Source organism: Pteronotus mesoamericanus, unplaced genomic scaffold (assembly GCF_021234165.1).
Source record: "Pteronotus mesoamericanus isolate MK-2021 breed Mesoamerican mustached bat unplaced genomic scaffold, CSHL_Meso_final scaffold_167, whole genome shotgun sequence".
NCBI classification, from domain to species: domain Eukaryota; kingdom Metazoa; phylum Chordata; class Mammalia; order Chiroptera; family Mormoopidae; genus Pteronotus; species Pteronotus mesoamericanus.
Genome location: NW_026555308.1, coordinates 47,745,054 through 47,889,232, shown reverse-complemented (window position 1 = coordinate 47,889,232; position 144,179 = coordinate 47,745,054). Strand labels below are relative to the sequence as shown.

Sequence of the window (144,179 nt, the reverse complement as noted above, 5' to 3'; positions counted from 1 at the left end):
CAGGGACAGTGACTCCCTGGGTTACTAATGTATACCCTACAGCCTCTCGTTGTTCCGGGCACAGAGTAGGCACTCAAAGCCTATTCTGAGTGAATGAGAGAAGGCATGAGGGCCAACCTGGAAGCTGATGCCTGAGAGGCCCACATGTCCACCAATTGATTAAGGGGTTACAGAGATGAATTTTTTGCTAGTCTTGCTGCAGCTTCATCAGCCGTGCCTCCGGTTCCTTGATTGCCATGGAGGATCAGAAGATGGAGTCCTTCTGATCGTCTCTCTTCTCCACAGTCTCAGCTGAGCGAGTTGTATATTCTCTTTAGCATGTCACAGTCTTCTTTCAGCTTTCCAAACACTCCTCTATGACGTCTGCAAGCTACAGTCTATGATTAACTGACACTCAGATAATCACAATCACAGTTTAATCAAAGGAAGTTATCTTCACTTGTTTCCTTTAACTGACAATATCTTTCCCTTTAAACCATTATTTTTCCTTTTATAGATGGAGAACTGCAATATCCTAGAGCCCACTTTTCTTGGTGTTCAGATACAAATTTGACATTTTCCTCATTTGCAGATAAGCACTCTTCCGTTCTCATTGAAAAAGCTGGCATTGGTGACTATAGACACTTTGTGAAAGATTATGTAACTATGTTCATAGTGGAAATCCCCACATGACTCAACTTTTATTTTATTTTCCTTTGTACATTTCTTCATTTTTGAATTTTTAATTATATGCATGTATTATTCCCCCCCAAAAGCTATTTTTTACTTAGTTTTTTCAGTTTTATTAAGATGTAATTACACAAATTACATTGTTTAAACTTGAGGTATATATGTTGAATTGGTACACATATTGCCAAATGATTACCTCATTTTGTTAACACTTTCACTGCGTGACATAATTGCATTTCTTTTTTGTGGTTGAGAACATTTAACATCTACTCTTTTCTTGACCTTTCAGTATATAATATATTATTATTAACTCTAATCACTATACTGTACAACAGATCTCCAGAACATATTCCCGTTGTAACTGGAAGTTTGTACCTTTGACCAATAACTCCCAAATTCCTTACTCCCAGGCCCTGGTGACCACCAGTCTACTCTGTTTCTAAGAGTTCAGCTCTTTAGATTCCACATACAAGTGAAATCATACAATACTTGTCTTTCTGTTTGACTTATTTCACTTAGCATGATCCTCTTTGGCTGCACAATCTCCCCCCGGTGTGCCCACTGCAGTGGAATCTGGTGACAGGGTGCATTTGGGCTGAGGCACGCAGGTGCACAGCTGAAAGGTGGGGGTAGCTACAAATGAGTGTGGTGGTGCACGCCTGTGACAGAAAGCAGGGCCTGACCTGGGGCCACAAGCAGCTGCAGGGGTCCTGGCTGTTGGCCTGCTTTGCTGTGGCTGCACAATCCCTCTGGTGTGTGCACTGCAATACAATAGAGGCCAGTGAAGAGGGCCATGCCAGGGTGTGCAAGTGCACAGCTGGAGGGGCTAGCGCTGAGTGTGGACATGACAGTAGGGGGCTTAGGTGGCTTTTTATTTGGTGCGGACACAGAGGTCTGAGCTAGCAGGCCCCAGCTGGGTTGGTTTCTAGGGCTCCCACCGGGGCAGGGAAGAGGAAGTGGGGAGGAACGTAGGAGCCTGGCATCAGTGAATGTGAATGTCTGTGGAGCAAAGGCTGGGGAAATCTTCAGGGTGTCTTGGGCATCTGTGTGGGCCATGGTTCTTTCCTTAGTGGTGAAGGCTGCTGGATTTGTCAATAGACCAGGTTGCTGTGAACCATATGCACTCCCACTGCCTAGTTTCTATTAATAGCTCCTGCTTCTTTTCTTCCTGGTTTCCAGCTGTCTTTACAAGACTCTGATTTTTTTTTTAAACCTGGAGTTAAAAGTAATACATAGTGTTTATTCATTGAAAACTCTCTCTCTCTCTCTATATAGAAACAGGGGGCCCAGTGGTGACCATTACAGAAAAAACTCTTACTCTCATGTAACTTACCCTCTAGTAGAGAACAAATAGTAAATAAATAAATTTTAAATATATAGTCAGATAAAGATAAGGGGTAGGAATTATAAATAATGCAAAACAACATGATAGAGAAAGGATGCTGTTTTACATTAGGGTTATCATTAAGACAGTTTTTTGATGAGGTGGAGAGGCCATTAATGAAGTTGTTCAGAAATACATGAATACATAAGGAACATATATGTGAATAGACTTTAAACAGACTAGGAGAAGTGTCCTTGACATAACTTCTATTGTTTAGCTGCTTAGGGCTGCAGTGGACAACCGTGCAACAAAGAACACTCCCCCAACACAGATAAATGATAGCTATTACGCTATTTTGTTTAACATAAAATTTAGACTTTATAAAATAGGTGTTTGAGCAAGTGTAATGACTTATATAGCCTTTCAATAGTCTCTGGTTTGCAGCATTTAGTTACAGAAAAATAATGCCCTCTCTGGCAAGATATCAATGCATTTTAAGATTCCTCTTCTTACCACCAACAATGAACACCCCATATGATTTACTATGATCAGTTATAATTCCCATTAAAAAAAAGACATTTCTGTATTCTAAAATGGCAGCATATGTTTGAATGTTTGATTCACCAAAAGAGGTACATATTAATTCACCGGCAGTAATTCTAGGTTACTTTATAGTTATTGTATTCAAACAGCATGAGTGTCCTTGGACAAAATAACACAGAAACTAGCAAACTAGAAAAGAAACTCTTTCTAATTCAGAAGGGAAAATAATAAACATTGTTGGATATTTTATTTAATATAGATTATAATTTGACTTTGGAGAGCCACATTAAAAAAATATTTTTATAGACAAGTTATAAAGGTGATTTTCTGTAAAGCATCAGAAAAAAAATGAATGCTAAAACTATAGCTTCCACCCATGCATTATATCATCTGTATGCCTAGGGAAGCAAGAGCTGATTAGGGCTCCTCTAACCGGGTCGTTAGTTTAAGCAGAAGTCATGTGGCTAGGAAAGTCATTTACTATTTTTTCTGGTAGAATGTTTTCTTAATGCATGGTACAACCTAGGCAATACAATGAGAGCAATTTTCACTTTCATTTTATAAAAAAGGGTAAAAAGAAAGGGTTTAAGAGCTGTCATTAAAAAAAAACAACTATGCCCACAGTTATTCAAAAGTAGTCTTTACCATAATTATTAAATAAAAAGAGAAATCCATTAGCTAACAAAGAAATGGGCTAAATCCACACTGATTACTTCACAAACACAATATACCCCAAATCGTGAAAGAACAAAGACAATTTTGCTGAATGAAGTGTCCTTTCTCTCAGGACTATTTTTTAATTGATTTTGGTTTGACAAATAAATAGGGTAAAAACAAACAAACAAACAAAATACCTGCTGGATTTGCTTATTAAGCTTTCTCATCACTGCAAAACTATGATAAAAACATTGAATCATATTAGCTGTATTAAAGTTCACTGTACACTTCTCATAGAAAAGTGTTTACTAGATTATCAGGATACCTTTATTGTTTCTAACTTTTAGGTAAAAATACTTTTAGCATAGTTCTAGTCAATTAAGTCAAATCAGAGCAATAAGCCTATACTAAGTACTTGCTCTTTATAAAGCAGGTGCTGCATGAAATGTGGGATATGAAGATACTAAGACTTGACAGCTGGCCTCTAAGGAATCGGAATCTAGTGTGGGAAAAAGAAGTTTAAAGCAATTAACCATAAAGAAAGACATAATGTATTAAGTGCTGTTAATATAGCTACTACGGGACAGGATAGTAGAGCAAAAAGAAGAATTAATTCTGACTAGGGAAGGAAAAAGATTCCTGTAAGTGGCTTTTGAGCTAATTCTGTTTGAAAACTTCAGATTTTGATAGGTATCTGACATTTTTCCCTGTATCTCTAGCTATTCTTTCTACATATTTTGTCCAATGAGTCCAACCACTAATGCGTTAGCAATTGTTTAAGAAATTGGGGATACAAAAATGACTTGAACATGACTATTGATTATATTGAATGCTTTTGTCATGATCATATTTCATGTCTTTATGTTAATTCAAATTATGTCGCTAGTCCAGAACTCTCCTAATTCTCAGTGCTACATTTCCAGTTTGCTTTCTAGATACCTCATCCTGGATGCTCTGCTGCCTCCACAAACTACAGATTGCTAAAGTAAAATTTACTTTCCTTCCAAATCTACATCTCTAATTTTACAGATATAAAATGAACATCTAACATATATCTTGTTTGTGCAAAATCATTCATCTATTCATTTAAATTTGACTGCTACAGTCATCAGTTGTCTCTGCTGAGATTCTTATCTAGGCTCTCCACGGTCTGTGTACAACACAAAGCACAGGATGATTACCAATCAACGTCTCCTTAGGTTTTCCACAGGAAGCAAGATCCTCAGTTCAGGACCTCTTTCATCATTTGTTTTTTTTTTTTTTGTTTTTTGTTTTTCATTTGTCACTCCACTGCACATATATAGATAGCTAAAACTGGCAGAACTTTCCCCTAGTCTGTAGGGTAGAGGGTCCTCTTACCTCCTAATTTTGATATTTCCCCTCAAACGTAGTTTCCAATGTGACATTTTCAACACTACATTACTAAACTTAGGTTTGAGGTTGCGTGAAAGCCAGAGACTGGTTTTGTTTTTTCTTTTTCCCAAAACCCATTCTATGATGATGAACATAATTTTCAGTTTAAAAGATTAAGGTGGCAATGACAGGAAGGAAAAAATTAAGCTAATAACAATGCACTCTGCCCAGCTGTATTTTAACCTCTTTGAGGTTACTTCCTCATGAACAAAATAAGAATAATTGTACCTATCCGTCACAGTTATAATAAAGATTAAATAAGAAAAATGAATAAACAGCATTTATTAACTATTATCATTGTTATTCTGATGGTCAAAGACTTCACAATTAACATCTACTCAACAGACAACATTTTGTCACAAAAAGGAGTCCCTAAACTTTTAAGTATCAGTTATGAATTGAGTGGCCACGAGGATCATCACCGATGTGCACCTCCTGCAACATTAGTGAATAGCACTCTCTTTGGGCCCGAGAGGCAAGTGGTTCTGGACAACGAGATATCCTGGAGGACGGGTCAGATGCCTTGATTAATTGCCGTTTTCAAAAAAGAAGTAAGGGTACTGCAAAATCGTGAGCAAACACCAGACTTCCAAATAAGCTTGCATCCAGCACACTGGCAAGCCAGCAAGGTACTCAGCTGTAAACTGGAGGTACTTACTTTGCCTTCTAAAGTCATCAAATTGCTTAGCCGGCCAGCAAATGATAACAATAAACAGCTAACCACCCATGAAACAAGAAATCAGAATTTTCTACTTATATGCATGCTTAAGCTAGGAGAGATGCCAGTCAATGAGCTTAAAACAAGAAAATAAAATGCTGCAGCAATGAAGCAACTGCACGATGGCATTTAGAATCTCCATTAAGACCCAGGGAAACGTGCCCAGTGCTTTACACAGTGGAGGGCAGCCATGACTCTTGGAGGCTCTGGGAAATGAGCTTCCTGCAATAAGCAGGGCAATTAACCTAAAGCAGATTCTGGCTGCTAAGTGGGGTAGAAGTGCCTTTGTTTGGTCAGGCGGAGACTTCCCTGGTGTGCTCCTGCTGGGATTGTTCCAACAAATTTCAGTTGCCTGGGTTCCACAGCCCCAACCCCCCTCACCCCAACCCTGCAGAAGGATTCTAAAGGCCTCACTTCTGTTGTTGTGTGTGCACAGCTGTACCCAGAGAACCGGGAGGACGCGGTGTGGGCGCGGGGGCGGGGAGGGGGGGGCGCGTGGGAAGGAGGTATAGGAGTGGCTTGGAAAAGACACACCTCTTTCTCTTGGGGAGGGCGGGTGGGGGTGTGGTTCTTAGCCCCTCCAGCTGCTGCCTCTAGCTCACAGTTGAATTATTTACTGAAAGGGAGAAAGAAAATCATGTGTTTTAGCCTTTGATTAAAGAGAAGGTAATGTTTTGTTAGAAAAGTCAGCTGCAGAGATTCAGTCTGAATGTGTCTGGGCTGCCGCTGAAAGGTCTTGATTTGGCTAATCACAGAGGTCTTTCTTGAATACTAACTAAGGAGTCCAAGCAGAACAAATTCATTTCTGATGAAGTCTCGCAACCGACAACGTGGGATAATTTGAATCACAGCCTGTAAAATTTGAAAATTTGATCAGGATGGAATTAAACGACTCCCCAAAGTGATTTGGCAAGTCTATTTTCACCAAGTCATTGCCACGAAGGTGGGTAGCCCCTGAAGAGCCGAGTTCCTCCGCCATCTCGCTCGGTGCCCTGCTGCCGACGGGGTTCTGAGGGTCGTGCCATGGGAATATGCTGCTAGCCCGCGTCCGACTGACAGCGATGGTAGAATACTCACACCTTCTCTTCATTACCCTGTGTGTCTCCATCCTTTTCAAAGGTGTTCAGGCCTGTTTAGGATCCATTTATGCTAGGACTACCTCTTGAGGGTGACGGTCATTTTACATTTATTGCCATCTGTATGAAACGTATTTTCTTCCTATTTCTCTTATACTTTACACCTCATACAGTTTAAAGAGTACAATGTACATGGAGTAGAAATTGAAATATAATGTAAAAGGATCAACCCCAACCCTTGAACTATACCAACCCCAAGACTGAAATTTTCTTCTGTTCTCACACCTTACTGGTCGGACAGTATCAACTTGGCTTTCCAAGGTCAGAGCAGGGGTTAGGGGACAGAGCAAAAGAAGCGACAGAGACTTCTCAAGATCCAGTCTAGTAGCTGTGAATTCTGCTGTTGAAGCAATTTGTATTATGATGCTAAATCGTTTCTTTTGCATTTGTAAGAATATGTTAAAAATCAGTATTCGAATATTTTGCTACAAAAAGGTAAAACATCTGAAAACATTTCTTTCAATGTTACGGTCTGCTACATTGTCTCTTAGGTATAAGACATGATGAAGAAAATTTCTGAATATGTCCCATAGGGCACAGCTAGTCCGATTCTGAAGGACAGGTGTGACGGTGGTAAGATGAGGGTTCAGAGTGGAGTTATTTGCAAAGGAAAGGAAGATAGAAAAGAAAAAAAAAGAGTACCCCAGATACATAGCATAACAAAAAATACTGAAATTCAGAGAAATGGGGTGAATAGGAGATTTAAGAAAACCGTAAGGAGAAGGTGATTTGAGAAAATTCACTATAAAAACTGCTGCATTTTTTGCAACAAACATAATGCATATATCATTGATTCATCTTAAAATTTGTTAAATACCTGGTAACAAAGGGAATATTATGACAAGAGCCAGAATTCAAGTGCTTGACCTCGTGGAACAGCCTCTTACTTCAACTTCTTTAGTGGGATCGCTTTTGTGTGTTTGCTGAGATATGCAGGGCACTCTGTGGCCTAAGGTGGAAGCCAAGGGAACGGATACCTGAGAGTTACATCTACTTGCAAGTGCATATGAAAATGGACATGCTTACTGTTTAAGACATTCTCTAAATTCAGAGAGAATGCTTTTTTAAACTGCGCTTTGCTCTTCTAAAATACCACAGAAATTCCTAGGGTGGAAAGAAGTCCACTCTTCTTTTTTTTTTTCCAGTTAGGCAACAATTCATTCAGAGGTAAGCATGGAAGCATAGGGATGTGGAAAGTAGGTCAATTCATGTGACATATTTTCTTTTCATTTTCACACCTATGTCAGTAACTCATTTTTGCAAATACAATGGCCTAAGTAATGTAGTACAGGCTTTTCCCTACCACCTCTCTATGGCTTAAATTATTTTTTAAAAACCTCTGCTTGCTTATCATTTTATATATATGCATATATATTTGGTATAGTATATATAAACAAACCATGTATATACTACCATTTATATTGTGAAATATGAGATGCATACAGGAGTTATTGAATGAAGTTGTGTTTATTCTGAGTCATGTAGTACCAGAATACAAAAAAAGAATTTTGTCTCCTCTACACAATCTTATGTCAGCATTAATTTAAGGGAGAGAAGAATGCTGTTAATAAGTTTGAAAGCAATTTTTTTTGCATGTAGTTACACTTAACAAATCACATTTTTTTATTTGCTACAATTTATTTAAAAATAACTTGTGCAAAAATGCACTGCAAATGGAAATCTTCTTTTAGGCAAATTGGAATGCATTCCAAGTGCTATTCATATAAAATGATAGGCCCATTTGTCTTTGTTTTACTGGAACAAATATGACAAGTTACTTGCTATCTCCTTGGCCTTAGAATATTCAGCTGGAAATGGACCTACTGGTTTTAAAGTAATTCAAAGAATTGGTAACATCTATAAATAATATCATATATGTATATGACATTTTCATTTATACATCGTAATGGCAAAACTAAAAAGACAATGCTTTGTTTTTCTAATATTCTCATGTTGAACACAGGGATAAAGGAATATTGATTATTAGAAAGATTTTGGATCTTTTGGACATCAGTAAATATTTTGAGAAATATCTGTAGACTTTGCGAATTTCTGGCAAATTGACTCTATCCTACAAACCTGCCTTCAGTCATGATAAAATTGCCTGTTTCATGGGTTATATCTCTTCTCTTTGGTTTCTCTGTGGCACTTGTAATGGTTCACAGGCCCTCTTTTAAAAATCTTCCTTCAGTGAAGTTTTATTTACTTTTTCTCCCATTGACATGCCTTCTTTATTTCCTGTTTTAGTTCCCCTTCCCACTACTGCTGCCAAAATGAGGCCCTTTAACAAGTTTCTGTTCTATTTCTGTTCTTTGTGACTCATACTTTTCATATACTCCTATGACTTCAGATTTTACTAGTAAGTTGAAAATTTTTTAATCTAGTTCTGCAGCAGCAGACCTCTCTATAGTTCCATTTCCAATGTCAGCTTTCCATCCACCAGTTCTGTTACTGGACCAAAGGGATCTGTTTGCCTGCATGCATCCAAGTCCAATAAGACACGAACAGGAGTTTGCAGCCTAGAAAATAAGAATTTATTAAAAATGGTGTACTCCTGGAGTCACAGGTGAGCTCGAACTAAAAGACCTGGCTCCCCAAAGGCTACCAGGGGATGGATTTTGTAGGGAGAAAATCATTAGTCATGGTGACTAATAGAGTTAGGGTTGTGGTCTCTACTGATAGGGTGGTGCTGGGGTAGGGGTTAATTGATCATTGTGTGTGGGCTTGATGTCAACCATGGAGCTTCTCGGTCCAATTTTGCAATAATTTGTTCTGTGAGATGATTCTGCTTTCCCAGGTGTGGAGCTAAAACACAGTTGAAGTCAAGTTATTGTGTTTAATTCTGTCTCAGTAGTCAGTAGGCCTGGGACCTTTTTCCTAAGACTACTGGCTATTGGCCAGAACCTCATTGTCCTGAGGGCTTAATGTTTAAGCAAGGGAGAGGAAAGTGGGTGACTCAGGGCACTAGGTGAGGCCAGTGTGAGTCCAAGACAAATCAGTAAAAATAAAAGACAAGATTAAAGAAAATAAAGTTTCTGAATGGTTACAGCTCCATGTATCTATCCTATGTAATTTTTCTGACTTCTAACCCTTTCTGATCATCTGGGCTTAAGCAACATCCCTTCCTTGGTGCATTTGATTTTAGATTCTCTTCCTTAATACAAATCACCTCTCTAATTGAAACCTCCTGGCCCCAGATCAATACATTTAATATATTCAAATACCTCCTTCATAGCTCTATGTTAATAATAATAATAATAAAAACTATAGCAATTTATCATATACAAAGCTTTTGATACACTGCTCTCCCACTCTGATCCTTTTCTGGTGTTCTTTGCCTCAATAACTTGTATCACTATCCATCTTGTTTCACAAACCAAAACTGTAGGAATTATCTTTGACTTATCCTCATATGCAATAAGCTTAATCACTACTGTTGACTTAAACAAAACTACCGTTGTCTTTGCCCATACTTCTACTACAGCCTCCTATTTTCTCCACATAAGCACTTTTTTCTCTACTCCATTTTCTTTAGTGAAACTAGAATCAAGCCTCATTTCCATTCTTCTCTTTATCTGAAATTGTAGTCATTCTTAAAATCTCAGCTTACCATCATCTTCTTTTTTAAATTGTTTCATGATTCCTACCAGTCCTCAAATTTTATTTGTTTGAAGTGGCCATGTGAAAGAAAGCTGTGTGCTTTGATTGCACCCATTTCACAGATGTGGAATATAAGGCTTAACAAGAGAAATGGCATGCCAAAAGCCACCTAAGTAGTCAGTAACAAAATAGGACTTTGAAACCTGGTTAATGTGACTTAAAGTTTATCGTTGTCTGCAATACCATATCCTTCAATGTTCAGTTTTTTCCTTAGCACACTACTGGAACTAATATGACGTTGCCCTTATGTTTCTAATCTTTCATATTTTCACCTGGAGTTGAAAATCCTTGAGAGAAAAAACCATTGCTTCATTCATTCACTTAACAAATGCTTTCATTGGCAGCTTGGGCACCTAGGAATACAGGGCTGACATGTCAGATTTAACAAGTAAATACCTGTCTCCGGCATAAAACATACTGATTCAGAAGATCTTAATACTTACTAACAAATTATAAATATGCTTTATTTTTATTTTAACACTATTAATACTCTTTATAAGACACAGGATTTCATGAGTCTAGTTATTGAAATCTTGGAAGAATAACTTTTATTTGTCCATGATGTAATTCAGGTTTTGAAAAACATGAACACATTTCTTCAAATACCCCTAAAAAATATCCAGAGTTTCAATTTTAAAATATTACATAGAGTTTGAAATAGATAATGTGTTTAAAGGTATGTATTATAGAAATTCACAGACTGAGTTCAGAATGATTAAGTAAATATATGCTAATATTTGTGAGGTAATAGGTATAACTTGCATGTGATTGGTATTGGGTTCAGTGGCTCAATGTTCAACAAAAACCACAACTGTTAAATTTGGGGAAAATATGAAGATGTGATTTGTCTTGGAGGACATCCTGAGTCATCTAAGGTCCTCCTCCTTCATCCATTGCCCATGGGCAGCTGGGACAGAACAAATAGGGTCCATCTAGGTACAAGGCTCAAGTAGGAGAGTACCAATTAGTCCCCAGTTGTTGACATATCTGGAACTGTGAACCTGTCTAGGAAATTCAGCATATCTTCTATGGCCGAACAACACATGCTTCAAAAGTAAATAGTCCAAAAAAAAGTAGTCAGTATTTCCAGAGCAGTTCTTGTTATGGAGTAGAATGGGGCCCATTCACATGGTGCCTAGGTGTATGACCCAACAATTAATGTTGGTAGAAACAAGTCTTTATTTACAACATCCCAGCCTTGGAGGAGCTTAGAGCAGCTCAGCTTCCAGCTCTCCTTTCCTATGGGACCCAGCACTTCCCGTGCTCCCCAACAGGCTACAAGCCAAAAACATTCCCAAAAGTTCCTCTTGTCCTTATCTGTGCAGGATCTGGAATGTGTTGTCATCAGCCTCCGTATAATAGTTCAGAAAAGCATGTGCCATGTTACTCTGGATCATGGTAAAAGTCAGGAAAGGCATGGGTCTCAAAAGTCCAGGTAAAATCCAGGTGCAGCAGGTCAGGATCTTGCAAGGAAGTCCTTTGCAGCTCTGGACTCAGCTAAAGCAAGCACCATCACAGCAGCAGCAGCAGCTCCTTTCTTATTAGTCCAGGCAGCATGGTCTTCATCATCTCTATAAACTATACAGCTTGCTTGCTTCTGTCGCCCTTCTCACTGCTCTCTTTCAAATTGCACGGTCAGCTCCCCAGTGGCTGCCCCCATGCTCTGTTTAAATTTTTGACTCTTAGCATTTGGCCTCTTGCACAGGCACTGTAAGTTCCCCATTTCTGACTCCTCCCACAGTGAGCTATTTTGTGAATCAAAGTCAAGCCTATCTCCCTTGCCCCAGGTTCAAGCACAGCTTTTTAACATAACTATAAAGCCAAGTTGCCATAGATATGCAGTCTCCCCTTTGTAGTGCCTCACTTCCCCTACCCCCCAACCTAGGTTTCTGGGGGATACCCTCTGAACCTCATTACATTATGACTGCTTTCAGTCTGTCATTAGTGGGCACACTTGCCCAGAGTAAGCTATTTGTCTGGGCCATGTACATGGAATAGTCATGTGTTTAAAGTGACCAGTGTCTTTGGGAGATGTGTTTGCCTGGAGTGTCAGTAATTCTAACTGGGCCAAGTGTCTTTATGTATGCCTTTGTGTCTATTTAACACTTTATTTTGGTGTCAGGGAAGAGGTGGCTCAAAGAAGGCCATTTTCTGATTGAAAATAGGTGTCGGGATGGAGGTGAGAATAAGTGGACTCTTTTACACCTGTTGGAAATCTGGCTCCCACCACAAAAGCAATGGCCCACAGTATTGGCCACTCTGGTCCGGTAGAGAATTTGCTCAACAATCATGGCAAAGGAATCTGTACTCTTAAAGCTGAGTCCTTAAAGGTCTTGATTCCAGAACATCTAAAGGTGGGAGTGGGAAATGAGGGTGACCAGCGATCAGGGTCCAGTCTGAGCTTCTGAGAACCTCTTTAGCAGGGTTCCTTTTCGCCATCATCTACAACCCTTTGCAGCCCCCCAACTTGCGTGCAGTCTTTCCTCTCTCTGAGTGACCTCAGACGGTTACAGCCCCAACAACTGTCATTCCCTGGGTCTGGGCTACTTTGTGAATGAAGCTTGTAAAGTAAGCACAGCTAATTCATGAGCTAGTGTGACTTAGGAATCAAGTTTCCTCCTTCATTTTTTGCTAATAGATCTTCATATTCCTCATTAGGAAAATGACATTATATTAATACTAAAGTTGTTTATAATAAAGCAGTTAGCAGTACACACAGTACAGAGTAAGCGTTCTATAAATAAAAAGAGCTTAGGTTTCTTTTTATTTCCTTAAAAATAACTTAGAGATGATTTGAAAGTTTTATTTGGATATTGTTTATACACAAAAACATGAGTTTTGTGTTAATTGCTTATCATGAGTTCAACACCCAACCCCCAAGAAGTTTATAATATATCATAGGAAGAGATGAAAAGTATTATAAGGAGAGTAATATTTAGACAGAGTTTTGAATGATGAGCAAGAGTATGTCAAACTGAAGGGACTGAGGGGTAAAGCATAGAAACATAATAAAGAGTATATGAAGATAAGAGTGAGTTTGGCTCTCTTTAGGAATTAATTTTAGAAATATATGCATGAGTTTCTGAGAGAGAACAAACTGAGATTGGAAAGGTACTTGGGTCAGATAATCAGGGTATTAGAATGCAGGTTAAGGAGTCTGGAATTTTGTCGGAAGGTTGATGGGATTATAAACAAAGGTGGATAAAATCAGCTTCATCCGAATTTGCCTCTGTGTAAAGATAGAGTGGTAGGTCAAGGAGGCCAGCCAGAAAGATCCTGTAGTTGTGCAGGTGATGAGAGACTATAGTATCTCCGAATGCTATAATGGCAACGCGATTGGAGAGAATCAGTGTCTTCAGGAGGATTTGGAGTTATAATGAATGACATTTGATATTTGTAGAGACTATAGAAAATAGATAACTCTATTTTGGCATTAGTAACCAGGTTGATGACATTTGTGATGATGGAAAATCTGAGAAGACATGCAGAAATGGGGGAAATATTTAGCTTTAAATATGTCACATTGCCAGTATGCACTTATCTGAGTATGGAGGCAACAAGAGGGGTGTGGGCTGAAAGGTCAGCATAAGATTATTGGTATGAAGACTTCCCTGAAGCCTTGGGAACAGAGGGGATGGACTATGAAGATTATATGGTTGGAGCAGAGACAAGTATTGTAGTTTGCCTGCCTTTAGCTCCTGCATAGTACACCCTGCATGTGGTTGATATTCAACAAGTGCAAACTTAATTAAGATTTAATAAAAAAAATAGAAAACTTTCTCATTTTAAGAGTCTTCTCAGGGCAAGGATAGGTATCTGCATTTTAAACTTGTTTAAGTTCGGGGCTTTCCGTTTGATTTCGTCGGCCGGGAGCAGTTAGCTGGTGAAGGCCTGACGAGCTGCCACGGCCCTAAGGGGAGCGTGCTGAATGGAAGCCCCTTCTGTGTGGCTGGGCCACAAGCTCCTGGCGATGGCTCCTTCCTGGAGGGGCCATGCAGAGAAAACCCAAACTCGTAAAAATAATAAGCTTCTAAAAGCCTTACTATTTAAAACCTTAATAAGATCTTACGGAATAAATGAGTAACTAAGAAAGTCTTTTTCTGTGTTTATTCATTTGTTCTGTTTTGTTTGGGGGGAACTAGAATGGCAGTAGAAATAGAAAGAAAGAATTAATTCACAATTTATGAAAAAGGGAGGAAAATTAAATTGTGCAAGACAGAAAGGACAATGTAAATAGCTCTCTTAGACCGGAAACAAAATGTTAATCATCACCTTTGAGGCTGTCCATATTTTGGAGATTTTGATATCATTACCATAATTACAAACCCAGTGCTTCTTTGCACACTAATTTTAATCATAACTCATATATTAAAATTCTCTTAAAATGCTAGAAAGAAAGTAACATTTAAATGCTGCCAGGTTTATCTGTCACCCCAGCAAGTGTGTGGCCTCTTGATCACCCCGTCAGAATCACACCCTTCCCATGTGAGGGCGTCCTTTCTGAGCCTGCTCTGTGCGGCCAACCTCCTCCAAAACCGAGTCTGCCCCTGGAGCATGGCGAAGCAGTGTGCCCGGAGACTCAGGCCCTGCCGACGGGAGGTTTCCTTTACTGATCGCCAGTTTAGGATCTCACGCTCTCAGGAGCACTGAAGGGGTCGTTTCACAAGGGTAGGAGACATTTCTGCCGCTTTCTGTGTGTTTTCTCACAATGCAGCCTTTGATCATGTTGTCTCTTCACATGAAGAGACAGAGACAGGAAGAGTAAGTTGCCTTTTGCTATCTTCTCAGAAATGAACAAAAAAGAGTCAGATCTGGACTTTTCTAACTCGATTGAGCAGTATCTCCCCTGGCTGCAGTGCTTCCATATGTTACACACTTTCCAATTGCCTGTAGACTTGCTAAATGCATTTATAGACTGAGAACAAGCAGAAGGAAAAATGTGGCAGATGAAATGAAGTTTTTTTCACACTGCCCCTTTTATTATTGTGTTATAAAAAACTGGCTCAAAAGAGCTTGAGGTAGATTTATCTTTTAATGAGAATCGCCAGGAGGTTTGAAGTCAAATATTCTTATCTTTTTCTCATGTCTCCAGTGCAGGACTTTTCTGCAGCGCTGACCTTGCAGTCTGGTCCTAGAGGGAGCTACAATGATACTATGGACTGACTGCCTTCAGAAGGGTCTTTGAAAAGAAACAATGAAGCCAGCATGCCTCCTTTCAGGCTCCATTGTCTCAGGCTGTACATGTCCGTCTTTTCAGAAAGCAAAAGACAGAAAAGTTCAGGAGCATCACGTGAAGCAGGAAAGAGTAAGTTCTTGGACATTGTGAGGAAACTGGCCTCAGCTGCTCAAGGTCATCTGCCGCACTTCAAAGATGCAGTACTTACCTGAACTGCAGGTTGGAGGTTGAGCGAGTTGAAACCGCTGGCTCCTTTCATACATTCTCACTCACAGGCACTGTGCAGAGCAGCTGTGGAGGAACAAACTGCCGGGCTTCGCCCCGCACAGCATGCAAACGCCTCTTGCTGCTGTCATCACAGCCTCAGGACACCTAAGTAGGTTCTCAGAAACTTGTTTAGTAGGAGAGTGACTTTATCAATTGTTTCTTGTCTTGGTTTTTCATCTTACATAAAGCAGAGGGGAAATCACTTTATGCTTCTTTTTGTTTTTTGTTCTTTCCTGCATGAATTTCATAACAGAGAAGAGGTTGATGTTGGTGTGGACTGAAGGCAGAGGTAAGAACAAAAAGAAGGCAAGGGGATGGTGCTCCTCTGTGCCAGACACAGTGTTAAATGCAGAGAATAAAGGATTGAATAACGAACCAAGACTTCCTGCCAACACAAAGCTAACTTTCTAGCCAAGGGAAGTAAACAAGTAAGAAGTAGATATGTAGATCTCAGATAGTCATGAGCATGGTGGGGGAAAACAGAGCAGAAAAGAGAAGGGCGTAACTTTAATGTAATATAATTAGGAAATGCCCCTGAGAACGTGACATTGGAAAAAAGAACAGAACATGAAGAGGCAGTGAGCCATGAAGGGGTAGAGGGGCATTAAGAAGAGGATACAGCAGTGCAAAGGCCCTGAGGCAGAAATGTGAATATATGTCAGAAGAATTGCAAGGAAGCCAGTGTCTCTGGAGCAGAGGGAAGGATAGCAATCATCATTTTGTGGGTGGTTCAGTGTTGCAGATCATGTAGGGCCACTGGTAGGACTGATTTTATGTCTGAAGTCTGAGTGAGATGGGAAGGTTAGTACTTTCACCCCCAATTTTTACTACTATGGTACATACATTTATTTTAGTATTAAGAGTCATTTGAAAGATAGTCTTTTCAAGCATGAATTCAAAGCAAGGCTAATCCCCATGAGTCAGGAAGGAGGGCTTTATTAGATTTTGTCACATAACTATACATACTGTCAAAACCTATAGGAGTATGAATGTTTGGTGAAAGACAGTAGAATTAAAACAATGTGGATCAGGTCTAAATTGGACCCAGAAAACCTACGTGTATTTTTCACCCTGAAAATCTCTAGATGGGCTTCTCGGTGAAGTAGGCTGATCATAAGGGTGGGATGGGAGCCAAGGTCTCTGGATTCAGGTCTTTTTCCAAGAGTCAGAATCAGGGCTGAACGCGTGGAGTTTGACTCTTCAGGAAGGTCTGGAGACCAAGAAGAGGGACCACTTGCTTGGCAGTGATAATTTAGAAAAAGGAGACGAGGACTTCCTGCCCACTGAGCCCTGGAGGTCTGGATTTTAGAACAAAGCTCTGCTACGGGCCCTTGTGTCTTGACTAGGTCAGTAAGGACAAGCACTATTTTGGTTCAAAAGAAGTCCTCACCACCTCTTTTTCAGGAGAAGGTGACATCCATTCTGGATCATTGGCAGGTGGTTTCAATATTTTTTAACTCATTAACTGCAAATTACAATGAAATCTTTTCTGCCCTTTCACACAGAAAGAACACAATTTTTGTGGCCTAAGCGTGTGCTCCATGTGAGATTGCTCAATAGGAAGACAACCAGCCTGATGGGGACACGGACGTTTTTCTTAAGAATTTGATAATTGATTAACATATATATAAACCCATGTTGGAGACTTACTTTACTTCTTACAATCATTGTACTACTTGGTAGTTCTTCTATTTTTAATTATATATGGAAAGATACTATAAATTTTTAAGGTTAAGTTCTGTATAGAATTTAGTCCTTGCCTCACTAGAGCTAACTTATGTCTGTCTTGCAAGCTGCCGAGATGTCCTTTGTGGATAACATGATGATATTATCGTATAATAATTATCAGATTTTAGGTGGCAGCAATTTGTGGTTTAAGAACAAGCTAATGCTGCCTGAATGAAATAGTTCAGCCACTTCTCTTGAAAATACAAATGTGACAGAAAAGATTTGATTAACACTAATTGATGGTTAATAATTCATTCATTTCACATTATAGTATACTTACTAATTATTAAATGTCAAACTCTACATTGAGAAGATAACTTCAGACTTCAAGCATTTTCATCATTAATTGCCATAATTTTGTAAAATATGGTTCAAACTGAGTTTTCAGACTCTATTATTTCAGATGAAATTAAAACAAAACAAATAATTTGTAAACACTACCAAAAAGTACTAAGCAGTACTAAATAGCACTCTGACTTGAGGTATGTTAGAATATTAAAATATGTGTGCCTTAGGATCAATGAGACACCACAACATTAGATAATCCATCCAACTAAAAGTATCATGTACCTACTATGTCTCAGGTACTGTAAGAGGCACTGTAATCATAACAGAGAGAACTGATACATACAATTTCTGTTCCTAAGCTTTAAACAGCTTTGCAAAGTTAACAGAAAGTTAGATAAATAATAATAACAGAGTTGGGCAGTACTTTGATATGGGAAATGTAGACTGATGCCTGTGCTAAGACCCAAGTGATAAATAGATGCTATCCAGGTAGTCTGTAGTGAGTGTCAGGAGGAGTGTTCTAGCTAAAAGGATTAGACTAGAGGAAAAGAAATAGAGTGGTGCTAGGGAAATTTAGCATGGCCAGAACACACTGTTTGGCCCATAAAGTTTAAGTGCCAAGAAGTGCAATTAAAGAGACACAAGGATAATAGTTCCTGATGAGGGCTGATAAGAAAGAGTAATGAAAAAATACATTTTGATCTATGATAGCTCATATTTAATACAGTCAGGGTCCTAGCCACCAAAAGTGCATCTTATTCTTGAGATAATCTGTTTCTTTTGCAGTGAGTGGAATTAAATGCTTGTGGTAAAGAATGTTTACCTGAAGGATCAACCTGTAATTAACAGAACTCTTAGCATCTGGAAAGCTAGAGGCCGGACACTGTCTGAAATTATTCTTTCATCTGAGTGTTTGAACAGACATGATTTTAAAATGTACATTTATACACCAGAATACTAAGTGGTAGTGAAAATGAGTCAAGTGGTGCTACATGTATGGACATTTATATAGCCCACATATATCATGCTAAGTCAGAGAAAAATGCAGAGGTAAAACAATACATAAAGTATGAGCCTGATTTTTTTTGTGCTTAAGCCATGCATAATAAACAATATATTATTTAAAGATACAAATATGTGGTGCAATTACAGTGAAAAATCAAGGATTCCTTATTCTATTTTGTTATGAATATATGTTTTCTATAGTTTAATTGTTATGAAAAACTGGTTCCTTTACAACTTTTCTGATACCCTCAGTCCACGGTACATCATACATTCCTCTCACCTTTAAAATTACTTCCTGTCAATTATCACATCTTAGCATGTCTGAATGTCAAACTCGAAAAAGGTATTATTCTCTTCAATTAACAGATAATTTGAAAATGAGAGATTTCACAGCAAATAAATGAGGTAGCCAGGAGTAGACCAAGCCTTTTTGCCTGTAGCCAGGGGCTCCTTCCTGAATAGATATAACCTGATTATTGATGGTAAAAGTCTTCCCATAATTTACCAAAAAAGTAATGTCTTCAGCTGCACTGTTCAAGTCAATAGTCATTAGCTTTATGTTGCTATTGAACACTTCCAGAGTATTTCAGGATAATCTAAGAATTCAATATTTGGGGGCTGCCAACCTATGTGTCCATGATTTTTTCCTGACCAAGGCCCTGATTTTGATAAAGTAAGCTTCCTTTGTTGAGAGTTTTGCCTTCTTTGAAGCTGGACTATTTGTAAGATTAAGTTTTGGGCGTGGTTCTTAGCTTTCTCTGTCTTCTTATTTCAGAGTAAGACTGTATCTATGTGAGCTACCAGGGAGTCACTTTCTTTATCTTTCATATTGCTTTTCTTGTAGTAATTTAATTTTAAGTTTTTTAAAATTCCAGTTGACATTCACTATTATATTAGCTTCAGCTGTACAACACAGTGGTTAGACATTTATATAACTTAAGAAATGATCCACTGGTGAGTAAGTCTGGTACCCACTTGACACCACACATAATTATTATAATATTATTGACCATATTCCCTATCCTGTACTTTACATCCCCATGAATATTTTGTAACTGCCAATTTGTACTTCTTAATCTCTTCACCTTTTCACCCAGCATCCTAACACCCTCCCATCTGACAACCATCAGCTTGTTCTCTGCATCACATTGCTTTTCAATTGCCTGTTAATTAGCAATAGATGTTCATTATATTTTTCTAGGTCATCAGTTATGATGCTTAACAGTTGTCATTCCGTCCAATTGTCCTTAAAATTACTATTTCTTTTATACCTGTTGTATGGCACCAGTATACCATCTGAATTCACTGGGTAACAGTGGGACCTAAGTCATTCTAAGATGCACACATAACTGACACAAATGCATGATTCAAATCCATGCCAATGACTTCTATTAGACCGTTGTTTATCCCTCAGCCCATGTTTATGGCCTCCTAGGGTGTCCTGTAGCACCAAGTGACAAAGAGGGAAAATTTAGGTTTTGTTCTCAGGCGGGTCAGCTTAATAGGTTCATGTAAACTGAAAATGTTCAGCCCAATCCAGGGAAGGTCCTATAGGACCATGGTGAGAAGCAGTCTTCCCAGGCAGCAGAGCTGGGAGCAGTACCATTGGTCATTTACTTTGTATCAAAGTTGTGATTGGACTAATTGAATAGGGACCTAGACAGATAAAGATTGGAAGCCAGAAAAAGGGAAACCTGGAGTATTATATGCAAACTGATTGGGGAGGAGGCATGATGTTTGTGGATTATTGTGCCTCAAATTAAGGTCTGACACAGACAGAAAGCCTCTATTACAGAAGAGAATTTCAGCCACCTTGGGGCATAAGTTGACCCTTCCTACTGATGACAGTTAGTTTATTTCTGGCTGGATTAGATATTGCCCCAGCTGAGTGTACAACCTGTTGATGACAGCAACCAATGTGGACCCTGGATATGGTACCAATTCAAGGTGAGCAATTTGGAAACATGTTGAAATGATACAAAGTGAAATTCCTGGGCCTTTTTGAATTAGATCCTTTTAACCCTGGAGGAGGCAGCAATTTAACCTTACTAGAATTGACATAATTCTAGATATGGATTTGCTTTCCTATTCATAATACTTCTACCAACCTTACCATCAGGCCCTTACAAAGTCCCTAACTCCTTGGAATGGGATCCTGCAAATTTCCTCAGAATAACAAGACAATTTTATGAAACAAGGTGAGGCAAGAGATGCATTACTCTTACTGTGGAATGAGTCTGTGTCACTACACACCTGATTACCACAAAGTGCTAACTAATATGATAAAGGAATGGCTTCTTAACTACTCAGCAAAATGACAGCTCAGAGTCAAGGCAACTTGCAGGTTTGATACACTGTCATTTAAGATGTGTAATATGCATTAAAGTAATAGAATATATGGTGATATGTTCCTAATATCAAGAATTCTAGACTCATAACCAAGCAATAAAAGTACCATTGGCTTCTCTACCCATTTTCCCTGTCAATCCATTTTGGAAATCTCTGTTTCTTATACTTATAATTTAGAATCTGTTGATTCTAAGTCCTGGGGGAATGTTTCTTTCAGGGATCACAATAAAGATCTCACTGAACTCGAAGCTAAGGCTACTACCTTATCAAACTGGGCTGCTCATGCCAGTGAACCAATAGTCAAGGAATTGAGTTATCATACTGGCAGGAGAAATTGAGTTAGAGTTGGTGATATGCAATGGAGAAAAAGAAGAGTATGTCTGAGACCTAGAACATTTACTGGGTGCAGTGCCCAGAAATAAATCTGAGTGGACAATTGTAGCAATTAAGATCCACCACAGACAAGTCAACTAAGTGCTCAGATGCCTTGAGGACCTGGGTCACCCTTAGGCAAAAAATCCACACCAGCCGAAGTGAGGGGATTTAAGAAAAGTGGTAATGAATAATAATTTATGACTTGACATGATTCGTAGTTCATGGGATCATAGTTGCCAAACTAATCCTCTTATACAAACTCTTCCGTAAAGTTTATAGCAATCAACTATTTGAAGAGTTTGTTATGGATTGGAATTAACAGAGGGCACAAACCTATGCAAATGATGCACTGGAATTATATTAAACACTGGTGCACTACCTCAAAAAACAATGTTGTGCAGATAGCGCTTCACGTCAAACTGCATTGGGTGTCTCTGGCATAGGCTTTGGAACACCTGTCGGGAGCTAGCTTAGAATTCACATGTGTAATTCAGAAGTTCTGGGAATTTATGACTCATAGGGAAACTCTCAATGGGGAAGAGGGTCCGATGGGTAATTGCTTCCTCTTCACTACCCTTGAATTCTGAAATCCTTAGTAAAAATTTTATCAATTAGTCAAAGGGAAATTGAGCACCCAGTATTTACAGAAGCAGTCAATTTGAAAACATATCTCTAGGTAGGCTTTCTCTCCTTTCCTGTTACCCTCTCTATGTGTCTTGGTCCATTCAGTCTGATAGAACTAAACATAATAGACTAGGTAGCTTATAAATAACAAATTCTGGAAGCTGTGAAGTCCAAAATCAAAGTACCTGGAGATTTGGTGTCTGGTGAGAGCCTGTTTCCTGGCTCAAAGTCAGCCACCTTCCCGCTGTGTCCTTTCATGGTATCGGAGGAGAGGCAGCAATCTAGGGTTTCTTCTATTAAACGCACTGATCCTGTTCATGAGAGCTCCATACTCATGCCCTAATCAGCTCCCAAAAGCCCAACCTCCAAATGCCATTATGCTAAGGATCAGATTTTTAACGTGAATTTTGGAGGGACAACAGATCTTCAGTCTGTAGTACCTTGGTTCCTCACTTCTGCTTTCTGGAAGCATTTGCCCAATAGACCATGTGCATTAAAATGCCTTTGAGCTATATTTTTAAGGGAATCTAAATTATGAGTATGACATGAATATGCACACTTTTCTATGAGTAGATTCCTTAACTTTATTATTACCTCCATTTATCCATGCCTCTTGTCAGTTTACAAAGCCTCAGAATAGGTAAAGTCTCCAGAGTTGTGGAGATAAAAGTAGACTAAAGAAAATCCAGAAACACATTTTAGGTAGGAACATAAAAGAGGGAACTGGCAGAGGAAAGAGAAGTTGTGGTTATTGAATGAGAAGTCATATTAGAAACCTCATATTCTATATGTTAGAAAGTTTGGGCAGGTAGATTTCCAAATTCTGGGATCACCCCAAAATCAAACTTAAAAGTTACAATAATTTGGTAACATATATTGAAGTGACAGAAATAAGTCAGTTTTAAAAGTCTTTACTCGGAAGCAAGTAAAAGACATTTTGTTCTATTGAGTATTTCTTTCAGCTGGAAGCATAAAGTAAATGTTAAGAGATATTTGGAAGTGGAGACTCTTATACACTGGATAATGTCAATAGGTCTGCAGTTACTCGGCTTTGGTGGTAAGTGCTTGGTTTAGGGTAGACTTCAGTTTATTTAAACTTGTAATTTGCCTGATTCAGGGTGAGTATGGTCAGGGGCAGGGGTAGATACTGTGTAGTTTCTATAAGCAGGAATTGTTGGGTATGCAGTTATTTTGTATAATGTTATCTCAGACCCTACTGATTAAGCGTGAACATTCCTCCATGGAAACTATTTGGATGATTCAGAAGGCTGCAGCTATGGGCAACTGGTGATTGGCAGCTTCATCACGACAACATGCCTGCTCATTCATCACCTCTTCTGCAGAGTTTTTGGCAAAACATCAAAACACCCAGGTGACTCAGCCCCTAACAGCACAGACTTGGTGCCCTGAGCCTTCTGGCTTTTCCCAAAACTATAATCACCTTTGAAAGGGAAGCGATTTCAGCCAATGGATGAGATTCAGGAAAATACAATGCGGCCGTGACTGGGAGAACTGTGTGAGGTCCCAAGGTGCCTACTTTGAAGGGGACTGAGATGTCACTGTCCTATGTACATGTTTCTTGTATCTTGCACCTTCTTCAATAAATCTATTTTTCATATTACATGGGTGGATACACTCTGGACAGATCTAACATCTTGTTTCAGCAATACTACTCCTAGGTACTTATCAAAGAGAAATAAAATATATGTCCACAAAGTAAAAAAAAATAAAAATAAAAATAAAAAAAATAAAAATAATAAAAATCCATCTAGCATCTGTTCTTTAAGTCTTCTGTCTTAATGGAGTATTTACCTCCTGACTACAAACTGTTCAATGTAGCCTGTATCTTCTACATGCAACATAGCCTTCTCTGTGCTCCCCTAAACCTCTGGGCACTTTAGGAGTAGAATATCTGTCACCAAAGGATATAATCATTTATTTTATTGGGTATCTTTTCTATATTAATTTTGATAACCATGAGGATAGGTTATTTCTCATGTTTAGCTGAGTACCTAGCAGGTAGTGTTACTTTATACATGCCCAATAATTGTAACCATTTATAAGATGAAGTATTTTACATAATTCACATACTTTACATACTTTATACATACCATCAAGAAATTTGCAAATCTATCCATATTAAATGAGTTGATAAACTCACATAAGAAAGACATGTCGCCAGTGTCTATAGAATTAAATCAAATTATCCCATGTTTAGTATACTGATACAAAGTAAATATGAGAACTATGAATACAGACAATTATAACAACTCACAGGAACATTAACCATTGCAACAATGACCATAGAAAATCAGAGAGTGTATTTATTTTTCTTTTAGTAAGGTCATGTTTTACCTTTGAAGAGCTCAGCAAAATAGTCTTAAAGGCTTATATTTTTAGAAAAAGAAACATCTTGACTTATTCACAGGGCCTTCTGAGGCATGCCTGCACTTAAGCACATGGTGGCATCAAATCGTTGAGCCTGCTTTTACCCTGTTATTGTTCTGTACCTGAGAGACAAATGATGTGTTTGAACACAATGACCTTGTGCCCAATCATGGAGATCAACTAACATAGAATCCAAAGCGGAACAACTCCAGCGGTAGCAATCTTTCCTGAAAAACATCTGCGAGCAGCTGAGTGTGTTTACACTGTGGCAGCGCTGGCAGATGTGTTCATAGAGAGCCCATCTGTGTGGTGATGGGAGGCTGGAGGTAAGAGAGCTGGGCTGGACAGACTGCAGGGAGCGAGCTTACTGTAACATACTGAGTTGTTCTAGAAATGAAAACGAGCACCTCATAGCATTTTTTTTCTTCCTGTGCTACTACTGTCTCAATACCAACTAGTTTGTGCCCATTGCTTAGAATGAGAAATAAAGTTTAGCTTTGGGACTGTTCTTAGGAATTTAGCCATAGTATAATTAATATTTTAAAGAGAGTAATTGTTAATGTAAAAATTAACATAAAAGTTTAGAGACTAAATGACAAATTAAATTATTTTCATATTTGAAAGTATTATTAAGAAGACATTTTGGCCTATGGGAAAAGAACACACTGAATGCAGTCAGAGTCAGCCTTTCTTACTGCAGCTCTTTCCTGTTATCTTGTATTGTCATATTCAGAAGTGTTACCCCAAGCATGATCTGTAGAACATAATTTCATAATCATCGCAAGTTCTGTAAAAAATTATGACTTTTTAAACAGTCAAAATGTCTTCTTTATTGCTAATTTCCTCAGGCCTTTTTCTATGTTAATACATTTTCTGAATCTAAAGGGGGGTGATAGACAGAATTGTCAGTCACTGAGTGCATAGTTGTGGAGCGAGTCCTGGACTAATATTCTCTTGTGTTTACTTGAGAAATTCTACTTTGATGAGTAAATCACAAATCAGCAATCTGGAAGAAAAAAAAGAAAAGGGATATTTATATTGGCATTCAATTATTACATATAATTTGTTTATTGAGATTTGTTGAATTAAGCAGTGAAGTGACAGAACTCTATCTTTTAGGAATGGATCAAACAATAACTTTATTCCTGTATGTGGGGTTTTCTTTCTTTCTTTCTTTTTTTTTTTTTTTTTTACCTTTCATGGACTTGTGGAGAATAAAGGTCATATATAGTAGGAGTCATTAGCTTCCCCCTTAATTTGAATATGAAGTGACTTCCATTTCCAGGGTAAAAGGGAAACTAGTTTAAAAAATTAATATAAAATGGATGAACCTAGCTATCTGCACAAGTTCAACCTTAAGATATTCCTGTAAATATTTGCTAATGGAGATGAATGAAAACACCCAAATTCAATCAAAATGTTTATATAGGAACCTCACATTAAACTTTAAAATAGCTGTAATGTAATAAATTTTGTGATAAAATCAGATTCTAACATAAGCGTAATCCAGTTTGTAGGAAATAAAATATAAGAAGAATTTAGGGCAAGGATTGGCAGTGTCTGTGCAGCACCATCTGGGGGAGAGCCGCTGAGCTGGAAAGCACACGTCTCATCCTCAGAGAGGACTATTCCGTTTAGGGGCAGAGGTCATATATTAATTACACTGTCCTAAAGCCAAAATTACGTATCCCAGCTACATATGTACCCCTACTTTCAGGCTGTGCTCATTAAATAATAATATATTTGCAAACTTATGTTTCCCAGGGAACTCCTAGCCAGCTTAAAGAGGCAGCATCAAAACGTGATGGCTAAGACAGTGGACACTGAAGTTAGGCTGACCATGTGTGTTCAAGTCCTGATTCTTTTGCTTCCTAACTGCGTGTGACCTTCATATGCCACATTTTTTATTTAATCTATTCTCTATTACTGGGATATTTGCAATAGGCACCTCATAGGTTTATGATAAGATCCAATGATATCCCCAGAATAGATACAGGTGACCCATAGTATATGGATCTTTGATGAGATCAGGCGTGTTCAGGGTGGTATGGCCGTAGACAAGGATCTTTGAAATGAAAGGTAATTATGAAAATACAAATAAGATTCATATTCATAAACCATTGTTAATGGTTCTCTGTTGGTCTATACCAAATGTTTCAAAATTGCAGAATGCTAAAAGTGATCTTATGATGTAAAATATAGAAAAAACAGTGCAGAGTCTGAAAACATAGACTAGCTAGTGATAGAAAGCCATGTAGTTTTTCCAGAATCATCTCCAGGAAGGTGAACAGCAAACAGTAGCAAGTAGATGTAATAACAATTGAAATCACAAATCACAGGCAGCCGTAAGCATGTGTAGTGTGTAGAAAACCACTGGCTTCTCCAGTCATGAAGCTGTAGGGACTGACCGACAGCAGTCAGGAGGACTGTGAATTGAATTTAAATGACTAACTTGTGTAATATTGCGTCCCTTCAATGATAGACAGAATGCACCATACATAATAAAATTGTTAAGGATTTCCTGATGTTCATGGGCTTTTGATTTTGTTCTTAGTCCTGTGCATACACTTTAAAATAAATACCAAATTGCCAGTGGCTAAGGCTGAGAGTCAGGGAAGACAAAAGCTTGTTAAAAACCAGGGCCTTATATTGACGTACAAAGTAAAACCGAGGACTGGGATATAAGAAATAAAAGAAAAATGGAAAAAAAAGGGGATTGAATTTATTTTACAATTTTACAAATGATAAAACAGTAACACCAATTGCTATACATAAACAATAGGGAAACAGCGTTGAAACATAATGAATTTGACAGAATAAACCTTATCTTTCAATTTTACAAAGTATATAAGAAATACTCAGTAGCAATTATTCTGTGCAGCAGTGCTATCTCTGTAAACTTTTTTCCTGCTATATATATATATATGTATATATATACATTTAAACCACTTGTGCTTTTGCCTACACAAAGAAACAGTGTCTATTAAAAGGTGCTACTTAAATGGGAGACACAGGGCCCAAAGCTACAATCTGAAAACTGCAATTCAATTACATTGCCAGCTTGAAGACTTTTTTTTATTTTAATTTTTCTTTTTTTTAAACATTTGGACAGACGAGACCCTTATTGTAACTCTAGATATGAACAACATAGAATTCAGTTATAAAGTAGGTCCCTCTTAAAGCAGGTTAGTAACTGAAGTCTCAAAAGAACTTCTTTATTTGAAAGTGGTCTTATCTCCAGAGTGCTTCGCAGTGCCACTCCTGAAGATGTTAGCATAACACGAATCTAATGTGTGTAAATTACGGGCTCAGTGTGTATACACACAAACACACATATATAACATTGTATATATGCATCACACATCTATCTGACTATATAGATATATCTATAGCACATATATAATAAAATATCTATTTCTAGGTGGCCTTTATTTGGATTTTCTTTCATTAAATACAAACAATAACCTCCTTTAACTCAATTTTTAAAACATTGGTATATTGATAATGTCTGGTGGGGAAATTTCAAACTTGTAGAAATAACAACTAACCCTATTTAACTCTTCCTACACCCCTTCCACAATTACAGCTACTCTCAACAATAAGCACATGGAAACAACTCTTTATGAACCGATAGAACATCGTGTGCATTGTGACTAACTGGCTCAATTAGAAATAAATTATTTTGTTCACCCTTTTCCTGTGTACTAACCTAATAACTAGTTGGTATGTACACTGCCCATAGCATACAGAAGGCCCGCTATACTCATCACTATACCACCAATGCAAGCATAGCATTATTGAAATAAATTGCTTCGGTAAGCATATATGTAGAAATTCCAATTAGCAACTGATATATATTTCATATGAGATACACTGCGTAAAGACATCTGAGTGCCCAGCACCTTCTTTCAGATACAAAAACTTCCACAGTAATATCATCAGTCCCGTGGGCTGAATAATTACATTTGCCCAAAAAACTCTGCCACTGATTCATTTTTTTTTTTTTATTCCAGCAACTTAATAGTAAGCATAGAACATGCTGGGTAATAATGATGAAAATGTTTCTGTAGCCCATTCATGTCAACAGCACACTAACAGCCACGTTTTCTAAAGGACAACACTATTTCACAAGCAGCTGCCTGAGCATTTGCCAGGTACAGAGTTAAGTCGTGAAAAAGGAATTAAAAAAACAAAAACAAAAACAAAAACAAAACCAAAGCTGTGAACATACAATAATAAAAAAGAAAAACACCCAGCTATTTCAAGTATATATTTATAACTTAATTTTATAAGATCCCTTTTGCCCCCTTATTGGTTAAATCTCAGTTCTTTTTCTTGTTCTTGCCGTTGGCCTTCAGTGGTCCCCTTGCCCCACCCTTACGGGAAGGCCGCTGCAGATCGTGAGGGGATGTGTGGATGGAAATATATGCAACAGGGAATGGAGTGATCATGTACAGTTTATATTCTTTGAACACTAAATGCCTTTAATTGAATTTATTCTTGAGTATTAAAAGTTCCCTGAGATGAACAAAAGTAGTCTCAGTTGAAACTGAAGCCCTTTTTATACGCCAAACATTTTCAGAACTGGGTAACCTATTTAGAGAACACAAAGTATAGGGCAACAATACAATGTGAAGCTAAAAAGGCACTACTCAATGCGTCCAAAAGATAAACTTCAATGCACAGAACAGTGAGTGGCTGGGATGCTTTTGCTGTGGCCTTAAAATTGTTTAGATACATTTGTTGAAAATACAGTAAAAATGACAAGGTGCCTTGCTGTTGCTTTTTAAGGTGTACTTTGAATGACTTCTGAGATGCATTTCACCTCTAAGAATTTACTTGTGACTTCAAAATGTCCATTGAATTCAAATTAAAGGGTATTCAAACAACTGATTTGCAAATAGTCAAAATTAAGGTCCTATAAATCACCTACCTGCCTTTGATTTATTAAGTCAATCACACTTTCAAACTTTACATTCAAAATATGTGCCTAATTCTTTTAAAATTCCCAATAGATAAGAGGTTAATGATAAAAGTACATTACATTCTATCCATTTTTAGCTATGCATTTCCATTATTCATTCTATTTGCTTTCTTAGAGACACATGAATTCTCAGAAAATATAGTCCTCTATATCACACAGTTCTACCATATTTTTAAAAACTATACCACATTTCATTAATATATTGAGAACTGCACGATAACATATACATTCTCCATGCGATTTAATCTTTTTTTTCACACTGCCTTCCCGAATAAATAAAACATATGTATTTGCGTGCTATTCTTCTTTCCTCAGACTGCCTTGCCTAAAAAACAAGAAGTCATCCAAGTTGTTGCGGGCCAAGAGTAGAAGTGAGAGCACAGTACTTCTGCTTTCAGAAGAAACAATTTACCATCAGAATTACTACCAGTGTAGGATAAGTTACCAGTAAACAGGCCTATCGGTCAATTCTGTTACATGTTAAGATTTTTTAAATTACTTTATTAATAATTTCATGTGCTTTTTTAAAAAAAACACATTAATATGATAACATGAATAAATTTAACCACAGAAAAAATGTTGGTCAATTTAATTCATACAAAGTGCAAAATACTAACACACAGTTTCATTGTTAAACCTCTTAAAATGAATCATCCCTGTTATGGAAACTGCAGTATTATTTGTCCTGTTATTCCTGCACTAAGAATATTTAACTATGATATGAACAGCATGCCAATCTTTTCATTTGGATAAGGGGAGGATATCAAAGAACTGGAAGTCATGTTTCAGTCCTGTCAGTCAAACATTTATTCTAAAGGAAAAAGTGCTTCCACAAAATTGTTATGAAATGTAAAAGCTGTGGAAGTTTTGAGTTTGGAAAATTTCAAATATCTAGAGAGAACTTTCACATTTAAGAGAATAACATATTGTTTTCACGAAGGAGAATGGTTTGTTGTATAGAAACATCAGTATAATCTTTGGTACCAAAAGTACATTTTTTTCAGCTGATATTACAATCTCAGGTGACATAGAACATCTTTCTTTTCAAATGGCTCAAGATTACTAAATGGTCAGTTTAGCTGGTACCTTCTACAGCAATGGGAAAAAAATCCAGAGGTTTAGAGTTGTGCAAAATAAACCTTTTTAACAAAGTCATTGTGTGATTGCTCTTTAAAAATGTAAGAACTGTAAATGTGATGACTTGAAGGTTATTTATCTCATTCACATTTGTCTTAGGATTTCTAAGCACCCCAAAACCCAAACCAAAAGAGATTACAAACAAAAACAGGAACATAAAAGTCACGATCAGATGCAAGAGTTCCAACTGAAGGCATTTGCTTGAGTTGTTTAAATTTATGAATCTCACTGATCAAACTGTTCGCATCTTCCTATGTGCTGACAAGGACGGTTAATGTCCCCAAGGGCTGAGTTGTCTTCCTGGGTTCCTCTTCCCATGTGCTTGGCATTGCAGCGGCAGCCTGACAGTGATGAACATCTTTGCTTCGGTAACTAATGATGAGTGCATTGTTGGATCTTGTAAACACTACTGATTATACATTCAAACTGTGTTCTTCGTGGAAGCGGCACTTACTAGGACCCTTGAAGTCAAGATATTTAATTTTTAGAGCACTTTGCAGATTTTCATCAGCTGGTTGTGGATTTCTCAAGAATGTCCCTTATCACCTTTTCAGGTCATTGGTGAAGGCTGAAACCCAGTTTTGTTTTGGATCCTATTTTCAAAGCTTAGGAAGCGTCTTCACAAAAGAAGTGCATATTCAGCTTGTTTGTTTTCAAATGTGCTTTATTGCTTTACACACTTCCCTGTTGTCAGTTTCAGAGCGCCTCTATTATGTAGCACATTTAATGTTTTGAATTCTAATGGCATTCTGTGAGGACTTGCATTAGAAAAATACCTATATTTTAAGTCATCATAGTAATGATATTTGACGGCTTTTCCATTCAAATCCTTAGGGAATGGCCAGAATCCATACAGGTGAATCTCATCACAGAATCTTGTGGCAAGTGTGTACATGAGGAGGCCTGTACTGGGTCTTTTGATGGGAACTTTGTTTGTCAGCCAGTAACTGGAAAAACACACACAAACACAGAAACAAGAATTTAGAGAATCATACAATGTAGCCTGTAGCAAATATACGATGTACAATTAAAGTAAATGAAACTTGAAAAATATATTTATGAATAACACTGAAAATATTACTGAAGAAATATATTTGTTAAATCATCTAAGATATTAATGCATTTATTTTATTTTCCTAAATCCTTGATTTTCTTGCTTATTTTTGAGGTCATATAATTAGCCAGGGAATCTGAAATGTAGTATATGTTCCTGTGTAATCCCATATTCAAAATAAATTAGTAGCAAAAATTTATATACTATAGAGTTGAATCTTCTCAGAAGTGTTAAATATGCTGTGAAAGACACAGTAATTGGGCAGTGACAAAGTAATTCTCCTGGAAAAAGAGAGCTTGAAACTTGGCTATAGTTTGTCAAAATCTCATATTTAAATGAAAAATCCAAACAAATAAATGCTTTACCTGTATTATGCTGACGTATTAAATGTCGATTGCTCAAATCACATGTTATTAAAGCTAATTAAAAATACTATCTTAACCCATAGAAGAACAACATAAAACACTTCTTTTGTAACTAGTCCACCATTCATACAGTTTAACATTTTGTAAAACTGGCAAAATATAATTCAGCACTGATAAATATTTTATTTTATTCATTTTAAAAGGTAATAAGTACTCCAAAATGTTCAGACCCATCATTGTTGCCTCTTTGTTCACGTGAAAAATGTGCATGCAAACTCAAGAAGTTAACCATCACTTGTGGAGAGGAAGGGGGTTTCCAATAGTTTTTCACATATTCGTTACCTTATGCTAAAGAGTAAGTGTATAGATTTTCTATTACTTTCAAAGTTATCCAAAAATAAATAAATTGTCTTTTTTAAAATTTCGGTTTAGATTAACATCTCCTCTTGAGGGAAATATATTCCCTGCCATCCAAATGTAGGGGAAGATGGTTTGATTCTGGTCATTGATGTATTTAAATATTTGCCTTAGATTTTACATAATATTACTTTCTTTTTAAAAATGATACATTAAGCTTTTCAGGGAAGAGCAAATATATCTAGACTGTTGAATATGAAAAAAACAAAATATTATTTTATTTCATTTAATGGAGAAATATTGATTTTTCAAACATTACTACAAACATCAAAAATAGGAAGAATATACTTTGCCATTACCATTCTGTTTTTTTTTTTCCTTTGTCCCCCTCCTACAAACCAGAACTGACCTTTCACATGTTTTATTTTTTTCTCGGGTCACATACTGAAATGTGCTAAGCAATGTGAAATGCACTATTGACCTTTTGTTATTACAAGTGTTTTAAGAAAGCCTATTCTCAGTAAAGAAGGTTCATAAGAAATTTTCAGAGAAGAGATCTAAGAATTTTTTTCCACCTAAAGACAGCTGAATGAGCAAAAACCATACCACCCATATCGGTAACATCATGACAAAACCACAGACATTGATTTCATGTCTACACTCTGAATGTTTTGAAGAGACTGTGGTACGGCCTAAAGTTCTCTCAGCTTTGAGAAAGCAAGGACTCTTAAATGATTGTTAGGAAAGTCTTGTGAATGTTATCTGTGTGTGGTTAAAAATGTCAGTAGATGCAGTTGGTTAGTTTTAAAAGTGCATTTATTTTTAAATTTTTCAAGTGGATGAAGTTCAAACAGTAAAAAAAATATTTTCATCAGGGAGGGTCAATGACTGGAAATACTTTGGTAGTATGAAGGTCATACCAAATTATGTACTTTAATCTTATTCTAAGGTGAGAGAAAAAAAAGAACTAGCAGGCAATAATATAATGCTATATTATTTGTGTGGGAGTGAAAGATCACATTAAATATGACTCCATGATCATATTATGAATAAATGTTTTCCATTTCTTAATTCTGGTGAGATTTGCTGGACTCTACTTAATTATGGTTGGTCATAGACAAAATACCAAAGCAACTTCTATATGAAATACAAATAAGCAACTCTGGTGTTTAAACAAATGCTGAAGGCAATGTTATTGGCCTAAATATTTGCAAATAGTCTCAGAGATGTCACTCAATATTTGTAGATCCAGGCACCTTTTGAGATACCACACACAGTTAATGAAGTTGTCTTTTTACCCTCAGGTACCTGATGTAATGCAGAGCAGGCAAATGAGCGTTATGGAAACATTAGCACATCCAGAAAAATGTAATAGAAAAATGTAATTCTCATGACAATCCTCAACACTATGATGTGATTTCAGTGAGAAATTTACAGAAGAAATATATGTATTTTTAATAGGGAGGATATACCTAGAATATTAATTAATATGAATAAAAATTGTTTTGAAAACTAAATCCTGATCACAAAGCATCCTATTTGAAAATAATTGGTAGAGATACTTTAGAAACTTGCTGTGTTTTAATCTATGCAGCTAATATTGCTATTAATAAGTTTTCCTTTAGAAATGGTAGCAAAAGAAGAAATTAAGCTTTGTGATATTTGGCTTGTAGCATTTTGAGTAATTTTAAAAGAAAATAAATTACACATTTTCCAGGACATTTTTAGAAAAAAAAAACTAGATGCCATTTATCCTTTTGAATAATTTTAAAAATCACAAGGAAACAGACAGTAATAAATGACATCAACATGTAATAGATAAATTTAAAAAATTAAAGCAGGTCAAGAATTAAAGTCACAGGTAATAACATCCTGTGAAAATACTACTAACAATTTCCTACGTGCATATTATAAATCTAATGTTATGCTTGAAATTGTATAGGCCAATTTAATCAGAAGGATTCAGTATTTTCCCAGAAACACATTCCACATTTGAAAAAGACAAAAATGAATACTTTTAAAAAATTCCGTTAGCAGGTCAACTTTACAAGCCAAAGGTCAGAATAAAATTTGGAAAGCCAGTTTTGAAAGTATCTGCTTATAACAAGCAGACATTTAAAAACCCTAAGTTTATTGTGAGGAGTTTATTTAAAAAAATAAAATATTAACTTAAGTTTTTAATCTTAATTAGGATAAAACTGGATTGAAACAACTGCATTGATAAAATAACAAACTACTCATAATCTAATTCAGTACAGCTATTGTAAACTATCTCAAATTTTTCTCTGTTGTTGATTAAAATTTAGCAATGTTTTCAAGTCAGGAAACAATCTTGTTTCCATGTATGTATTTATTTTTATAAATAAATTAATTTTTTAAATTATAAAATAAATGCAGACTTCCATAGAAAACTGAAGGAAAAAATAAATGAAAAAGGAAGATATTACCTATAATCCATCATATAAAAATAGTAACTGCTATAATGTGCAGCATCCTTTTGTTTCCCTGACAGTTTTGGATATTAAAATATATTGTAATCATTCAGAGACACATAGAGAAAATTTTTCATCAGCTCAGATGTTTTATTTCAGATATTATTAATTCCCTCTCTCCCTCCTTCCTTTCCTTTCTGTTTTAATATTATAATACTCTGTCTTGTATGAAACAAACTCACCTTGGGTTTTTTGTGTAAATTAAATTTTTCTTTTTTTTTAAATAGATGTAATCATCTCACTACCTGTCAATATGGAAACTCTGTTCTTGCCCAGCAAGGTGTCTTATCCACTGTTCCTCAACATTACAGTCCCATTTCTTATTTCAGACGAACTCAACACTTGGGATGCCTTTACCTACCAAATCAGTGTGCTACACATGGCTGTATTTATGGTCACAATATGTGGGTGTGAAATACTGTTTTTAAGTTTTTGAGAAAGCTAGTTTATTTCTTTGGACATCAGTTAATAATACTTAACATGCAAGCTTATTATGATCATGTAAAAGAGAGAGTAAGTGTGGAAGAATATAGCATAAAACTTGTCACATAGGAAGTAGTAGTCGAATTTCAAAATGTACCACAACAACCCACTCTTCAATCCTAATCACACATCCCACTTTTATCTTGGAACCTTTTGTACCTACATATTGACTGGACAATTGGGGTCATGTTTCCTTAGTTGAGAAACTAAAACATTTGATTGTATGACTTGGGGATTTTCTCTACCTATAAGGTTCTACTGCTGTTTCAGATCTCCTCTCCCACGAAACTGCACATTCCCTGACCTATTCTTGGTCCTGCTCTGCTTCCTTCTCCCTGTTCTGCTCCTTTTACCTTCTTCTTTCAGGCTTTAATGTTTGCAAAGCGGTTACTAAAAAATGCTTGATTCTACAGCCAGCTGTATGTTATATTTTATCTTATAATAAAATTAGATAATAACCACCTAATGAACCAAAACATATGATTATTTCAAGTAACCAACATTTTAAAAATAAAAGAAAAAAAATTACAGACAACATACTCAACATGTTGGTTAATTTGTATTTATATTTTAAAAAGTCTTAAAGTTTAGAAGTATTATAATATTCTTTCTCTTAAAATCTTATTATTCTGACAATTGAACATGAAAATTTCTAGAAGAATCTTTCTAAAGAGTATGGTATCTCACTGTGCCAACAGTTTTACACTTAATATTATGTTACATGCAAAGTTTCCATTCATGAGCCCAGAAATTCTTCTATCTGGAATGTGAGATAAAGCACATAGCAACATAACACAGTGCACTCTTAGTTCAGAGGTGGCTTCTCCATTTCTCCTCTCATGTTTAATCTTCTCACAACTGAGCTCTGTGCTTGGTTCCACAGGAAGATCCTGTTAAGGGTACAATATAGCTCTAGTTTTAAAATGTCTATGAAAATTTGAGATATTATAAAAGAATTAGCTTTCTAATATTCATTACCCAAAATATAAACCCCACCCCCTAAAAAACAAATTCTTTTATAATATCTGAATGATATATATGGCTTTTCAGGGATTCTGTCCTACATATTTGTCAATTTGTCAGGTCAGTTTATTCTGTAGAGGAATTTATGTGTGCAGGTTATATAATATAAAACTTAAGGCAGTCATCCCTGGACATACTGATGTAGAACATCTCTGGTATTTTGCTTCCAACTATTCGAACAGTTGTCTCATTGTATTCCCAGTCTGCAGTATACTATATAACATGAATTCCTTTTTTAAATGACATAAAACTTACTTTTGTTTTTAAACTCTTTTGCTAAAGTTTGTGATCCTTTTTTAAGACTATGAGATGATTTCTCTTGTCACAAAAGTAGGTCTGATGATCATTTTAAAAAAATGACTTCCAGTACTGTACTTAGGATAATTGAGTTCACATGAATTAATTAATTCTTATATTATTCTAGGGAAGCAAAAAGTGATGATCTTAAATCTACTTCTTGTGTGAGGAAACAAAGTGACAAAGGGACATATCTTATATGATTTGGCCAGCTAGGAGTGAAAACATAAGCAATTTATTAAAAAGTAGCATAATAATTTATTTACTTAGTATTCATAATGGGCCAGAGACAGTGTTATGAGCATTAGGTACGATGTTGATTTTTTTCCACATTTAACCCTTACCACAAACCTATGAATAGATGCTATTTCATAGATGAGGAAACTGAAGCTTGGGAAGATTAAATACCCAGTTTAAAATCATGGAGATTGTAGGTGATGGAACCAAGATTTAAGCCCATGTCTATCTAGCTATGATGATTTCAATTTTAACTGAAATGGAATTGATCTATAGCTTCTCAAGAGCATTCAGCTTGAAAAAGCAAGTCCTTGGGACTATTTTCAACATTGAGTTCACATGGAGAAAAATAAAAGATCTGTAGGAACTAGAGAGCATTATGCTAAGCTAAACAAGCGAGGGAGTGAAAGACAAATGCCATATGATCTCACCTATAAGTGGAATCTAATCAACAAAACCAACAAGCAAGAAATATATAACCAGTAACATTGAAAGAAAACCAAACTGACAATAACCAGGGTGGGGGTTGGGGGCCCTTAATGGAGAAAAGAAGGGGAAGGGTCAAGTCAAGGAACATGTATAAAGGACCCATGGACAAAGCCAAAGTGGGGAAGGATTGAGGGTGGGAGGTGGGGGTGGGTGGGGCAGGGGAAAGTGGTGGCCGGAAAATGGAGACAAATGTATCTGAACAATAAAAAAATAAAAATAAAAATAAATAAAAGACCTGTATAGTGTTTGGGTGATTAATAGTCTATTTTGGATGCTGTGTTTTACACATTAAGTTTTTTGTTTTGTTTGTTTTATTCAAGGGTAAATAAGAGCTGACATATACACAGGGCCCACTTTTCCTAAGTACACTCTCAAAAGAGTTTGAAATCAGAAGAGGATTTTGTAGTTTCAGTATATAACTCATTTAACCACATTGCAAATGCCAAAGGCAGTGACTCTATCAAAGGGTAGGGATTTCCATGCAGATTTGAATAAGACTTCTTAAAGTATTTTGAAGCGTCATGAAAATGAAAGCAGAAATTTATAACCTCAGGAGGTCAATCTGTCAATTTTTTTTTTTCTATGAGCCCTTTGTGTGCAGAGCTCTGTATTAAGCAGGAGATAAAAAGAAAATAGAAAATCCTTTCTGCAGAAGCCTTCATAGCCTACTTACAGAAAATGTTTTATCCACCTTCCTATGCCTAGTTCATCAGAGGCACAGAAGAAGACTTAAGGCCTGGGGAGAGGGGTAGAAATACTACTTTAGGTCCAATAATCTCTATATTCTCTTTGGTACCTATTTATGTCATTTGATGTCCACTATAGGAATCAGACTTTGACCGTAACTCTGAATTTCATCCTTTTCCTTTTTATCTGGCCATGTCCATAGTCAGTTTATTTGTAGATGCAGTGTTGAGAAATTCCAGGTCTACCTATACTATATTGGTTTTGCCAAGTGTCTCATTTTATTAGTGAATAAATAACTCTCATCACTGTGATATTAATGATTCTATTTGAAACTTAGTTTCAAAGTACTTTTACATGAACCTCATAAAATCCTGTGATATATGCTATAGTATATAGTGTCTCTACTTCACAAAGGAAATAGTTAATAGCTCAAGAAGTAAAATAGTTTGTTCAGTTTTGCTCAACCAGTGGTATGCTGGCAAATGTTTCACAGCAGATGCTGACTAGGAGAGATAGTTACCGATATGCGTTATTTCCTAATTTCTGCGGTATAAATATTCTCATCACAGCTGATTTCAAGCTTCCACCTCAACATTAGTGAACACTGAGATGGGAACAGCTCTCACAATCAGATTTTGCAAGCCACTACAAGCCAGCTCCATCACAACCACTGACTGCAGAAAAGACACAGAAAATATTATCCTCCTGACCTGTGGCTCTATAATGCTTGTTCAAGGAAATTCAAAGTTAAACTTACCTTCAAAGAGTTTCTGCTAATTGCTTATTTTTACCCCATTTGTAAAGAGAAAAGATGGAGAAATAAGTTGTATCTCTGTAAAGATAGCTTCACTACATACTAATGGAGAAGCTTAACATTATTATATAATGAAATAGAAATAAATGAATATTTTATTTCATGATATTTTAGCACAGTGCTGGATATGCAGTAGGTACTTAATGAGTGCTTATTTAATTTCTTCTTGCTGGCATTTTGGGGATTTGTAGTGATAATAAAATGGAACACATTTATGGCTTGGCAATCCCGGAGTTACAATATTCAACAGTGGGAAAGCCCTGGAAAAGCTATAATCTTGGCTTTGCTTTACCTTTAGCTAACTATGTAATCTTGGGCAAACCCCTTAAACTTACTCAACTTCAGATTACCAACCAATAAACTGAGATTCCTGATGGTTTCTTCCACATCTAAAACTCTCATTTATAAAAATTAGCAAGTCATCTAAATTCATATTGAAAAACAAGAATATTCATCCAGCTGTAGCAGTAGTCTAATCTTTATGTTTTGCTCAATGTTATTCACTACTAATACTTTTATAATGTGTGATCTGATATAACATGATGCATTTCCTTTCAATAATGTTATGAGCTGTCTGATAAAATCATTCCTGCTGAAAAATTTAACATCATTTCTAGTTCTGTGATACAAATTCATTACAAAAAACTGATTTTTTAATCTAAAAATTATAAAACTATCCACTATAATTTCAAAGATAAAACTAATGGAAAAGAATGATATAATATAGGCAAATAGTGTTTTGCTGAAGAATTAGAACAATTAAACAAAAGTGAACAGAGGAATCCTTTTGACTTTATTTGCCATATCAAAAACCCAAATGAAAGTTAAATGAATCACACTAAAACTACATCATATGTTAGTTAGATTTTAGTGAAGGGGAAGTTAAAAATAATTATTGTATATAAATGCATTCTAACTGTATTTTGGACATTCTCAAAGATAATGGTTATAAACCTGAACTGGTGTGTGGAGGGTATGGCAAAAAAATTAAATAAATGTAATACCACAGGTTTCAATGACCTTTTCTTTTAACCCAATTGAATTCTGAAAGACAATAGAAACTGATCACTTAAACTGTCAGAATGAGGAAATGGTGACGTCCAAAGGTGAAATACTAGCAACGTAGAAGGGGGGCAGTCTTTTGAAGCATGATGATGGAGTTCAATGAGGTTAGTGCTGAGGTGCCTTTTGTACAATCCTTCCTATGAGATAAGATTGCTTTTTGAAAATCAACAATCAAGAAAACCTTATATTTTTCTTACTAAGATGAACAGGAAGCAGTAAAATCGTTTCTCATAAGACATGGAGTACTACCAAAAAATGAAGGACAAATTAAAATCAAATGGGGGTAGGTAACCCTAAAACCTAACAAAAATGGGTTTAATATTGGAAGATGAAAATGATAGTTGTATTTTACCCATGCAAAATTTTTCTTTATATAAACATTTATTCCAAAGAGGTACTTAGAGATTATACTCCCACATTCCCCAGCCAATATAAGAAGAGTTTCCCAATAAAAGTCTATTTACTATCATAACAAAATGTAAACAACTCTTCTAATGGTCTGGTGATCTCACGTAAGCTTGAGTTAGACTATTTTCAAATGTGTATGCTTAGTTTACATCAATAAGTCAGGTTACATTAACCTTCCAGATAGGGGTTGTGCAAAAAATCTATTTCAGGAGGAGTAAGGACAAATAAATGTGATCTATAATCCATTCAATAATGTAAAATGCTTGCTAGCAGAGTGTACAAACATCAGCCAAAGATCAGAGTTCCTCTCAAAGCTCAGTGAAGTAATGGAATCAAGATAGTCATAAGCAAGTTCAAAGTAGTTCTTTAAAGCTTTCACAGCAAGTATCAAAATAATAGCATGTGGAGAGTTTAGTCAAATTTAGGTCATTATTCTCTATTTTTATTCTTGCCATAAAGGATGTGATGCTGAAGGAACTGACTATTTAAACAATTGTGTTGGCTTTGGCATAAACTTATCACGTGGTAAAAGGCATTTTATAAGCATACATATTGAGAAAGGGGCTGCCAGCTTAAAAAGAAAAAAAAAGCAAAATTAAACAAAACAAAACAAACCACAAGTATTGCTGAGGGAAACCAGGGATGCAGGAATCTGAATTATACTCCAAAGCTACCTGTCACTAGAAATACTACTGCTGTAATTCTGTCCCACAAAATTAATTAGGTGATAATTTTAAATTTTTGTTTAAACTTTTAAGGGCTATAAGGTGATATATAATATTTTTCAGCAAGTCAAATGTCAATAAATACTTGTTTTTCCTCCAGATGTCAATATTTATTTGATGCAAGTCCAATCTAATGGGATCAATGTAATTTTCCTCCCTTTTCTCTTTTTTAGCTTTAATAAATGCTGATCCCTTCAATGTATTTTTAAGCAGAATCACTTAATATGTAAATCACATTTATAAAGTAATTGCTGAATAGAAGGCTATTAGTAGAGTTTTTTTAAGGAAAGAATGTCCTTGTACTTCTGAAAATATAAAACAATCAGGAATATAGTTATAAGACAATTCATTATGTAATATCCTATTCTTTGCAATGGAAAAATATGAAAGTGAAAACAGTAATACAAAATCTGGCTACTGTTTAATAAAGTGCATCTCGCTTGAGACTTGCCCCAATAATGATGTTTATGATAATATTCAGTTAAAGATGCAACATTGAAAGAATAAAGTTGGACCCCTTCCACATACCCTTTGTAAAAATTTACTCAAAATGAATCATAGATCTAAATTTAAGAGCTAAAACTCTACAACTTCTAGAATACAGAAATAATGTACATGACTTTAGGCAAAGCCTTCTTCAATATTACACCAAAAACACAAGGGATAATAGAAAAATTCAATTGGACTTCATCAATGTTAAAAGTTTTTGTGTTTCTAAAAGAAAAAACCCCACAAAATAGGTGAAAATATTTGCAAAACATATATCTGAAAAAGGACTTGCATCTAAAATATGTAAATACTCTTACAGCTCAATATTAAATACACAAAAATACTCAATTTAAAATATGAACAAAGGAATAGATGTTTTTCCAAAGAGGATATAAATTGCCAATATGTGCATGAAATAATGGTCAACATCATTAGCTATCAAAGAAATGTAAGTCAAAACCACAATGAGATACTTTTCCACACCAACTACAATGGTTATAATAAAAAAGACAAATAATATTGTGTTGATGAGGAGGTGATTTAGTTGAAACCCTCATACATTGCTGGTGCTTGTATGAGAGTAAAATGTTGTAGCCCTTTTGGGACAAGGTCTGGAATATTTCCAAAAGGTTAAACCTAGAGTTACCTTATTATGCAACGTTTGCACTCGTAGGTATAAGATTCTCTCCTCAACCAAACTTTAGTTAGGCTCCTCCGCACCCTCTTGTCATCTAGGCCACTACTTTGGCCCTTCTGTGTCTATTTTTGCTGAGTCCAGTTTTAGCAAGAATCTTTTCAAGTTAGTTTAGAAAGAACACCCCCCCCCCGCCAACTTTCAATACCTGACCACTCTCGATATTTGATTAAACCTCTATCCACTTTTTCCAGTTCACTGTGAAATATGAATTTACATACAAATGAAATATAATATATCATGTTGATGCAGTTGTTTTAGGAAAGGATAGTCACATTACCTATGCACATGGCTACATAACATTCAGTTAGTGAATTTGAGTTCAGTTTAGTTTAGCTCTTGTTTTTGTTTCAAGAACTTGATGAAATATTGCCTGCATTATAGTACTAGGGCTTAAAATTCACCTAGGAAGACAAACCAAACTCAAAACATCTAAAACTAGTTCCTTTAAACTTGCTAAATTTTAAATGGTAAGGAGAAATAATCATTAATTTCTATCTAGAATATGAACTATACACTTCCAAGTTAATACAACAATCATGAAATTCACACAATTTAGAGGCAGTGACCTATGACAACAATTTTCATACTACTTGTTTTTTCTTTTAGCTCTACTGATATAATAGAAATTCAGGAATGAGAGTAACAAAACTTTTTTTCCCAGACATTTTGAATAAGAATGTAAGTTGATGGAGATAATTAGCTAAGAGTTCATAACAATAAACTTATCAAGACGGTGAAACATAACATTTTTAAAAAAATGAAAATGTGATTAAAATAGCTTTTGTTGTTGTTGTTCAAGAGCAATGTTTCCATAAAAAAGCATCTCAAATCACTTGTCTAATGATTGATTCTACTTGGGAAAAAAATCTGAAGATAGGCAATCTGTGGGAGCTGGCTTACCAAGCATGTGTACAGTATTCCTGACCATCTGCTTTTCTTTGTTAGTACGTTCACTTAATATTGTCTTGTATGCTGACTCAAATTTCATTTGTAAACTTCCTGAATGCATGAAACACCCATAGAGTGCAGAAAGCAAGAGATGAATCTGGTGAATACCCAGGTTCAGAAAAGAAATATACACTACTGAAGAATAAATTACATTTATTTTGGAATAAGTATAATTAGGTTTAAAATATTAAAAAATATCATACTGACTCTTACAGGGCCTTTCTTAACAAGTAAAGATACCTCTAAAATGTCTCAGTTGTTATCTTTATATTCATCCTTCCAAATAAAGAGGACAGGTGAAATGCAACTGCAAAGACTACAAATCATTGTAATTTATGGGCACTCTGTAAGAGTTGTCCATAGGGTCCTTCATTTTGCATGAAAACAAGCTTTCCATCTTTGGCCTAGGAATTGTGGGTGGGAAATAAACTCAGGAACTCAGAGACTGAGCTCTATGTCTGAGAAACATTGATTTAGAGAATCCAAGAGACCAGAAGGCACCAGACTAAGCCATCCTGTAGAGTTCCATAAGTAAATAAGACAAGGTACCTGGTAAGTTCCTCAAAATGGCTGCCTACATGAAAGATTTTGGTAAATCAGACCCTTAGCCACTTTCTTGGGACCAATGATTATTCAGTAGAGAAGGTGAAACAGGTGATTTTTCTGAGGTGGAGTGGAAGTAGAAGCAGCATAATAAAATTCTCATTGTTTTGATAGAGTTTAAGCTGTAGTATTTAATTTATTTAAGAAGTATATGGAATTGCATGGTTTTCAAATGGAGCAAGTTCAAAAAAACTTTGAGAATGGTCTATGAATTCTACCTAATTCTACCTAAAAGTTAAACTTTCTATGTCAATGGTGTTGAAATATAGTAGCAATGAACATGGAGATAAGAAGTATGCTGATGGCTTTGTTCACATTTTGGTTATTAAATTCTTTCTGTAGCATATGGAGTTCTCAAATCCTTAAGTTTTCAAGAATTCAGTGTTATCTAACTTAGACCAATGCAAGTTAGTTTGGTCGGAGAGACCTTTAATTTAAAAAAGGCTAAAAATACTATGATTATTCTTCCAACAGCAAGAATTATCAAGTCAAAGACAAGTTCTGGAAGTGCAGGGAAGTGGCTGAACTCTGGACTTTAAGTGGCCTTTTAAGTTTGGCAACTGGTTATGATAAGAAAAGTAGTTATATTGTATAAAAATAGAATAGTAATGCATAAATAAATATGCATTTTATAGCCATGGAGTTAAGGTCTGTCTTAGGTAGTCTTTAGAAGTACTTTTTTTAAAAAAAAAAAAAAATAAAAGAGTATTTACTTATAGCTTGGGAGAGCTTTTCCTGAAACTGAATTGCCAGTTAGGCTCAATTTAAGTTGATGATATTACGGTCAAAATATAATTATAATTTGTATAATTTATATAAAATTAATTTGGAAGAATAAATAAATCCTTGCCAGAAGAATAATTTCCTTCTTTCTCACCATTTCATCAGCACTTTCTGCATTTTCAGAACTGTAGCTCTACAGAGTATTTTGAGCAGGCAGAAAGAAACATGGGCAACCTAAAATATATAAGATGCACTACCTAAAAACCCTCTTTTCAAACTGTGATGGAAATTTAGTTGGTTTGGAATGACTTGTCTTTTTTCTATGTGGTTCTACAGACTAAAGAAACGGAAACTCCACTGCAATACTAAGCAATGATCTTCCACTTTTTATTGTCACACATTCTGGCCAGTTACCCTGTTCCCTGCCTCTTACCATATTTAAGAGCTGACTACGTATTCTAATGTGGGAAAACACTGCTCTCTTTCAAACAGAAGTTCTACATAAGTTTAAATTTCCAGTTGATTCATCAAAACAAAGATGGTTCAGAAAGGGGAAAAATTACAAATTGCTCACATCTGTTCAACCTAAAACATTATTCATACTCTGCCAATGATGATTGCTAAACCATCTGGGGAACATGATAGGTGTTTGGGGGAAAAAATCTGTCACAGAGCAATGAAGAAATGACATGTGTGACAGTCTCAAGGTTATTTCAGAGCTGAGGGATGGCTTTTAGATATTTTGGGATAGACAAGTTCTGAATTTATATACACATAAACTAGAAACACTTATCTACTAAACAATTTTACATAGTAACCATAAGCACAGTTAAATTAATGAATTATTGGAATCAAGATTCTGAGATAAACAAGTGAAACAAATTATTACACATTATAGGAAATAGAATATTTCATTCTAATTAATGAAGTGAATATATAAGTATATTATCAAGTATAGCTATATAATATACAATAGTTATATGTCACATATTTGTTTACATTTGCAGTTAAACATAATATGTACAAAATCACATGTAAATATACATATGTAATATATAAGCAAACATATATACCTTGCTATGAAAATACAGGGTCCAGCACAAATAATGACCTTTTTTTATTATAAAATCATAAGTATGTAATTCTGTAACATAACTATCACATTCCAGCACACCATGTAATATTTTAGGTGAAATGTTCAAATTAAAACTATAAATTATTACACCCATATTATTACCCTATCAACCACACTCAAGCAAGCGTTACCTCTGCTGGACCCTGTATATATACAAACAAACATCCCACAAGTATATAAATAATTGTCTAAATATCAGAATACATAGTTAAAGTATTGTCTAAATAAAAAATAGTTTGGGATAGTAAGACTTTTTTTTAACTGTAATGTTAAATGAATAAAGGTTTCTATCATTTCCTTTTTGATATTAAAAGGAAGTCTATTAGTTGATAATGCAGATCTGTATAATTCCTGATAAAACTCTAACATGCCTAACTGACATGCCTAACATGAGGCATTTTTGTTATAAGACCTATTTCAGCCAGTTGTATTAAGAATGTACCAAATTCAAACATAAATTCGGTACTTCAAGGTTTCCTACATTTCAGAAACTTTTGATAAGAACTTAAAAAAAAAAGAAACTTGCTCTAAAATTGACTTATTGCCACCTATTTGGACACATCTGAGGGACCATACATGTTAATTTCCTATTAGGAAAATGCTTATATAGTCACTAATCTTATTCACTGGCCTTCTCTTGACATCCTTTTCACAAGTTAGAAATCTTTAAGTTCTAGTATAAATTTAGGTGTTAGTACTACAGATAAAAATGTTGACTAGAATAAGTTCAGTATCAAGGAATAAATATGAAATAAGTCTTTTAAATCTGGATGATGGAACTGTCTGTTTTCCAAATTTTTCATTGAAATACCTTTGAAGATCTACAGCAATTTTGTTTTCATTGAGGAAAGAGAAGGACAAAAATGCACATTTTAAATTTGTACAGCATTCAAATATTCTGTGCTCCTCTCAGCTACAGATCAAGAGAAATATTGAACCAGTTTGCCTCCAGAAAGTGCTCAGCAATCAAAAATGAGAAGAGGCGTGGGATCACTTCCACTAATGTGCATATGTAGTGTAGACCCTCCTGTCGAAAAGAAATCACATGCAAATACGACCGGAGCTGTGTATTTGTATTCATCCCGCCATGGAAACAGTTTGAATGCTTTCCTCTGGAGACATGTATCTCACTGACAGCTGCAGTGCCACAGTGTGCTGAAGTGGCTCATCTTGACAGGTCATATCCGGGATTCATGTTCTGAACGGCAGCTGGGGGGCCAGAGAGTTTTCTCACAGTGGGTGGGCCCTGTATTTAATCAGGCCCTCCCTGGCCTCAGAGATGAGCTGCATGTGTGGCTGCAGGCCACTCTAAGAAGTCCAAGATGTACCTTTGTCACTTCCTAAGTAGCAGTGACATTCACGGCAGCAATCTCTGTGGTTCCATTAGAACACTGCAAAGTGCCTTTTACGAGCACAGATTTCCTGTGTCCAGTTGCAGCACCGTTCCCAGATGCCACATGCAACATCAGCACCAAGTACATCACTGGTAAACACTGATAAGTGATTCAAGTTTCAAACTGAAATCTATACCTACATCGATGCATCTATGTATGTACCAATGTATATACTGAAGTGAAAATTAAAACACCTTGATTTACAGTTCTGGGACATCTCATCAATTAGAGCAAATGTGTGATTGAAACAAGAAAACATGAGTCTACTTCCATTCCCTGGGAAGTGCGTTATCTGTCCTAGCTGAGTCCTTGCATTCTTCCAGGGGTGAGATTTTACTTCTCGAATTCTTTACCAACTGTGGCTTGCACAAACCAACCACTCTGCAAAACCCCAATGAACTGACGGGCAATAAACTGATCTGTGCTGGCCTATCAGAGTTCCTCGCTTGGGCCAGGCTAGCAGCTTCCCAGAGCATTCACCCTGAGGCTCTGAGACAGGGGCTGCCTGTTACACCTTGCGCAAGCTGGAAGCCCTACTCTTCACTCCCTGAGATCTCAGTAATGCAATCCATGCTTTGAAAACCTAACTGAAAGATGCTCATGAGAGCATAAAAACTACTGGGCTAGGTGGGAACATAGGCTGAATTTAAGATTCTTAAGTGCATCTTGGCCAAAAGACTTCTTTCAGACCTAAAGCCTGGAATGTGCCCTGGATTTTCTCACTTGAGGGACCTCAGAGACATTTAGGGCTGTGTTTCATGATTAAACCTAAGCCTGTTGAAAATCTAAGTAGAAAGCTCCAGACTTCGAAGAGGAGGATCAGCACTTTGGGTGGGGTGTGAGAGATCCTTATCCACAGGTGTTGATTCAAGTCAAAGGCCTTTTTCAGTTAATACTACACCCTAATTAAGCAAGGGAAGAGTTAAGTGTTTTCCAAGGCCCAGATTCCTGTAAAATGTTCTTAGCAAGCCTGAGACGAGAAGAATTTTCGTTAGCTTAATTATTATAGTCAGGGAAAGAACAGAGTAGCGCCAGATAACTTACTACAAAATGTCGATGAATTCTGATACAGACAGTTTTGTATCCAAAACACAAATCTTTACCTGTGAACTGTGAATACGCTGCATATAGAAATATCACTGTGTGTGCTCACACTCCCTCAACAGTTCTGCAGAGTTCTGCCCTCTCACGATAATTTCTAAAAGGATCCCAGAAAGCAGTAGAGCCTGAGGGCCCTTGAGAGCAGTGTGAACCTCCCAGCACTGTCTCATTCCCCCTTCAAGGCACAAGCATCTTTAGGCCTGATGTCCACCACCCTTGTCTTTTTTCCACTCACTGATTAGAAATTTAACCTTAATTTCTTTCAAACATAAGTGTATATTCCTCTTTGATCCATTTTCTCTTACTCCTCCCAATGACTGCCTGAATGCTTTGATAAATCTTTTCATTTACTTAAGGTATTCTTTTGTTTTTGTTTTTTGCTTTAATCCTACTTCTGAGTAATAAAAAAAAGTTGAAACATAAAGGCTATGGACAATGATAAATCTACAACAGGGAAAGGAAAGTCATAAGTTGAACAGAAAATGGACATAAATTTCTTGTGTCCTTAATCTCTAAAATGCTTGAACATACCTTTTAAAATGACCACAGTGTTGCTATCTAGTGACCTATTCTTCTCTGAATAAAACTGATTTTTCTGAAGTACAATTAAAGAAGATAAAAAGATATAAAGTCTTATCTATTTATAATTCATACCTTACTATATTAAGAGTGTGACAGTGATATTTTTTATAATTTTTGGTCATGACTTTGCAACATTAAAGAGGCTTGTGTGGCTCAGTCTAAGGGTTTATTTCTTTAAAAAAATTATAAAAAGTTGTATAAGCTCTGTTCCAATGGGTAACTAAGTGTAAGGCAGCAGAGTTTAGCAAGACATACTACTGTGCAGGAGTTAGGAGCACATGGGAGCCAGACTGATGGAGTTCAAGGCCCAGTGCTACCGCTCACTATGTGAGCTTGTACAAGATACTTTACTTCGTTGTGTCTCACTCCACCATCAATGAAATGGAGATGAGTCCTGACTGGTGTAGCTAAGCCGGTTGGGCATCCTCCCACAAAGTTAAATGTCTTTGGTTTGATTCCTGGTTGGGACACATGCCTGGGCTGCAGGCCTGGTCTTCAGTCGGGGTACATGCAAGAGGCAACTGCTTGATGGTTCTCTTTCACATCAATGTTTCTCTCCCTCTCCTTCTCTCCCCCCATCTCACTCTAAAAATAAACTAAATAAATATTTAAAAATAAAAATAAAACGGGGATGATATTTACTACCTAGGATTATTATGGAGACTAAATAAGTTAAAATTTGTAAAGTGCTGCAAACAATACCTGACACAACACTATACTATTTATTATCGAATAAAATAGCCAATTAAAGCAAATTTTGAAGCTCAATCCATTTCTAAGTTAGAAACTATGCATATTCAACAAACACCTATGTAGAACAAATATTATATTTTTTATTTTTATAAATTCAGGATACCCCTTCAAGCCCTCAGTAGGCTAATTTATGTATTTTTATGTAATATCTCTGGGTGGGTGCATATTGTAATAAAACTTGTGAGTTTAGGCAAGTAGTCAAGTACACTTCATCAAGAATGACATGGAAAATCACAGTTGTGTTATTTAGACACAGATGTTCTCTCGCATGGCTGCACTATACTGTCTATGGGTGTGCGTGTGTTTGTGCATATGTGCATAGACATGCAAAAATCATATATGTGAAAATAAAAGTAAAATTAATTTCCCCAAAGAACAAGTTCCTTATTTCTTCTTAATCTCAACTGATCTTAAAAGGAGGCTTATAAAACCTACTTGTTATGAGGATTAAATGAGAAGTGTTCAATAAATGGAGTTATTCTTATTGTTATTTTCCTTCCCTCCATGAAAAGACACACAACCCTTCTCTAGTACATTGTTCCTTCTCCATCCTGCTTTGTTGTGTTCATTTTCCCCTCATTGTCCACTACTTCTGCTCCACTACTTAAGTTTTCATCGGAGTTGCAGTCCAATTCTTAGCCAGATGACATGCTCCTAAATGGTTTGATCTTATCATCCCTGATGGGGGCCTAAAGAAATCATTTTGTTTCTTTCATTTTTAAAACTCTTTTTATTTGATTCATGATCTAACTTTTCTACAGCTTTTTTTATTTTTTGGAAGAGGGGATAGATGGGTGACATGAATTGAGAGATGATGGGAACCTATATATGCAAGTGAATTATATTTGAGTAGCTCTCCAAATCTAGAACCATAACTTTGTTTAAAACATTGATTTTGGAAAATACGTAGAATTCATCTATGAGTTCTAAAATCTAGTTTCATTTGAACACAATGCTATTTAATTTTGTGTAAGTAGATACTGAATATCAATAATGCAGACTTCATAGCTGGATAAGTTAAATGCATTGTATTCATTCACACTTAAAGCAAAAACTGATACAAACCAGTCCACATTTTAGGTTTTATCTTCTTTTTTTAACTTAACTCTACATAGATTAGTTTTTCTCTTTGGGGTCCTGTTGGGGCAGCACAGTTTTTGCAATTAGACCTAAAATGTAATACTGTATATCTGGGACATATGACTGAGGGGAGCCTTCCAAATTCTTTAAAAATATTGAGGATATTTCAGTGTTACAGATGTTTCATTATTGAAGATATTTCAGTATCATAGATATTTCATTTTCAAACATGCTTTGGACCACAGCAACTATAATAGTAAGAAGAAAGATTTGCTATTTCCATCAATGAAGTAAAGAATTGTTCTTATTTTCAAAGTGTGATTTGCTTCTTTCAGTTAATGTTAGGTTAGTGCATTAAAACCTACAGCAGCACTCTAAACATTCAACATATCCTTAGCTAACTTCCACATCTTTCTGTTTCCTTATTTTGTTGCTTTTATTGGCTGCTGTAGACCATCGTTAATTTGCACATACTTTAACAAGTTAGCCCGTAACTTGTTAAAGGCTCCAGTTACCCAATACAATGCTAATTTTATGAAAGTGCAACTCTGATCTTGTCATTTCTTGCTCACAAACCTCTATAGATTCTCCAGTTTCAAAAGCATAAAGTTCCTTATTACATCATTTAAGGTTTGTTTTTCTTTTTAGAATCTTATACTAGTCAAAACTCTTCAGTAAATTCTCTGTCTTTACTCAATTATTTACCTACCTATTCTAATGATTTTGCTCATCCTTTATGTACTAAGCAAGTTTCATTTACTCTGCTACTCTACCATTTTCCAGTAGGGAAATCCAATTCACTCTTCAGATCCCCAGATGCCTCTTTTTAATGAACATCTCATGATTTACAGTGATAACAGCAATTTTTTCTTTTATAACACAGTGTTGCATTCATTCATTCTATATATAACTTACTATATTATATATTGTACATAATACATATTACACAGTTTGACACTGTGCCCTGAATTCAAAGGTAAATAAGGAAAACTCTGCCCTCCTATCATATAGGCGTCCACTCAGTTGTATTTGTCATAGGTTGTGTATCCTCTTATTGGTTAGCACCTCACCTCACAGACAAAATTGAGAACTACAGAGTCTAAACTAATTGATCTTCATGCTCCTGAGTCTTAGCAGAGAACTTTGCATGTAGAGAAAGACAATAAATCTTCACTAAAGTGAAGTGAATTCCTAGTTCACTGTGCTCTATGATTCACAATAAATGCACACAGGCATTTTGGTGATTTATATTATTTGAGCTACTGTAAACTGGTTTCCAAAATAATTTTACTGGTTTTATTAGTCTCCAAAATGAATGCTTAGAATATGTAACTAATTAAATTTTTACTTTAATGTATTTCCATTGTAAAAGGCTCCATAGAAGTGAGAGGGAGAATACAGATTCAAGCTGTCTGCCTTGGGCTCTGGCTTTGCCTTTCACTACTTGTGTAAACTTGATAAATTACTTCACTAGTTCTTTCATCAGTTTTCTCATGTGAAAAATGAAAGTAATAGCATAACTAGCTTACAGGGTTTTTTACATAGAGTGAAAACAAGTTGTAATAAGACTATCACATAGTAAGAGTTGCATAAATGTTAACTGACATGAAACAATGAAATGATTGCAAGAAGTCAGCTGTCTTTACATGTCATTTTTCTCTGCCTTAAACAGTCTCCCTATTCCTACCTTAACTAAAACACATTTCTTCAGCAGATATTTTTCTTTTAATCAATCTTCCATTTTTACTTCTAAAAGTGACTTTCCCACCCTATCCTTCCCTCCACCATCAGAGCACTTGTTATACTGACACAATCACCCAAGTGAAGGTGAGAACTGTGTCTATTTATTTTAAATTCGCATCCCACATCTACATCGCATACAGTTTATGTTTGATTAAAGTTGAATGCTAGATGAAGTTACTGAAGAAAATTGAAATTTAGGAAATTCTCTTACTCAAGTGAATATAAACAAAATAATAAAAGAGATTACTATAAAATGCAATTAAAATATTGTATAAAGAGTATGTGTATATATAATACTGAAGTCTATTTTTAATAGAATTAGAAATTTAAAAATGACAGAATAATAAAAGGAAATAAAACATGAAATCCTATAATGACAAGAGGGATTATTGTTAGTTTGTGGGGAATGAAAAGAGTGTAATACAGATTAGGATTTGACATTTCTTAAAATCTCACTTGAATATTAAATACAGAAACCTCATGGTTATCCATCTCACATGCACATAAAAAAAGTCCTTGTTTGTGAAAATACCTATAATTTGGTATCTAATGAGGACATTAAAATAATAGTTACTGCAAGAAATTTTTGTATGACATACAATATTTTAATTTGATGGCTTTGATTTTGTAAATGCTTAAAAAATATTGGTTCTGCATTTAATGTTTTTTCTTCATTCTCAAGTTGTCACTCAGAAAAATTGACCATCTTTATTATATTAATTTTTTTCAAAGCTATAAAACAAGGAAAAAAATTGGAAAAAGTCTTCCAATTTATATTCTTACATTTATAGCTATGGCACTTATGCACCTATAACATGATACCATTTGGTCTTTTCAACTTTTACACAAAGTTCTCAATCACAAATTCTAAGAAGACATAGTTTCACATTTATTAACAAATGGTCATCTTGGTCTTTGTCCCTACTTCCTGGCATAGAGATCCTAAAACCCTTGGAATTTCCTGAGTGATAGGAGTGTGTCTTCTGTTATTCATAAAGGTCACTTTCAATTACATCTGAGTTTATACTGAGGAGGTTACAGAGGGCGAGGTCCCTAGATACCTCAGGACTGGGGCTGGTGATAAGAAGACCAACTGATAAGTGCGTGAGAACCTTCAGCCCCACCTCTGATGCCTAGGAAGGAGAAGGGGCTGAAGTCTGGGTTATAAAAATGCTTTAACAAAGAGATCCAGAGAGCTTCCCAGTTAGCAAACATACCAACATGCTAGAAATCCTAGCCATCTCCTTTTCCCTCTTCCTCCGCCATACCTTGCCATAGGTATCTCTTCCATTTGGCATTTCCTGAGTTACAACTTTTATAATAAACCAGTAATAATAAGTAAAGTGCTATCCTGAGTTATGTGAGTTGTTCTTGCAAATTGCCAAACTCAAGGGAGAGGCTGGGCAAATCCTTGATTTAGAGCCAATCTGCCAGAAATACAGGTGGCCAGGGATTTGCATTTCATTTCTGAAGTGTGGGCAGGCATATGGCATTAAACTCTTTCACTTACAATGTGCCAGGCACTGTTCTATATGCTTAACATATAACTCAAATGGTTCTCTCAGAACCCCATGAAGTAGGCAGACACAATGAGAATTAAGAAGTGGCCCAAAGTCATAGAGCTGGTAAGCTCTGAAACTGAGAATTAAAAAACAATCTCCCTCCAGAGTCTGTGTTCTAAACATTATGTTGAGGTCAGCCTCAACAGTGCTATTAATTTGGCCATGTCATTTCAGTTGACAGTACATTAATTTCAGAATCAAAAATTAAATTACTAAAACATAAAATGTGACTCAGGGTCCAATATTTCATTTTGTAACTTTCTTGGGTATAACTCTGAGATTAGTCATTAGGTGTGTTGCATTATCTGATAATAAAGAAAAACATGCAGAGAAGTAAAAATACTTCTAAAATCTAATGTAGAAAAGAAGTTTAATGTACTTTTTTTTGGTCTCAGTTAAATATCTAGTACTCTTTACTAAGCATGACCTGGAATTAAAAAAACTTTCACTTGTCTACGGCAAATGTTAAATCCCATTTAACTTCTTCAACTTGTCAAATCAAAGTTATTCCATTTCACCAAGGGAGACAAATACATTTTAGAACTAAAAAATAATTTAAAACAATCAACCTGGACTATATATAATTAAGAAAGTACTTTATCATCTCCAGATTTGTTTTTTACTTATATTTAGTAGAAATAACGCTGATACTTGGAAAAGAATAAAATCCATCAGAGAAAATTACTACTGTTCTGTGCTGACATTAAAATAGAATACTTTGGAGACATACTACTCAATTTCCAGGTAAAAACATTCCCATGCTAGTTATTATCACTATTGGCTTTACTCATAAGAGCTCTAAAGGAAGTCTAAGGAGTTTCCTCATTAGTGCTAAAACAAATACACACACACACACACACACACACACACACACACTCACACTCGCACCCCACAATACCTGAGGGAAATAAGGGACCATTCTGATTATTAGCTCTACTTTCCACTTGTAATATCAGAGTCATCATAAATGTTAGAGGTGCTTCAGGGAGCCAGTGATGAATTGGTTTACAAAACAGAAAAAAAAAAGATAGACTAAAGAAAGATTTCTGGAGGCTTATTTTCTATACCACCTTCTTTCTCTAAATTTGAGGAAAACACATGAACCAATATAGTAAGCCAATTTAAATCTTAGTCTTATGCACTCATTTCTACCTCCAAATTCTTTCTGGAGGATAGTTCTAGAATCCTAGAACACAGGCTATTTTACTTTTCTTTGATACACTACTTACCCGAAATTCAAAGTCCTAGTTGTCTCCAAACCACTGAGCAAAAGAAGTCATTTCCTTTATATTATGAGTGAAGAACTATTAAAATAACAGAGAATAGAGTTCAACAACTCTTCCAAGTGATTGTCCCAGCACAACATACACACACGCACGCACTTTTTTCAACTTTGCTAACCTTTTCACAGACAAAATAAAATAAATGTAGCTTGCCCGTCCTGTCAGCAGCAGCTAGCTTTTACTGGTATTTGAATGTTCACCTTGAAATCTTAGATTTCGTTACTCTTCATAAATCAAGTGTTACATTTGCCTGTTTTCTTATTGTTTCTTTCACCCTGAAAAGAAAATTAGTGAAAGTAAATGGTGCAGATTCACCATCTGTAACATTTAATAATTTTGTGGCACTGGGCAAGTCATCTTCCTGCGAGAGGGTGGACTACTTTAGATGCAGTGGTTATGATGGGACCCTCTTCAACCTTGGGGATGAATGTAAGAGGTTTTAGATGACAAAATCATTCTCTTCAAATAGAAGATTAAAACTACTAGAAAATAGAGTAATTATGAACTATGTATGACCTTAAGTATTGTAAATGATTTGATTCTAATTCCTATTACTGATGAGATACTTTTTTTATGGAATGAGGAAGAAACGATATTTCAATTTCTTAGCCTAAAACACCTCTGGAATAGATAAATGAGTTTGTGTGAAACACAGCAGATGAAATAAATTTTATTTTCTGAAAATCTGAACTGCTATTTTGCACACATACGCCATCTTTTTTTCTATTTAGAAATAAATCTTAATATGTATTAACAATTAATTCAATTAGTTCATTCATGTAATGCTTTAAAGTTCTGGAATTAGATATAGAACTGAATGTATATTAACTGGAATGCACCTGTAAGTACATATATACGTGTGTGTGTGTGTACATATATATATTTACTATAAATTTTAATCATGCATTATCAAGAATTACAAATCACTTCTGTTTTCTGTATAAAAATTTACCAAAAATATTTTTATATATATTTAGTTATAACTAAAGGAAATGACAATATAGTTGTACTTTCTCAGATGTTCTCATTTTTACTAATATCTTCTTGATTTTTGTTTAGGTAGTTAAGAAATCATATTTTCCAATTATGTAAGTAAACATTTCATATTGTATCACTGTCAAAACTACTAAGTTTCTAGATTAAAATGGAAAAATTTAACTCATTAAATGTTTCAAGCATTTATAATAGAGAAATGAGAATATAAGAATTTTTCCATATGATAACTACTATTAATAAGATTAGCAGTTCTTACGTTTTAGGAAAAAATGAACATGTAGTAAATAATAGGCCTAGGGTAATATTCATTTCTGACAAGCATCATAAAATTTGAGTGCCATTCACAAGTATTTAGTCAGACCAGACTCAAAATCAGTGTGAAAAATTTGAGGATTTTTTTCTTTAATCAATAACATTAAATATTCCACTTTAAGGATTATTATATAAAATATTTATCATGTGTTTATAGTTAATTAGTATAATAAACTAAAGAGATGAATTATATAAACATGATTGATTTTGCTTTTATTTCTATCACTGTAGCCAGTGCATTTGTATTAGTCAATCTAAGGTATGATGACAGACACAATAAAAACAAAATATTCTAATAAATTAGATAGATATTTCTTATAGAGTTGATAGTGTGATAGAAAGAGTTTGTTTAATAAGCCTATGTGTTAATGGTTTGAATTTCTCTACAATATACACAGAATCACCCTGAAGCATATATTTATTCTGGTGGGTTGACACTGGCTTCTTATTGATTCACAAGAGTCATTGTTAACTTTTCTTGAATTTTATATAAACTGGTTGACATCTCACCAGTAGCTTAAAACTCGACATTGTGGGAAATGCACACGGACTGTGGAAACAGCAAATGCTATAGTCCAGGTTTGTTTACTTTCCCAGATTGCTGATTGTTAAATGTTTAGTAACGCACTCTGCCTGAAAAGAACCTCTACTGATGAAATGTTGCATAATTTCTGCAACTATTTCATACTCTTAAACTAGTGAAAAAATGCATGACATTTGGTGTCAAAAGATGTATGTTGGAGACCAAGCTACTGTATATAAAGTCTGAGTCATTTTACCTGCCCAAATATGCCTTCATGTTATAATTTTTAATGAATCCTTTGATTAGATGATATGTAGATTTCTCTAGTTCTAAGACTGTCTGAATCAATTGACATAGATGTTTATACCTCATTCTCCTTCCAGAAGGAAGAATAATAAAACTAATAGTTAAAAGCTAATGGGCAGAAGACCAAGGTGAGGGAATCGGGCCCATTGTCAGGATGAAGAGACAAAGGAGTATGTGGATCTTGATGAGCTGGATAATAATCCTTATACTATAGAAAGAGAAATTCAGTTCTAGCTCACAGTTATCAAGAAGAGATAAAGTTCCAGTACTGCCAGATCTTACGATTTTTTTTAAAGAACCAACAAAAATCAAAATTTCATATGAAAGCTCATGGTTTTTAAACATTGGCCCCCAAATTTTATTTTTAAATACCTGTGTGGTTAAATGGGTCAGTAGACTGTCATAAATTTGTTACTCATGAGTTTGCTACCCCTATTCTACAATCAGGAAGGGGAACAGAAAAGCAATAGGGTGTTTCTACAGGAGAAATGAAAGAAATCAGGGATTTTAATAAAGACCAACATGATATTATTTATACTGCTACTAGATAAGTAACAAATAAACACTGACTACAACATATTTTAAAAGTCTGTCTTGACCAGAATTAATATCTAAATTATAGTTTTCTCATTCCAGTCCTAACATTAGCAAATGATTATGTTTGGATCACTACAAAGAATACTAGAGGAAAAGAACTGTTAAATTCAATATTAAAATTCACAGTCCTATGGGTCGCTTGTTTGTTTATCCATAGGAATGCAATTACTATTTTAACCTGAATTTAAAATAAAGACTTGAGTCCAGAGACTCAAGTTCAAGTCATCAATATTGCATTTACTTAGAATACAGTCTCTGACAATTTTCTCAGGTATATTCTCACAAATACTTGCTTTGTAGAGAATAATAAGTGTGTATAATAGAAAACAAAATTGTCACTAGGTAATTTCAGCAAATTGTGAAACAGTGACATTTTGATTTTATCACTGTGTCATCCACATTAAACTTCTCAGGAAAATTATTTAAATTGGACAGAGCTTGATCTAAAAACATATTATTTTTATTTCTATAAATTCTCATCAACTTAAAATGTGTAAGAACTGATGTTTTGTTATAATACAAATTTGCACTTGTTCTCTCTGTAAATATATATCTTAAAGTTTCATACTGTGTTTCAAATTTAACTCAAAATATTTGAAATTTACATGGTTTGAGCTTTATAAATACTATGGTACACCATCAATCAGTTCTCTAGAAGAGATCATGATTTTGCTCTTTAAATGTCACCTGAAAGCCTGAGTAGATAAATGAAATTATATTTAAAGAAATGCTTCAGAACCTGGCTATAGGACTTGTGTTATCTCTTTTAAAGTTGAGAGGAAAAGGAATTCTATTTTAGAATTATTTAACAACTTGTGCCTGAAGTTTGGGGTGTAAATCGGTAACTACATGCAGTTTACTTAGTTATTTCTTCTTCTTGTTTATAGAAAATAATTTCTTCATCTCTGGTGAGGAAACACAAGCCAGAAAATGTTCAAAAACCTGTGACAACATATAAATAAGAATGCTTTCATTTTCTAAATATCATTTTGGCAAAGAGTACAAAACTATGTAAATTAATAAATTTTATTATTGAAAAGTAAACATCAACAAGGAATGACAATATGGCACAAATATTGTAATACTAATATAAAGCTGCACTATTCTATAGAGATATTAGTGAAAAGTGAGCTGCTTCTGGAATAATTAGGTTGACTTTGCCACTTGTTGTCTAGTCTTGGGTGAAACTCTGGGCCTCAACTTCCTGCTCTGTGAAACGAGGGGTTTAACTCCATGTACCAAATGATTACTAAAATATCTTTCATATTAATTAATTAATTAATTAATTAGCTATGCATATTACCCAGGGTTGGGCAAAAGTATGCTCACAGTTATAATATAAAATAGTACAATAGTTAATAAATAATAAAACAAGAATAAACTCTGTTTTGTGTAACAAACAAACCACCCGGCCTGGGCATTTTAACTATTTTTGATCTTGAGCTTTTGTGTTACACATATAGGATTTTATCAGTGAGACAAAGCAAAATTGCTTGATGCATGAGATGAGAATTTTTATTATTTTCCAAATGGCTTTAGATATTTCTAATCACTTATGAATTTCCTCACTCTTTTTAAAACATTTTCAGATTTTTTTTTACTCATTTCAGAGGAAATTATAGTGCTATTTTTAAAGAAATTTAAAGCTGAAGATACAGTTGTTCGATAAACATATATAACACATTAGGGTTTCCTTTAAGGTAAAATATTGGAGACTTTCAGAGAAACTATAAAACTTGTTATCAGTGTATTACTATAATGAAAAAGAACAAGCTGTGAAAATGTTCCCTAATATTGTCAACCATCAGCTTGGTTAGAAAGTCCCCAATCAAATCTAAATGTTAAAAGCTCCAGAAGATTGATGGGGGATGGGTCAATTCCCCAAATAGTTCATTTCATCATGCGTCACAATTCTGGCTCAACACAGTCATTTCCTAATGCATGAGCTTCCAGAAAACAAACCACAGGCTCCATCATTGCCTGACCAGGAGGGGCAGCACCCCATTCGAATAGTTTAGTTTGCCTCTGAGTCTTTTTTCCAGTTAGCCTACATTTGCTCTTGTCACATGCCTGTCCCAGGTTACTAATGAGTATAAGACAACCAATCTCAAAAAAAACCCCCACAAAAAACAAAAACCTTTACATAGATGCAAAAGACTTTTTTTAAAATGCAGATAGTTTGCTTAGTGTGTCACTTTTTTCTTTTGCAGTTGCTTCTTATATTCTCCGGTAAGTCACTGCCCTCCTGCTAACCTACTGGCGGTCAGAGTGTTCCCTCTTACTGTCATATTCGGTGACTCACAGGCAGTGAGAAATCCAAGGACTTAGTTCCTGTGCACACTAAGTTAAATGAGGAAACCAGAATAAGACAAATATCAGATCTACCAAATATAATGGTGCAGAAAGAAAAGAGATTCATACACCCATTTGAACATGAATTTTTTCTTTTACCTTGTATTGTTCTAAACAGGCATCTCATTTCAGTAGTTACACAAATGCTTTCTTTTTATCACCTTCTTTACCTTTCTAGAATAAATTTTAGCATGGGTCCTGAAGTGTTTTGGAAGTTGGGATTCTGATTAATATTCTTTTCATTCTTTCATTTGTTTATCGAGCAACGTTTTAAAGGTATTATATTTAGTTCTGTCAAAAGAGGACTATTATGCAGTATATAGTTATGATACGACTTGTGAATAAGCACTACTGTAAATTCTTGGTCTGTACTCTTAGCTGAACTTTAATCCTGCTTGGCAGCTCCTGTCCATCTGTATTTAGTGCTCACATAACTCCATGGAGGGATTCCGAGCATTCGCCAAATGCCCTGGGCTAGCATCATCAAATTACCTTGCCCCTTCTTTATGTCAATCTCTGGACTATGAAGATGGGGCTTCCATCCCTTGAGAGTTCCCATGTTTTTGTTATCTTCTTTGCAACTTCAGACCCTGCCCAACTCCTGGCACAGAATGTACTCTATAAACATTGTTGAAAGAATGTATGTGAAGAAAAACATCTATTCAAATTTTTTAACTTTGGAATTATGTAATTTAAAGTATTTTGCTGCTTCAAGATAAACTTTTTAAATGAAAAAATATGTATGTTATTTTTTTACCCAGTCTGGGAGGGATACCATGCTTTGTGCATTACTAAAATATTTGTATGAACATATTCTGTGTTAATTTATTTTCCATAAAATAATCAGCTTACTGACTTTGAAACTGCAGCAATTCTGTTGTAGGCATCTGTTCTAGGAAAAAAAGAAAGAAAAATATTTGCCAGCTGAATAAACTACAAAATGTGCTTAGCAGCACTGATTCTTCCTGATAGTGACTTTGATTAATGAACACCTGCTGATGGATCATTTAACTCTAACACTATAGATTTTAAAAAGTCTTAAGTTTTCTTCCCTTCCCTTCCCTCCCTCTCTCCTTTTTCTTTCCTTCTTTCCTTCTTTCCTTCTTTCTTTCTTTTTCTTCCTTCCTTTCTTTCTTCCTTCCTTCCTTCCTTCCTTCCTTCCTTCCTTCCTTCCTTCCTTCCTTCCTTCCTTCCTTCCTTCCTTCCTTCCTTCCTTCTTTCCTTTCTTTCTCTTTCTTTCTTTCCTAAATAATACCTATTAGGAAGCAAAACAAAGATGAGAGTTTTGGGAAAGTGCTCAGATCCCACCCGAACACTGTTTATTTAATTTTGATTATTTTAAAATAGGTACTGTCAAACATTTATAGTGAGTATACAATTTTCTCAAGCAATACTGACAAACAGGAATTTTAATGTAAGACCAGTTTGTCATATTGTAAAAATTTTGTATATGGTTATAAAATAATTTCTGCAGAAAGTTTACAGAATTCTACCATGAGGAATAAAATTACTAATTGAGTAAAATGGAAAATCATAATGTTAGCTGCACCTAATAGCTTGACTTTAAGTAAGATCCACTGGAACAAAGGAAAAGGAAAAGAAGTTGGTTCTTATTAGACTCAATATCAAAAATATTAATAGTATGCCCTGGCTGGTGTGGCTCAGTTGGTTTGAGCATCATCCCATCCGAAAGGTTACAGGTTTGATCCCCAGTTCAGGCTCTTACAGGAGGCAACCAATCGATGCATTTCTCTTACACTTATGTTTTTCTCTCTCTCCCTTCCTGTCTCTCTAGAAGCAATGAAAAACAAAAGTCCTCAAGTGAGGATAAAAAAATAAAAAAATTTTAATAGTGTAATATAGAATTCTTTGCAATTTAGATTGTGTATGAATATCCAGATGTCACATGATTGTTTTAGCTATTTCATTTCATCTAAGATTGTAACTGGCATAAATATCATAGGATATCTGAAACAAGGAAGCATATTTCAGAGAAATTTGCCTAACTTATCAACAAGTAGCAACAATAACAATAGTGTATCAGAAGTCTAAAGTTCCTAAGATACGATGAAAACTATTATTCTTAAGAACTAAAAAAATACTGTCAGTTTTACTTTCACTTAAGCCCCTGAAGTGACAGCCCCACCATAATACCATTTGGAAGAAATGATTGTGACAATGAATACTGATCTAAAAAAAAAAAGAATTTGCAGCTTATGTAATGTGATTTGACTGTTTCTTAAACTATTGTACTATCTTTCCCACATATATCAAAAAACATATTGTTTAAATATAATCTTCATAAAACCATATCAAACCATAGATGCCCTCACCTAGAGGGAGAGCACACTTCCTTATCAATATTTGAAAAGGAACATGATTCAGCATTTTGGTGGGGAACAGAGAATAAGCCTTGGCTGTTTGGGATGCTCATTGGTGAGGGCAAGCTGGCAGAGGTATCAAGCTCAGACAGCTACAATGGTTTCCTCCTTACCAATGAATACTGGTTTTTACTAGGACTCTATAATTCTGATTCTTCCCATGCCTCTGTGAATATTCTTCATTTATTTCATCCATGGAATGTAAAAATATGAACGTCTTATTTCTGAGAAATCAAACCCAGGTATATAACTCCAGCTAGAACCTGTATGAAATAGCTTCCAGCTTTCCCATGGCCAACATACTTTCCCATTGCTTTTATAACAAATTTTTAAATTTTTTTAATGTAAACAGAGCCTTTTGGTTCTCTGTTTACATTAAAAAATGTAATGTAAACAGAGAACCAAAAGGCTCTGTTAAGGGGACTTAAAAATATTTAGTAGTCAAAGTCTTTATTTGGGTACATTATGCATATTTACCCAGGTATTCAAATGATTTGGGGGTAAGGCTATCAGAAGAAAGAAGAGTGTTCTTCCTTCGATCTTTTGGCATTGAGAATCACGGTGTGCTGGTATACAGACCTTTGAATATGCGAAAGTCTCTATCAATGACTTTTTTCCAACAACGAAAAACAATGTTTAGTGGGCAAGCACCAAGATTTTTGTCTTGTTCTTTTCTAATATATTATCTTGACTTGACATTTCAAATATTTATAGCCATAATTTTGAAGTTGTAGCCTGAAGCTAGGATTATCTGATCAATCATATTAGAAGCTAAAAATGCCAATTGACTATTATCAATCATATGAAAACACCTAATCTAAACTATTGCCTTTAAGTTATACCCTAGCTAAATTATCCTAAGGAGAAAAGAAACTGTAAATATATAAACATTTATGTGACACCTGTTTTGATAGTCTTCTTAGCAAACTCAATATCTAGCCATACTCACTTCTTAAATATTTATTATATATTTGTTTTTTATTTTAAATTCACAACTAATTTTTTCATGTTTTGATGTTTGATCTTTGTACTAATTGCCTAGTAACTTGGCCTTAAGTTAGACTAGCTTTATGCAGATTAGTTTAAAATATATTTTGCATATTTATCAGTGTTCCTCTTTTTTCCTGAAAGGTCAGAGAAAGAAGGGAATTTCTAAGGTTATTTACGTACTTTCTACCACTACTCATTACAAGATTAGGTCTCAAAAGTAGAAAGGCAATAAAACAACTAAAAGCATGCAATGAATAAAACATATGAAATAAATGCATGAATTTTTCCTGTAGATCTTAAATTAGCAGTATAGACCTTTTTCTGAATACTAAATTTCAGTCTTGGAACTTAAAAAATAATGAAAATAAATTTATTTTCCTGGATAAAGTGTTTAAAATAACAATTTTTCTTCTCAAGGGCACCATAACAAATTATTTCTATAATATTAATAGATTTCTCTCTCTTCCTTTCTCTGCCCCATCCCTCTCTCTATATAAATATATACATATATATGATGACTGCCCAGAAAAAGTCCAACCATTGTTAATATAACAAGAATGGTTTGCACATTGATGTAACCTGGCGGCCAAGGAGAGTGGACTGGAATGTGCATGCATGATCAATGACAACTTCAGTATGGGGGTGGTAGATGCCATTGAGTGAGCACATGTACTGTGTGGCTGTCACATTCAAAATTACTGAGTAGAGCAACAAATCTGCATAAAAGTTTCTATTAAGCTTGAACATTCCTCCACAGAAACTATTCAGTTGATTCAGAAGCAACTGGTGATTAGCAGCTTCATCATGACACTGTAACTGTTCAAGCACCATGTTTCATGCAGAGTTTTTTGGCAAAACATCAAATCACCCAGGTGATTCATTTCCCCTACAGCCCAGATTTGGTGCCCTGAGGCTTCTGGCCTTTCCCAAAACTAAAATTATCTTTGAAAGGGAAGAGATTTCAGACTGTCGATGACAGGGAGATACGAAAGGGCAGCTGATGGCAATCAGGAGAACTGTGTGAGGTTCCAAGGAGTCTACTTTGAAGGGGACAGAAGTGTCATTGTCCTATACACAATGTTTCTTCTATTTTGTATGTTCAATAAAAATCTCTATTTTTCATATTACATGACTGGGTACTTTCTGGATAGACCTCATATATGTACATATATGTATATATATATCAGATTTTGAAAGATAATACTCAAGATAATATTCAATAAATAACACTAAGTTATTAAATTATAAAATTAGGGCAACTTTCTTAGGTGGCCAGGATGAATTTCAAATGTGCAGTATGGATGACATCACACTTCATTATTATGATCTGTTTACTTTTTAATCAGAAGTTAATCTTATATTTTAATTCTAACAACACTTTTAGCAGGTAAAATTGAGTAAGCATTGGTTTTACAATTTTATGGATACTGGGCACGTTTATTTTTAATATGTACCAGTTGATTAATTAATAAATTCCCAGTAAGACAAGATATCCATGTTCAATCTTCACTATTTCAGATTCAAGCCTTCCTTATTGGAATTATTTCCTTGTGTTTCAACATAAGCTCAAGTGTGAATATAATCTCTGATGGTAACCAGATTGATTAAATTTTTTTCCTTCCATTTATCTTGCTATACTGCTTCTTTGATTGCTCTAAAGAAGTAATTCTAGCTTAGTTGGTTGGAGCATCTTCCTATGCACCAAAAGGTTGCAGGTTCCAACTTAGTCAGGGTACACACTTAGGTTGGGGGTTCAATCCCCATTCAAGGTGTGAGAGGTAACCGATAGATGATTCTCTTTCACATCAATGTTTCTCTCTTTTTCTCTCCCCACCCCTTTCTTCTCTATCTAAAACCAATAAACATATCCTTGGATGAGGATTAAAAAAAAAAGTAACTCTAAACTAAAATCAGCACAACTTTGCCCTTTATCATGACTCCATTCTTCATCCCTCTATACCTGCGTTTCAGCCCTCACCATGACAAGTATGGGGCTTTCATGCTTCTAAGGTAAAGAGATAAATAAATCAATCTTTGCTCTCATGAAATTTACAACATAAACAAAATGAACAGTAATCATACATTCTGATGAACATTTATTAGAGACATATACCCCTTGTGAAGAGAATACAAAGACAAGACACCCAGGTCTATCTCAGACAAAGGGACAAGAGTAAGAAATTATTCCCAATTGATGAAGAAGAAGAGGAAGAACAAGAAGAAGGAGAAGAAGAAGGAGGAGGAGGAGGAGGAGAAGGAGAAGGAGGAGGAGGGGAAATGAGGAGGGAGGAGGAGGAGGAGAAGGAGAAGAAGGTGGCTATGTAAATACATGCTACAAAAAGTAAAATAAATAATCAAGAATATCAGGATAAAGTCCTTGGACTGACCTGCTGACTGTGCCTCAAAGATGCAGTGCTTGTGTGAGTTCCCTCACGGTAACATCCAGATGTCTTCTTTAGGTTTTATACAGAACCCACAGGTATGAGAGAGTGCCTGGCATGTGGGGAAGCTCACAAATTGTTTATGGAATAAAGGAAGGACAGCAAATGAAATGGCTTTGGAGAACAAGGCCTATGGATTGTGAGGTCTATCAGAATGTAAGATCTAAGCTCAACCTGGTGCTGGGAGCCAGAATAATGGACATCTTTCTCTTTTGAGCCTCTTTGGGTTGTGACAGAACTTTAACTGGCTTGGGCAAAAAAGAGGTATGTACTGGAAAGATGTTGACATTATTACTTTCCAAGCCACAAAGAAGGGATTCATATGGACCCAGAAGGAAACCTCAATGAGATATATTGTGACAATTGTGGAGCGCAGGACTGAACTAAGATGGCATTAGTCCTGTGAAGTAAGGCTCCATGCTTAGAGTACATGCAGAGGAGCAATGACTCAGAGGGATACTGCAACCCCCCAAGTGTGCGCAGTACAACGTGGTAGGCAGCATGTGCTTATCTGAGGGGTAACACCACCTTCTCAGAGCATGTGCAGTAGAGCATCATAATCAGTCTGTGCTCATCGAGGTGGCACAACATGTGTTAATCAAAGGCTAATGCAGCATTACATCATACAAGAATATGAAAGCAAAAGCCTTTGAACAGACAGCTGAGCCAGCCAAGAGGGAGAGAGGGCATGGTGCTGCTCTGATCACCCGTGCTCCAGCTGACTCAAAAGTCGTCGCCGCAGGCTCTGCCTTGGAAGACGCTGACTGGCTGCCTCCGGGACGTGACTCTGATCTGGACTCTTGGGACTTGGATTCATTATCCCCCAATTCTCTTGTGTGACTTTATTGTTAACTGTTTCTGAGTGATTATTAGTGCTATTAGGTTATTACAGATTTGGGTTGAATCCCCATTAATAAAAGCTGAGGGAATGGCATAAAAAAAAACTGTGCCCAGTTGGAATTTACCTTTAAACTGAAGCTTGCAGAAGTAGAAATTATTCAAGTGGAAAGAGAGAACAATACATACCAAGGAGAAAAAACAGGACACGTCAATGTCACTGAGTGCCATGAAGGTTTCCTCACTCCTCAAAAGATATTTTAGATATTCTACAGAGCCTTTTAGTTTCAATGAGAGAACCAAGAACGGAAAGCACTTTGACCAAGGGCAGCCTGGCAACTGTTTCCCACAGGTTCCTATTTGAACCACACACCCATGAATGACTGCTCAGATATAAGCTATTTGTATTTTCAGATTCCAGGATGATATGTGAACGATGGGCGCTACTAGGAAATAATAATATACCTTCAAGAGAAAAAAGATTAAGATATCAGGAAATGGGGCAATGCCAGGAGGCTGGCTATCAAAGTCCTCAGCAAGGGAAGAAATACTCCATCATGATAATATGAGGCTTAAAATATCTACAGTGCAGTGTCTACTCAAAAACATTAAAGGAAGAGACACATTTCATAAAGAAATATTACAGCTATGTTGCTGATTGGTCAAAATAGAAACCATATGAGAATGTTTTTGGCATAAGACTAAATTTAGAACAAGTAAGCCATTTTCAGAAAGCATTTGCAGTGAATATAACCACTTTCAAAGTTTTTTTTTAATTGGTTTTACTTCTGTGACTTTGAGTAAATTCAATATTCCAAAATAATTCATTTGAATAACAGTGAGGAACTTAAATTTCCTGTAGTCTGCTAATGATATATTTCATCCTACACTTCTCCTGGAGGTTCTAGTTGGGGCCTCATCTGATTCAAATTCTTGTGCGAGCACATGCCATTCATGTAAATTTAGCCTACAAAGGGTCAATCTAATTTTATAAAGCCTTTTTTTGGAACACACTCATTTAAAATTGACAAATTTTCACATTTGAAAGATGATTCCAGTAACTGAAGACTAAGAAATAATATTTTTGTGTTAATCTTAAAACTGGAAAAAGATTGATGCTGGAAGATGTGTGAAAATACAATTTGTTTATTTGTTAAGAGCCACATAAAAAGCATATATTAGCAACTAATGTATGCTTCTTTTAATAGTTATACTGGACCAACAAAATATTTTACAACATGGTTACAAGGTAAGTAGAGAAGAGGTTAGCTAGAAATGTCACTTGGTTTGACTTCTGTCATGCATGTTATTTCTGTCTACATTTAAGACAAAAAGCAGGAATTATGGCTGTGATCATTAAATTGTGAATCAGGCAGTTTACTGGCTGCATGCCACAAGAAAACATCAATGATCCAAGCAAAATGCTGGGAAATATAAGAGAGTACACTAAATGATGCCCCATTGTTCAACATAATTTTATGTAACAACAACAATGAAGATGTAAGTATACTACTCATGAAATATGAAGATTAATTAGAATATTCTCTTATATTCTGAATAAAAATAATTTTAAAATTATTTAGTCACAGTAATAGTGTAAAAAATACTTATCCTCCCCACACAAGATGAAATTATTAGGAATAAATTCAAGAAGCACAACAAATACCAACAAAACAAATATAAAGTATGAGAATTTTGTATACATTAAAAAAAATCAACTTTTGAAAATACCAAGTGATAACAAGTTGAATATGAATCAACAATGTATCATAATAATAAGGAGAGTCAAGGTCCTATTGATTCTATGTCTGACATGTAAAAGGTCTATCAAAGCAACTTGCATGGAATAATTTGTTTTATATATACACACATGTGTACATATATACACATTAATATATGTGAATATACTATTATATATGTAACATTACATTATATTATAAACTTTGTAAGTATATATAAAATATTAATAGTATATTAATATTATATATAGTATGTATATGTAGCATATGTGTATACTATTATTTTTCATATATGCAGCGTATACTACTCCAGAAATACTTTTTCATAATTTGTATTTATAAACAGAGCTATGATTTTTAAAATGTTTAACAATATCAGAAATCCAAAGAAGAATAAATTCAATAGACTAAATGGTGCCATAACAAACACACCTATATCTTCTATATCTCTATCTTATCTACCTATATATCTCTCTATCATCTACTTCCCTATCTACCTACTTGTCTACATATTTGGGTGCTTTTGTGTGTGTGTGTGTACCTTTTACTATTAACAGCAAACATTTAAATTAAGGTGAGTTAGTTAAGTTATGGTATTGAAGAATATAAAGAATATTTAAATTACAAGAGAAATGACTTTAAAGCAGGAATGTTTAAAAATTACCTCCTTATCATGATGATCAAGAATTAAATAAACCTCTTTTAGGTTATAGAGAATACATTCCTGAAGGTGTTTATGAAAATCAAATACAAATGTTTACTGCGGTGGTTTGAATATTCACTTTATAAAGAACAAAGTACAGAATCAGCAGAACTTGAAGCCCAGATGAATCCAAATGCTTATTTATGTCAATATCCACATTTTAAAGGATACAAATGTGGGACTCAGGACTGAAAATAGTTTTGTCTACAGTCAGAATAAGAGAGATTTTTTTGACCTTCCTTGGAAATCAAATTCATAAATAATTATTGAAAAATTTTCAAGTAAGTGTTTTCTGTTTGGATCAACATAAAAACATGTTTTATAGAGAGTAAGAACATTTTCTCACACTCTGAAATACATTATCTATGAACTCTAATTCAAAAAACACTGATGTAGGTCATGAGGGGTATATAAAGCATTTCAAAGGAAAATTCTTAATTCCATGCAAATTTAAAGCAGTCATATGATCAATTTATCTCATACTTCCACATTATTTGTAGTCATTAAATTATCCTTCCAATAAAAAACATCAGGAGTATTGGTCACATATAAGGATAGCATATGAATAATGCTGCTATGAACATAGGGGTGCATATATTTTTTCAAATTGGTGTTTTGGCATTCTTAGGCTATATTCCCAGAAGTGGAATTTCTGAGTCAAAAGGAAATTCCATTTTTAATTTTTTGAAGAAACCATGCCATCTTCCACAAGGGCTGCACCACTCTGCATTCAGTGTCATTCACAATAGCCAAGATCTGGAAACAGCCCAAGTGCCCGTCATTAGATGAGTGGATAAAAAAGCCATTGTGTAGTATTACATAACGAAATACTACAAGGCCATAAAAAAGAAGAAAACCTTACCTTTTGTGACAGCATGGATAGACCTGGAGATTGTTATACTAAATGAAATAAGCCAGTCAGAGAAAGACAAATACCATACAATTTCACTCATATATGGAATCTAATGAACAAAGTAAACTGATGAACAAAATAGAAACAGAGGCATGGGTACATGGAACAGACTGACAGCTGTCAGAGGGGAGGGGGTAAGACTGTAATGGATGAAAGAAGGTGAAGGGATTAGCCAAAGATCATGTATGACACCACCCATAGACACAGACAACAGTGTGGTGATGGCCAGAGGGAAGGGGGAGTGGGGCAGTGGCTGAATAGAGGTTGGGGGGAAAGGAGAACATCTGTGATAATGTCAAAATAAAAATAAAGTCCAAAAAAGGACAGCATATGCATTCTCCACTACAAGATAAAGAACAAAAGTCACAAGTAGAACTCATATCAAAATTTTTAAAATCTATATAAACTGAGTTTACCTCTTCCTTAAAAATCACTTTATTGAAAATGTTAGTTTATAAAATTATTGGATAACTTTAGAATTACTATAAAATTGACATCAAAGAATATATTTACTATTATCAATCTCAACATTCATCAGTGAATTTTCAATCCAGTACTTTGTATCCTGATCAATACAAAGTATAATCATCTTAATTTAATGAGACTAGAGCCAGTTATGTGAATATTGATATTAAAATAAATTAATAATTAGAATGTGGTGACAAAATATACAAACATAATTTTTGTTACAGTAAAATTAAAATAATAGATCACATATATTATAAAATAGTTGATTTATTTTATTTTCAGGATATTTTAATTTTTTTTAATTTTATTTTAATTTATTTTTTCAAATACATTTGTCTCTGCCTCCCCCCCACCACTTTCCGTTGCCCCCTCCCTCCTTCCCTCCCTCAGCTCCTCCCCTTTGGTTTTGTCCGTGAGTCCTTGCTATATGTTCCTTGACTTTCCCGTTCCCTTCCTTTTCCCCGCCCCCCTCCCTCCTTCCTTCTTGTCTCTGTTGATTTCTTAATAGTTCATAATATTGCCAGGGAGCAAAGGATTCACATATAAATGTCTGAGTATTTTTTTCAGGACTGATTGTAAGCAAATCTAAAGTTTAACTAAGTTTTTAAAAATAAATATTTGATTAGAGATAAGAGCACTATAATGAGAAATAGAGGATTAGAGATGAGAACTTTAAAAACAAACTCCCTATAGTACAAACATAAAAAAATGCACAAGACTACATATAATTCAAAGCTAAAACTAAGAATTTATATATGTTGTTATAGAAAACATAATTTAAAAATATGCTCATTTATCTATCTCCTGAGAGAATTCTTAAGAAATTTTCAATGGCAGCTGGTAGTGGAATAGAGGATCTACTTTTTAAACTTTAGTTGGTTTTCTTTTTTTTTTTTTGCTACCATGTTAAAAGATAGAAAATTAAGTATAGCCAGTTGAGTATTCTCAACTATTATCAATCAAATTATATTAATTATAAAATTAGGATTTTTTGCTTAATACTTGATATTTTATAAAAATATTTTGAATGTCCTACATAATAATTTAAAGTTGTATGTTAAGTTATGTAATTGGGTTAAATGTTTTTTAGGAAGTTTTAGATTGTATGTTGATAATATTATTATAAATGTATAAAGAAAAAAAACCTTGATTTTTATATATTGTAGTAATATTTTTTAAGTTTCAACAAGTCATTTTTTTGTTTTCAAAATCCCCTCTTCACTCTTAAAGTCATATGGAAACAGTTCCATTCTTCACAAGAGATATAGTGATTAAAGTAATAATAAAAATAAGTAGACATGTAGGGCTTCTGAAGAGTACCAATGAAAAGCTTGCAATTTCAAACCAGTTGAACGCATTTAACTTTGTAATTATATCTTCTATTTCTTCCTATGAAATTATCCTTTTCTTATTTGTAAGATGTTTTAAAATTAGAATCTAACTTTATTTTTTTTTATCTTGTTTTACTCAATATGGCTTGGGAAGAATAACTATACATTGAAAGTTAAGGATCTCTTTGAGTCCTGAGATTGGCAATTATGTTTTCATAACTTTTCAAAAACCATACAAATAAATGTTTAAAATTAATAAACCATCATAATTTTCAGAGAAGAAAACATTTAAAAAATGAAGCTTGACAAAATGAAAACTACCTAAATGATTCTGGATCTGCTCAAGAGCCCTTTGCTTTTCAAATCATTCAAACTTTCTACTTGTAACTCCAATACTTGGCAAAACCTTTACATTTTAACATTGTGATTTTGTATAACCTAAAATGCAGGTATTAAGCTTTCATGAGAAACAACAAACACCAGTGACTAACAGAGGATGTGAAATTCTTAACTATTTTGCTTAGTTGTGTTAATCACATGGTTTCAGAGAGATGTAAAACAGATACGTGAAGAACATATATTTGGGAACTTTACTCTTGTTGTCATGTGAATCTTACTTCATCACTTCCTTATTTTCTTCCAGCATGTTAATAGCTGTGTAAAGTACAAAGACTGGGTCAAAATTCTATGCTATATGTATCAGTATATTAATTCTACTAATTCCAAAAGTGAAATTACCTTTCACATAAACCATGTGTACAAAATATTTGAAAGGTGAAAGGCATCTACACAGCTATTTTTTATATTCTGGGCCACAGTTTAGAACTCAATCACTTGGCATTTCAGGGGAAATATGTAGATAGATACACGAGCAGGAAAGTAGCAAGTTAAGTTCTTTCTGGAGAATTCATGATAAGTCTTGTCAAAAACACCTAAAGTATAGGAATCAAGAGAAAGCACACCAATACCATAACCAGTGGTTAGAAGTTTGGTCTTGTTGCTCTTTGAAAGATAATGCATAGAAATTAGTGAAGTAGTTTATATTTACAATGATTATGGAAGAAAAGTACACAAAACATAAAAGGAGAGTGCTGATGAACAAATTATTAAAAGTTGTATAATTTCTACATCTACTGTATATGTAAAAAGCCCATGTGAATTCATTGTTGTTATAGTGCATAATTCTATTTGGATTCTAAGTAGTTGAAAATGCCCTATTTGAACAATGTCTGTTACTTTATGTTTTGCTATTAGTAGTAAACTGAGAAATATAAATCAGAATCTAAGGAACAAAATTTCTAATTTTGAAGATTATATGGAAAGACAAAATACCCTTAATAATCCACATAATATTGATGGGTAAGGAAAAGGTCGGTGGACACTACCAGTCTTCAAGAATTGCTATAAAGCTACATAATCAGGATCATCAAGTGTTGGTGGAAAAATAGACAAATAGATCAACAGAACAGATAAAGAGCATAGAAACACACCCATATAAATATAGTCAACTAATGCTTGATAAAGAAGCAAAGTTAATAAATACAGAAAAAAAGATATTTTTTTCAAAAAATGGTGCTAGAATTATCAGATATCCACACACACACAAAAATGATTCTACATACAGACTTTATACCCTTCATAACAATTAACTCAAAATAGACCAGAGAGATAAATGTAAAATGCAAAATTATAAAATTCTTAGAAGACAACATAGAAGAAATTCTAGATAACTTTGGGTTTGACAATGGCTTTTTAGTTATAACACCAAAGGCATGATCCATGAAAGAAATAATTCATAGTTGGGACTTCCTTAAAAATAATATATGTTTTGCAAAAGACAATGTCAAGAGAATGAGAAGACAAGCCATAGACTGGGAAAAATGTTTGCTAAATATATATCTGATAAAGAACAATTATCCAAAAAATACAAAATTCTTAATACTCAACAATAAGAAAACTAACAATTTGACTAAAAAATAGGCGGAAGATCTTACCACCTCACTAAAGATACAGGTGACAAAAAACACACAAAAAGATGATCCGCATCATAGGTCATCAGAGAAATGTAAATTAAAATACAACAACATACCAAAATCCAGAACACTGGAAATACAAAATAATGGTGGGGATGTGGAGCTACATGCATTTAATTCATTATTGGTGGGAATGTAATATGGTACAGACGCATTGGAAGACAGTTCAGAAATTTCTTACAAAATTAAACATACTCTCTCATTACAAGATCCAGCAGTCATACTTCTTGGCATTTGCCCAAATGAGTTGAAAACTATGTCTACCCCAAAGCCTGCACACAGATGTTTACATAAATTTTATTCACAGTTACCAAAACTTTGAATCAACAGATGAGTAAATAAATAAATTGGTACTTCCAGACAATGGAATATTATTCAGCACTAAAACATGGAGGGATCTTTAAAGCATATTTTAAGTAAAAGGAGCCAATATAAAAGGGCCATACACTGCATGATTCCAACTATAAGACATCTTTAAAATATAACCAGCAACATTGAAAGAAAAAACAAACTGACAGTAACAAGAGGGAAGAAGGGAGAAGGTGATGGGGAAAAGAAGGGGAAAGATCAAAGCAAGGAACATGGATGAAGGACCCATGGACAAAGCCAAAGTGAGGAAGGACTGAGGGTCAGACGTGGGGGTGGGTGAGGCAGGGGAAAGCGGTGGTAGGAAAATGGAGACAAATGTATTTGAACAATTAAAAAAAAGGAAAAAATAAGGCTAAACTATGAAAACAGTAAAAAGATCAGTGGTTGTCATGTGTAGACAGGGAAGGAGGAATGAATATACTGAGCAGAGAGGATCTTTAGGGCAGTTGAACTACTGTACTGATACTGTAATGATCACTATTTACATTATGCATCTGTCAAAGCCCACAGAATGTGCAAACTAGGAGAGAACAGTAATGTAACCTATGGACTTTGAGTGATAATAATGTATCAATGTAAATTCACCAACTGTAACAAATATATAACTCTGTGAAAGAAGTTGATAATGGGGGAAGCTATGCCTGTGTTGTGGGCACATGATGCACAGAAAATCTCTGGACCTTCTTCTCCATTTTGCTTTGAACCTAAAACTGCTCTAAAAATAGTCTGTTAAAAAGTAGTAATTCAGAGTTACGAATTTCCTAATTAGTTTCATAAATTAGGAAGTACTTACTTCAAAACATTTGTTTTTTAATCTTAATAAGCTATCACCGGAGTGTATGTATCTGTCAAAATGTGCACAAGTGTAAGACAGGGCAAAGTGGTATCTTTAAGTTTTTTTTTTAATTAAATGATAACATTGACAGCTCATAAAATAGAATGCATTCTTAGCACAATGCATTATAGTTATTCTGTTAAGAACACATTTTTTTAAAAAAAGAACACTGTTTTTCAAATGTAATTAACAAGAATCTTTATAACAAAAAATTTTACTTATCCTCCCAATGCACTTATTTTTATTTTATTTAACTTTGCTGAAACTCTGTGTCAAACATCAAAGGAATGAGTGTTGAATAAAATGATCTAATCATAAGAAGCAATTTAATTGTGCATAGAATAACACAATCCAAGAAACTATCTGGAAGCATAACAAGGAAATGGTAAATCTTTAAGGATAGTATCTCACAAACAAAATAAATGAATACACTAGCCCAGTTACAATTATAGTATATAAAGGAAACTATTTTTAACTCTGGGCTTGGGAACCATTTTCTTTTAGGACTTCTGGTCACTGTATTCAGTTGGTTCCTTGAACTTGCCCTTCATTTCCACGTCCACTGATTGTGTCCTATGTTTTTATCATCTTATGAGTAAATTAGTTAAAAAAGCCTAATTGGTCTTCATTCCTCTAGCACCTCTCCTTGTCAATGCAGAGTCTGAAGTTACAAGATTTACCCTCCTAAGTTCACACAGATAACTGTGTTTATTGCAGGATAAAATTGATTCTCTTCCCAACTAGATCACAAGTAATTTTTCCAGCTTTGTATTACAATGCTGCACAATATTCTGCAAGTTGACCATGTACTTAATCATTTCCTGCCTCAGTTTGCTCTAATGATGCAATAGCTTTTCTTTGTTTGGTTTTCTCTCTCCCTTCTCCCTCTCTGACAATTGTTATTCTATTTTAAAGTCTGATTCAAATGTTAGACTTTTAAGCCTTCCTTGTTAACCTGAGGGACAAATTCTACACTCTTAATGACATACCCCCTTATCATTTGTTTATGCCTTAGCTAGTTGAGCTTGTCTCTGTTTCCACCATAAAACCTATGCATTCATTTAAAGCAGTGATCAGTTCTTTTTTTTTTGTATGTACAGCATCTGACACTCAGTAGATATTCAATAAATGCACATTATTGCTTATTATTGTATTATGTATTTCACACAGACACACACACACACACGACTAAATTTGGCTTTTTGGTCATTTGCCACTTTTAAATAAGAGTCCATTTCTTAGGGTTTTCTTCTATGTTTAAGTGAATAAGAGAGGAATGTTGACTTAATTCATAAAAATAGCATCTGTAATTTTGTGGGTGAAGCTTAAGGAGTATTACCTCAGCCAGCTTTCTGTATCTCCAGTAGGTTTAACTACGTACGGATGGGTCTCAATTGCTCCCTTAATACATTTAGAATTTATGTTTCCACAATATTGCCCACTAGCCATTTAGCACTTCTGCTGTCTCCTTACCCAAAATTCAGCAATTTTATATGAATTGTTATTAGTCTTTAACACAGAAAAATATAAAAATCTGTAGTTTCCTCATGAGCAGATGTACATAAGTGCCAAGTTCAACTATTTGCCTTTATAAGAAAAAGAATGAGGTAAAATATTATAGCACATAAACAAAATTCAAGTTGGTGAATAGAATAGCAGCTACAAAATAATGGAAAACTATATCGATTGGGAGATTTTATGGAGGCTTCTCCCTGTCTAGGGAAAATGTGTAGTTATGTGTTCCATTGTGCCAAGGACAGACTGGTCCTTTCCAGACACTTACCCTCTGACAGCATGAATAAGTCTCAATGATGGATAGGCAGTTCGCACTTTCAGTTTATTCTTAAGGATTAATGTGTTAACCCACTCCACGTGCTTCTCTCCTCCTTTGACCATGAAAGCAGGGATCCAAAGGACACTGTCATTCAGCATGGAGAGTCTATGCACAAATTTTTCTCTGTCACTCTCATTCCGAAAGCCTCCAAATGCTCTTTGTACAACTGATGGATTCATGGTAATAAAATCTGATTTAGTTCCCACATCTGCAGCAAACTCCACCACAGGGGCTAGATTACACCTGAAGAGAAAAAAATTAATGGACAAATGAAAAATAAATATGAAACATTCACTCCTAAACTGGTGTGCATGGAAAGAAGAATGAGAAATGAGCATAGCTTTTTTTTCTTTTTTAACCAGATGGGGAAAAAAGATAATGTGGTAAAAGTACATTTTCAATAAATCACGATGCATAAGGAATATTGTCTTCGATAAACATGTGCACTCCTGACATAGGGCTCAAATTGTCATTAACATTAATTTAACCTGTTGTCTAAGAATACTCTTTGCTTTTATCTTCATAAAACCACACAATATAAATTCCTAATATGGTAACTTTGGCTATTGCTGTGCAGTAGGTAATCTAAACCACATGCTATTCTATAAGTAAGTAAAACACATTAGACTTGATATTCCACTTGGCATCACTTGTCGAACTTATTTCACAACTTTATAAACATAGTAAGTGATGATGGCTTTTCTGTATCCTGAGATCAAAGGAAAACTATAATTCCTTATAGCATTTTGCACATGCATATTTATAATTGCCTTCTAGAGGCCTAAATGGGAAATAAAAGTAAGAATAATTGAGTTCTCACATTTAATATGTCATTTTGATATGCTGGCTAATGTGCAAAAGTCATTACTATAGAGTCAAATATCTTTCTGTTCCTTTCAGGACATCCTCAAAATGCTTGCTTTTCCTGCTAACAGGTACATACTCTCTGTGGAGGAGGGGCAGAATTGGCTGTCGTATTCTCACCACTGAAGGTGTAGGACCTTGCAGAGTGCCTTGGCCTGATTTCTGTTCTTGTAAGCTGATTTCATTCTTGTATTACAAGAAAGCTTTGGAAAACACCTTGCATTTTTGTCTTCAACCAATTTGTGATGCTTTTTTGAGTCTGTCACATAAATCTTTGGATACTTAAAAAAGTCTTCATTTAAAATATTTTAACTTGCTAAAAAAGGTAAATTTTAATTAGCAGAGTAGTGAAATTAGATTTTTAGTAGATTTTGCTAATTTGGAAAAAGCCATTTGAATCTATTCAATCCACACCTTCATGAAACACACACATGCACATATATACACATAGAATTTCTTCTTCTGTGCTTTTTCTTTCCTCAACTTTCAGAGAAAGGGAAAATAAACTGATTTCTCCTTTCTACAGTTTACAGATTTGACTGCATTATGAAAGTTTCTCACATGTCTCTTCTTTTGCTATATTAATTAAATTCTCAAACAAGATAAATTTAATTAAAAAGTAAAGTGTGTGCTCTGCTATTAAAAACATTTGCTTGTATACTTTTTCTTATCTCTTTTAATTAATACATGTTATTAATTCTTAGATCTCTGAAAACTTTTAGCTGCCACAAAAAATACCTTTCATCTTATACAATTAAGCAAAGCCTGCATTATCCAGGATGAGCTACTGAGAGAAAACAAATAAAAATTAACACATCATATTATTTAGAAATAATATTTTTAAGTTATACATATTTAATTACACCCACTATACTATGTGAGATTGTATTTTTGTCTCCATCCATGATCCATGCACTCTTTGATATTAGATATTATTTGTTCCCACCACAGTTAGAATATTATGAATGGGATTGCTCTAGAAAGGAATAGCTACTTGTGAACAGAAGCCAAAGTGAACATCTAAGAGTGGAACTCATGGAAGACTAAGGACATAATAATTTCTAAAGTCCGAAGATGCACTCCATACTAGATTTAAAGATAGTCTAAAATTCTAACAAAGCAGATTATGAGATGAATTTGGATACCATGAGGAAAATGCATTCTGAACATCTTTATCACAGACATTCTACTTCCTTAGGTAAAAAATAGACAACACTTGTTAATATACATTTAACATGTTCCTATCAGGAGAGATGGCTTTGGATATATCTTTCTGCTGTAAGAAATCCTCAGCAATTCCTTTCAGAGGATTTCCACTATGGAAAGAACAATATCTATATTTCATTTTCTCTATACTTATAAAAATTATCTGAGCCAACCCCGTGTAAGAGAACAAAAATAACATTCTACTGAATTATCTTTTCAGGAAAAAGAATCACGTAAATACTTTATGTCCTTCATTACTTTTTCCTATCACATATTTAAAAGCTCTTCCACTCCCATGTTCACTAACTCTACTCTTACAGGTTTGGCTGAGCATATGTCTGAAACAGGATTGTCTGGCCACATGTCATTTCAGAGCTAGGAAGATATTTGTCGATAAAGTTGGGTACTGAAAAACAGGACTTCCTACCTTGGAAGCAAAAAGAAACGAATAGAAGAACACTTCAGGAAATAGGGTTGATCTAGGAGACAAACAAACGTATCTGATGCAATCAAAGAATTCTAAGTGACTGTTGTGCTAACTAAAGGGAACCAGGAGCTCAAAGAGTAGTTAATCCACATGAGCTTTATTGTAAATTTCTGTGACCTAAGCATAGCTCACCCAGGCTTTGTGAGGGACAGAAATAGTGATACTGAAAATGACATGACAGAAGGACATAATAAAATATAACCTATTCTGGCTTCAGGAGTACGGCTGGTTGATTTTCCTTGGAGCAACTATATCTAACTTTTAAATGGAAGGAAAGGTTAACTTCATGCCCATATGTGACCAGTAAATTAACTACTCTGTGGCTGAGTCAGATATTCAGTCATATAATTAGCCGAATGCCACACAATCAGGACACGCATTAAGAAAGCCAAAATAACCAACCAGAATAACGAACCAGCTGTGTTGTACTCCAGCAATTCAGTAGATTTGTTGTGAACCTCATAGCGATACTAGTAGCAATACTGCTGATTGAGCAAGATTATGAATAGATTTCCAATCAAACATTCTTAATCTTCCATTCTTTAACTCTTCTTAGGGATTATAATATTTAAAAGTAGTGAGAATGTGTAGCAAGCATTTATGAAGTAACACATGATTTTAGACTTTATTATTAATCTCATAAAATTGAAAAGTGGACAATTTTTAAAAGACGAATTTTGTGAGTCAAACCACTGAAATAAAAATATAAGAATATTTTTAAGCTCTATTTCTCTAGCCAAATGATTTTTTTCACTGTTCAGCTAGTTCTGACATAAAAACCTGAAGACATATACACAGAATTAGGTATGTTAACCAAACTCCCTGTTTATTCTAAGCTGCCCAATTTTCAATTTATTTGTGTTTACTTTCCATCATTGCTGAAAAACCTGAAGAAACACAGCTGGATCTTCTTGCTCTCTAGACCTCTGAAACTTCTGTGACCTCACACTAGATGGAATGCTTTCAACAGTCCTGTTAGGCAGAACTGAAGGTACTTTGATTTATTTCAAAGTTACATAATATTTTTAATTCATTTGAATATTAATTCATTTAACTTATTTCATGTATAACACCTCAAGATCACTGAATTCCCTAGGAAGACATATCTTTTTGATTTGTCAATGCTCTCTGCAATTTCCTTTAGGTTATAGTTCAACAGTCTAAGCAACTAAGAAGTCCCTCTTTGAATAGCTCAACAGTTCTTGAGAGTTTATTGTGAAAACACCACATCACATGCTCAGAACTCTTTATCCAGCTGTTTTACTATTTGATAGTAATTTTTACAGTTATATAATCTGACCAAAATATAATATTGACAGTTATTATTAGTAATGTCAATAAAATAAAGCTCATTCATCTAGCCATGTCTAAATTCCTCCCATGGCACATCTAACATATTTGTGCTAGCTACAGGACTAGTCATCCACGATACTGAGGTAAAACAGTATGTACTGTGATTTAGGGAGTTATCAATTATGTCTTTACATATATAACATAAATTAAGTGTGAAGAAAACTATATTGAGTAGATTACAGACTAAACTCTGCTTTCTCATTATTAGTTCCAAATGCATGATTCGCGTCCCTTTTCTGCTTTGGCCAATCCCGTTGTGTGTTTCTCTGTATAAGCACTGAAATACCTTACCACAAACTATTCTTACCAATGGAACCACATTTGTCAACCAACCATGAAGAGGGAGTTAGCCTCTTCTTGTTTCTGCCCCCAGAGGATTTTTATCTATGTTCATCTTGCTTTTGAACTTGAAGAGCAGAGAACAAATAATCTCTGATACCTGGGCGTTTTAGGATTTGGGGTCACCCTCTCAAAATTATTAGGGGAAGCTGAAATATACAATTTTTCAGTCTCTCTGACTTTCCTGAGGTAAGGGTAGTAAGCCCCAAATAGATTTGAAACCAATACTTTCTTACAATATTTTGAGGTAAGGAGTAGCAGTATCTCCACTTTAAAGATGAAGAACTAAGATCAAAGTGGTTAATAAATATAGTGCATATAAAAAGAAAGCACAGCTACTTCAGATTGACCCCAGCACAGAAGTTTTAAATGACATTATTGACACCTGTGATTTCTTTCAGAGTCAGAGGAAAGGTCTTTATGTTCATCCTTCACCCCAGCGTCCTGTCGGAAAAATAATACTTTATCATTTAGTCTTAGGTTATAGGCTCAGACTGCCAGGACTTAAGTGTATTATATAAAGCAACTTAGTCACAATTCTCCCTAAATCCTGAGAAGTTATTAAAGAAAGACCTTTATGAATAGAAATATGAAAATAACATTATTACATCAGATCTATTGAGGGAAAAATCTTTCAAAATGCTGGTAAAAGGATTAACTATCTAATTGATGTGACTTTTTGAAATATAAAGTATAGGATTAACAGTTGATATTTTTGTGATATATACCATTATGTAGTAAGCAAAGTGTTAGACACAGAGATGAAATATAATATTGAAGATTTGAATTTTCAGTATGAATACAAATATACATGTTATATTTTATGCTTGCTGATAAAATAACAAGGAAATCCTATATGTCATAGAAATAAATACTAATGACACATATCGTGAAAATAACTGACTAAACAGAAGAGGGAATTTTTCACAAATCCAGATTTGTTTACATTACTGGCAAGGTTGGGAAGAAGAGTGTCATATTATTTCTAGGGAAATTACAGAATGAAAAAAATCAAACTCAATCTAGAAGACTGATCAGAATACTGAGACATATGTTAGACTATACTCTCTTTTAGCAAAATGTCACATTTTTAACTTGCTGAAAGGTCTTGATCTCTATAATTCTTTTATCTTCCATATCAGATTTATTACAAAGCCTTGAAAATTCCTCTCAGAAAATTTATGCTAAATATATTCTCTATTTCTATTAATATTTTCTCATTTTAGTCACCACCATATTTCTTTGTACTATCATTACAATGATTTCCTAATTAATTATTTTTCAAACTATTAGATAAACCCATTGGTGGAACATTAATTAAAAATGGGGTCATCTATCAGCAGTTTTTATACATGATAAACAATAGAATAGATTATAGTAGAAAAATACAGATTTTCTTGCACATAATATTCTTGCACATAACCTTACTATGCATCTTTATAAACAATATTGAAAAATATTGCTCTAATCCAGTGATTTTCCAACTGGTGTGCCACAGAATTTTTAAAACATGCAATACCTGACCATTTAGTCAGGCACATTGACCTCTTTTTCCTTAGATTGTCAAGTTAAAAAATGACAACAGCTAACAAAACAAACTGTCTGATGTGAATGAATCCAAATTACATGCATTTTTTGTCAGATTGGCAAAATATATTTTTTATGTACTGCAGAATTTTACTGACTAGTTTATATATGTTGATATGAAAAAGTTGAAAATCACTGCTCTAACCAGCTGTTCAGCACAAGGACTCCATCATTATAATTCTCTGTTTCAAGAATGGTATCATCTTATTAAAATGCACATTTGATCATGTTACTAGCTTAACAAAAAATCTTCAGTGACACCAGCCTAGGGACTCATAACTTGTCCCCTGCCTTACTTTCCAGAAGCAGACTACTCCACATACTCTTCTGAGTGCCTTTATGATGCATTTGCCTGACATGGTCTTCTTCTCAAAGACATTCTAGCTTTTAATCTAAAAAAAAGTCATAACTCTTGTTAAAACTCAAAGGTTACTAACAACTGCAATGATTTCTTCGGCAGAACTAATTGTTTCCATTTCAGTCTAAAACATTTGCTTATATATTTATTCTACTATTCATGAAATTCTGTCATATCTAGTTGCTTGCAAAGAGTTGATATCTGTAATGAAATTAGAAGAGCTAACCATAATAACAATGAGAGTTACTCAGTGTGTGTGTGAAATGATAATTACTTAGAATGGTATTTGATCTTCTTGGGAGCACCACTGATGCTCCAAACGAGCTCCTGAAAACATGCAGGCCCTTAAACCAGAGGTTACCGTAACTCTAAAAAGTGGGTAATTTTGTTTATATATTTCCCTATTTAAAGGAGGCAGCTTCTCCTGGGTCAATGATGATAAATGCCAAACAAAAACAGCCACCACAAATCTCACACCATGATTGATTGCCCAGGCTGTCAGTCTGGAGCTCTGCACTAAATCTTCCGATTCTCTGAACACTCCCTTCAACATTTACTTTTAACTGTTAGTTCTGTTAAACATGTTAAGCATGTTGCATTAGAAAGCTGATATAGTGTGTGTTTTGGGAAATGAGCTAAGGAAAACAAATGTGTGTTAAGCTGAAAACTGCATTTTTACCACAGTGGTTATAATGTTTAATTCTCAGAAGCTGTGATAACTAAAATAGACTAAATTTTTTTTTAAAAAATCATCTTTTCAAGTTGGAATTACTTAAACTTACACAAGAAATACAATCTATTTTACTAATGTGCCTATTTTAAGTGACTAGTGTTTTCTGTAAGCAGAACCATCATCATTCAAAACAAATTAAGAAAATATAGAAGTTGTAAAGGCTGATATTTTAAAAACACCCTGATTTTTTAAAACACTAAAGAGTCAAAATTTACACATAATAAAAGTTGGTAGATAAGGATGGAAAAAATGCTACTGTGTTTAGCATTCTTCCAATTGTTAGGGTCCCTCCCTCTTTATTTGTATAGCAGTTTCAGTTTGCAGTTAGTAAAAATGAAAATCCTAGTTCTAGTTGAATCCAGATAGTGTTCTGCTTTTTGCTGAAGATCACATAAAATACTGAGAGTATGCTTAAAAGTCTGTTGTACAATACAATTGTACAATACAATTTCTGTACAAGACAAATTAAAGAATAATTTAGATAATTAAGAATAGATCACAAATATCTTGAATATAAAAGGTACAAGATTAAACTTCCCAAATATTAATAGTTTTCTTGAATTACATAGAAGGTCATGCCTGGAGAATTTGAAAAAATTAAAATGAAGGGCAAGGCATGTCAAGAAACTGGGTAGGATTATTATTAATAATCTCAATTATGAAGGCTAACGAGCATGAAAACACATCAACACAATACTTTGATAAGATGATATACACAAAGAATAAGGGCAAGAATATCCATAAAAATGTGACATTCCTCAAATGAAAATTATTTATCATATCCCAATAGGAACTGCCTTAAAACTTAGATTCATTCATTTTATAATTAATTTCTTCTGTCTCCCTGGTGGCAATACTTTGTTCCTAGCTTTATTATTGCTGTTATTGCACTATTTTGTTATTTCTCTTTACTTTCTTTACATGTCTGTCTCCTCTGTCAGCCTGAAAACTTCAAGAAGTATAGATCACATAGTCGATCTAATAGACTACAGGTAACCCTAATATCTCTGGGGTCCTTTGGAAGTTGGCATCTCATGGCTGCTTGATAATCGTTTGCTGAAGAAAGAAATACTTGTTGAATAATGCAACAACAGATTAATGTAACTACCAATGCCAATTTTTAAACTTCAAAAAAATGGTTTTTATTTTTTTAATAATCATATTTATGAGCCTTACACATAATGCCAAAGGTCAAACTAGAGCTCAAGAAACTATTATGGAATACTATTTTTGAATGTCTTTCCTAAACAATTTTCAATCACAGCAGAAAAATCACTCCCAATTCTTTATAGGATCACCACGCTTTTGACTCAAGACTGTTGTTCAGTCCAATCATTTATATAATTCACTGACCATATAAGAGCTAACAGTCACTACCTACCTTATGCCAGATACTACACATACCTAAGTTATTCAACCCTAAAGAATAGCCATATAATTGAGTATCAGTAATAATATTTTGCAAATGAAGGGGAAAAACTTCAATTTACAAATCTCCAGAGCTGGAAGTTGAGCCCAATTTTGAACCTGAAACCCTATATATCCAAAACTTATTGCACAGTACTGCAGATTCAAATGATTTTGATTATCTAAAATATATATTCTCTCTCTTTCTCTCACACACACATACCACAAAACAACATTTGACATTAATGAGATAATAGTCAAAACCACAGTCTGTAAAATCTGTAAGCTGAAATTTTATGTTCATTAGAAAACATATTTAGCCCTGGCTGGTGTGACTCAGTGGATTTGAGTGCTGGACTGTGAAGCAAAGTGCTCCCAGTTACATTCCCAATCAGGGCACATGCCTGGGTTGTGGGCCAGGTCCCGGGTGGGAGCACATGAGACACAAACACACATTGATGTTTCTCTTCCTCTCTTTCTCCCTCCCTTCCCCTTGAAAATAAATAATTTTTTTTAAAGACAAAGAAAACATATTTAATGCCTAATATCACTCAGGTAGTGTTAAAGTTGAAACATGAGCCCAACTCTCCTAACTTCCAGTATATCACCTTACTCATCTATGCTCTAGATTTTAACTTAATTTTTTAAATTAAAGTTATTTTTATTCCCAATTTAAAAACATTATTTGTGTTCACTGCAAGAAGAAACACACACATATTCACATATACACTAACCCACACTAATATCAGTACCATAAACAGAGGTAAAGCTAATTTTCAAACATAAAGCACTTATAAATTTCCCTTTAAAAGACAATTACAGTTAACATTTGATACCATACTGTCTGCTACTGTCCTAAACAAAGTTTCCAGTAATGACATAAGTCAAACGATATACCCAAAAGATTGCTTTCTGTGGTTCCAAGTATTTCAGTGGTTGCCAGGTAAGTACATATGGGGAGTGGGAGGTCTTATCTCCTAGTAAAATGTCAGAGCCTCTTTTCCAAAATTCTACTAAATAATGTTGATGTAAAATAACTTCTCTATCCTTTGAAAATACTTGTTTTTAGTGGTTCTTTATATTTTTCATACAAACCATGACTTTCCAAGTCTCTGACTTCATCCTATTTTCATTAATCTGTACAAAAATTTTCCCCCTTTGGCTATGAAGTCATACTCTTCTTCTGATTTAAAGTCTTGCCATTTGTTTGCAAATATCAGAAGGAAAGGCAAACTCCAGGGCCCAGGGAAAGGGCCAGGTCAGAGGACACAGCATTAAGTGGAAAATGTTATTTTTACAAATTGACTGATGAGGAGGAAGTTTATTTATAAAACAGTAACCAGAAGGAAAAAAATTCAAACAACAATGCAAGCTGACAGGACCTATTCCAAAGGTGTCTACTGAATCATATGAAAATAGAGTCATGGAGTTTTGGATACAGAAAGGAATTTATGAGTCCACCTAGGTCAACTGCCACATTTGGCATATCAGGAAACTGAAACCCAAAATGGTTTACATTATTGTTTAAAGCCACACAGCTATATTTAGTGGAAATGCCAGCAGGGGATCCAGGTTCCTGACCTCTCAGTAAGTATCATTTTCATTACATTTCAAGGGACAATACATATTTCTTAGCACCGATGGCCATTTAACTGAAAATATTTTCATTTTCTGTGTACCTAGGTAACAGATACAAATTTCTCACCATGGATATTAATCCTATGCCACCAGAGGAGGAGAAATTTACATTTCTTCAATAACTAATTTATACTTGGGTTTCTACTGGACCCTTCCACATGTATTACTTCATTTTATTTCTACACTAACAAAATTAGAAGATAGGGATTATTTTCTTCATATGAAATGCAAAAAAACAGGTTTAGAGTAGCAAATAAATCACTTAAGACTGTATATGTATAAGAGAAAAGCTGGAAGTTGAAATCAGATCTACCTGATTTAAATGCTTATCTCATTTGATTAAGCTGTTTGCTCCCTTGAGAGAATAGGTCCGGAGCCTCCTGTACACTTAGCTATCTCTGGAATGTTTTGACATGCTTTTGGCACACAATAAGTACATGATAAAAGAAGAAAATTCTCACAGATGGTCCACCAATCACAACTGGAATAACTGCTCAGCTTGTTTTTTTAGTTTATTTTGTATTTCTTTGATTTTTAAAATTGTTTTTCCCAGCTTTAGTGAAATGTGATTGACAAGATAATATTGCATAAGTTTAAGGCATAAAATGTGATGATTTGATAAGCCAGGAGGCGAAAGACAAATACTATATGGTCTCACCTATAAGCAGAACCTAACCAACAATACAAAGATGCAAGGAAAATAAGACCAGAAACACTGAAAGGAAAAGAAACCAACAGAGACAAGAGGGAAGGAGGGAGGGGGGTGATGGGGAAAAGGAAGGGAATGGGAGGGTCGGGGAACGTGTAGCAAGGTCTCATGGACAAAACCAAAGGGGAAGGATTGAGGGAGGGAAGGAGGGAGGAGGCAGGGGAAGGTGGTAGGGGGAAGGCAGAGACAAATGTATTTGAAAAAAATAAAGAAAATAAATTAAATTAAAAAAGTGATGATTTGATAGATATTTATGTATTGTAAAATGATTGCCAGAACAAAGTTAGTTAACATATTCATCACCTAAAATAGTTACTATATTTTTGTGTGTGTGGTTTTATTTTTTTTCTATTGGTTTTGTTCACCTAGAATTTTTCTGTCTTCCACACTAAGTCCTCATGATTTGAAATGTCCCCTAACTAAGGTAATCTCTCACTGGTCTTCATGTTTCAGAGTAAATATGCATGTTTCTAGTTGAAAAAGGTATGTGTTTCCAATATTAATTTGAAAGTAATGTATTGGACTTTGAGTAGGAGTGAAAAAAAGCTCTGTTGTTGCTCCCTTCTACAACTCACTGTGTACACTCAGAAAAGTCACTCCAAACTCTGTTCTATGGAAAAATATAGTTTGTTAACCTAATCCTATTTACCTCAGAAGAACCAATGGAAAATAATTCGGTTTCTTCAAGATTCATTTTCTGTCATCCAACGATATAGTTACATTTTAAAATCTAGCATATTCATTCATTATCATTTCCACTTTCCATGTATTATACAATTCATATCATTCCTTGATTTTCCTATTTTGCTTCCACATCTATCTCCACTGTCACTTTCTTATTTTGTCATTTATTATCTCTACTTTTAGACCCTTTTCAGTATCACCATCTTTGTCTCCCCTTAACTTATCTATCTTCTAGAAATCTCCCTAAAATTTAAATGTGATCATACCATTTCTCAACTGAGTAGCTTCACAGACTACATGCAAAATTAAGCCCCACCTCCTTAGCAAGGAATAATGGACCTGACCCTGCATGACCTTACTCTCAGCCTCTCTCTCCAGACTAGCTCACTTCCATGGACCAGAACAACCGTCCATTCCAGTATGCTGAAATGACTCCTGACCTCTCCCCATGCCCAGACCCCTCTGTGCATCACAGATCCAGTTTGGACTAGGTCTCATTCTCTTTTCTCACCTTTCTACACTTGCCTTCTCAGCCTTCATAACTCAACTCAAGTGCTGCTTCTCTCAGGAAACCATCCTTGGCCATCCACTCACATCTCCTCCCTGCCTCATTACCAGTGCTTACTTTTCTGTGTACTTATGATGAAGCAGTCTGCCCATTATTAGTTCATTATTTTATTTCCTTCATTAGACTGTGGCCATCTCATTGTAGAGGCAGCTCTCCATTTCAGAATCTCCACTTTCTGATAAATAGGTGAATAAAAGAACAAAGGAGTTAATGAATAAATTATAAGAAAGATCAAAGCTAGACAATTTATCATATGAAACAATAGATGCTGAAACATTTGTGTTTGGCTTTGGACTACATATTTTGGGCCTGTGTTCACTTACAGATAAGTTTGATGAAAGATATAAAATAATTTAAACCCCAAACTAAAGCCACATTTTGAAATCTATGGAAAGACTGTTCAATTGGCCATTTACTAATGCTCATTTGATATCAGGGAAGGATGATTTCTACAATATTAATTTTATTAATATTAATCATACCATCTAAGCTTTGTTTATCATCTTACTTTGTCCTATGACTTGGATTTTATTATATTTTGCTTCTTCTAATATCTTCCTTATTGAGTGCTCTTTCTTATCTTTATTTATTATCATAGTCCTTCCATCTGAAAACATGCTCATTCTTCTGCAAAACTTAGTATGTTCCTCTTCTGCTTATAGTAACAGCAGCAAAACATCAACAAACAAACCAACAAACCAATAAACTCTAAGGGTCTTTCTTGTACTACAGAAAACCATGTAAATCTTTACACAGTGTAATGATCTTTCATAATTTAAGCCCCAAATCCCTTGCTATTTTCCCTTCACACTCTTACTTATTATGTATGTGGTAATAGAATGGTCACAAACTCTCTTTTACACAAAGACCAGAGAAAGCATTTGTTTTTGTGCTTTGACTTAGATTCCATAATCATCCAGATGTACGATGATTTACCTGTCCTTTTTTTAAAAATTTAATCTTTATTGTATTTTTTTCCCATTACCATTTAGTCACTTTATACCCTCCCCTCTCCAGCAAACAAGTGTTCCCCTTAAGATTGGGAACAAGACTGGGATGTCCACTTTCACCTCTTATTCACAAAATACTAGAAGTCCTAGCCAGAGCAAACAGACAAAAAGAAGAAATAAAAGGCATCCAAATTGGAAAGGAAGAAGTAAAGCTGTCTTTATTTACAGATGACATGATAATGTACATAGAGAACTGCAAAGAGTCCAAAGAAACTATGAGAACTGATAAATGAGTTCAGCAAAGTAGCACCATACCAATTAATATCTGGAAGTCAGTTGTATTTTGATATGCCAATAATGAGTAACAGAAAGGGAAATTGAAGAAACAATCCCACTCACAAAAATAATAAAATACCTAGGAATAAGCCTAACTAAGGCTGTAAAAGATTTGTACTTGGAAAATTATAAGACAGTGAAAAAAATAGAAAAAGATACAAGTAAGTGGAAGCCTATACCGTTTTCATGGATAGGAAGAATAAACACCATTAAAATGTCCATGCTAACCAAAGCAATCTATAGGTTCAACACAATTCCTATCAAGATTCCAATTATGTATTTCACTGCACTTATCCTTTCTTGTCAGGCATTTTAAAATGTCTTTCTGCTTAAACAATTATTCATATTTGTACAGATATTTAAAACTGAAAATAATGAATAAAGAAATATATTATTTTTAAGGCTTGGTAGATATTACCAACCTGGTTTGTAGGAAAGTTTTACCAATTTACATTTTTGGAAGCATTTTATAGGAGTCCCAATATCACTGCAACTTTGCACTGAGCACTAAGCAGTTTTCAAATTCTTGTTAGGTTGATAGATGAGTAATTGCATCTGTTTATAATGTTGTATTTTTAGAAAAAGGAATAGATATTTAAGAAAATATTTCAAAAATTAAAATAGGTTATCAGACATTGTCATTTCTACTTAAAAATAATCTGTTGTAAATAAATACTTTTTCTATTCAAAGAGTGACATGATTGGAAGGAAAAAGTTAGAGCCTTACCTCACATCATAAGAAATAAGAAGTCTATATTTAATTTTAAGTTAAATTTTAAAAATCATAAATAATTAGAATAAAAATTATGATTTCTACTCAGAACATACATTTTATCATTAAAATCAATCAATATGACAAAGATAATTAGTTTAAGAAACTATAAAATTTCATTGATCAAAAACATGAATAAAATATTAAGTAAAAATAAGGTTGAAAATACATGCAGCAAATATCACATACCCAATGTGGATATCCCTAAAATACAAAGTAGCTATTTTAATCAATAAGAATTTTAAAATATCTTTGTAATTCCCAAGACCTGGATTCCTACCAAAAACTTAATTGTTTACAGTTAAAACATATATGTCAAAGATAAACATATTTTCTGTGACAGTGGCTGGGAAAGAATTAAAGACATTTTGTAAACACATAGAAAAGTAGGCATTTTTTTTTCTCTCCCATAAAAGAGTCTATTCTATAGAAGAGTAGGCATTTGTAGAAGGTCAAGAGGATGACTTAAAGTTGCTGTAAATTATCCAGCAGTAGAGAATGAAAAATTGATTGAGTTATAAAAATATATTGTATCAGTCAAGGCAAGTCAATCCCTCTCTCTCTTTCTTTTGTGAAACATATCATCCTTTCTTTTTGGAAGCTAGATCATCATAAACTAAAATATTTTTATCTTATTACTTTAGTTTCCTGAAGAAACATGTACATTCACTACAATTATTTCTAATTTTATGTACTCAGATTTTATAGATACTCTAATCTATTTGAGCAGTGTTCATGTGTCTGCCTTTTATATTATCTACTATGTTATTCAGTGTCAACTTTATACATATTTTATAGATCTGGCAAAAGACTGTCCTTTTGTTTATATCAGACAATGAAAATTTCTATTTGTAGTCAAGGGACATTGTTATTAGGAAAGTCAGTGAGGAATTTAATGCTCAACAGTAACATTTAATTCAAACAAGCTGAGCTTCAGCTTCATTATTAATTTAGTTTTACAATTTATGCATGTCTTTACTACATTTTCCATCTGATACTTAGAAAAACACTTTGAAAGAATAGGCTTATTATTATTAATATCACAGGACAGTGAAAATAATGATGTTTAAAACCTTAAGGTGTATGTTCAAAATTACGTTTCTAGTAATTGTCAGGAACCCAACTTTCTGATCCTCAATATCTAGGACATTTCATTTAACTACTGTTCATATTCCTGTATTTTCTTTTCAACTGTAAGGGTTGAAAAACCCTTACTTATATATGATTACCCTTAGATATTGATTTTGGAATCCAGTGTTGTATAAATTCTAAGCCAACAATACATGAATGGAAACCAGAATTTTCTCAAATCCTACATTTTTTGTCATTCTATAAATAAATAACATATAACTCAATGTACTGACTTTAGTGCTAGATCATGAAGATACAGAGTAAGTAAATCAGATTTGTTGGAGAGTTCAAGATGCCAGAGCATATTGTCTAGGCATATTGAGCTGTTCGGTATCACGCTAAATGAAAAAAGCAGTCAGAGAAAGACAAATACTGTACAATATTATATATATATGGAATTAAAAAAATCCAAATTTATAGAAATGAGGGTAGAATGATGATTAAAAGGGAATGGAGGGTGGGACAAATAAGTAGATATTGGTAAGATTACAGACTTCCAGTTAAAAGGTAAATAAGTTCTGAGACTAACGCACAGCTTTGTGACTGTAGTCAACAATACTATATTATATGCTTGAAAGTTGCTAAGAGCTATCTTAAATATAAATATGTGACCTGAAGGAGATGTTTAAATTGAAACATATGAGTATATCTAATCAACACATTGTACACCTTAAATGTACACATGTTACATGTTAATTATATCTCAATAAAGCTAGAAAAATAAAATAGAATTGTCCTTTTATGCCCCTATTTCTTTTTCTTCTAAAGAAGGTGGAACAAGATATATAACTGACATATGAATGCCAGATTAAATTACATCAAATTAAGTTAAACATCACAAGAGCTTTATCATCCTTTAGTAATCTTTCCTATCAGAGAGGGTTACAGGTCAAAATAAGTTAGATATTTTCAATTTGAGGGAGTGACTGACCACTCACGATTCTTTGTCTTGGCCAGCCTTCTTTCCTTGCAACACGGCGTTCACTGAGGAACCATGTGCTAGGTGTCTTGAGGGATGCACATATAAGAAATACCAACCAAATGAGCACAACACTATTCTTTGAATTTGATTTTAAACACTTTTATTAGGAAAGGAAATTATTTCTCTTATTTTTCTTTTATTTAGGTATATATATATATATCTCCTAGATTTTACAAATCAGTTCACTAGTCAGTCATTAGGTAATCAAACTAGGCTTTGTCTTTCATTTATTTAACTTTAAGCAGCATGTAATGATATTGATCAGGGCCCCTATTTTGTGTAACACCTCACTGAAACAAGTACTTAATTGATGATACAAACAGCCACTGTGGAAGCATCCTATCCAGGAGAGAAAATGTATGACAATGAGTGTGTGCATGTCTGTATTTGTGTTGAACTACCCTTATATGCCAAGTGCACAATGTGGGCACTTTTCTAAGGTAAATTGGAAAATATTTGTGAGGGGTATTAAAAAAATGTTCTTCAAGACTCCTCTTTATAGGACAATGATGGCATCTACATGCCCCTTGCCCTTGTCCCCCAGTAGAAAAACTGCTTGGAACAAGAAATTCCTTTTCCATTTAACAATTCATTCCAGTATATCATTAAAAAAAGACAACATTTTACTTCTTTAAAGCCTTTACACAAAAAAATAAAGGTAAAGTTTAAAATCTAATATTGGATGATGATTTTATCTAAAAATAATGTTTTGGTTTATAAAGTTAGAGCTCAACTTGAATATAATACCTGGGTGAATCTGATCCTTGAAGGGTCAGTGAACTAATTACTATCTCCTGAAAGCAGACCAGGCATAATTTATCTTTCTCCTAACAAGCTTACTATCTAGGGGAAAAGTGGGGAACAAACAGGAACGCAGGCTCTACATGCAACCAACCAGCAGAAACTACCTATAGCCATGCAGATACACATGCAATACATCTCCAGGAAGGTGAAACACTTGAAAGATTCTATAAATTGTTACTAAAATTTTAACAATTTTGACTAGTTTGATATTGATGGAAAACTATTTCAAAGAATGAGGGTTTGATTGAATTTTAAATCAAAAAATTCTTGTTGATGTTGTAAAGTAGAAGAGACACATGTATAATGACAAAAGGCCACACATATTTGGGGAAGGAAATGATCTGGCACAGAGACAGTGAGTCAGCATGTCATGAGAACCACAAGCGCTTTAGAAAAGATGGAGGTGTGGTCTTCAATGCTGTGTCATTGAAGGCGCTTGTGTCCATGAGGCTCAAAAAAATGAATTTCCCAAGTAGCAAGTATACAACAAAGATGGTTTCCCTGTCAAGACTATTTGTTTCTAATGATAAATGGACTTGATAAAAATTTTTTCTGGAAAATCAGAAACCCAATACTGAGCTACATTTCCTAATACATACTTTAATCTATCATTCCAATTTTTATTTTTGGAAACTAGTAATAATAAGGAGAAAAGAAAAAATAATTATTGTGATACTTTTCATGCCTTAAGATGCTTATCCCCATTTTTTATACTTCTTGGTAAGATCATAACATAATCATACATCATAATATTGGTCACCATTGTGTTCTTGTTAAGCAAGTTTTTTTAAATGATCATAGCTTAGTAAAGTATGAAGGACTTACTGAAGTTTTATTCCTAAGAGCACTCTACCATTTGCAAATGCTCTATACCAAGTAAATGACTTGACACAAGTAGATAAATAACTTCTGGAGTTCTAATGCATTGCATAGTGATTAAAGTCAACAATACTGTGTTATAAACTTCAAAGCCACTAAAATACTGGATCTTAACTTGTTCTTACCGCAAAAAAAGAAGCGATAATTATGTAACCTGATAAAGGTGTTAGGAAACACTTATCGTCTTAATTTCAGAGTCAGACCTCAGACTGAATTCCGAGTTTTATAGATCCCAAAGCTAAAGCTGAAGGATGTAAGAAAAATGAATTGGTCACATTTGGATTCTGTATTTTCCAGCATTAATCAACTTTAAAAATTCTTGCCTTTACACCGTGACAGTTCTCATTATGCTCTAAAATCTTTCCTTCTTTATTTTACCTGCCCTCTGAGTTCAGTCTCTTCAGAAATTCTAGCTTTGCTTTTTCTTCACAACTATACCTCACACAGACATCAATGTTTGAAGCTCATTACATCCACTTTCATTGTCATTCTCTCATCAAATATTTTTGCCTCCTCTTTGCATATAGTATGGTTTGCATATCTACATGTTGTCAGGGTTTTCCTCTTAGTCCAATCAATTTAACAGTTCAGATTTTAAAGGCTCAACTGATGTCAAATGAATCTCTTACTCTGCATCCAACTGAGAAAAGGTAAGATAATAAGGCAAAATGTTTGTAGTTATATTAATTGTTGTGATTATATTCATCTGATAGTGTTCTACTATGATTTTTGGCTATTACTGTTCTATGAAAAAATATTGTGTATTTATGGTTAATACCTATATAATTACTTATATTTATTTTTAAGGCTATATTTCAAATAGATTTTTTCAAGATCTATATTTTCACAGGCCTTATTCTAGCATATTAAAGACATTAGGTTATTTGTCAACATGGCAAATCAGAATGCTATCTTTATATTGCTCTATTGGATGTTTCAGTATACATATTTCATTCAGAAAATTTTTTTAAAGAACTAAAACAAGCCAAAATTCTATTGAGATATATAAATTGATCATTAAAAAATGATATTTATGATGCCATTTCTACTGTTGTTTTGTTTTCAGTTAATTAATAGTTAACCAAGCAGTTGACTCATCAAATATCTGTTGACCATCAATGAAAAACAAACAGATATGTTCAATCATGCAGGAAAACTCAAAAATTAAAATATACTAACATACATAAATACCATGTATAAAGAATAATGAAAACAATTTGGCTTAATATATTAAATATAAACATTAAATTACGTTCTTAGAATCTGCTAAGTATTATTAAAAAGTAAAATTAATTAACATCTATTACATCATTGTATATTAATGTCTATAGTGTTTATAAAGTAATATAATACATTTACTGTAAAGAAAATTATGAATATAATTAATTAGGTGAATTAATTCATTCACAAATGCAATTTATTATACCCTGGGATAAATTAATATTAAGTTAATGAATCTGAAGAAGAAAAACTAAGAAAAAGTTTTCCATTTTAGTATTAAAACTAATAAAATTGCCATTTGGCAAGAAAATGTTGGTAAGAGTCTGTTATTTCAATAATACACTAACTTTGATTTTATGTTTTAGGGTAAGTGTAAATTTGGATGCTACACAACAAAAGATGTTATACATAAATATTTGAGATTTCAACAATCCTTAATACTAATATTAGGTTTAAACATTTCTGCCAGTTTTGTACTTCTGAATTAAAAGTCTTTGAAGAAATTACTATCTTTAGGAAAAGAAGAAAGCTCACCTTATTACAAAATTGTGACTGTCAATCTCCTTTCCACATTCACTATCTAGCAGAATGCCAGAATTTCCAACCACTGCACAGGTCTTAAATCTGCGATTTTTCATTGGTGAAACTTCAGGTAGGAGGCTATGCAGATCCTGAGAAATATTTAGTGTCCGGCGCCTGTCAAGCACATAGTGAATGACATCACCAGGCTTAAAACTGCTCTTGACCACTGAAACATCTCGTTCAGCATCTAGGAAACGAAGAATGTTCTTCCTATATTTGAAATACAAAGTGTTCAATTAATGACAACTCATCAAAGAACTGGTGACATTTACAAAGTACCATATGATGAAATGTAAATTGAGACATTACTAATATTAAATTGTGAGTTGGTAATTAAATAGATTCTATAGGAAATAGAATATATATTCAAAAATCATGTGCACATAGTTTCTCAATGATTTTCTAAATAAATACAGTATACACACTCATTTGTAGAGTGAAAAAAGTCCCCTTGCCTACCAAAACATACAGGGAAATTAGTTCAGTAAATAAAATACAATTGTCATGACTTGACTTTGCATAATTAGATATTCTTCCAGCTTTAATTAATTTTTTATAGTCATCTATTTTGTTTAATATTGTCTAATTAAGGTGACTAGAAATAACTTGAAATTGTTTAGAATTAGACTTTAATAAACTTTATTAAAATAATTGAGCTTTCCAATTAACTTATATACATTTACCCAAATTATGTGTTCATTATAATTATTTGAAGAAGAATGAAAACTATAGTACTATGTGTATTAAAGAGCTTGCTTCCAAGTTCAAGCATCCAGGAAGTAAGATGGGTACATTAGAGGAAAAGATAGAACACTGGACTCATGGCAGAGATAGCTAACTTCCCTCTAGTGTTCTTTCATCCCTTATGCCTTTTAGTATTGAGTCTTCTAAGTTTTAATTGAGCACATCAATGCTCAACTGGAACATTTCCAAGTTATCAAACCCAAGTGCAGCTCGGTTTGGTCATGTGAGTCTGTTTTCTTAAACAGTATATCAGTGAACCATGACCATGATTATATGAGAGAAAAATAAATTTTCAACTTCTTTGAACCACTGCATTTTAAGGTTTCCTTTTTTATGGAAGCTTAACCTATCCTATGTCTAATAAAGAAATTGGTAAAAGATGTAAGATGTTCTATAAATATCTATCTATCTATATATATATGCAACTACATATAGTTCTATCAACATCTATATATATATGCTAAGTTTGATGATGAAAAATGAAAAAAGTAGATATAGTGGGCTAGAAAGCTGGTTACCTTTGGCATGGTATAGCAAAGCTCCTAATAAAACTGTTGTCTGCAATAGTTTGGGAGTCACAGTATATATCTAACAAACCTGTTATTCTTGAAGAATTGTTTAAAAAGTGTTTATATATTGTTTGTTCCACTCAACAAGACCCTAAAAGATTGGTAAAGTTAGGCATGAAATAGCCAAATTGCAAGCTGAAATGAAAGGAAAAATCTCTAATAATAACCTATAATCTAAATTGTGTGAGAGTTAAGTAATTGAGACTTCCCAAATATTTCTGATACCTCAATGAGCAAGAGATGCAACTACAAATTACAGCCATCCCAGCAGCAAGAGGGATATTGTCTTTCCACCTAAGTGTGTTTATTCTAATGACTTAAGAATAGCTGCCATTAAATTGAGGGAGCCAGAAGACTGAAGTTTTCTGTGTTCAGAAGTTTTGGGGTGGGGTATTACATCAGGAACTAATTACAAAGAACTATCTCAGGAGCCTAATCAATTTTTGAGGATAATTATATTGCCAAAGAAATTATAAGCCTGTCTTACAAAGTCTGAGATTGCTTGATCCTTAATTTACCAAAGATATACCAGCTAGAAGCAATCTGAGAAAGCTCTTTGCTAGTAGTTTGAAAGTTGGATATTATTTACTAGTGTTCACTTATTGAAGTCTATATTTTCAGAGGTAAAATCAATGTCATTATTATAACAAGACATGACAAACATATTCTTCCTGTAGTGTTATTATTATTTAAGACTCATCATGTTCGTATACTTTCTTACTGAGCACAAAATATGGCCTCCTTCCATTGCTCCACCAAAAAGGCAATTCCCCAATTCACACTCATAAGCCAGACTCATGATTAGCAAGCAGAGATGGAAAATAACTAACTCATATCTTGCCTTTGATTTCCTTATTTTGACTTGCTTTAAATAGGTCCCAGTTTAATGTGTGGTATAATTAGAAAACCAAGTGATTAAAAACTTTATTTTGCCAGATTTTATATGGAATATGTTCATCATCTCTCTGAAAAAGAAAATGCTTTTTGAAAACTTTTCTTCGGGTTTTCCGAGTACAGGTCTTTTACCTCCTTGTACACTGGAAACAGACGTTGAGGAAGATACAAGTAAGTGGAAGCACATACTGTGTTCATGGATTGGAAGAATTACCATCATTATGGTGTCCGTACTACCCAAAGCAATGTATAGATTCAATACAGTCCCTATTAAAATATCAATGACATATTTCATAGATCTAGGACACATATTCCAAAAATTTATATGATTCGAAAAAGACCCCGAATAGCCTCAGCTATTTTAAAAAAGAAGAACAAAGTTGGAGGTATCACAGTGTTTGATATAAAACAATATTACAAAACCATTGTAATCAAAAGAGCCTGGCATAAGAACAGGCATTTGGGGCATTTGGATCATGGAACACAACAGAGAGTTCAGAAATAAACTCATATCTTTATGGTTAGTTAATGTTTGACAAGGGATGCCAGAGCATACAATGGAGTAAAGACAGTCTCTTCAACAAAAAGTGTTGAGAAAATTAGACACATACATGCAAGAAAATGAAACTAGACCACTGATTTACACCATACAGAAAGAATAATTCAAAATAGATAAAAGACTTAAATGTAAGTCATGACACCATAAAAATCCTAGAAGAAAATATAGGCAGTAAAATCTCAGATATTTCTCATAGCCATTTCTTTGCTGATACATCTTCTAGGGCAAGGGAAATAAAAGAAAAATAAGCAAATGGAATTGCATCAAACTTAAAATCGTTTGCACAGGAAAAGAAGCAATCAACATAATGAAAAGAGAGCCCACTGCATGGGGGAACACATTTGCCAATGATACGTCTGACAAGAGTTTAACTTCCAAAATATATAAAGAATTTATACAACTTAACAACAGGAAGACAAACAATCTAATTAAAAATGGGCAAAGGACCTGAACTGACACTACTCCAAAGAGGACCTATACATGGCCGATAAACATGAAAAAATGCTCAGTGTCACTAATCATCAGAGAAATGCAAACTATAACCACAATGTGATGTGATCTCACACCTGCCAGAATGGCCATCATTGATAAAACAAACAAGTGCAGGCGAGGTTGTGGAGAAGAGGGGGTCCTAGTGTGGCAAAGCAGACTGGTGTAGCCACTGGGGAAAGCAATATGGAGTTTCCTAGAAAAATTAGAAATGTAACTGTCTTTTGACTCAGGAATCGCACTCCTGGGAATGTATCTTAAGAATCCCAAAACACTAATCAGAAAGAATATGTTCACCCTTATGTTCATAGCAGCATTATTTACAATAGCCAAAGTCTGGAAACAGACTAAGTGTCCATCACTATCAGTGTATATGTGGATAAAAAAGCTGTGGTACATTTACACAATGGAATTCTACATGGCTATAAAAAAGAAGGAACTCTTACCCTTTGCAACAGCATGGCTAGATGTGGAGAAAATTATGCAAAATGAAATAAGCCAGTCAGAGAAAGACAAATACCATATGATTTAACTCATGTGTGGAATCTAATGAACAAAAATACAGTGATTAACAAAATAAAATCAGAGGCATGGATACATGGAACAGACTGAGAGATCTCAGAGGGGAAGAGGGGAAGGAGACTGGAAGAGATTAGCCAAAGAACATACATGCAAAGTCCATGGACACAGGCAACAATGTGATGAAGGCAGGAAATGGGGGGAGGTAGTTAGTGGAGGGGGGGAAAGGGTGAGAAAATGGGGGACATCTGTAATAGTGTCAATAAAAATAATAAAAATTTAAAAAATAGAAAAAAAAGAAAAATTTTCCTTAATAGCTGGACATTAGGTTCATAAGAAGTGGAATCTGTATAGGAAAACATGTATAACTTCCCTACAAATGAAGTTTAAAAATTAATAGAAATACTATTAGATAACCATATCCGTTCATTTTAACAATGTACAGATTAAATGAGAAGAGAATTTCCAGTGAATTCATCAATTACAGAGCCTGAGGATTGCAGGAAATTGAGGTCTTTCATGATGCTAAGCAAATATGATTCTTAACAAAAAATAATAACAAGTGTCAAGAGCAGCAATGCATGGAAAATTTTATACATACTTATGAACTACAATTTATTTGGGGGGAAAAAGTAATGTCTGAAGCTTGCATTTCAACAAAAATCTTTCATTTCCTGTGAAAACGACAAAGTTGGCTCTAAAATAAAGATTGCACGGATGTGGTCAAATCACCAAAAGAGATGGTATTATCATTTCTCTTTGAGAGTAATTTGTGTTTAAAGTCATAATTGTGTGAAGGGGTTGCAGTAGATATCTGAAGATGTAACTCACAAGTAGTGACATGTTTGCAAGCATGAAGTGAGTAGATTTCAGGTCCAGATTTGAAAGAAGACCCGAGAGCTCAGAAATCCCTTTCTTCATGAAAAAAGTTAACACTAAAATGCTTGCCAACTGATTGCAAGAGGGACTTTCCAATAACAGATAGAAAGCAGCAGAAATATTTTCAAGCATTGTCTCTAAATTCCTGAGTATCAAAGGATGTCTTTATTTACTCAGGGAAAATTGATATGAAATTGGACTATTAGAGTTCAGAAAAGTTTTGAAAGACAGAGCATTGTTTTATGAAGAAAATAATGTTTCATGAGATAAATAATTATTAAATGCAGATGATACTATTGTGTGTATTCTTCCAATGCTGCTATAGGCTCAACAATAGTTATTTTTTTTAATACCAGTGGTGAAAACAGTAAAAGTGTTTTCCAGGACAGAATAAAAATACCAATTCACATATGCTAATCAAAATATAAAATTATAAGTTTTTAGGCAAAACTCAGAATGATTGTTAGTGTAGTATTTTTTCTTTTTTGAAACTGGAGGAGAGGGGGAAAAAACCCTTGAACGTCTCCAGTATGTTCTTTTTGTTACATCAAACAAAACTTTTGGTTATTCTTTTAGGGCTTAGATCTGTGGATGAGGAATTATCTGAGCCAAGATTCCTGATGTAGGATGTAAGAAAGACTGAAAATAATTACTGAATGAATAATATTTTGACTTTAATGCTTAATTTTTTTTTTTTTGCAAACAGTAAGAAAAGATTAGTTCTTTTTTTTTCCTCCCTAGCAGGCTATAGGCATTTTTTTTTAACATCATAGATACAAAGGGCTATAAAAAGTTCTGTGGATTTGCTAAGTCTAGTTGTTGTTCAGATTATAGAAAAAAAGAAAACTAGGGTTTAAGTGTAATTAACTAAATGTCATTGGAAACATGAAAAACTCTTGAACTTACTTGGAACTGAAACAACATTTTATCACCAAGAAGAAAAGACATGCTTTTGCTTAGAAGATAATTGATATGAATGAAAAGAGCAAGTTAAACCAAATTACTTCAGAATGAGAGACAGAGAAAGAAAACTCAATTTAGCTTCTAGGCTCTAAAGAAACATGAATCAACAAAAGCTAATATTTAATATACGGTCTGAACCAGTACTGTAAGTCCTCATTTAGTGTTGTGGAGAGGTTCTTAGTAACTGTGACTTAAATGGAAAGAAGACATATAACAAAACTAATTTTGCCATAGACCAATTGATATACATGAGTTAAGTTGCTACAATACATTTCTGGTCACACAAACATCATCAAACTTCTAAGTAAGATCCCCAAACATTTCAAATATTAAACACTGAAATAAATGAGCTACACATACATTTAAGAAGGATGTATGAAAGGAAGAGGATTCTTTTCCAACAGTCTTATTCCAGTTCAGGGTCACAGGGGATGTGAGCCTATCCCAGCGCCCTGAACGGTCACTTTTCCATCTCAGGGCCACTCACATCCACACTCAGACTGTGACAATCTAGACACTCCCGTTCGCCTAACATGCATGTCTCTGACGTGGGAGGAAATCAAAGGACCCAGAATAAACGCACGCAAACATAAAGAGAACGTGCAAACTCCACAAAGACAGTGGCCCTGGACAGAAATATATATATTTTTTCTCATCAGTGTTATAATGGAAGGATGTTGAGTGAAACCACATTATTCAAGGACCTCCTATACAAGTTTTTCTGTATGTAGTCAAGTTATTACCAGATATTTAAAGCAGGGGGTTGTATTTTCTGTGTGCGACTTAACAGAACAACAACAAAAAAGATTCGTTATATGTCTGTCATTTTGTGAACATAATGTAACTTTTGGAACCCCATTAGATAAGCACACGCCCAAATTCAGCAACTGTTTTAATGAAATAACTGAAAGAACCTGAAAATATGTGTTTCACTTTCAATGAGACTGAAAAACTCAGTCATAAAGATCATTGTTTGTTAGGCAACGCTGGCTTAAATTGAAAGGTTGGTTTAGAGAGTTAAACTGACAGAAACAGATTCCATAACAGAAACTTTGCAACTGAAATTTTCAACTAGAATTTCCCTTCGCTTTCAACAACACCCATTACTTGAAATAGCAGCTGCAGTCTCAGAGAATTAATTTAACTAAATATTGTTTTTACTTGTGAAATGATAAATATAGTTAACATATCACCAGGTGCCACTCTTTATTCTCTATAGGTTTCTTGTCAACAACAAACATATATGTTGTGTTAACTATAATTTAATGTGTAAATAACATTGTTGACTCCATCAGCAAATATCGTGAGACAAATCTTATATTTGGAATGAACCACAAGTTGAGAAGCAAATTAGGCTATGGCACATATATTAGGAGTTAGTTTTTGTAAACTTTTGATTTCAAAGAGCACTGAATCAATTTTTACATGGTTTACTAAAAACAAAAAAAATAGTTTAAGAAATGCAAATTGTTCCATTATGCCTACAAGTAGCAGAAAGAAAGAGTACACTTTTTTTTTTTTTTAATCTCAACAGATTATTTCCATGAGCAATGTGCCTGAGAGTTCTGAATGAACATAACCTGTGGCTTGTTTGGGCTTCTAAGCTTCCTCTATGGCACCAAATGAAAAGGCAAAATTGTTTCAAAATGCTTAAAGAAAAACAATTTTTAGTTTAATTTACACCTCTGGTGGTCATTTAATATTTGACCCAGAATTTGGTAATGTTGGATGCATAATATATTTTATTATTTTAGTGTATAAAACTATTGTTTACTTCATAAACATGCATTTAATGGTATACATTTTAGTATTAAAGTATAGTTTTCCGCTTAGGCCTGGTTTTGAAGCTGGACTCTGTCACCATGAAGCTGTGTGACCGACGATGTGTTCTACTGGTCAGTTACTGAACAAAGTACGTAGAAGCGTTTGTGAAACTTTTTCTAAAGAAAATCGATAATGTAACAGCAAATTCTTTTTTGCAGGTAACAGCATGTAAATTTGAAGTTATGTCTAGTTGACATGCTAGCTTTTTCTATTTAGGAACTTGGACATACGGTAATACTAAGAGGTGAAAATATTTTTCCTTATTATGATATGCTTAATCTGTCCTGGTGAGTAGCTGAGCTTGTACATTTCTATACATCTATATTTGGTATTGTGATTCTTTACATTTCTGTTCAACATATGAAAAAATAAGAATAAAAGAATGATAAGAAACAACTTGAAGATGGAAAAAAGAAAATCGAGTCAAAAATGTTGGACATGATCAAATGATACCTCAGTACAATATTCTAAGATTTACTCAACATCTTAAATGTGTCATTTCTTAGCTTAAAATAATGAATAAAGACTAAACTAGTAACAATAAAATCAAGCCTTTAACCAAGCTTATTATTTTAATTATGAAGTTAGATGTAGAATGAATAAACTCCCCTCAATCATGATGAATCTTCAAAGTGCAGTGAAATCACACATGAAACCATCTCTCTTAGACAACTCCACAGAGGTATGATTGTTTGATGAATATATATGAATCTACTCTTGATATGCTTATGAAAGTAGCAGAGTACATATAGGGCTGAAAGAATTAGTGATAGAAAAGAAAATCCTATCTATAAATGTATGGGAGAACAATTTATCTTCAGTGACTGTTTTATATTTTAATGTAAATAGATACGTAACTTATGAAGAATGTCACAAGAGAATTATAAGTTTAATGAGATTTTTAAAATAAAAAAGGTTTATAAGCATGGCTCAGTCATGTAAGATCAAAAGTGATTAGCTGTAATGTCTTAATAAAAAAACTACAGTATTCATTTTTTTAAATCCTCACCCAAGGATAAGTTTATTGATTTTTTTTAACCACTCGGACTGCGTTGTCTCCCTCTTACTCTTCTAAAGGAAGAGGAGAATGATCATCAATGGCAATTAGCAGTTGCAGAAGCAACACCAAAAGGTGCCCACACCCACTCATTGACACAAAGTAATATGGTTCTCCATAAATGCTATAGATGTGGAGGCAAAAGCAAAAAAATATAATCCAAAATAGTTTACAATTAGTTTCCAGTATGACTTTAAAAAAAGATAAGCTAACAATAAGACATTTTTGTATTCTAAATTTTTTATTACAAGCGTCAAACTGATTAATAATCACTAGTCACGACTGCTATAAGCAATTATAATTTTAATGGACTGTTTGCATGTTGTGCAATAATGGTTTTACAAATTATTATTTTGTTGTAAAGAAATGTATTATTCAATATTTGCTCACTGTTTTATTGTTTATTTCTTTATCTGTTAAGGAGAGCAATATGAAAAGTACTAATATTTCATACATATTTTCAGCTGTTATAATTGAAAATATATCACCCTCAAAAATATGAATGCAACTCTTATTAATTTGTAAAATTGCAATAATGAACTGCTTGTTTCAATTTACCTTTAATATCTTTAGCCTGAATATCTTAAGAATAGCAAAACATACCTCTGTAACTTCATGCATATCTACAGTATACATTTTTTGTAACCCTCTCACCAAGGATACTTTTATTGATTTTTTTTTAGAAAGAGAAGAAGGATGAGAGGGAGAGAGATGGATGTGAAGAAACAGGAATCAGTTGCCTCCTTACTCACCATTACCAGGGATCAAACCACAACATAGGCATGGGCCCTGATCAGGGATGGAACCTGCAATCTTTTGGTTCACACGATGATGCTCCAACCAATTAAGCCACCCAGCCAAGGCTACGGTATTCACTTTTGTACAGAGAGTGGGAAGGCATGGCCAGATACATTAATTTAACTATTGCCAATTACTTATTTAACTTACTTATTAGATTTTACTTTATCTGATATACTAGTTAGCATGTTTAGATATATTAATTAAACTGTTATAATTTATTTTACTTTGCTTTCTTCCATTACTTTCTCTTACCTGATCTGTATAGCCTTACCTAATTGTCCCCCTTTTGCCAAATCATTCAATTTTAAAGTTCTCTTTGAGGTATCTTTATAGACTAAATATTTCCTTTTCATTTATTTATTTATTGTTAAATTTATTGAGGTGACATTGGTTAGTAAAATTATATAGGTTTAAGTGAATAGTTCTATGATATTGCATTGTGTGTTTACCGTCCAAAGCCATATCTCTTCCATCAGTCCCCATATATTTGACCCCCTCTACCCTTTATATACACCCCCCCTCTTTCTCTCTGATAACCACCATCTGTTGTCTGTGTCTATAAGTTTTTGTTCATTTGTCTTATTTGTTCATTTGTTGCTTTCAGTTTTATATTCCACATATAACTGAACTCATAGTTCTTGACTCTTTCTCTCTGACTCATTTTGTTTCGCGTGATATCCTCAAGATCCATCTAAGTTGCAAATGGCAGTATTTCATCTTTCCTTATGGCTGAGGAGTACTCTGTTGTATATATGTCCCACATCTTCTTTATCCAATCACTTATCAAGGGATACTTCAGTCATTTCCAAGTCTTGGCCACCGTGAATAATGCTGCAAACATTTCCTTTTATAATAACCCGTATTTCTCTCTTTCCAATTTACCTCCAAGAAATAGGAATCCTTACTCTGTTCTGAACTAAACCACACCTATATTTTTGACCATCTATTCCAAATCCTGTAGCTTTTTTTATCATAATTATCTCATCTCATATAGGGTTTCTAAATTCAAATGTGGGTATAAAGTTCTGAGAAAATATGGAAGATATTAGGTTAGGTAACATGAGAGAAAGGAGGATCAGGCATAAAAATATCACTGTCTCCAGATAAGGCTAGTGCTTGCTTCAAGCAAATGGTTCTGTGGGGGAATTGAGTTGTCAAATATTGTCAAAGTTTTCATTTTTCAAGAGTAGTGAAAATCTTTACTTTCATAAGGAATCTCCTAATTTTTAATATTGGCTTTTTTCTCTATACAGTTGAAATAAATCTCATTTGCTGACCAGATTGTATTAAAGAAGACATGAATTTATAAACTTTGTCATCAGATTCTACTTATTTTTATGTTTTTGTACTCCACCTATAAATGCATAACATGCTTCCTAAACTAAAAGCAACCAAACATAACGCCACTTGATATAGCTGTGATTTGATTCCATTTTCTCTTTCCTGTTGTTGCCAAAAATTTAAAACAGAATATTCTAACCATTTCTATATTTGTCTGACCCTTCTCTTTAATTTTCAGATGTTGTTTCAAGTATATTTCAAAATGTAGTAAGTACTTTTATTGCCATTAATTCTATGGATTGCTATGCATACTCTAAAGATGAGTGTGTAAATTATTCCCTTAATTTGCTTATAATTTACGTTATTTATGGGTATAATCCAAGAAGTGAGTAGATAGAAACCCAAACGGATCAGCAGCTTATCCCCTTAACCACTAACTACATTTTTCAAAAATCTGTATTAATATCCAGTAATTGAATAATTAGCATTTTGCCAATACTAGATACCTTTAATGATTTTATTGAGTAAAGGATGGTCATTCTCTTGAACTTTTAAAAAGAGTTCTGATTTACTAAAATGCTCTTTTTAAAACCTACTGACCAACACAACAAGTAACTGTAGAGAAAAATTATCTTCTTGCTTCCCCCATAATTAGGAAGGCCTGGCCCCACCTTTCATTGAGTAATATTATTATAATTGAAGAAAATAAGATATAGTGGATATATGTAGGCATCATGTTTGATTTCAAGAGCTTGTTTAAACTAAAATGTTACAAAGAATAAACCAGTACTCTAGAAAGCGTGTTTTCTGATTTTTACCTGTTTCAGATATAAATATTGAGACTGATTACAGGAGCTCGCATAGAAATGCCCATTGATAGAGTAAGTAAAATTTATATATAGTTGTGAGCAAAATAAGAGTTGAATGGGTTCTATTTTTATCTGGTGTTAGAAAACTCAAAATCAGTATGAAGACTTAATAGTGAAGTTAAATGTAGTTCTCCAAATATATGGTTATTCTGAGTAATTGACTGAAGAAAAGAAAAATATGTTAAATATTAGTACTCACTTAAATATCTTATTCCATTAGTATAAAGACAGTGTATTCACACTCACATATTCATTTTTAAATTTCTGACTGCATAATGATTTCAGTTTTATGGTTTCATATTCTTAAATGAGCAACATTCAGCAGAGCTGTTTAACTCTTACATTAAAATATTCACACTTAAACTATAAATTAAGCATTTGATATAAGTTTGCCAAGCCTGATATATTCTGTCTTATTAAAGAAACTCACCTTATCTCTAGGACCAATGATGAATTGATTTTCCAACCTTCTACAGAGTGCTGGAAGATTGAAGAGCCAGCCTTTCGAATGATTTTATCAGAACTATTGACAAGAGATCGACTCAAACACAGTTCACCATCTCTGAAACAAAATAAAATGCCAGCTTTGTGAAAGTAAGAAGCATTCTGTCTAAGTAGCGTAATACATAATTTGATTTAGATTACTAGTGTCAAATTATAGGTACAACTTTTTCTACATGTTACAAGAAGAGGTTATGACCATGATAAAAAGTATTCTAAAGATTGAGTGAATATGATAAAATACAGCCAATTTTATATAAACAAAAAGGCTTTAACAGTAAAAGAAGCCATCAACAATACAAAAAGGTAATTTACTGAATGGAAAAATGTATTTGCAAATCATACATCCAATAAAGTGTTAATATCCAAAATCTATAAAGAATTCTTACAACTCAACAACCAAAAATAACCCAATTTAAAAATAGGCAGAGGATCTGAATAGACAATTTCCAAAGAAGACATATAGATAGCCAACAGACATATGAAAAGATGTAGAATATTGTTAATTTTTAGAGAAATGAAAATCAGAACCACAATGAGACATATCACCTCACACCTGTCAGACTATCTATTATCAAAAAGTAAAAAAAAAAAAAAGGCAAGGGAAAGAGGGGGGGGAAGGCAAAGACAAATGTATTTAAAAAGTAAATAAATTAATTAAACAAGTATTGGAGAGGATGTTGTGAAATGGAACTCCCTTGTACACTGTTGGTTGGATTGTAAATTGGCGTAGTCACTATGGAAAATAGTATGAAGATTCCTCAAAAATTAAAAATAGAACTACCACATAATTTAATTATTCCATGTCTGGCTATTTGATCCAAAGAATATGAAAACACTATTTTGAAAAGATATACCGGATATGTCCAGAAAGTATCCAGCCAAGCACTATGAAAAATAGAGACATTTATTGAAGAAGACACAAGATACAAGAAACATTGTATGTAGGACAATGATGTCTTAGTGCTCTTCAAGACAGGCACCTTGGGACCTCACATAGCTCTCCCAATTGTCATCAACTGCCCTGTTGTATTTTCCTAAATCTTATTGACAGTCTGAAACCTCTTCCCCTTCAAGGGCAATTTTAGTTTTGGGAAAAACCAGAAGTCACAGGGCACAAAATGTGGGTTGTAGTGGGGTTGAGTTATCTGGGTGATTTTTATGTTTCACCAAAAACCCTGCGCAAGATGTGATATCTAAGCAGATGTGTTGTAAGGAAGGTGCCAACCACCAGTTGCTCATAGCTGCAGCCTTCTGAATCATCCAAATAGTTTCCACAGAGGAATGTTCAACTTAACACAAAATTGGATGCAAATTCATTATTCTACTTACTCAGTCATTCTGAATGCCATGGCCACACAGTACACATGCCTATTCAATGGCACCTACCTCTTCTACTGACTAGTATAGTGAAGTCATCATTGTTCATGCCCATGCATTCCAGTCCACTCTCATTGGCTGCCAGGTTACATCGATGTTATGCAAACCATTCTCATTATATTAACAATGGTTCTGCTTTTTCTGGATAGACCTGTTATGTACCTCTATGTTCATAGTGGCATTATTTAAAACAAATAAGACATAATAATATCCTAAGTGCTAAGTGTCTATCCACAGATGAATGGATAAAGAATATGTGATTGAGATACACACATACACACAAACACAAAATGAAATACTACTCAGCCATAAAACAAGGATAAAATCTCATCATTTGTGACAACATGGATGGATACTGAGGCTATTTTTCTGAATGAAATAAGTCAGATGGAGAAAGACAAATACCCTATGATTTCACTCATACGTGGAAAGGAGAAAGCCAAAACAAAAAATAAATAAATAAAAACAAACTCATAGAAGCACACAACAGATTGATAGTTACCAGATGGAAAGGGGATGGGATTAGAGTGAAATGAGTAAAAGAGGTAAATTGTATGGTGACAGATGGAAACTAGACCTTTGGTAGTGAGCATGCTGTAGTGTATACAGATGTTAAATTATAATGAAGTAGTATATACAAATATTAAGTTATAATAAAGTACACCTGAAACTTATATAATGTTATAAACCAATAATAACCCTTGTAAATCAATGTAAACCAATGTTACTAGATAAAAAAAATAAGAAGAATCCAGAAAACAGGCCTTTGTGGTATTTAAAGAAAAAGATCTCATCAAAGCTCTGTTCCCTTTTAGCCCATCCCTATCCACTGTGTTTAGGCAATAAAGACAGGATGTTTGGCCAGTTCTTCCACATCTGTATACTTGGGATTCCCAAGGTTGTAATTTTATTTTCACAGAAGGCACATATGCATAATGGAGAGAGCTTTTGTTTTGGAGTAAGAAGACCTTGGAATATCAAATGATCTGGACATGTTAGTGATTCTATCACTTGCTAGCCTGTATGACCTTGTACAATATTTTCTTTCTAGGCCACTAAGTCCTTATCTTACCTTGAAAATTGCAACAACATTATCTAATTTGCAATGACTTTGTGACAATTAAGTGGGACTCTGAATGTGAAAGTAATTTATAAAGCACTATTGACATGTTAATTTCTAAAAGTACTGTTGCATCATCTCAACAAAAGTCACTTTCCTGATGGTGGTGAGGAGACAGAGACTGAAGAGGATAGAAAATTCACTGAGTAGCCTTTATTACTGATATATTCCAGTATATCAAAGGAATCAACTATGCTACTCCCCTCAATTAACAATGTCATTCAAAAATGCCATGTGTCATGGTAGTAGCAGGGGCATTAGAAACACTGATGATGGTCACAGAAACCGATGATCACATTTATACCATTAGAATATCATTAATAGCTGAACTAGTTCATTGTTCAAGACTATCTTCTTGGTACTTTATAGGTATAAACCCAAACTTAGAGAATCTAAAAGCTACCTGTTTATGGCATAGCCCTTTCAACATCTGCTTATATTTCTTTACATATTATCTTTTTTTTTGAATTTCAAAAATATAATTAAAAATAACATGACTATTTGCTCAATCAGAAAGTTTAAATCTGTGTTTATTACGTAGGCAATCCTCTCCTTCATCAATGGAAACAACGCTTGTGCAGCAGCTGTTAGAGGACTTCTGTAATTGGAGGCTTATAGTTTGGTATTTTGGTCTACATTCTTTTTTAAACATGTACTTCCAGTTTGAAGCAACTCAAAACATCATATGCAACTACTCCCTGTAAAATTTATAACTCTGTAAAAATCAATATTTAAACAATCTTTTTGATTAAAATATTACATTGGCATGTTTATGCATAGCTAGTAGTGATTTTTAGAGGTCATTTAGGATACAAGAAAACATTTGAAGCAATTTATCACTCAGTCTCCAGAGTCTATTTTTATATTACATTTCTAAAGATAATAACTACAAGTGAGTGAAAATGTGGATATACACAGAATTTAACCTTCACACTTTTGGAGGTATGCCTTTAAGGGTATGGCACAAACTCTCACTATTTCTAGGGGTAGGAATGTTTCCAGTCTTCATCTTGTTAATAACTGGCCTTTTAATATCATTTTTTTCTAACCCAGATTAGTATGATTATAAAAATTATTTTCACCACCAGTAAATTTTTATGAGAGAAGTAAAAAAAATATACACAGGCTGACATTTTAAAAATATCCATGGAAGACTGCTTTACTAATATAGATGTTGATACATTTTTACATGTCAGAATGATTGTTATGGTGTACCTAGCTGTATGGAACTTTTTCAGAACCTCTCAGATTTAAAATTAAAAAAAGTAGTTTAAGTTTAAATCAGTTTTATATTAATGAAATGCTACTATATTACTATGCTGTTTGAATTATTTTTCACTGAACTGGTGATAAATCAAATTTCAGACTTTTATCTCTGGAAAGGATTTTGAATGAAAACAGCTACAACTAGTTCATTTCTTGGAGCCAAAATTCCTGTGTGGGCTTAGTGCAATATGAGGCTCTGGAGCAAATTTCTTTTGCATAAAGCTAAATGGATCCCAAGAGATTTTTCACTTGTGACCTTGGTATCATTCTGTTTTAGAAAAGGCTTTTCCTTCCTGTAAATACAAGGCATGAAGGATGTTACCACCCCCTCTACGAGTTTGTAATTCCATATCAGACAAAACTACTTAACAGCTACACTGGAAACATTTCTTGCATACTTGTTATATACAGGAAGATTCAGCATGTGCTCCTTGAGGGAAAATTGCAAGACATATCAAGAAAATCATGAGCATAAAGCAATATATATTATAAAGTATTCCTGCTTATATAGAGCTAAGAGAAACCCTGTTAGATATTCATCTATGGAATACGAGTGACATAATCAATAGTTATGTTACTAATATTTGCAAATATTTTTCTACTTGAAATATGAGTTGTTAGGCATCACTCTGATTTGTTTTATTAATTCTGCAGAATATAACAAATATGATTAATTTTGCTTTATGAAATTAGGTCCCAAAAGCCTTGCATTCATCCACACTGAAAAACTCTTCATGACCTGGTTTTTGAATGAGTGTGTTTCCTTTGGACTATGTTAAATCTCCTCTTTAATAAAATACTTTCAAAGTCATTTAAAACAGAAGAACTGGTATCCAACTAAGTCTGAACACAAACAGCAGGCATGTTTCTGTTTTAATTACCTGTGTCAAACAACTGAAAATAAAGATGACAGATGTACTACCTTAACTTATTGCTTTATCGTTTTTAACAGAGTTCCAAATATTACATTTGAAGAAAAGCGCGGGTTCTGGGTTTCCTGATTTATGAGAGTGTATTCTATCATAGAACAATCTGGAAAGAACTTTGCTGACAGTGCTAATACTCTAAGTATGAATGTTTATCTCCATAGTCAATTCTGTCATAAGTTTTAGAACTAATACTGGTAAGACAACATAAGGAACACAATCAAATTAAAAAGATCTCTAGATGATAAAATAATGTAATTTAGAGTCTCATTTGTGGTCAACCAGGAAAATGGTATGTTACAAATTTTAAGGAATTACAATCAAAACAAATATTTGTATGATATTAAAGTTTCTGTTACACTCTCAAATACTTTGTCTCACCAAGTAAGTATACCCACATATTTTCATCTGTAGGACACTTAAACACATTTCCAATTATATCCACATAGCACACACAAAGCCAGTGAAATCATGGGCCAATAGTAGGGTAAGTACCATTTTTTTCCCGTTAAGAAAAATGTCATTCAAGAATAGGCAACTTCATACCCCCGATGCCCTTCGAGTTCAACTTTATTAACTGGTATCATGCCAGGCAATTAATAAGTTAGCATGGAAGGAAATACCGGTTTTAAATGTCTAACAACTCCTTGATCTATTCTCAAGCAGTCCTTTACAAAAACCATGTTGCTAGTATTCCTGTGGACATATGAGAAGGTGGATGGTTGGTAGGGAAGTTGTGTTGGTGTTCTCTTTTCTTCTGGAATGACAGCTCAACATTGTGTCTAAGAGTAACACTGTGTATAAGTGACTCTAGATGGGTCCTTCAGTTAAGAGAAGCAAACGTCCAATTGACAAAGAAACTGCCTGTGTATTAAAACATGGTAGCAGGGAAGCTATGTGAATCTAGAGGGATGTTCTATGAGGAATATGGAAGGCCCTTAACTGAATCTGCTGCCCACTCAGAAGGCATGCAGTGCCCCCCAAAGGTCAGAGACTTCCTCTCTTATCTCACTTTTGAATACTGGCCTGGGTTCTGGGGCCAACACTCCATTCTGGTTTACTCATCTCGAAACTAGACCCTCTACTTGGCTCGGGTAGAGTCAACGAGGTATCGTTTGATGAGTCAACTCCTCCACCAGAGACACTATTTGGGAATTGAAATCATGAACTAGTACCACAAGCTTTTCCGCTGAATGTTTTATCCTGAGTGAAGACTGGCTGTCCTCGCCTTGCCCCCCGCAGCACCAACTCCCGGATCTCAGGGAAGAGCCCGGGGCGGCCCAGCCAGGACACTGCCCTGCACGAATAGAAGCGCAACGCCGGCAGCTGGCTCTCTGTCTCATCCTGCACACCTGTAATTGCGGGTTTTAATTAAGGAGGCTCAGGGGCCGGCTGAGCAGGAAAAGTGATGTTCTTTTAAGGGGGCCCAATCTTGCAATAAAGGCTTCGCCCCCACCCTCGCAGCCCGTCTCCTCACTCATTCTTCCCCCCTCGCTCCCCGCTCTGGAGAGGAGCAGATAGAGCTAGATAGAGCACGCCCAGCTTCCTGGAGATTAACTCCACGCTCGCCCCAGGCTTTCTCGAGGGGGAAGGGAGGGCGGGGCGGGGGGCAGGCAACAAACTGCAGCTCAATCCGAAAAGGGTGCGAGCGAAACCCAGCCGGGCCAGCCCAGCCGCCACGCCTGTGGCTGCCCGCCCCTCGTCCCCAGCGCTGCGGGCAGCGCCCACCGGTCCGCGGTGTCCCGCGAAGGGCCACAGCAGCAATATCGCCCCTGAAACGTGGAGCGTCCCAGGTCTGTTATTTCCCCGGAGTGACTAGACCCGGGGCGCACGCTTCCTTCCTGCCGCCCTGTCTGGGGAGGCCCGGAGAGGGCATTTTGGCAGCATGTGGTGCCTTCTCTCGCTTCACTCGTCCCGCCCACTACTGCTCTACAGGGTAGCGAGCTGTGGGCCCGAACCCTCGGAGTCCTGGCGAGGCTTGGCCGCTTTGTCTGGGCTCAGGCTTGGCTTCCGAGCCCACTAGCCCGGTAGCGAACAAAGAGCCTCGACCCCCACTCTCCTGCCTCCTCCTCTCCCCCGTGCGCCGGTTCATCACCTCCCCAAAGACCCCTTTGTCTGCCTGGGAAGCGCAGGTCTGCCAGGGATGCCCTCACGCCCTGCCCCAAATCCTTCTTTTCTGAATATTGAGCTAAGTCACATTTGCAACCCACCCACTCCCTGTGTAACGACCTCATAGAGTTCAGCATTTCCCCCCGCCCGCCCCCAGAATAGACCATATATAGATTTGTTGATGCATAACGCCCATCGAGGCCATTCCTTACTAGCTTTTTCATTCTGTTCCAGTTCCTTTCGACTATACTTACGGCTTAGTTTTCTATAAAACAGCAATTCCTTCTGTAAGGATAAGCTCGTATCTTGCCCACTTAAATGCTCATTACTTAAGGAGGAACAGGAATATTAACAAATGGAGTGCATGAAGTTCGTGTGTATGTGCACGTTTTAGCAGTCCTATCTGCCCCCCCGCCCCCACCACACACACAGAGGCAAGGATTCTAACTTAGTTCTAATAAATGCCTAGAAGAAATAAAAACCAAGCAGTTATCTCTGCCAGTGTGGAGTTTCCGATAGCGGACGCCTCCGGATGAGGGAAGATTTCCAAAACAGGACTTTGAACACAGTTGACAACCAGGTTCACATCCTCAGAAAACGCTTCCAAGCCCTGTAAGCAACACAAAGTTGCAGCCACCCCACTGGGTAAACTTCAAAGACACCGAGGCCAGGAGCAAGGAGGGAGGAAGGAAGTGTGATATTTAGAGAACTTAGTGGCGTGGGGGAAATTTTTGAACTCATCTAGACAAGAAAAAAAAAAAAAAAACTGGCAGAAATACAGACTGTGAAGAAGCTAAAGTACCCAGTTTCTTAAAATCTAACGGTCACGCCTATGCGTTTTATCCACGGAAGGGCACATAAGAAAGTATTCTTGTTTGTACAGGAGTTTGTAATTCAAACTAAGATACGCAGATCTACCCCACGCCAAAGAAGAGTAAAGATAGGGTGGAGGCACATTTCCTGCTTTCTGAGCTTTAACTTCAGCCTTTCCGAAAGCCAGATTTCTCTAGCATCTCCTAGAGTGATAAGGTAGAGAAAGAACGGCAGCCAGATGGTGAATAAAAACATCTCGCTCGAGTTCTGCCCACGGATCAAAAGACAAGGGCACACGTTCTTTGTTGACACTTCTGCAGTGACTTCCCCTTTGGCGTGTGAGCCCGGCGCCAACACAACTGTCAGTGCCACCAAACAGCAATAAGTTGAACTCTTAGTGGGAACATGCCTAGAGAAGCACGCGCGCGACACACACACACACACACACACACACACACACACACACCCCTCAACAATTGCCTTTGTTATTTAATCTACGGGACTAAACACACACAAGCTCATAGGAGCACACATGCTATCCCAACCCTCACTCTATTGTCTATATTCACATTTCATATATGGCTTGACTTTTTGTCATATCCTGAAATGAAGCTTTGCATTTACCCGATGAGTTGCGTCTCCTGGTGCTCCTCAGTTCTTGCTATTTCTTTTGTCTTATAAAAGATCAGGAGCAGACTTATCGTGCAGATCGTCCACCTCTTTCTAATGGAGCGCATCTTGGGTGCCCAGGAAAGTAGTGGTTGCCCCAGCTCCCGCGCCTTCTCTGGATATAAAAGCTCCTCTTTAGGGGATATAGTCGCAGGAGGTGGGGGGCGGAATCCGTAAAATGTGAGGAGAGCGTGGAGCCGGGATCTCCGGAGTAGGTCGCCAGGGTCCTCTGCGGCCACGCTCACACTGGTGCTCGAGCGCTGCCCAGCGCTCTCCCTCGCGGTTCGCGCCAGCCCTGCCGGGTCGGTCCGTGCTGCCTCCCCTCGGGCTCAGATTTCTTTAAAGACGAGACATCTTGTGCTTTGAAGGTGACGGCCGCTTCTGCAGCTGGGTTCGGGGTCGTCACTGGCCCTTCCCTTTTCTTAGCAGGCAAATGATGAGCAAAAAGCAGCCAATCAACGCACTGAGGAGGCGGAGGCTGCTGTTGCCTTGCTTAGCTGGAGGCTGCTTGGAGAGTACAGTTGCCGGTTCTGTCTGCACTGTGCTGGGAGAGATAACCTACAAGCTCATAGTGATACGCATACACACCAGCTCACAGGAACCGCCACTCCTACACCCCGGGGAGAGCTCCTTACTACAGGCGGGAGTCAGGCGGCTTTCGAGAACACCCGAAGCGTCAGCTCCCTGGACAGCGTAGCGCTGAGACAGCCTGTCCGCATCAGCGTGGAAAGAGCACTTCAGCTGCGGACAGATTAGAGACGCTTCGCGGTGGAGAAATCCTACACTTAGAGCTGGGGGTGCGTTGCAAGAAAGGTCGATTCTTCCAAGCACTTTTGCTGAACATACACACGTATGCATCCTCACGCCTTCCAAGAAGAGTGAATTGCAAGGGAGGGCGAAGGAGGAGGAAGAGGACGTTTTAAAATCTGTACACAGCTCAATCTGGAAAGTGTAAAATCACACATGCATGCATGAGCCTATCGCCCACTCAGGGTGGGTGGTAGATAATGATCCATATTCAGGATAGTGTAGGAAACAAGTGATGTCAAAGGTGTCATTAGGCACTTTATGTATATTTATGTGACTCTCGTTGTCATTTGGAAACTCCTTGCGCAGAAGAGAAGGAAACTTCAATCCCACTTAAACTTCACTGAGGAGACACAGGATTCTGAGAAAAAGTAGTCATCAAGGACTTTCTTTTTAAATACAAGGACATCCACACAGGCGAGGGAAAACAGGAAAGAAGGCAGGAAGGGAGGGAGGGAGGGAGGGAAGAAAGGAGGGAGGGAGGGACAAGCTCTTCTCCAAAAGTCTCAATGATGCGTATTTATCCTCTGATCTTCACCCTCTGCTCCCTCCTACTGTCTCCTCAGTTCTATTGCATTATGTTCTATTTTTCCCGTCCTGGGTTCCAGTTTTCATTCTGAGTGTTTCCCCACTGCCCTTTGGTCCTCTCCCTCACCCAGACAGAAGCTTGCTGTCCTGGTTTTCCCACACTGTGGTTTGGCTTTTCTCCAGGAGGCAGGTGGGGTGGATCAGGAGGCACCCCTAGCGGTGAAACAGTGCCTGCAGGCCAGGATTTCCCCCAATTTATGAGTGAGGATTCCACTTCTTTCTCTCCCCACCTGCACCACTAACTTCCCAACTGAATTTCTTGTTTTTTTTTGAGGTTGAGCAGCGGCTCTAGCTCATCCCCTCTAAGCCTCTTGGGGTTTACACCTCCACAAGCCAAGACAGGAAGTGGTGAGGCCCAAAGCCAATCTTCTGCTGAAGCAGAGCAGGAAAAGGAGCTATGAGTTAACAGACCCATGACAGGGGAAAATAATGATAAGCTCCAGCTCTTTTGAATAAAAAGAAACCAGGCCCCCAATAATGTTTGACATTCTTTTCCTAAGGTTTAGGAAGTTAAGAACTTCTCAGTTCTGGAGCCTCATATTCACAGCAGAGCGAATTAGGGGAGTTGGGTCTAAAATGCTCAAAGGAGCAAGTAATTATGAGCCTTTATTGACACTGTAAGTGGCCCGCTGGGAGCCTTTCAAGTTTATTGATGTCTAGGCAAATCCTACTTGCATTAATGCATCTCTATCACACTGACTTCTCAACTTGAAGAAACTGCAAGAACAAAAGAGCATATTTAAATTAAAAGGGAACTTGAAAGGGGAGGACCTGGGCAATGCATTAGGATGCTAAATTCTAGTTATAGGAATACTGAAGACATTTAAAACAATTAACAGATATATTTTAGATTTTAAATAAAACACGACTTACTGATGGAGATGGTGTAATATGCATCACTTAAATTTGTCCAACATATCTTGAGCTAGTACTATGGGCCAAACAATGTGAAAGACACATAAACATACAGGTGATTAAAATATAGCATCTAACCAAACATGAAATTCATTCATTAAGAGAGCACAGAGTGTAAAAGAAATAAGTTGCTATATGGCACCATGACTAACAGAAGCATTTGAAGCATTTACTTGGTATCTTGGGTAAGCTACTGGGTAGAGGCAGATGGAGAGTTTGAGTTTTGGGCAGCAAGGAAGGCGAGCTTCTTGGGGTATGGCATGCAAAGCTAGGGAATGAGCCAGTCAGAGGGAGAATAGGACATTGCAAGCAGAGGAAAGAGTATGCGTGACTTCTGAGAGGAATACAATGCTGTGCTTCGGGGAATTTTGCAGTTCAATACTGTGGGAACAGAAAGTGGGAAGGAAGAGTAGTGGGACACAGTTTTTGGGATGAGCATAATATTCTACAGTCCCACAATGTCCACCTGGGTCCTCTAATGGGAAAATTGCAACAAGAAAGTCTTCAAGTATCTTAAACTTTAAGTTAAATTAAGGGGAACTGTTCACCTGGCCCTAACCAAACAAAACAACCTACCGACAACAGAACAAAAGTACGCCAAGCACGTGTTACAGAAACACAGAAGATATATGTAGACATCTAGAAGAGAAAAAAAAACCCCAGAATGCCCCAATGATATAATGCCACTATTTCTAAATTTGTTATGCATGGCGCCTTTTATATTGAGGTAAACACTTCTGAATGATTGATAATGGTTCAGGGATACCCAAAAGCTTTCCCTTCCCATATTTGAACAACTTAGTGTTTAGAGTATATTTTAATGTCATTTGCTTAATATTATTAGATTCATGAAATATGCATCCATACTTGGCAAGTTAATCAAAAACATACAGGCCAACACTTGGGTCAAATTGAGGATAGTCTGGTTCTTCTCAAAATGCAATTAGGTATAAGAACTGTAAAAATAAATATTGTGTAAGAAGTCTTATCACACAAGAGCTTTTGGACTCATTTCTTTCCATTAGAATGCCTGTTTTGATGACCCTGGGAAATTAAAGTTGTTCCTAAATTTCCACTCTATCTTTGGACTGTAAGTTCCTCAATAAAGAGAACACATTTGTCTTTATTCAGCACAATTCTGCAATTATGCAATGCCCTATGAATAAATAATACAAGTAATGGCAGCTGCTTTTAAAATGCTACTTTATCCTTTAACTTAATGTAAATCATGTTTTAATTGCTGGCTGTTCCCTCAACTTTAACTACAAAGGAGTGAATAGACAATTGGAATCTCATAGTGGGGGTTTCAATGGCCCATGACAGTTTTCTTTTAATAGACTATTTTTTTAGGGCAGCTTTAGATTTATTTTATAGCAATATTGAGCCGAAAATACAGGGACTTCCCATTTCCCTTCACCTCCAAACACACACAGCCTCTCCCACTGTCAACACCCCACACCAGGACAATGTATTTGTTAAAATCAATGACGCTCCATTGACATCTCATTGTCGCCCGCAGTCCATAGCTTATAGTGAAGTTTAATCTTGGTATTTCACATTCTATGGACTCTGATAAATGTGTAATGATATATAAGCACCATATTAAGTGGGTTCACTGACTTAAAAATCCTTTGTGCTCAGCTTACCCACTCCTCCCTTCCCCACAAACCCAAAGCAGACATTGATGTCCTTACTGTCTCCATAGTTTTGGTTTTCCAGACGTTATATGGTTATAGTTATACACTATGTAGCCATTTATGCTAGCTTCTTTTACTTATTAATATGCTTTAAAAATTCATCCATATTTTTTGTGGTTTAAATGCTCATTTCTTTTCAACACTGAATAATGTTCTATTGTTTGTATATACTGCAGTATTCATCCAAATACCTACTAAAGGACTGCTTGGTTATTTCCAAATATTGGCAATCATAAAGTTGCTATAAACATCCATGTGAAGTTTGTTTTGTGTAGACAAAAATTATCAACTCATTTGGGTAAATATCAAGGAGTATAGTTGCTGGTAAGATTGATGGTAAGATTATGGTTAGCTTCATAAGAAATCTGAACTGTCTTTCAAGGGCTGTATTATTTTCTATCCTACCAGCAATGAATGAGAGTTTGTATTTCTTCATATTGTCACCAGCATTTGGTGTTTTTGGTATTTCGAATTTTGACGAGTAAATAGGTGTTAGTGATGTGTCATGGTTGTTTTAATTTGCACGTCCCTGAACAAAAAGGCATGGAATATCTTTTCATATGCTTATTTGCCATCTGTATATCTTCTTTGGCAAGATGTCGATTAAATATTTTACCCAATTTAAATTGGGTTTTTCATTTTTTTATTGCTGAATCTAAGAGTTCTTTGGTATATATTGGATAACAGTCATTTAATACATGCTTTTCAAATATTTCCTTTTAGCCCATGCTTTGTTTTCTCATTCTTTCTACAGTATCTTTCACAGAGAAGATATTTTAAATATGATTAAGTCCAGCTTATCAATTATTCCATTGTCAAACGCAAGGTCATCTAGGTTTTTTCATCTGTTATCTTCTGGGATTGTTACAGTTTCCCATTTTATATTAGGCCTACAGTTTATTTTGAGTCAATTTTTAATGAAAGGTGTAAAGTATATGTGTACAGTCTTCTTTTTTATTTTTATTTTTTTCTATGGGGGTGTCTAGTTGTTTATTGACCATTTGTTGAAAAACATCATTTCTGCACTTTGCTGCCTTTGTTCCTTTGTCAAATATCAGTAGAATATACTTTAATGGGTCTATTTCTGATATTTAATCTGTTCCATTGATCTATTTGTATTTTCTTTCACAAATAATCACATTGTCTTTATTATTGTAACTTTATAGTAAGTCTTGAAGTCTGGTAGCTTTAGTCCTCCAACTTTGTCCTTTTTCAGTATTGCTGGCTATTTTGTATCTTTTGTCTCTCAATATAAGCTTTAGAATCAGTTTGTCAATATCCTCAGAAATAACTGGCTGGGGGTTTGATTGGAATTGGGTTGAATCTGTAGATAAAGCTGGGAAAAACTGACATCTCGACAATATTTTCTTCCTATCATTAACATGGTTAATCTCTTCCATTATTTAATTTTTCTTTGATCTATTTCATTAGAATTTGTTAGTTTTCATAATAAAGATCTTGTATATATTTAGTTAGATTTATACCTAAGTATTGTATTGAATGCTAACATAATTTTTTTTTATTTCAAGCTCCAATTGTTCCTTGCTAGTACCTATGTCATTTTAATAATAGAAATGTTGGTGTACTAGTCAAGAATGTTCAGAGAAACAAACCAATAAGATGTAGGTACATACAGAGAGAAAGATTTATTTTAATGAGTTGATCATGTGATTAAGCTGGCACTTTCCAATTTTACAGGGTAAGGTGGTAGGCTGGAAAAGGGAAGAGTTCAAGTTGCAGCTCAAGTCTAAGGGCATCTGGAGGCAGATGTCCCACTTCCTTGGAGAACCTCATTCTGTTTTTTTCTTAAGACTTCAGTTTACTGGATGAGACCCATCTACATTATGGGGGATAAGATGTTTTATTCAAAGTTTTTTAAAATTTAAATATTACTCTGATCTAAAAAACACCTTCACAGCAACATCTAGGCTGGTGTCTAACCAAATATTTACGTACCGTACACTAATCGAATTGGCACATAAAATCATCACAGATGGGCTGGTTAAAATTTTTGTTAATGACCTTACAATACAGTGAGAATTATTCATGCAAAGACTTTTACCTATGAATCCATAATCAGGAAAAAACAAGAAACATATTAATGAGAAAATTCAGCTGTTCATCACTAGGTAACTCAATATTGTTTTTTTTTCCTGGACAAAATATCTAGTTTCTAAAAAATTATTCTAAAATAATTAATTTTGTTCATGTAAATATTCATAAAAGCTTTACTGATTTTTGTTCAGTATGTATATTCATTGTCCTACTTTCTTCACTCATAATAAGCAAATGTAATAACAGAAGGGTGAACTTGACTTTAGGTACAATATACAATTATAAACCTAATATAATTTCTTGAACAATAGGGAAAAAAACTCACCATTGCCATTCTCAGTTCTTCCCCACTGTCTAACCCACACCATTTACAAAATTGTTTGCATTTATTACTGAATCTCTATTTAAATATAAATGTCTTTAGAAAAGACAATTCTTATGCATTTTTTGTCAAACATTCTTCAATTTATAATACCCGTTTGGAATGTTCTCTGAGGCATCTTTTAACTACTGCTAGTCATATACACTCCAATTTAGAATGAGACTTCAATTGATTATAGTTCACATTTTAATTGTTTATAGATGTATCTCCTTTGGTTCTATAGTCCTCGCTCTTGCTGTTTTTACTGCAAAGGCCCCTGAAACAAAGAGACACACTATTCCTCATATGTTTTAACAAGTCCCTGAAGTTCCTCCTTATTATCTATCAATATATTTTCCATTTTTTATTTTGCTGTGTTTCCATGCTCAGTGGTGATGGGAGGAACTGTTTGGCAGAAATAGAGTAACTATCAAGTCAAATATTACTCCAAACTACCTTCCTACTGAATAGTGTTCACCTACAAGGCAATTTTCTGTGTCATTATCTAGGGTGGTTATTGTTTAGGTTTGTCATTTTTTAATCTTAGTGTGTTTTCCAAGTCTCTTGTATCCAATTTAGCCAATTTATTTCTGCTTTCTTACTGTCTTTCTTTTTTCATATTGCTCAATCATATCATCCACTTAATTTTTTCTTTAACATAACCTACCTTCTTTTTATATCATTTTCAATTCATTATAATAGAAGTAAAGAGAAACAATAGTATAAATTGTTCAAGGCTAAATGTTTGCTTGTGTAGGTCTATCTCTTTTTAGATAGGTACATCTATGTATTTTTTGTTGTATTTTTTTCCAGAGTATCTCTGGAGAATACTGATTTTATACACACACACACATACATACATATGCATATATATACATATACATATATATCATGAAATAGTTCTATGTAGGTTGAACTTTGTGAACCAGATGTTTTAAATGACTTATTAATGTTTGTTATTTAATATTTTAAAGAAAAATAATATTAAGGTAATTATTAACTGGCACACTAATGATAGATGTAGCCTCTAGTAGACTTTTCTTTTCCAGAAAAGTGGATCAAAATTAAACACACACACAGAGTGCTAAGTGCCAGTACTACAAACATATTTTCAAAAATAAGGTAAGACCACCTACTCTGGTAGTAATAGCTAGGAGGCATTAGTAACAACTGTTTCATCTCTCTCTACAATTTTTATTACAAAATTTTTAATTCATTTATTTTATGTACTTGGTCCCTGCATATATTTGAAATAACAATACTGCAAGTAAATATTTCTCTTAAAGGATACATAAATCATGACTTGCCTGTTTAAAGGACTGAACTTTTGATAATCTTGGCTTTTGTAAAATGAATAGTTGAGCAAATGACTAAATGAAGTCCCTATGAACTAAACTTTTGAATGCTCTATCTAGAGATGCCTAATATGTCACCAGGAGAAAGTTGCTGTGGGAGAGTGAATCAGTAGATACCTAATGGAGGGAGCCTGTGGGAATAAAGGAAAAATAATGAGTCCAATTCACATCTGACCTGTGCCTCATAATATGAATAATTGATCTGTCCTCTGCATAAATATAGTCATATTTTCCTACATTTCACCCAAAAACTTTACTATGTAAATATCTATGGCTAACATAGGTCTTGTGGTTAAATACATGCTCACAAATTCACAGCTCATGCAAATTGTTATAGTTTACATTGGTTACAATTGTGCTCTTATCTTTAGAAAAATAAATAAATACTTTTAAAAAGTCTAGTGGGAAGGTCCAAATTACCTGGATATTTAACACCTCTTGTCTAACTTAAATGTAAAACTAGTTTCTGTGGCCATATGTGTTAAATGGAGATATGAAAAAGAATGTAGATTGGATTTATCCACTTACAATCTTTTTGAAGAAGAATAAATTTGTATTAGATTATTATAATATTTATGCTGTGTAGAATTTCTGTGGAGATTAACTTTGAACCAATAAAGATTTGAACATGTGTTCTTGGTATCCCCGACACCTGTCACAAATGTTAAGGTGAACAGAGGTGTTAGGCCATTGATAATTCTTTCCCATGGAGAATAAGATCCCTTTGAAGAGAAGGTGACCTATAGGAAGCATCAAAACTGGGCTTATATCATCAAGTTATCTGATGACAAATGGCATAACAAGTGCAAAAAGACACTTTAAATTATGTGTTGATTCAAGTACACGATTATCGCACGGTATGGTTATTTAAAACCTATAGTCAAGAAGTTAAAGATGGGACTGGAATCCCACAGGAGACTTTGAAAACCATATACTATCACTTTTTCACTCTATGTTTAAAAAATGCATTAAAATGTTATTTAGTGATTTGCATATGAAATTCATTCTTTTATTAATTAGTCAAAAATAATTCTTGAGTACACACTTTGTCAGAAATTAATCTCAGCATTGAAGTTACAGCAGGTACAAAGCAGACAAATGTTTTTTCTTGAAGAGTTCAGTCTTGAGATGTAGAAAGATAAGATAGAAGGAAAAAAATGGAGATAATTGATATTGTGATTAGTGCTGTGAATAAGTCGACAAGGCTATTCAACAGAGGGTAATAAGGAAATTCTTTGACTAAGCTGGGCAAGGAAGGGCTCTCTGAGGAGCTTACATTTGAAGAGAGACTTGGAGAATAAGTGGAAGCTAGCAATGCACAGAACCGAGCAAGGGCATAACAAATGCAAAAACCAGGAAGCAAAAGGGGCTAGACAGGAATGTCAGAAAATAAAGAACATAATGGAAGCCATTATATTGTGCATGACCGATTAAGCAAACTACAAGATTATATATAAGAAGATATTTGTTGAAAGCAAATTTCTCAAATATTTATATCAAAACCTGGGAAATCAAAATTATTCAGGACATATAGTATCATTTTTGGGAAGCGTTACTTGCCTATTTAAGGCTGGAGCACATGAATTAAAATAGAGATTTGTTAATATGGTCATATGAGTATTTCTAGTTGAGTTACACAGGTTTTTTACACATAATGCATATATATACTTGAGTTCAATCAAAGTCGAGGTTTTGCCAGAAAATTATGGGAGAGAACAAAAATCAGGAATTAAAAGTATTTAAGAACTCATAAAAATAACAATGAACCGCATAATCCAAGATAGTGAAAAGTAAAAAGAAGAGTGAAGACAAAAGGGGACAGATGCATAAAGTCTACAACACAATAGGATGAATTCTCAATATAATGGAGTAATTTTAGGGGTACTAGAGAAAGTAAGCTGAAAAGGTGAAGGATGGTACACAAAGAATAAGATACTCAGAATTTGGATTTCAGAGCAAAATAAGTTAATGGTGGTGTAAGATAACAGAAGTACTATGGGAATTAGAGATTAAAAGAGAATTAAATGGAGGTAAAACCAAAATTTGCTAGATGTGGAAAAGAAATTAAAGAGAGACTAGGATTTTGGATCACCCATTTGATTATGTGAGGTCACTAAGCATTATGGACAAAAATAAATATGGATTATATGAATTGAGAAGGGCTTTAATTGCTGGGAGGTGACTAGGTGGTCTCTAAAAGACAGCATGAGGAATGGTAGATGGTGATACCACTGGTGACATAAGCTCCGATGAGAACCAGAAAGAATGTTGTTTCTGTTCCTGGTCATAACTTACATGACATGCCAAGGCAAATCAGCCTTCACTTCAAAAGCCTTCCTGGAGAAGAGGATCTTTCTCCTCAAATGCTCAGAAATGATCATTAAGTGATGAGGTTAGTTAACTTAATCTTAAATTATTATAACCAAAAGACAAAGAAATTATGTTTTTCAATAACTCTGGATTATGGATGCCTTCTTATTTAAAAATTTTAATTTTGTATTATTATGAATTTTAAATAACTTTAATTTTATTTTTACTTCTTTTAAACAGTGTATTTTTCACTCATTTAACAGATCATCTAAATTGGATTTGAATTTGCAATTCAAATGTGTTGTTAAGATATTTCATTTCGATAATATCCTAATCCACCAAGTTAGTTTTATTAGCTTCATTAATTGAAAACGACCTTGAAAATAACTGTGGCTTACAACACACCCAAATTCATTTCTTGTTCATGATAGATGTCAGGAGCTGTTGGACAACTTGTGTGTGTCTACTCCACATGTCTTCTCATTCCACGTTCAGCCTCAAGGAGCTGGCCTTATTTGGACCTCCGGAAAGAGACCTGGCAGAAACTCTTGATGCCCCCTAGAGTTTCTTCTCAGATATATCTCTATATTACATTTCCTCACATTCCTTTGTCTAAATCTTGTACTGTGGCCAAGCCGCAAATCACTGAGATAATAATGTAGAACCTCCTTCATGAGGGTCCTGCAGGCCGCATGTCCATGAATGAGGCTGGATAAAACCTTCACTAGGAAGAGAAAAGCGAGCAAAGATTTACAGTAAAAATAAGGTCTGCCACTGGAAAGTAGCATTGATACCTCACATAAGATACAAGGTTATAATAGATAAATCCTTAAGAGACTAATATTCAGAGGATAAATCAACATAGGGCAGATAGACATGTGTCTGCCATGGATAGATATCCAAATGCTGACAAAGTTTGCAGGATCCAAAGGAATAGGAGATTTAAATACAGAATAAATGTCAAGAACATTGTATTTTAGAACTCATAGAAAATAAAAACAGGTAAAACAATGGGAATAGTGCTGATAGAAAGGTTAGGTAGTTCCCATACCTCAAACCCTCACAAAGTGGCAATTTTTCTACAATTAATATTTCACAATTTAATGTCTGACTACCAAATATACTGACTTGAATAAATGATTTCTTCAGTTCCCCACAAGGGCTCTGTGTGTCAAAGGACAGATTCACATTATTAAGCGCTTGAAGCTAATAGCTTGTTTTATTCCCAGCATAAGGACGGTTTTTGCCAGTGGGCTAAATGTGTTTGAAGGCTGAGGGCCAAAGTTCTCTTTCCATAGGACTGTGCTTGACTAGGAGCTGACAAAACTTATTTCATATTTCTTTCCTGTAGTATCTGAAACAATCTTAACCCTTTTGATTGCCGTATTTATTCTTTAGCACTTTTATCCATACTGTCAGGTTACATTGATATATTCATGGTTATATAGCTATCCTGTTTCCATCAGATAGCATTGTATCTCCTCTCTTTCATTTTAAAATTTTTGTCTCTCTCAGGAGACAATAATTAGCCCACTCCATTAAAAAATTTAGAGGGTGTTCCTCATTTTCATTCCAGAAAACTGACATGATATATTCATATTATTGATTCTTATTCTTGGAGTAAATTTCCCCTTACTTATATCACCTCAATGAATTAATGTTTATATTATAGATAAGTTTCAAAACTCTGGAATGTCAAACCAACAACCCAAAATATTTATTTCAGCAAGACAAAAAGACTTAATTAAACAAAGGATCAATTGGTTATGAGAACAGAGATGTTCACAAAGGAATAACAATGGGTTTAGCCATTTTTCTCATTGTCCCCTGTGGACTGAAGCAAGAGCCATTTTTATTTTATTACTATAATAATTTACATCCAGTGAAATAAATTATTCTTTGATGAGTATGGTAAAATCTATAAACAATAACCAATACTTGGTTTAGAGCATAGGACATTTTCATCATCCTAGAAATGCCCTTTGTCCTCCTTTTCTCCAATCTCCATCTATGATACGCAACGATTCTCTATTGTATATCTCACCACAGCTTAGTTTCTCTTGCTCCTGAGCCCCATAAGAATGGACTTAAGTAGTATATACTCTTTTGTGACTTGGTTTTGAAAGTTTTCAAAGATATGTTTCTTGATAGTTTACATATTATACCCATTTTATTTTTTTACTTTTAACTTATTTTTGCCTTTAAGAAGAATTTGACAAGAAATATTTTAAACCAAGTTTTATAATTATTAAATAGAAGTTTTTAGTCTATCTAGTTTTTTAGTTTAATTCAAACAAATTATTAACATATTTTGATTTAGCCATACTAACTTGATATTATTTTCTACTTGATTCATTTCTTTCTTTTATTCGTTTTCTGCTTTTCCCACCCTTTTTTTTTGGACTATTCCAATTTTTGACCATTCTATTTTATATTCTCTATATATTTAGTATATTTCTATCACTTTTATAGAATGATGGCTATATGTGTTAGAATGTTTATTTTTAAAACACATTATAAATATTAAACTTTATGCAAAATGTAAGAAAATTATAAGTATATAATTCTATTTATCACCTCTACTTTGTACTGCTGTCATAGATTTTTCTTGCATTATTATAAACTACACAACACAATGTTATTGTTTTCATTTCACTCAACTTTTGAAATTTTAAAATAATACAAAATAAAAATATTTGTTTATATTTATACATATATTTACCATCTTTTTTGTTTTCCTTGTTATTTTGTACAGATCTGAACATCCATGTGGCATCATTGTTCTCTTATTTGTATCACTTCCTTTAACATTCCTTGTAATGCAGATCTGCTGGCAATATGTTCTTCATTTCACTCAACTTTCTGAAAGATATTTTGGCTTGATATAGAGCACTGAGTAGATAAAGATTTATTATTCTTGTTCCAGCACTTTATAGATGTTGTTTTAATATATTTATTTCTCTTTCTCCCTACTATTTTTTATGAGAAGACAACTGTGTCTCATATATTTGTTCCTCCATACATACTGGAATTTTATTCTGGCTTTCCTTGACATTTTATTTCATATCTTTATTATGTATGTAGAAGTTGTTTAAAAATCTTTCTCGAGACACATCTGGTTGATATTTTTTCATAAAATTTGCAAAGTTTTGGTCATAACTCTTTTCTTTTTTGTTAAATTTATTAGTTAATAAAATTATATCGGTTTCAAATGTAAAATTCTACTGTAGATAATCTGTGTATGCATTGTTTATTTACCACCCAGAATCAAATCTCTTTCCCTCACCATCTATTTGACCCCCTTTACCATTTACTACTTCCCAACCACAATAGATCCCTGATAGCCAAAGCATTCTAGAGAAAATCGAACAAAGCTGGAGATATTATACAACCTAACTTCCAACTATACTACAAAGAGACAATAATCAAAATAGCATGGTATTGGCAGAAAAATAAACACACTGACCAAAGGAAAAGAATTGAGACTCCAGATATAAACTCATGTGTATATGGGAAAATAATTTTCAACAATGAAACCAAAGCATACAATGGAGAAAAGAAAGCCTCTTCAATAAATGGTGCTAAAAATATTGAAAAGCCACATGTATAAGAATCAAGCTAGACGCTTATCTGTCACCATATACAAAAATTAACCAAAATGGATCAAAGACCTAAATGTAAGACCTGAAACAATAAATTACATAGAAGATAACATATATACTAGATTTACAGACCTCAGTCTTAGAGAGGATTTTATGAATTTGACCCCAAAAGCAAAGGAAGTAAATGCAAAAATTAATGAATGGGATTACATCAAACTAAGAGGCTTCTGCACATAGCAAAAGAAACTGTTAATGAAACAAAAAGACAGCCAACCTAATGGGAGAAGATATTTGCAAAAATACCTCTTATAAAGGGTTAATATTTAAATATACAAGGAACTCATAAAACTCAACACCAAAAAATAAGCAATCCAAATAAAAATGGGCAGAGGACCTAAACAGATACTTTTCCCTAGAACATAAATAGTTAATTAATATATGAAAAGATGCTCAACTTCACTAGCTATTAGGGAAATGAAAATTAAAACTACAATGATTTATGTGTCTGCTTTTATGCCAGTACCAGGTTGTTTTGATTGCTATGGTGTTGTAGTATAGTTTGATATTAGGTAGCATGATTCCTCCAGCTTGCTTCTTCTTTCTCAGGATTGCTGTTGTTAAGTGCTTTTGGTTCTATATACATTTCTGAAATATTTGTTCTAGTTCTGTGAAATACATCGCTGGAATCTTGATAGGAATTGCATTGAATCTATAGATTGCTTTAGGTAGTATGGACATTTTAATGATGTTAATTCTTCCTATCCATGAATACAGTATTTGCTTCCACTTATGTGTATCTTCTTCAATTTCTTTCTTCAGTGTCTTATAATTTTCCATGTACAGGTTGTTTTTTAGATCCTTGGTTAGGTTTATTCCTAGGTATTTTATTCTTTTTGAAGCAATTGTGAATGGGATTGTTCTCTTAATTTCCCTTTCTGTTAGTTTATTATTGGCATATAAGAATGCAACTGATTTCTGAATATTAATTTTGAATCCTGCTACCCCAAAATAAACCCACAACTTTAGAGTCAATTAATATTTGACATAGGAAGCAAGGACATGCAATGAGCTAATGATAGTTTATTAAAAAAATGGTGTTGGAAAGATTGCACAGATATGTGCAGAAAAATGAAACTAGACCACCTTCTTATACCACACACAAGAATAAATTCAAAATAGATCAAAGATTTAAATGTTAGACCAGAAACCATAAATATCCTTGAAGAAAACATAGGCAGCAAACTTTCAGATGTTACTTATAGAAAATTTTATCAGATATATCTCCCCTGGTGAGGGATACAAAAGAAAAAATAAACTAATGGGACTATATTAAGCTAAAGAGTTTTTGCTCAGCAAATGAAATCATCAACAAAATAAAAAGACAACCCACAGAATGGGAGGACATATCCACCAATACATCTGATAGGCGTTAATACCCAAAATTTATAAAGTACTTACAGAATTCAACAACAAAAAGCAAACAACCCATTTAAGAAATGGGCCAAGGACCTGAATAGATACTTCTCCAAAGAGGACATGCAGATGGGACATAGACATAGGAAAAGATACTCAACATCACTAATCATTAAAGAAATACAAATTAAAACCACAATGAGATAACATCTCACACCTGTCAGAATCATCAATAAATCAACAAGCAACAAATGCTGGCAAGGATGTGGAGAAAGGGGAACACTTATACACTATTGGTGGGAATGCAGACTAGTACAGACACTGTGGAAAGCAGTATGAAGATACCTCAACAAATTAATAATGTATCTGCCTTTGGACCCAGAGATCCCACTTCTGAGAATATATCTGAAAGAATCCAAAATACTAATTAGAAAGAATATAAGCACCTCTGTGTTTATTGCAGTGTTGTTTACAATTGCCAAGATATGGAAACAGCCCAAGTGCCCATCAATAGATGAGGAGATAAAACAACTATGGGACATTTACACAATAGAATTCTACTCAGTCATAAAGAAAAAAATACCCTTTGCGACAGTATGGATGGACCTGGAGAACATTATGCTAAGTGAAACACCAATCAGAGAAAAACAAATACCATGATTTCACTCATATGTGGAATCTACTGAACAAACTAAACTAACAAGCAAAACAGAGACAGATTTATAGATGGAGAGTAGATGAGAACTAGTGGGAAAGGGAGGTTAAGGGGTGGAGGGATTGAGCAAAAGGAAAAAGGATTCATGGACATAGACAACAATGTGGTGGTTGCTACGGGGAGGGAGGTACAAAGGGACTAAATGGTAATGGGAAAAATATAATAAAGAAGAAATTTAAAAAATGAAATAAAACATTTTCATTATTGTATCTTCAAAAAAAAACTGCAATGAGATACTACTTCACACCTGTTAGAATGGCTGTTATGAACAGGACAAGTAATAACAAGTACTGGAGAAGTTGTAAAGAACAGGGAACCCTAATTCACTGCTAGTGGGAATGTAAATTGGTTAGCTTCTATAGAGATTCCTCAAATAATTGGTCATCATTCTTGAAGTCTTTTTTGATCAATTTTTCTTTCTTTTTCTATAAAACATCAATGACGCGTATTATAGCACTTAATGTTTTAACACTGGTCTCTGAGACAGTTCTTTCCCAACATTTTTTCTCCATTTTTAAGTTTAATAATTTCAATTGGACTCTATTCAAATTCACCAATGCTGTCTCATGCTATAGTTGATCTCTCACTCAGCTTGTCCATTACGTTTTTTCATTTCAGATATTGTATTTTGTATTTTTGTGTTTTCATTTGGTTTACTTTCATGGATTTTAAAAATCATTTCTGAGAGTCCCCATCTGCTTATCCATCATGTCCAATTTTCTTTATAGCACATTTATTGTATTTATTATAGCTATTTTAAAGTCTTTTTTGATAATTTCATATTTGAATTATCTCAGAATATTAAGAGTGCACTCCATGCACTCTTTTTCTTGATTATGGATTGTATGTTTTGATTGTCTTATTTTATAGAAATTACATGGTGGATTTTGTGGATAAGTCATACATTACAGGAAGTCTTGGATATGCTGTAACTCTAACACCTACCTACCTCACACGACCTTTGGTGTCTGCATTAGCTCTCACCTTGCAGTGATCACTGTTTTAGGTCTTATTAAGACTCACTGTGTATGTGTACTGCCCTGCCCTCAAGTAATAATTTTTGGGGAAACCCATGCAGAATTCTGAGGCTACTCTTCTGTATATGTCCATCTCTTCTTTTACTTATCCTGCAAACTCCAGTCTATTTATAGGTCCAGAAATCCAATGTGTTCTACAGCTCCACACACTGTATTCTGTTTGGTTTCTTACTTTCTTCACTTCAATGCAGAAAGTGTCATGTGTGCCCTCAGAAACTAGTGTGAACATGCGGTTCACCTCAAACATTTCCTTTCTTTTAAGGATCACATATGTGTTAGTTCATTTCCTCAGAGAAGCAGAAGGAAGACAGGTTTAAACATGTGAATAACGTACTGGAGGAAAAGACTGAGGAATGAGAGGAGGCTGCCAGAGGCAGTGGGGAGAACTATCAGACTGTTATGCAAGTCTTATTCCTGTGAAAGAAGAGGGAAGGAAAGAAGGAAGGCTGAGTGAGAAAAGAAATCTCAGCTTTTATTGAAATTCTTTACAACACATATCTCTAAAGTGTTTAGGCAATTTGTTTTGGTAGATTGAAAAGCAGGCAGTAATTCTGTTATATTAAATTGTCACAATAATGTTAATAAAACTCTCTAAATAAAATTGCAAAAAAAAAAGAAAAGAAAAGAAAAGAAATCTCAGCTTTTATTACAATTCTTTAAGGGTTTCAGGAAAGCAAATGGAGAACTCTTAAGACAAAGTTACCCCAAAGGGCATTCGGATTTCTGTTATAATCATTTATTTCTTGGAAGCACCTCATAGAAAGTGTGGCTTTAGTAGTAATGGGTAGTAGATTCAGAGTGCAGCACTGGGGTCTTCTTTCATTTATGCTTTATGCAGTACGATACGTGAGAGATACACTTTTATGGCCACTTGCCACTACTATCCTCACCCCTGCCCAAGTTTTACTTCTCCATGTATGTTCAAGGAGCAGTTCTGCTATGATTCTCAAAGACCCCTATTCCTGAGGAGAATCTTAGAAGACAGTAGTTGGTTGAACATAACCCCTGTCTCTACTGTTGGTTATTGTCTCCCTCCTCTTCTTACCCTCAGCTCTTGCCATTGAAGGTCTTGGTGGCTCACCTGGTAGATTAACCCAAACTTTCATTCATGAGGGTTCTGACCCCATGGTAATCATAATCTTTCCAGCAAAGGGTTGCTGCATGCATCTCTTTACAGAAGGTGGTAACGGGAAGTGTCCAAGTGAATCACGTAAATTCCACATTCACACCTGTCTGTCCCCCATATTTCTAGCATCACACCTGCAAAAGGGTTCTTTCCCAATGGAACACTTTACAAGTAACTATGCGTGAAATTATTAAGATTTGGCCAACACCTTACACTATCGTCTCACATTCTATTCAGAATTGCATTCTCTTTGACTGCTGCATAATGAGTAAGCCTGTTACAAATCCTGAAACTACCACATATTTTTTTGACCAATTCTGTACCATTTACATTATTTCACATTGCTTGAATAGAAAACATCAAGATAGATGAACAAGATAGAATTAGATGAACAAGAGATTTATTGGAAAAAATTCTCATGAGGAAAAAATGGAAGAAAGCCAGAAGACAATGGGGTGACTCCTATGAAGGAGTAAAAAGAAAGATGGAGGGTTTGGTAGAAAGTATCTCGGCTTGAAGAATAGTTCTAAGAAAGTTTTAATTAGGTTAATGAGTAGTCCTTGAGCCAATGTTGCCTCACACGTGTCTTTTGTCTTACAGTGGATTTCCAGTCGTTTGTAGGGAGCAAATTGCTTTATATGTTCGGACTAATTTTATTCTTATTTATTTTGAGACATTGTTTCTTGTACTATTCTATTATGACTTGAAATTGGAGTCTACTAGTGTTTGTATGTGTGTTTCTGTTGCCTCAAACATATGCTGTTGCATGGCTGTGAGAAATCAACATTGCAATGCATACAATTATGTCTCTTAAATAGTCATATGTCCCTTAAAGAGGGAGATATGTTCTTAAAAATATACCATTGGGCAATTTTGTCAGGCGAACATCATGGAATGCACCTACACAAACCTAGATGGTATAGCCTACTATACACCTAAGTTATAGGTATAGCCTATTGCTTCTAGGCTACAAACTTATACAGCATATTACTATACTGAATGCTGTAGGCAATTTTAACACAATGGTAAGAATCTATGCACCTAACCATAGGAAAAAAAACAGTAAAACTATGGTTTAAAAGATTAAAAAAATGATAGATGGACACTTACCATGAAGAGAGCCTGCAGGACTAGAATTTGCTCTTGGTCAGTGAATGAGTAGTAAGTGAAGGTGAAGGCCTAGGGCATTATTGAATACCACTCTAAACTTTACAAACACTGTACACTTAGGCAATATTAAATTTAAAAAATTTTTCTTTAATTATAAGTTAAACTTAGCTTACTGTAACCTTCTTACTTTATAAGCTTTCTAATTTTTCAACTGTTCTACTCTTGTAATAACACAGTATACAAAAATATTTTCTTTATATCCTTATTCTATAAGCTATTATATACTTTTAATATTTCTAACTTTTTGAACTTTTTTTTTTAGAAACTGAGATACAAACACACATTTGGACGAATCCTACACTGGGTTAGGATTAACACTGTCTTTAACCACACATCTTGTTCCACTGACTGGGAAAGTTTTCAGGGAAAATAACCCCTAACGAGCTGTCACCTCCTATGATAAGAATGCCTTCTTCTGGAAAGTCTCCAGAAAGACCTGCCTAAGGCCCTCCTTGAAGAGGTGTCACTCTTTTCAGAAACAACATGTGGTGGTTTTCTTTTTTCTTTTTTTTCCCTATTATAAAAAAAGAGTAAAACAACCCAAGTCCTTCATATATTCTAGAAAGAGAAGTGCTAAAAATATACCACAAAGCTTTCATGTCATTGGAAGTTCTGACTGACTCAAAGTCTTCGTGCTGCAAGAAACTCCATTTGCTTGTCCGCAGAATTCAGGCTACTCCAGTTTGCTGTTGTTTGTAAAGAGCTACAGGTTTCTTTATTAATTTCTTTTTTGTAGAGGTGGGGAGGGGATTTCATTCTCTTTTTTTATTGTACCTTTTCCACTGCCACTTCGTCCCCTTACACAGTTTTCCTCCAGCAATCACCACCCTGCTGTCCGTGTCCATGAGTCCTTTTTACTTTTTGCCCAACCACTCCATCCCTGAATCTCCCCTCCCCACCTCAGCTGTCATCCTGCTCTCCATCTATGAGTCTGTCCCCATTTTCCTTGTTAGTTCAGTTGGTTCATTAGATTCTACATATGAGTGAAATGATATGGTATTTGTCTTTCTCTCATTTGCTTATTTCACTTAGCATAATATTCTCCATTATGTCCATCCATACTGTTGCAAAGGGTAAATTTTTGTTCTTTTTCATGACTGAGTAGAATTCCAGGCCCTGGCTGGTGTGGCTTAGTGGATTGAGTGCCAGTCTGTGAACCAAAGTGTTGCTGGTTTGATTCACAGTCAGAGCACATGCCTGGGTTGTGGGCCAGGTCCCTCGTAGGGGGCATGTGAGAGGCAACCACACATTGATGTTTCTCTCCCTCTCTTTCTCTCTCCCTCCCGCTCTCTCTAAAAATAAATAAATAAAATAAAAAATATATATGAGCAATTGATTTAAAAAAGTAAAAGAATTACATTTTGTAAATGTCCCATAGTTGTGTTATCCACTCATCTATTGATGGATACTTGGGCTGTTTCCATATCTTGGCAATTGTAAACAATGTTGCATTGAACATAGGAGTGCTTATGTTTTTTTTCTAATTAGGGTTTTGGTTCCTTCAGATGTATTCCCAGATCTATTTTGGGATCTCTGGGTCAAATGGCAGGTGCATTTTTAATTTGCTGGGGTATCTCCATACTGCTTTCCATGGTGGCTGCACAAGTCTGCGTTTCCACCAACAGTGTAAAAGGGTTCCCTTTTCGCCACATCCTTGCCAGCACTTGTTGTTTGTTAATTTATTGATGATAGCTATTCTGACAGGTGTGAGATGTTATCTCATTGTGGTTTTAATTTGCATTTCTCTGATGATTAGTGACATAAAACATTTTTTCATATGTCTATTGCCACCTGCATGTGCTCTTTGGAGAAGTGTCTATTTAGTCCCTTGGCTCATTTTTAAATTCACTTATTTTTTTTTTGTTTTTATTTTTGTAAGTTCTTTATAAATTTTGGATACTATCCCCCAATCAGATGTACTGACAGATATGTTTTCCCATTCTATGGGTTGTCTTTTTATTTTATTGATGATTTCTTTTGCTGTGCAAAGAAATTTTAGTTTGATATAGTCCCATTTGTTTATTTTTTCTTTTGTTTCCCTTGCCTGGGAAAATATATCTGATAAAATATTGCTATGAGCAATGTCTGAGATTTTGCTGCCTAAGTTTTCTTCAAGGATATTTATGGTTTCTGGTCGAACATTTAAGTCTTTAATCTATTTTGAATTTATTCTTGTGTGTGGTGTAAGAAGGTGATCTAGTTTCATTTTTCTGCACATATTTGTGTAATTTTCTCAACACAATTTATTAAGTAAACTATCTTTAGCTCATTAAGTGTGCTTGCTTCATCTGTCAAATATTAGTTGACTACAAGGATGTGGGTTTATTTCTGGACTCTCTCTTCTGTTCTATTGATCTTTGTGTCTGTTTTTATGCCAGTATCATGCTGTTTTGATTACTATGGCTTTGTAGTATAGTTTGATATTAAGTAGCATGATTCCTCCATCTTTGTTCTTCTTTTTCAGGATTGCTGTTGCTATGTGGGGCATTTTGCAGTTCTATGTACATTTTTTGAAATATTGGTTCTTGTTCTCTGAAATGCATCTTTATAATCTTAATAGGAATTGCATTGAATCTATGGGTTGCTTTGTGTAGTATGGGCATTTTAATGATGTTAATTCTTCCTATCCATGAACACGGTAGTGCTTCCACTTATTTGTATCTTTAATTTCTTTCTTCAATATCTTACAATTATCAAAGTACGAGCCTTCAGAATCCTTGGTTAGGTTTATTTCTAGGTATTTTATTCTTTTTGAAGGAATTGTGAATGGGACTGTTTTCTTAATTTCCTTTTCTGTTAGTTTGTTATTGACATATAAGAATGCAACTAATTTCTGGATATTAATTGTGTCTCCTGCTACTTTGTTGAATTCCCAGTAGTTTCTTGGTGGGGTCTTTGGGGTCCCTATGTGCAGTATCATGCCATCTGCCGATAAAGATGGTTTTACTTCTTCCTTTCCAATTTGGATGTCTTTTATTTCTTCTTCTCATCTGATTGCTATGGCTAGGATTTCTAGGGCTACATTGAATGAGAGAGTTTAAAGCAGATATCCCTGTTTTCTTCCTGATCATAAGGGGAATGCTTATAGTTTTTGCCTGTGGAGCATCATGCTGGCAGTGATTTTGTCATGTATGGTCATTACTATGTTTAGGTATGTCTCTTCTATTCCCACTTTGCTAAAAGTTTTTATGATAAATGGGTGCTGGATTTTATCAAGTGCTTTTTCTGCATCATGTGGTTTTTATCTTTCACTTTATTTATGTGGTGAATCGCATGTATTGTTTTGTGAATGTTGTACCAAACTTGCATGACCAGAAGAAATCCTGCTTGATCATTCTATATGATCTTTTTGATGTTTTGCTGTATTCAGTTTGCTAATATTTTGTTGAGGATTTAGTGTCTATTTTCATCAGGGATACTGGCCTATAATTTTCTTTCTTTCTTTGTGGTATCTTTATGTGGTTTTGGAATGGAATTAGGGTAATGCTGGCATCATAAAATGAGTTTGGGAGGCTTCCCTCCTCTTGAATTTTTAAAAACAATTTGAGAAGGAGAGGTGTTAGTTCTTCTCAGAAAGTTTGGTAAAATTCACCTGTGAAGCCATCCTATCCAGGGCTTTTGTTTTGGGGGAGTTTTTGGATTATTGCTCCAGTTTCACTAGATGTAATCTGTCAATTCAGATTCTCTTATTCTTCCTGACTTAGTTTTAGAATTTATCAATTTCATCCAGTTAGTCCAGTTTGTTGCCATATAGTTGTTCATAATATTATTTTATAATTCTTGTTATTTCTTTGATGTCAATAGTTATTTCCCTTCTTTAATTTCTGATTTTATTTATTTGCATCCTCTCTCTTGTTTTCTTTAATGAGTATGATTAAAGTTTTGTCCATCTTGTTTGTCTTTTGAAAGAACAAACTCTTGGATTCCTTGATCTTTTTTATTATATTTTTAAGCTCTATTTCATTTATTTCTGCTCTGATCTTTATTATTTTCTTCCTTCTATTTATTTTGGCCTTTGTTGATCTTTTACAAGTTTCTTTAAGTATGAAGTTAGAGTGTTTATTTGAGCTTTTTCTCTTTTTTTCTTTTTTTTCTTTTAGATAGGCTCGTAATGCTATGAATTTCCCTCTTAGGATTGCTTTCCCAGTGTCTCAAAGATTTTGAATTTGTTGTGTTCTCATTTTCATTTGTTTCAAGGTATCTTTTGATTTCTTCCATGATCTCCACATTGACCCATTCATTATTTAATAACTTGTTATTTAGCTCCATGTCTTTGCATGTTTTTCATTGTTCTTCTTGTGATTGATTTCTAGCTTCATAGCATTGTGGTCACAGAAAGTGTTTGATATGATTTCAATCTTCTTAAATTTACTGAGACTTGTTTTGTGTCTTAAAATATGGTCTATCCTAGAAAACATTCCATGTGCACTTGTAAAGTTTGTATATTCTACTGCTTTGGGATGAAATGCTCTGAAGATATAAACTAAATTGATTTGATCTAGTGTGTCATTTAAGCCACTGTCTCCTGGTTGATTTTCTGTCTGGCAAATCTATCCATTGAAGTCAGGGGGGTGTTAAAATCCCTGACTGCGACTATTTCTGTTGATCTTGCCCTTTATGTCCATCACAATTTGCTTCACATATTGAAGTGCTCCTAAGTTGGGTGTGCAAATGTTTACTAGGGTTATATCTTCTTATTGGATTGTTCCATTTATGATTATGTAGAGTCCTTCTTTGTCTATTACTATAGACTATGTTTTAAAGTCTATTTTGTCAGATATAAATACCTCTACCCCTACTTTTTTTCTTTTCCATTTGCATGAAATATCTTTTTCGATTCCTTTACTTTTAGTCTGTGTGTATCTTTTGAGCTGAGATGGGTCCCTTGGGATCACCATGTATATGGGTCTTGTTTTCTTATCTATTCAGTTATCCTATATCTTTTTGTTGGAGCATTTAAGCCATTTATACCTAAGGTGATTATTGATAGATATGTATGTAGTGCCATTTTATTGGTAGACTATTTTCCTCTGTTTTTATTTTCTTTATCTTTTACTTCTTAAAGCAAGCCCTTTAATGTTTATTGTAGTACTAGTCTGTTATTAAAAAACTCCTTTAGCATTTTCTTGTCTGGTAAAGTTTTTATTTCTCCTTCAATTTAAATGATAGCCGTGTTGGGTAATGTAGCTTTGGTGGTAGCTCCTTACTTTTCATCACCATGAATATTTCACATTACTCCCTTTTAGTCTGATGTGTTTCTTTTGAGAAATCAGATTCTAATTAGTGGTCCCTTTTATGTAACCACCTGCTTTTCTCTTGCAGTTTTTAGGATTCTCTACTTGTCTTTAAGCTTTGACAATTTAATTATGACATGTCTTGGTTTAGTTCTCTTTGGGTCCAATTTGTTTTGGACTTTCTCAGCTTTCTGGACTTGCATGTCTTTTTCCTTCACCATATTAAGGGAGTTTTTGATCATTATGCCTTCAAATAGATTCTCAATCCTTTGCTCACTCTCTTCCCCTTCTGGTATTCCCATGATGCAGACGTTGTTAAGACTTCATGTTGTGCAAAATGTTTCTTAAGCTCTCCTCATTTTTTAAAAATTCTTTTTTTTCTGTTCTCCTTGGGTGTTTTCTTGTACTTTGTCTTCCAATTCACTGATTTGATCCTTTGCTTCATTTAACCTACTTATAAGCTTCATTGATTGCTTCCAGTGCATATTTATTTCAGATATTGCATTCTTTGTTTCTGACTGGTCTTTTTTTATGGTTTTTATGTTTTTTTTCATGCTATTGAGTATCCTTATGATCATTACTCCAAACTCTCTAACTGATAAAATGCCTCTATTTTATTTAGTTTTTCTTCTGGAGAATTCTCTTGTTCTTTCTTTAAAGAAAAAATGTTCAAATACATTTGTCTCCATTTTCTTGCCACCACTTTCCCCTGCCCCCCCCCCCCCCACCTGCAGCTCCCTCCCTCAATCCTTCCCCACTTTGGCTTTGTCTGTGGGTCCTTTATACATGTTCCTTGATTTGACCCTTCCCCTTCCATTCCTCCTACCCCCCTCCCTTCTTCCCTCTCATTAATGTCCGTTTCTTTCTTGTTTTTTCAATGTTGCTGGTTATATTTTCCTTGCTTGTTTGTTTTGTTCTTTCATTTTGGATTTGTTTCTTTGTCTTTCCATTTTGGCTGCTTCTTTGTATTTGTTTCTATATATTAGCTAGATCTGCAAAGACTCTGGTGTAGGCCTTTTTCAGATGCTGCTTGTGACTGGTCCTGGTCAATCTATTTGGAACTATGAGTGATCCAAAGCTTGTAGTTTCCTCTGTTGGGCCTGGGTGTGTACAGAAAGAACCAGCTTGTACACCAAGGCCAGTTTTAACCAGCACTTGGCCCAGGGTAGTTTAGCTGAAGTCTCACGTCCCCCTGAGATCCACCTTAGTTGTTAAACTAATCACTGATATAGCTTCACCCTATAATCAACATCCCTGCTTAAGCTCCACAAGGTAGGCAGAGTAATTCCTGCAGGTAGAGCTATTGCTTCCCTTCAGGCTGATGTCACTTGGAGGGGAGTGCTGTACCTGAGAAGGATGGCTTATGTAGTATGGGAATGACTCAGCAGAGGGATCTTGGTGGCTCTTCCTTCAGTTCTCTCCCCAGATCTGCCAACCTCAACTCTCTTTAAGCATCTCTAGTCCACACCGTCATCCCTCTGCTGGAGTTTGGATAAGTGGCTGCAAATGAAATTTTATGCATTGGCCTCTACATCTCTAGTCATCTCTCCCTGGTGGAGATGATGGAGCAGCTGGTGGAGCAGCTGGATAGGAATCTAGCTGCTTTTCACAATTGTATGTTATTTTGGTTCCTTTTCTGGTTCTGGTGCTATATGCTAGGGAGCCCAGCTTGGGGTTTAGACCTCACACTTCTAAGGGAGAATCTCCTGGCCTTTGAAATATCCCTCTAATACTTCAGCAGCCACCTGTGGGAGCCCAGCCAGCCTTCTCATGCCTCCTCCACAATCCCTACCAGTCACATTGTGGTAATGTGCCTTCTTCCATCTGTCCATGTTTATAAGGCTTGTCTCCAGCTAGTATTCAGTTAGCTATTCAGGATGATTGCTCTACAATTTAGTTGTAATTCCAGTTTGGTCCTGGGAGGAGGAGTGGAGCTTCCACTTACTCCTTCACCATCTCTGGTCTCAGGTTTCTTTATAAATCAAATAATCAATCATGTATTAAAAACTGAGTTCTTCATCTAACTGGCTAGAGTTGAATACAAACTGCAGACTAATAAAAGAAAAATAGTGTTTTTTTCTTTTCTTTCCTTTTCTCCTCTTTTCTTTTTATCAAAGATTTTCTTATGAGCAGGTAATGTACCATGAACATTTGTCTCTATTAATTAAGAACTTTTGTTGTTGAAATCCAAGTTTTAAAATTTGTTAAGACGCTTGTGGAGGTCTGCAAAAGTGTCTGCTATATGTTTCACTGTCAATTTTCTTGGGGGTTCTTCTTTTGTCTTTTTCTACAGTTTCCTTTCCTTTTGCTTCTTTTTCAGCTTTGCAGTCCTGTTCCAGTTACAACAACTGCTCTTTAGTCAACTCCCATAGGAACTGCCTCTAGGAGTTCCTTGATATACTCTTCATCTTCACCCAGGTTAAAGTTGTCTAACCTCTCAATTATAGCCTTGTTATTTTTGCAACTTCCTCATACTTGACAAATCTTATAAAGTGGTAGATGAACCTCCTGTGAGTCTTCTTCCAAGTGCTATTCATATATTTATGGTGCCATCACTTCAAGCTCAAGTAAGAGTCTTTATGTAGTCATAGATGTTATAATCCTTCCCAATTTGCATCATGATTTCCCAGTGTCTTCCTCAGTTGCAGCAATAGCCTGGGCAATTGTCATCCTCAGGTAGTAAGCCTTAAAAGCTGTCATAACTCTTTATCCATTGGTTGGATCAAAGAGTCAGTGTTAGAAAGGAGAAACATCTCTTTGAGATTGCATGAAGATCACCAATAAAAGACAGCTATCGAGACCATCAACAGTGAGTATAATCCTGAAAAGTATTTTATTCGACAAATAGTACTTCTTAATTTCATTGGCACAGCAATTCAGGAGGGCAACTTGAAGTGGTTATCAATGACTTCTTATTAATTCCATAATATATTGGCAATGTGTGCTCATTGATGTGCTTGAAGGTCCTGAAATTCTCACTGC

At 34.8% G+C, this 144,179-nt stretch overlaps 1 protein-coding gene across 1 annotated transcript; it reads right to left on the bottom strand.

Annotated features, from left to right (window-relative positions):
- Positions 1–31,105: 31,105 nt before the first annotated feature.
- ST8SIA4 (ST8 alpha-N-acetyl-neuraminide alpha-2,8-sialyltransferase 4) lies at positions 31,106–117,122 on the bottom strand. The gene is made up of 5 exons (XM_054590024.1): positions 116,768–117,122; positions 108,459–108,590; positions 96,533–96,790; positions 76,940–77,233; positions 31,106–31,388 (listed from the first exon to the last, which is right to left on the bottom strand). Exons 1-5 carry the CDS (start codon positions 116,878–116,880, stop codon positions 31,106–31,108), a joined length of 1,080 nt encoding a protein of 359 aa, XP_054445999.1. The 5' UTR covers positions 116,881–117,122.
- Positions 117,123–144,179: the final 27,057 nt, after the last annotated feature.

Excerpts from the sequence above, each read along its gene's own strand:
- ST8SIA4 (XM_054590024.1), bottom strand. The coding sequence starts at position 116,880 with ATGCGCTCCATTAGAAAGAGGTGGACGATCTGCACGATAAGTCTGCTC. Across the intron at positions 108,591-116,767 it reads CAGGAGACGCAACTCATCGG|AGATGGTGAACTGTGTTTGA; the intron begins GTAAATGCAAAG and ends ATTTTGTTTCAG. Across the intron at positions 77,234-96,532 it reads AGTCACAATTTTGTAATAAG|GTGTAATCTAGCCCCTGTGG; the intron begins GTGAGCTTTCTT and ends TTTTCTCTTCAG.